This window comes from Ornithodoros turicata, chromosome 3 (genome assembly GCF_037126465.1).
Source record: "Ornithodoros turicata isolate Travis chromosome 3, ASM3712646v1, whole genome shotgun sequence".
Classification (NCBI taxonomy): domain Eukaryota; kingdom Metazoa; phylum Arthropoda; class Arachnida; order Ixodida; family Argasidae; genus Ornithodoros; species Ornithodoros turicata.
The window spans coordinates 73,767,000-73,911,178 of record NC_088203.1 but is presented as its reverse complement, the minus strand read 5'-3'; the positions used below and the strand labels follow the sequence as shown (position 1 = coordinate 73,911,178).

The 144,179-nt window shown below is 46.8% G+C and overlaps 7 protein-coding genes across 8 annotated transcripts; 5 read left to right on the top strand and 2 right to left on the bottom strand.

Moving 5' to 3' along the window:
* Window positions 1-28,574: 28,574 nt before the first annotated feature.
* On the bottom strand, window positions 28,575-29,831 carry LOC135389654 (uncharacterized). The gene has a single exon (XM_064619688.1). The coding sequence runs from the start codon at window positions 29,829-29,831 to the stop codon at window positions 28,575-28,577; it is 1,257 nt and encodes a 418-aa protein (XP_064475758.1).
* On the bottom strand, window positions 29,828-33,931 carry LOC135389653 (uncharacterized). Its single transcript, XM_064619687.1, has one exon. The coding sequence runs from the start codon at window positions 33,929-33,931 to the stop codon at window positions 29,828-29,830; it is 4,104 nt and encodes a 1,367-aa protein (XP_064475757.1).
* A 23,362-nt stretch (window positions 33,932-57,293) lies between these two features.
* Window positions 57,294-72,990, top strand: LOC135387336 (endochitinase-like). Its single transcript, XM_064616575.1, has 8 exons — window positions 57,294-57,699; window positions 63,939-64,151; window positions 67,880-68,142; window positions 68,253-68,356; window positions 68,458-68,581; window positions 70,160-70,351; window positions 71,483-71,602; window positions 72,713-72,990. The coding sequence occupies exons 1-8, from the start codon at window positions 57,645-57,647 to the stop codon at window positions 72,857-72,859; spliced, it is 1,218 nt and encodes a 405-aa protein (XP_064472645.1). The 5' UTR covers window positions 57,294-57,644; the 3' UTR covers window positions 72,860-72,990.
* A 2,903-nt stretch (window positions 72,991-75,893) lies between these two features.
* On the top strand, window positions 75,894-77,380 carry LOC135389652 (uncharacterized). Its single transcript, XM_064619686.1, has 2 exons — window positions 75,894-76,746; window positions 76,836-77,380. The coding sequence occupies exons 1-2, from the start codon at window positions 75,894-75,896 to the stop codon at window positions 77,378-77,380; spliced, it is 1,398 nt and encodes a 465-aa protein (XP_064475756.1).
* Window positions 77,381-87,047: 9,667 nt separating this feature from the next.
* On the top strand, window positions 87,048-88,041 carry LOC135389651 (uncharacterized). The gene is made up of 2 exons (XM_064619685.1): window positions 87,048-87,561; window positions 87,665-88,041. Exons 1-2 carry the CDS (start codon window positions 87,048-87,050, stop codon window positions 88,039-88,041), a joined length of 891 nt encoding a protein of 296 aa, XP_064475755.1.
* A 13,904-nt stretch (window positions 88,042-101,945) lies between these two features.
* Window positions 101,946-117,478, top strand: LOC135387335 (uncharacterized). 2 transcript variants are annotated; one of them, XM_064616572.1, is made up of 4 exons: window positions 101,946-102,123; window positions 103,733-103,938; window positions 114,540-114,559; window positions 115,335-117,478. In XM_064616572.1, exons 2-4 carry the CDS (start codon window positions 103,765-103,767, stop codon window positions 117,364-117,366), a joined length of 2,226 nt encoding a protein of 741 aa, XP_064472642.1. In that variant the 5' UTR covers window positions 101,946-102,123; window positions 103,733-103,764; the 3' UTR covers window positions 117,367-117,478. The 2 variants fall into 2 exon arrangements, with proteins under 2 accessions (XP_064472642.1, XP_064472643.1); XM_064616573.1 differs by lacking the exons at window positions 101,946-102,123; window positions 114,540-114,559 and having other exon boundaries at window positions 103,849-103,938.
* Window positions 117,479-141,325: 23,847 nt separating this feature from the next.
* On the top strand, window positions 141,326-142,808 carry LOC135389650 (uncharacterized). The gene is made up of 2 exons (XM_064619684.1): window positions 141,326-142,198; window positions 142,635-142,808. Exons 1-2 carry the CDS (start codon window positions 141,326-141,328, stop codon window positions 142,806-142,808), a joined length of 1,047 nt encoding a protein of 348 aa, XP_064475754.1.
* The last annotated feature ends 1,371 nt before the right edge of the window (window positions 142,809-144,179 follow it).

Genomic DNA, 144,179 nt, shown 5'->3' with positions numbered 1-144,179 from the left:
CGGGAAATAAGGCAAGATAACTGATTGCGGCGGGATAACTCAAAGCGTTCGCGACACAGTGTCATCGACTTTTACAATCCCATTCGGTTCAGTGCCTGGGAGATAATACGAAGCCTTCGCGAAAAGCGAATCTATTATCAGATGCCACAATGCAAACGAAAGATTTTACGAGCATGACGTGCAGGCTAAGTCTACATTTCTAATCACATAGTCTTCGTAACACACGGCACACAAACGTATATGAAATAATTTCCAAGTGGCAATCAGATTTTGGGAGAAGCGGATCACACATTCGCCATCAGAAGTGCTTAACCAATATACAATGAAGATGAGCGTTATGCATAAACACAATGGAAGATATGTTATATTAATTATAATAATCAGATCAGCGCAGGTCACACATAAACGTAAATCCAATTCACAAAATATATTCGAGATTTCACGTAACTATACAGAAAAACTATCACATTATTTTAGTGTCATAGCATCCGGGCACTACAAACGGAAAGGCCATACTTTAATTTTATAAGTCTTTAGCTCATAACATTGTAAAACGCAAATTCCACACTAAAGATCATTTTCTTTAAATTTTCAAAGTCAAAATTGCACGCTATTTCTTGCATTTTTCTAAAGATATAGATTAAAAAGTGCTAAAATTTATCGATTCACATTCAGGAGAAGTGTTGAATACCACACAGCAGTAAGAGCTTAATTAAAATTTGTACAGGTGTTGCGATTTATGATCAGTGTTGTAGAATGTGTAATTTCACAATACGCAAGCTTTAGGTCGATCACTTTGACGAGCACTCTTTCACGATGTCAGAGAAGTTATTCGAATGGATTGATATTTTCTGTATACACTATAACATAATGCGAATTCTTTATGTCGTGGATATTAAAAGTTACGAATATTTTCCGAACGAAATTTAATTAAAACTCGAAGAAAGGGTCACCCGCGTCGACGAACCCGTTTCCGGAAAAAGGAACACGCTCGCGTGCGGTACCGCGTTAACGCGTCGGGCAAGCAACCCGAAATCGCGTTCGGTTTCGGGTACAGTCTTAAAAATGAACTTCACCGCGTAGCACGCTCCTAGCCAACCATCATCTCGAATGATATCGTTATTTTCCCTGATTTGTTGAAAGCGGGAGACGTCGCATTATGTTAGGTGTATACAGAAAATATCAATCCATTCGAATAACTTCTCTGACATCGTGAAAGAGTGCTCGTCAAAGTGATCGACCTAAAGCTTGCGTATTGTGAAATTACACATTCTACAACACTGATCATAAATCGCAACACCTGTTCAAATTTTAATTAAACTCTTACTGCAGTGTGGTAGTCAACACTTCTCCTGAATGTGAATCGATAAATTTTAGCATTTAATCCGCAATCAAATATCTTGTATAGTACGTGTGAGTATATGCACAACTTTTTAATCTGTATCTCTAGAAAAATGCAAGAAATAGCGTGCAGTTTTGACTTTGAAAATTTAAAAAAGAAAATGATCTTTAGTGTGGAATTTGCGTTTTACAATGTTATGAGCTAAATACTTATAAAATTAAAGTATGGCTTTTCCATTTGTAGTGCCTGGATGCTATGACACTAAAATAATGTGATAGTTTTTCTGTATGGTTACGGGAAATCTCGAATATATTTCGTGAATTGCACTTACGTTTACGTGTGACCTGCGCTGATCTGGTTATTATAATTAATATAACATATCTTTCATTGTGTTTATGCATAACGCTCATCTTCATTGTATATTGGTTAAGCACTTCTGATGGCGGTTGTGTGATCCGCTTCTCCCAAAATCTGATTGCCACTTGGAAATTATTTCATATACGTTTGTGTGCCGTGTGTTACGAAGACTATGTGATTAGAAATGTAGACCTGGCCTGCACGTCATGCTCGTAAAATCTTTCGTTTGCATTGTGGCATCTGATAATAGATTCGCTTTACGCGAAGGCTTCGTATTATCTTCCAGGCACTGAACCGAATGCGATTGTAAAAGTCGGTGACACTGTGTCGCGAACGCTTTGAGTTATCCCGCCGCAATCAGTTATCTTGCCTTACTCCCCGTTTTGCCGTATCTTGGACGGCTCATTTTTTCCTATCCAGTCATACAAAGACCAACTGTGTTGACAAAAATATTTATTTATTTGTTCCGCACTCCAATCGGGTTGCTTGTCAATGACGCCTTTTCTTCTTTTACTACGTCTGGGCTAGTGCAACTGATTGAGAAATATGCATGCACTGTGGAATTTAATTCATGAAACATGATAAGTTTTCACATTAGATTAACTTTTTTTGTAATCATAGACTGATGTATCATGTCTCTAAATTTCAATGACCGATCCTTCTCCGACAATTCTATCCTTCGGGTGTTGAACTTGTATAGAGTGTAAAAGCTATTTAGTGGTCAGGCCTCATTCCATATGATAATTCTTACACAAATTGTGGAATATTCCTTTCCTTAGCGATCACTGTTCTCAGTCTAGCCATGCAAAATGCAAGGTGTTTTTCATTGTGATGCGTAGAATTCATTATAATGATGACAAAGATTACGTTTATTGTTTCAGTTATAGACTTGTTTATTTCGATAAATTACAGTTCTATTTGAAACTCTGAAGTTTTCGTTTGTTGTCTTCATTGATGAATTCCGAAGACATTAAATAGTTTATTCTGATTATTGCGCGCTTGAATCCAGCGTTGATTAACGCAGGTGATATGTTGTCTCCGTGTTTGTATTGCTTCAACAACTTGCACTTTGTCGCGATGAACTTGCACAGTCTCTTATTGATGTTTCCTTTCTTTGTATGAAGATTCTTGAATGGCGTACAAGATTGTATTAGATGAAAATCGTCCGGTGGTCCACCGCAATTGATATGTTTGTTGAGTTTCAACAGGTGATAATACATCAGACCTTGCACGACAATATTGAACTTCTGTTCATTCGACATCACTGACTGGTAGAATAAAATAATTGCATTGCCGTGGTAGTGGAACATATCACGTGATAAGATTTTATGTACTTTCCATCTCAGACATGTGTAATTTCAAGAAATCCGTAATGAACCGTGCTAATAGACCGCTTGTATATGATAATTTGATCTGACTACTTTCTTGATGAACGCAATGCCCATTGCAATGATTACAATTACATTTGGTCTAGTGTATTTCAATTCTTCGTTAGCAAATCTCAAAAACTCCGCCATCAATCCCAGTGGCCCTTCCGACGTTGATGTGCTGATATTTTTATAAGTATTGTAGATTCGGCATATAAATTCTTGCATCTTCAGTTGTGTAGTTTGTACCATATCTCCGAATACGACCGTGTCTAGGACGTATTGAAATGCAGCGATATTGGAATCGTTTCGCGGCTCTTCTTTTTCGAAGCAGTGTTTTATCACATCCTCCCATGACTTATGGTAGCGAGTACAAAATCTGTCCACCTTTTCAATGTAGAACAATTGTCTCTTCTGTTTTCAAGTGCGCGTCTACACTTAATTAAAAGCATATCTATGATTAAATTTTTTTAGACTGTTATTAATATCCACATGCCATGAGAATTATGGAAGTTGATTTACAAAAAGATGTGATGAATAAGAAAAAATGTGCGCTTTCAATGATTCTATGTACAAGGCCACACTAGAGCCCGTCCCTCCCTAACTTGATGTTGGTGTTGGGGATCGTCGGGTTTCATCACACTTTATCGATTGAATCCATTAGTTGATCATGTTTATTCAGTGAAAATGACAAGTTTTTATGTACAGATTCCACGGTGTATTCGCGCTGCTTGCTTAGAAATGATTTGACTGAATTAATTATTGTTTTGTTTCAGGTTCGACTGATATTCTATGAGTTGGACATTATGTATGCATGATGTATTAATTGTGTTGTATTTGTTTCAATTGTTCACTCGATTGAGGTAAGTAAAAATAATCTCTGAGTTGGGAATGCCTGATAACTCTGAGTTGCATTTCACATTTGATATTTCTGTGTGGTTCATTAGAAATTTCTGTTGTAGGATATTACAAAAATTGATGTAATTAAATTTGTTTCTCGTTTTTTTTATTGAGTATCATTGCTACCAATTAATAATTTGAACTTTCTCTACATGTTCAATAACAATATCACATCTCTACAAACTTAGTCGACTTGTCAACCACGAAAAATTTCCGTTTCAGGGAAAGGATACGAAAAGATAGTGACCCCCGCGAGTGATATCGACATCTATTTGCGCTGCACAATAAAATATATCGCCTTTGAACTCTCTTATCTGACCTCTAGAGCGCCCCGTTTGCCGGACGAAGTAATATAGCCCCTAACCCTTTGAGTGATAAAGCATGCGCAGTGCTATGGTCACATAGATAGAGACATAAAGTCTCCCCGCTTTGAGGAAAAGAGTGAAAACAGTGCATATTTTCTACGTCTTGGATACCCCCATCAAGGTTCGTAGTGTTTGTTAGAATGAAAATTGTATATTGGTCGATTTTATGATGGTTCAATGATAGATTATTTTCCTCTGTTGTTGTTTACGTGTCGCCGCGTGTTCCTCTGTTCTTCAGCGTTAAATCTGTGCTATTTCGCCTTTTGATAGATTGATTAGCTATTATTTCTGTATGTGTTGGATGGTGCGCAGGTTTGGCTCTCTATTATTTGTAGCAGTTGATTGTGTTGTTTCTCGTTATTTCCTTACGTCTATGCTGTTGACTTAATAGGAAATTAAAAGTTGAGTAATGTTGGAATATGAAACTGAGATTCCCTATTGCGCTCGAAATGTTATGACAGATATTCACGCTATTGCAATGATGGTTCTCACGTATAGGAATAGTATACTTTTTATAATACAACTTGTAATTTGATTGTCATGATATTGATTAAGAATATCTTCTGTGTAGTGGTATAGATTTTATTTCCTCTTGTGTTGTTGTCGTTCGTGTTCCGTAGCCTTCCATAGATCTATTGGCACCCGTCTTCAACAAATCAGTGCAGATATCATTAGATCTGGTTGTTGGCTAGGAGCGTGCTATGTGGTGAAGTTCATTTTTAACATATCTATTTTCTGATGAGTTTGATTTTTTCTTCTGATTTTCTGAATGATATATTACTGTGTTGTTTTGATTAGGAATATCTTCTTTGTAGTGGTATATATTTTATTTCCTCTTGTGTTCGTGTCGTTCGTGTTCCGTAGTCTTCCATAGATCTATTGGCACCCGTCTTCAACAAATGAGGGCAGATATCACCAGATCTGGTTGTTGGCTAGGAGTGTGCTATGTTGTGAAGTTCATTTTTAACATATCTATTTTCTGATGAGTTTGATTTTTTCTTCTGATTTTCTGAATGATAAATTACTCTGTTGTTTCGATTAAGAATAGCTTCTTTGTAGTGGTATAGATTTTATTTCCTCTTGTGTTCGTGTCGTTCTTGTCGTTCGTGTTCCGTGGTCTTCCATACATCTATTGGAAGCCGTCTTCAACAAACCATGGCAGATATCATCAGATCTGGTTGTTGGCTAGGAGCGTGCTATGTGGTGAAGTTCATTTTTAACATGTCTATTTTCTGATGAGTTTGATTTTTTCTTCTGATTTTCTGAATGATAGATTACTCTGTTGTTTTGATTAGGAATATCTTCTTTGTAGTGGTATAGATTTTATTTCCTCTTGTGTTCGTGTCATTCTTTGTCGTTCGTGTTCCGTGGTCTTCCATACATCTATTGGCAACCGTCTTCAACAAATCAGGGCAGATATCATTAGGTCTGTTTGTTGGCTAGGAGTGTGCTATGTAGTGAAGTTCATTTTTAACATGACTATTTTCTGGTGAGTTTGATTTTTTCTTCTGATTTTCTGAATGATAGATTACTATGTTGTTTTGATTAGGAATGTCTTCTTTGTAGTGGTATAGATTTTATTTCCTCTTGTGTTCGTGTCCCATAGTCTTCCAGGGTCTCTGCTGTTCACAGTTAATTACATACAACTGTCAGAACTTCCCGCTATTGCGCTGATGGTTCTCACGTATAGGAATATTAGACTTTTTCTAACACAACTTATAATTTTGTTTATAATGATATTGATTAAAAATATCTTCTTTGATTAAATGTGTTGATCATTTCTCGTTTTGATATGTTGTATAGCTATTATTTCCCTACATGTCGGTTATTTTCTATATTAATGCTATGTGTAGATTCGAATTATTTCTTTATGTCTGCGCTATTCACTTGAATAAAAATTGATTATTTAAATGTGTTTCACATTGGAATATTAAACTTAGCTTTCATATTCTGCTCGAAATTACTTACATTTATCAGGTTCTCACATCTCAGACTTTTCATAATAAAACTTGTAATTTTGATTGTAATCGTATTGATTAAGAACATCTTCTTTGATTAAATGTGCTATCCCTTCTGATTCATTGAAAACTTGTGTGTATGATTAGAGTTAATAAAAAATATTGTGTTTGATCTGTGATACCTATTCAATGCTATTGTATCATTCCTGTAATAAGTATATTCTTTGTTACATGTATTGTGTTTCTTCTGCTTCAGATTTTTGGCTAAGTTTTTTTCCTCCACACAGAGTCACAACATAATTCCCTGCACTATTTAATTTAATAAATATATTTTCACTTGTACTTTTGTGTATGGCTATCCTTTGCATGCAAACAGCCTACTGCACACCTGTTGTATCGGAAAAAATATGTGAAGTCGGCCCACGTATGACGAAACAAGTCGCCCCAGGCTGAAGGGTAAGTGCGCACTCAGCCCTCCAGTCACGCGCCCCCGGTAACCGCAACCCTCCGGTAAGCGCCTCCACCCGAGCGCCGCCCACCGGGTGCGTAAAAAAATACGCGAACCAAGTCGGAGAAGGCTCAAAAATGTCGAAAGAAGCCGGCCCAGGCTGAAAAATGTGAGAGGGTAAGCGCGCACGCGGCCGTCCCCCCGCCGATAATCACGCGGACAACCCTCCGCACACGCGCCGCGCAGGGAAAAATCCGCGCAGGGCTCAGGGCAGGGGTGCCGTAGATTGGACCCCCGCTTATAGGACCAGACTAAGTACTACTGAGGAGTCAGGTCTAGGACTACCCTACCAAGACATCCTGCCAGTGTTAAAGAGAGCTGTCTACACACAGTGGCAGCAGGAGTGGGATATGGAAGAAAATAACAAGCTACACGTCACACAGCCATACGTCTCCCCCACCCCCCACCCCCCGCATCGGACTGAACACATCAACAGTTCTTTACGCGAGATTGAGGATTGGGCACACATGGCTCACGCATAACCACCTACTCAGAGGTCAGGATCAGCCAGCTTGCGCGCACTGCGGTGATAGCTTGGCAGTCTTGGACCTACTGGCATCCTGCCCCCACTTCGAACACCAACGCCAACAGTATTTCACCGCATTCTACAGATACCATGTCCCACTCCACCCAGCCCTTCTACTGGGTGACACTCCTCTTGTGCCGTTTGATAATGTCATCCAATTTTTGACCATGTGTAGGTTACTTAGTCAGATGTAGAGGGGGGGGGGGGTTCAGCATTGCTCCGCTTCTATCCTTCATCACCGAACTCCTCTTGTAAATGTTTCATCCTTGATCACCTCATCGCTCACACTTGTAGATAGCTTTTAACTGCCACACTCACTTGTTATCGTCATCCTCCTCTCTCTCTTATCCTGGACCATCTAATCGCTCATACCTGTAGATAGCTTTTAACTACCACAGACTCTCTCTCACATTATCTCTCCCATAATCATCTCCCACACACTCACCATAGTTTTGGCGCACTATGGCCTTTGCTGCCTTTGTGCCATTAAACGCATAATCTCTCTCTCTGTCTCACCTCTTCTGAAGACAGGAATTAGCTTGACCAATGTCCTCGACTAAGCCACATACAGAGCACCTTTCACACAGATTAACACATCTTCGTTTCTGCTCTTTCACCTTCAAACGTTTATCGCTGCTGAATGGTCTGTCATTCTTGTAATGCAGATTGGAATTGAAACGCAGGTGCATAAGGGGATGCTCTGCAAGAAAAGTGTTTGGTTTTAGTCCTCTTAATGTTTCCCAAAAAGAAAACAAACTTCAGTCGCTATTCTTCTGAAATGAGCAATTCCAGAATGAAACCAAAAAATATATATCGCTATATCATTGTATCCAACTGAGACTTGAATTGAATAATGGCAATTGAAGATGATGATGATTCAATTTAATGGCGCATAAGCAACTCGGGCTATAGTGCGCCAAAACCATGGTAAAACCGACCAGTTAAAAATCAGACTATTATACTAAAATGTTATACTTGGGTGGTTGGTAAATTGAGATATAGACAAAAACATGATATGATAAAAATAAGCAGTTGAAGAAAAGGCAGAAACAATTGGCATTGTGTGACTGATGTCGAGTCTGCCATACCAGGTGTTACGTACGCTAATATGCTGTAGCAAGTACAATGATACACATGTGGATGTGGATATGTGAAATCAACATGCACATACTTACATTTCAAACTTCCTTGAAAAAGACAGTCCAAGTCTGTCGGATTTCTCAGACTAACAAAGCCAGTAAGCACAGTGTGGAATGACTGTTTCATCTTTCGAAAGCAGAGGTGCAGCCACCACGAGGCTTCATCATCTCAATATTTAACAGCGCATAGCCTAGTAAGAAGCCATCAGAAGGATCACATAAAGATAACTGGGTTGAAAAAGCGGAGGGTTCTGTGGGATGCGTAAGAAAGCATACGCGTTACACAACAGCTACGAGAACGACCGGCTGCACTTGCATGGTTTTCAGTGCGTAGACTTGGAACTGAAAAATAAACATGCTAACCTTGTTGAAACTACTTTTCCGTCATGACCACACGAGAGCACACATGGTTTCTTTAGATGAAGGTTTAGGTGACGGTATCATGAAGTCCCGATGCTCCTTTGAGATGCAGCAGACAGAATTTCGCTGAGGTGAGTGACTGCCGTTGCGGTTCGTTGCTTCGCAGCAGATCAAGAACAGTACACCGCAATGATAGGTGAAACGATTTGAATATGGCGAACATTTGCAACACCAACCCAATGACCCGAAAAAAGCAGGATTAGCCGGGAGTCACACAAGTTCGCAAGCTCGTCGTCATACGGCATCCATTACAGCTGACCGGACACGGAAGCACGTGGAACGCCGTGCACAGATTGAAAAGAAAATCGTAGGACCTATTGCAGGTGATAAATGTAGGGTATATTTTTCTTTTTGAGACTCTGTAGCAAAAACATTAACATATAAATGCCATTTCATGAAGGAAATTGCCAGGTATTGCGTGACCACGTGACGCGTTTGAGCCGATTATGGGTGTTGACAGTCGCCCTCGTGTTGACATCATCTTGATGGTGGGCCAGGGTGGATATTCTATATAAACGTATGTTTTCTCGGTTTGACGCTACACTCTTAAAAATGAACTTCACCGCATAGCACGCTCCTAGCCAACCATTATCTCGAATGATATCGTTATCTGCCCTGATTTGTTGAAAACGGGGGGCGTACGCCTTTTCTGTGACAATTATGAACAGCATAAGTGTCACAGAAATGGCGTACGCCTCCCGTTTTCAACAAATCAGTGCAGATAGCGATATCATTCAAGATGATGGTTGGCTAGGAGCGTGCTATGCGGTGAAGTTCATTTTTAAGAGTGTAGGCGTGCTGCACTCGGACGAAGTCGCATGTTTAAAATTCGAGTTTAGAGGAACCGTCGGGTTTTAATGCATGAATTTTCGCATGGAGAGTCCTTGTTGGGCGCTTTATCGACTGCAAGTACGAAAGGGCTCCCACAGTTTCTGGTCAGAGTCCCTTTAAAATGATGGATTTGTAGAGTTTCCATTTGTTTCGTCTTCTTGAGTGCTTAACATTACTTTATGGTGCTGAGGCATTTTTGAATGTTATTTCATGAACAAACTTGATGAACTGTTTTTAATTAATATGTCAATTTTAATTCCTGGTCTTCATCTGTTGAAGTTTATATACATTTTACTTGCATTCACACAGGGACAGTCTCAGTAGCAGGTCAAATACCAGATCCAGTATTAGAGCACACACACTACCGTATTTTGGCGAAATACATTCTCGAAACACCTGACACTCTTCCTTATGTAAAACATACTTTTCATTGACTACATACTTTTATACTACGACGTACTTTTCATACACATTTGAGACCTTGTCTGTGTTGTCGTTTTTTTGTCCCCTAGTCTCGGGTTTTTAAGTTATGGATACTTTTCTGGTGTGTACTCCTACTGACACTGGTCACGTATTTTATTCACCGTGCCTTCAGTGCTGTTTTCATTTATCTAGGGCCCTATCCTGGTCAAAGTAATCGACCTCGATTACTTTGAACACTATTTGAACAATATAATAATAATATATAATAATATAATTTGAACAATATTAAGAACGCGGAGCGACAAGGACGACACACACACGGAGGCGTTCTCGTCCCTCGTTGTCGTCCTTGTCCCTCCGCGTTCTTAATCATGTTGAGTCCCAACCAACACGCTCTACACATTCGCGATTACTTTATATCTCTTCTGTCATTGGTGCACAATCAAAAAAGGCGTGAATATTAAAAGTGGTTGAAACCTTTTATAAACCAATGGCCCAACGTGTTATCTTGGGATGCGACCCGCCTTATCGGTGTTTCTTCCTAATCCTGAGAACCCGAAGGCCACATCTGGTGATATGCCCGCCCTGCCTTCCCTACACTCCTAAAAATGAACTTCACCACATAGCACGCTCCTAGCCAATCATCATCCGGAATGACAACGTTCTCGCCCCTGATTCGTTGAAAACGGGAGGAGGAGCCTATTTTGTGCCATTACGCACGGCACAAAATAGGCTCCTCCTCCCGTTTTCAACAAATCTAGGGCGAGAACATTGTCATTCGGGGTGATGGTTGGCTGCGAGCGTGCTATGTGGTGAAGTTCATTTTTAAGAGTGTAGCAGCACAATGTACTGAAAGTCGAGTGCAATGGGGGTGGACGGTATGTGTGTTATCAATGTTCTTTAGTTGCACGAGCCTGTTCAAGGCCTTCCACCTACCCGTCCACCCCTATTGCACTCGACTTTCAGTACATTGTGCTGCTAGGTTTGTTGCTTCGATTCTTTGATGTCGGAAACGGAAAACTCTTCCGCCGTAAAACTGAATTTCGCGGTAAATGTGCCAAAAATCGCGCTCGTAATTTCCTTTTTTGATGTTGTCATTTTTCACGACGTACAGGTGTGAAAGACGGCAATGTTTGTGTGACACCGTGATTGTACTTGGCATTTATAATTGCGGTATATGGCCGGTAGATGGCAGAGATGGCACGCGGAAGGCTACAAAACCCACAAAGGATCATGCATAATCTCTCTCTTTCTCTCATTCAAAGGATCGAACGGACAGTGTAGCGCGAGCGGTGAACGCGTTTATAAGAAATCGGTTCGTGCTTTAAATCATGAGCTTTAGCTTATTACTATTTTTTTCTGTGTGTTCGTGTGCTCGATATATGAAGTCGCATTTTAATATGCCTCTTTTGCTCGTAAGCTGTGGGGGTGATAATGGTACCGCAAATGAACGTTGATAGTTTTACTCAACAAACAGTGAACTTTGATCGATGATATGCCGTGATTTGTGATGATGATGTTTTTTGTGTGCACACCTCTACATTGCAAGAACGTTGGTTGTACGACGCTTCGAAAAGCGCGCCACTTTCACGCATACGAGGCGGCGATCCGCGCCGAGAAACTGTGTTACACGGTGAAGCGCGTTGTACAGCGATGCTTTCTATCATTATTAAACAAAAACGAAAAAAGATATGAAGTTTTTGTTGTGACGAGCACATAAAGACTTTATGCACCACAATAAATGAAAATACACATGCGGACTCATCACTAAACCCACCGCCACTCAAAGTAGTCGACCCACTTTCGCTACATTACGTTTAGCTTTTATTACGTTTAGCTTTAGCCATCGAGGCGCATTCGGTGGATTAATGCAGCATCTTGACGAGAGGTGTTTCGTGGCATGCGGAAAGCGAGCGTTGGATCAACTCTGCTCAACATAGAGGGGGGAAGAATGTCGGTTGTCCATTGCCGGGAAGCCAGGGGTATCACTAGGCGTCGCAGAATTGAACGGCGGTCTCCTCTCAGCAGCACAATACTGGTCCGTTTCTGATACGAGAGTGCTGCTTCTGCGGCGCTGTCGGCCTGCTCGTTCCCCACGACACCACAATGGGCTGAAACCCACTGGAGACCTAGCCTGTGGCCTGCTGCGTAAATAGTGTGGTATGCCATTAACACACCTGTGACTAGGGGTGCGGATGGGCCTCGTATGCCTGGATTTTCAATTGCTTTAAGTGCAGATTTGGAGTCTGTGAAGACTACCTATTCCCGCGGTATAAAATCAGCGATGTGTTGTAGAAAGAAAAGGATGGCATAGAGTTCCGCAGCTATGGAGGAGGTTGAATGTGAAAGGCTACTTCCGTGCACCACGCCTTCCGATGGTATGACGAATGCTGAGGCGGACTTGTTGTTTCGGGATGCGCCATCGGTATATGCTGCCGTAAACGTAGAAAACTTCTCGTCTACCAGAGCATGAAAATGGGCTCGGAGGACTTGAGGGGGGACCTGATCTATTCTTTCCAGTAGATTTGGAACGCGTACAAAAGTGCACTCCAAAAAATTTCGTTGAAAAACGGACATATTTACATGAACCGTTGATGTAAAATTTTACAGAACCATTTGTAGACCCGCTTTAACAGGTCGGCTCGGTAAAACGAAACGAAAATGGTTGCTCAGGCGGTCTCCGCTTCGGAGAGTCGGAGTATGTTTTGCAGCAGTCAGGTAACCCCGCAGAAGGACCTGAAGACCGAAAGAGTAAGCAGGACTCATCCTTCTTGACAATTCACCCACACCATTATTGCTTTGAACCAGGAACAGGGCAGGAACATTTCAAAGTGTCGACGGACGCCGTGGCAACCGTCATTCGCCTTTCTCTTCGCCTGCCATGCGGTCCTGTTGAAACGTTGGTATGTACACTGCAATTTTTCTTCTCGTAGTGCTGGAAGTCTGTTGTAGCTAATAGCTCCGGTAATGGATTGACATTTCGGTCTTCTTCGCATACATTGCTTAGAATAGGGAAATCGTGTTTCGTACTTGTCACCCCGCAGGCGAAAAGTAGACGCTGTCACTGATGTTCGTAATGTCGGTTCATGCAATTGGTATTGTGTTGTGCTCGTGATTCTTGTTATTTTTCTTGTTGTTGTGAGCGGAATATGATAGTCACGCCTTTTATTGAGTGCATCATAATTGTTCATGTCGGTAGGTGTTAGCTACGTACGCGTTCTTGTTCTTTTCGCTTTTTCTTCACGCGTGACGTACAAATGTAAGCTGCAACATCGATGACTTCACGTACGAGTTACGTTAGGCACCAAAGGAAACATCTTAAAGTCAGCAACTATAAGTTTCCATGTTGTACGTCTGGATGCAATGCGAGGCGTTTACTTCACATTCCGTTTTCTCTTCTCAGTGCCTAAGAAATCGTACTCGTATAGAGCAACATCTGCCGGCTCCAACGATTTCCAGTATGGAGGAGACTGAATCATTCCTTCTCGAAGAACTGCAGGTACCGACAGAATAACAGAGCATATAAGATATAATTTTCTCCTGTAGGTAAGCTTTGCGCTGAGATTACGTGAATGAAGTCATGCGTGCTTGCTGCATTATAAAGCATATTATAGTAGTGCACGTTGCTGTCCAGGCAGGACAACCAATCCAGGATCACTCTGTTCCATCCACGCTACTCATATTCGAAATCGGTAAGCTATGTGTTGAGACCGCGTTGCTGTTAGGCTTTGAGTGTTTTGCTGCATTATGAAGCACATTGTATTAGTGCATGTTACGTTTGATGCAGGAGAACCATTCTAGGGTGTCGTCCTTCCAACCACGCCAGTCACATTAATCAATTGGTAAGTCTCGCCCCTTTCCCATACAAAAACTTCTGGGAAAAGCATGGGAGAGATTATGAACGTGCTGAGAAACGTTCATACCAATAGTTTCCTCCAACGTATAACTTGCGCAGACATTTCCCTTTCCTGCTAACCGTGCATTCACACGAGAGCCTTTTCTGACTGCGCAGCGACTGAAGGAGGAGAAGGAGGTATCAGCATAATCACGCAATCATCCAACCGTTCGGTCGCAGGCGGAGCTTATCGCACAGCAGAATGTATGAAGCGCGCTCGTTTTTATTGTATTTTTGGCGAGATATCAAAGAGCCTTGTGCAACATCACTGCGCTCAGCAGCTCCGTCCGTCAGAAAGAACCACACGGATAGTTTGTTCGCGGGGCACAGAATCTGACGGCTGACGCGCAGAAGGAGGACGGAGCGAAAAAGAAAGCCACCCTCTCTTGCCAATGTTACAAGCTCTATTATTTTTGATCTAATACACCAGGTAGAGCAACACCTGATCTTGTGGAAGCTTGCCGATGAGCAAAACCGAAATGTGCCAAGAAAACATGCCATGTGGGGAAAGATCGCTCTTGAAATGGAAAAGAGACACCCGGTTGTCGAAGCAACGGTAGATGTGTACATCAACACACTTTTTGGGTCCCCATATTCACGGCGCAGTCGTTGTATAAGTTGCTGTTAATTAATAATAATGAGTTGGCAGCATTCGCGTTCCAAACCAAAAGGTATCGGCTCAGGACGCTAGCAGTTTGGTTTAAAAGCGAGAAATGTGTGAGCAGTATCGCACGCCGGGTAAGACAAAGGGGGGCAAAATTTTATCCCCATACCGGCCACTGTGGGGTCACGCATATTCATAGTTGTCTGACATCATAAATTAACCATGTAATGGTATAATATTTTAGGGCTGTCATTACACAAGCCTACATGGTAGCACCCCGGGGTCATCATCACGTCATGCAGTGCATTCGCGGGAGGCCACTGTGTGCATACATTGTGTTCTGACAAGCACCAACGAGAACGATCAGTTGTAATAAAGGGAGTCAGTTTTCCGCGGTTTCACTATTCTTACGTGTTTCCGATTCATCGCGGCCACACAGTATGGGCACTGCCACAGCGCTTCAGAGTAATGTGCTTTACCCCTGGATAAAGCTACAGTCGACCCGCATTTATCCGGACTTCATTTATCCGGATCCTGCGCCATCCGGACAAAAAAGCATGGGGACGGATTTCTCCCCATGCATTTCGCCCTCGTTTATCCGGACTTCAGCTTCCGGACTCGGACGAGAATTCCAGGGAACAGAAGTGACTAATACCCAACAATCGGCCTCAGTTATCCGGTCATTGTCCAGGAATGACACTTGGCCCGCACCTAGTCAAGCGAGGTCGAGAACCCTGGTGGTGGCCTTCTGTTTAGTGACACAAAGACGGTGTTGCTAGGAAGAATTTTCGCCCTTTCCGACAGTGCACGTTACACAAAAGTAATCCACTGAGCAGTCTGGTCAGTTCAACTTCAGACTGAGAAGGTCCCCAACAAGGACCCCTGCGCTGTAACCATAGATGACGACATCGTCAGTGTCGTCGCTTCCGATAGTGTTCAAGAAGAATCTGATAATGAAAGCGTGGATGCACCAGCTATGATGGTAGAAAATGTGCGGGCGGCACTGAGAACAGCGCTATTATTTTTCGAGCAACAGAACAATATTTCGCAAGGCAATGCTATTCGCAAAGGTTTGGAAGAACTGGATGCGTGTATTAGAATGAAACATGTGGCAATGGATACTTTTCTGTGTAATGGTCAATAAAGATGTCCTTTTAGGATCACGCTCGATTTTCGTGTTTCACTTATCCGGTTCCCCCGCTATCCGGACATTTTCACAGGAAACGAAGCCGTCCGGATAAACGCGGGTCGACTGTATAGTGCTGAAGATGCAGCACTTACGGTGATGGCGTCTCGCTTTGTCATGACATTATTGCATAATTAGTCACTAGGGGAGCTTCCTATATAACGCGATATGAAAAAGTGCGAATTCGTGAATTTCGTTTTGTTCCATAATTTTATATGTATGTATGGGACGGTAGCGGACCCCCACCAAAAAAAGAGAAAAAGAAAAACAGGAAAGATCATAAGGGTTGTTTGAGTGGGTGTGAACTCTGCCTCGCTATGCCACTGGTATACGCGATGAACGTTTTACTCGGAATGAGTAGCAGACACAAAAACATGGCCAGTCCAACGCCTAAAGCAATGGGGCCAATGAAACGCAGGAATTGGAAGCTACCAAAGCCAGCCAAGCTCGCCGAAAAAAAAAGCAAGACGGATGGAGGATAGAGGATGAAGGGTGGAGATGCGTTGAGGGTGCATGAGTTCGTCGGGGAGAGCAAAGTGTTAGATGGGCCGTTGAGCAAGACCTCCCTTCTGCAGAAAGAGGACAAGGTTTCTTGCTTTAGCGGAACGTGCGGCAGAGGGACCACCACAGACACACACACAATTGATACAAAAAGGTGTACGCTCCACTCTGTCCTCCAATCAGAAGCGAGAGCCCTATCATTCACGGCAATGATTGGCGCAGAACCCGCTATGCGGTGAAGCTGTTTTTACTGTGTTCGAAAGGTGCGACCTTTACGCCACAGCCGTCTCTGCTTTACACCACACTCAACACCGTCAGACTGCTGCGGAGTCACGGTAAAATACGACGACGCACAGCTTACACAGTACTCTTACTTACACTCTTTCCCGCTCACTCTTATTTACGAACGTTTTATGCATTTAGAGACATGTTTAAGCGCACATAACTCGAACGAACCTGTTGCAGACGGGTTACGGAAAGACGATCACTGGCTAGTATGCTGTCCCGCATATTGGCCTCTATACTCTCCTTCTGCGCTTTGCTATGCGGAGCAGAATGTATTTAAAAGTGGCCGCATCGATTCTCAAAACCTTGCGGTAGACAAATGGGTCCTCGTGTCGTAGCTCCCGTAGAAGGCTATTTTGCAGACCGTACTCTTTCCTCAGCACCCATTCATTCGTCCATAGCTTGTTTAACCGCTTCTTTTCGTGGCAGCATTCACTATCGTCAATGAGAAAAGCAAGAGCCACAAATTTTCGCTTTCTGTCGTACGTTGTGTACCAAGCGCCGTGCACATAAAATTAATGCTGCGACGTTCAAACGCAGCGCGAACGTTATCCTCGGCTTCCCCAGCATCTGAGCCGACAGCACATTGGAACACTATCTGTGTAGGCGTTCCAAAAGGGCGTAGCCTCAGCGCCTTATCATTTACTCCTCTCGCTCCTTCAGTCGCTGCGCCGTCAGAAAACACGCTCGTGTGAATACACGGTAACTATAACGGACAGAATGCAAAAGTGTCCTAAATGACAAATTGCACATATGGTTTGAGTACCCTGGACTATACAGCCCTTGAACATATGCTGACAGAACAATGCCCATCTTATGTACCTACACTCTTAACTCCGTACCCTTTAGTAAAGGGTAAAAAATCGCAATATTTTACCCTCTATTTCAGAAGCTACCAGGTACCCTCTGAGCGGCCCCTTTTATAAAAGTTACAAGGAAACCCACTAATTAGAGGTTACGGCCTTCAATCCAGCACCTGCCCGTAAAGGTTACGCCAACGTGCGGCTTTTTATACAGGATGTTCATTTTTATTCGCAACAGAGTAGCGCTCATTTGGCAGGTGGGTTATGTGAATTTTTGCTAATTAGTCGATCCGTAGTTACAAACACATGCGTCAGGAAATGTCGGAAATGTTTGTAACTACGGATGGGTTAATTTGAGAAAATTAACATAACCCACCTGTCAAATGAGCGCTGGTGTGATGCGAATAAAAACAAACACCCTGTGCGTGGGATATCGACAGACATTTACAGAACACACCAAGGTACCAAAATGAACCAGCAGAAAAGGAGATCTTGAACATATGTATATTACAAAAACAGAAGTCTGTCGAGAGGTGACACATTGTGCACAAGTGCGATTCTGATGTGAGGAGAAACCATGGTCGCTTTACCATGTATGTGGAAAAAAGAACTATGTTCTAAGTGAGAAGCAATGCATAAAAGTGCGAGGAAGCTAGCGAGTCAAAACAACTGACCTATGTTTGCTAAGCTGAACACACCCAACGAAATGGAGAATTGCAGCAGAAAAGAATTTATTCCACATTCGTGTTGCATAGGCGAGCGCAAATGGCAATACAGTATTACATAAAACGCACACAACCTTGAGGAATATGAGTGTACAGTAACGCAGGAGACACTACATTACTGCGTTATCAGCGTTGGAGGCGCTCTGGGACGAGTTTGTGAGGTACTGCATTGCGCTGGTGACGGTATGTGAACCTGCATGTGGGATCCTGGGAACAAAAGTTTGGGCAATGAGAGTAACATTTACGGAACCATTCAAATCCGTACAAAGCACAAGGTACAAATCAGCATAAATGCGGGAAGGCGTTCACTCCGCGATTGAGTCTTAGAATATCGTAAGAATACAACAAGTAGGAAGCTGCGAATTATATATCTCGATGCATATATCCGCAGCTCGCAAAATGCACGCCGGTGTATTGACTTGGCGACCAAGTAAGAGCAGAAAAGTAGCAAGCGTAAGTGGCGTTCATATGCAGGACCGCAAAACGCTTGCCATAATCACAACAAACATGCGCTAAGAGCTCTTGCTATCAAAATAACGCACGTACCTAGCACAAAATGTACACTTACCCAGTGTATGAAGTGTGTGAATTAGGGCTGCGGTGGTGACGTTCGTTTTCGGTTATATATTATTTGCAATCTTCGCACTCACTACACTTTCCCCTCAGAACACCGAAAATATACTTGTTTGCTAGCGACATCTAGCTTTTCCGTTGTTCCTGACGATACTATGATAAACGCGAGGAAAACCACTGATTAAAACAGATTACACTTGTTAACGGACGGACGACGAGCGTTAAGCGTTTCAAGGAAACCGCTCTCAGTGTGGATAGAACTAGACCAGGCTCGGCTACGCAGCGAAATAGGAAATCTTTGTGGTTGCGGCATTGACAATTGTTTTCCACCCTTTAGAAAGAAACATACTATCTGTATTTCAGACTGCGAACTTATAATCTGTGTTCATACAGCATTGATAACATGTAGTTGACGTATAGGTGACGCTGAAACAGATAAAAAATAACAGCGTAGATTCGCAACTGTCGTCTCGAATGGGAGGCTGAAACGCGGCATTATGCTGAAAAACAAAAGGAAAACAAACGATAAGAAACTAACAAAGAGATTATCGTTTGAGATTTCGGTTAGAAGTTACAGTGTCGGAGTAGAGGGTACATTTATAAGTTACAACAAGCTGTTTTTGTTTTTTCCGAGATGTAACTTCTATTCGTGTTGTAAAGACATGACTTTGGTCGCTTTTAACCTCTAAATATACGTTACAGTGGTGTAACCTATAAGAAATCTCGAAATCTACGTCTATACAGAAGTTACATGTTTCTAAAAGTTACAATAAAAGGTACGGGTTTAAGAGTGTAGTCCCGAAATTACAGTTGTGCAGCTGCGCTGTCGTTTGTGCTACTTGCTCTTGCTAATACTGTACTTTGGGTGGCGTCTACATTTCAGATGCTTCCTTGAGATCTATCAACCGGTGGGAGGTATGTAAATGCACAAGAAGCATTGTTGGAGCACAGAGAAGGTTCACTTGCTGGGGGCACGAAGCAGCATCAAGCAAATGCTGGATGCATGAATAGACCTTCAGAGTAGCCCCTCTGCACATGAGAAGAGTTAATGTATGATTGCAAGTGTACATGAAACTATAGGAAAATCATCAATAAAGACAAGCAATTCTAGGACTGATGGTTCTGTCATGGACTTCACCACGTTTCTTGCAGATTTTTTTACCTGTAGAAGGAAATCCTTCCAAGTGAGTGAACACAGTGTAATTTTGATATAGCTACTGAACTAGCATGTAATATATAACTGCGGCCTTGTAAAATTTACACCAACCTGTTCTAATGCAACAACAGGAAAGCCTGTTGCTACAACAGACAATACCGGTTATATCAACAGTCCCTGTAAATTTCGTGAAACAGGCATATGTAAATATTAACAGGACCCCTGGACTATTTTTTTCCAGCACTTTCCTGTTAAAACAACAGAGACATTTTTCTCAGTGTGGGTGGTACCGGTAGAGAACAGGGGGCTTCCGGGGGTGTAGTGTCCTTAGTTATGAAGCCAGTCAGAGTATGGCGTGTCCTCTGCGCTATTCGATAGAAGTCGCTTTCAGGGCGGTATCGAATTTTCCTGAGGCGGGGAATGTGAGCACGCAAACGGAGGAAGTGCCGAGCCGCTTCACCTTCACGGAGAACCTCAATCGGGAGCTCACCAGCTTCAGCCAGTACTTGCCGTGTTTCAGACATTCTTGGAACTCCCAGGCATCGACGAAGGCTTCGAGCTAACAGGGACCGAAGTTTATTTAATGAAGTTGTTGATATCATGTGCAGAATGGGAAGGCTGTAAAGCACAGTCGCCCTCACCAATGCCGCGTGAACCGCGAACAGGGAACGCTGATCACAACCCCCTCCTGAGCCAGAAAGATGCTGAATTGCGGGGAGCCATCGCTGCACTTTAGTTTCAAGGTGTTCAATGTGCCGAGCCCAGCGCAAGTCCGAGTCGATTACCACGCCAAGGAAGCGGTGGAAGCGTACCGGCTCGAGCTTCTTTGTACCAAGCCAAAGAGGGAAATTGGCCATAGCTTTGCGCGTGAAAGGGAGCTCGACACACTTTTCGGGTGAAAGGTCCATCTGTACATCCAGGCTGTAAAAAGCCTGAATATGTGCAGTGTTTTTCCTGGTTCTTGGTATGAAAGCAACGCGTCGAATACATACTTGATAATATTTTAGCATTTTCGTAGGGATCACACGGTAATATAAAGCCGCATTCCGTAAGAGCACATAAGAAATACGACTTGTGCAGCAGATATTAAATCATGCCTCTGAAGGCTATGCACGGTATCACTGACTAATATGCGAAAGCCGCCTGTCACTATAACGCTACAGAAGGTAGCGAAGGCGAAGTACAGCATAGGTGCTGACTGCGTGGAGGCTTCAGGGCTTGAGCCCCCTCATCCCCCACCTGGAGGTTTCCTGTTTGTGTGTGCGTGTTGTGTGTGGGGAGGGTAGGGAGCCTGCCTTGATATCACGCTGACATCAAGGGCGAACATCGAGGACCTCCTGTGTGTGTTCGTTTGCGGCTGACAGAAGAGAACGTCTTGCATAGAAAGAAGCACACACACACACACAAATAGAGATACGATGATGATGATGAGAAAGAAGCAAATGGTACCATAGACCATGTTATTTAGTATTTGCTACCAGTATGTGTTTTGTCTATGCGAACTAAGAATAACGATGTACATATTCTAAGACTTCAGATTGCTTTACTTATGGAACGTAAGACACCAGATACATGGGAAGGCAAAAAAAAAAGACTCTCTGGTACGGGGTCAATGACATTTGCTAGTAAAAGACTTCCGTAGCACAGAATATAACAGGGAAACCCTTAGAACATACACAGAGGGCCTACGTGGATAGATATGTTACAAGGAAATATGCGTGATTTTTCATTGTACCCGAGGGCGGCGTAACCTTGCATGAATTGTACTTTCTGTATTCTTTCTATGTCTATTGTATTCTTTCTGTCGCGCGTTTTGAATTGGTAACGGTAACGAAAAGTAAGGTAAGCGGATGAAGGGAGCGTGCTCTCCGAATTGTAGCGGAAACAGTTGTCCGTCACCAGTTTCACGCGTAGCGGGAACGGGAAACTTTTGTGGGCGTATGGTACTAGGCAAAATATAATTTTGAAAACAAACAAACAACGTGCCGACGTTGCTATCGCGAACCATCTTGCTTTGTGGATGCGCTGGACACCTTGCAGCGGAAACATTCGACTGCAGGCTTCTTCAAGCTCCGTTAAGAGTTCCTCGATGCGTCGCTCTCGTAGAGCAAAGAGGATGCACGTACATTGGCTGGCCAATACACATGTACCATAGAGAAGTACATCGACGACTGGGAATCGTGCTGAACAGCTAAGCAGGTACCAGTGTATAGCAACCAAGGATCCCTTCAAGATTGCGTTGACGACACGCTTCGGTGTGCGGCCTGGTGGGTAGGTCCAAAAGAAGTCAGTCATCTTCAGAGGTTGTTTAATGGTGCTGAATATATCTGCGTGCGAGCCTGACGTCTTGACACTTTTGCTGACCATGGTCGCTTGCAGAGCAGGCAGGTTCTTGGTTGATGCAATGAATGTCAGCTTGGTGAAGTAAGACCGCCGCAGCGCTTGTAACAGATCGTGTTGCAAGACAATTGATCGGTGCTCGTGTTGACAGCTCATCATTCGAATGACTGTCTCAAAAATTATTCCATTTATTTCGACATCCGCTATTGCGTCCGGTCAGGATGGATTTTGTACCTGTCGTCAGCGGCGTGGTCGATAAGGGGTTCGTTACGGTCCTACACTGTGCTAATTCTGTTCTTCGGCTGCCTTAATTCAGCTCTGAAATTCCAGTTATACGTAAGAACCGCAAAATATCATGCTCACGCGATAACAAAAAAAGAGTCGTACAACGTAATGGGTTAAGTTCCTCCTAAACAACACTTGGATCGAGCTGGACCATCTTGGCCAAATTGCATAGTACGATGGGGGTGGGAAGACGGCGATAGGTTAGTGCCTGGGGTAAACGCCCTCCGAAGAACAACTGTGTATGGTGCACTCTTAAAAATGAACTTCACCGCATAGCACGCTCCTAGCCAACCATAATGTCGAATGATATCGTTATCTGCCCTGATTTGTTGAAAACGGGAGGCCTATGCCTTTTCTGTGACGCTTATTGGCGCTTGTTGGCTCATCACCGGCGGCACCCTTTACTGCTGAAGCTTTCCCGTCGCAGGAATAACAAGTTCAGGTCCTGCATTCAACAGCTAAAGCCTCACCTGCCACGTTTTCAAGTTGAACCCCAGGCGCGTTCAACTCCACCTTGGATCCTTCCTCTGCCATCTGCTTCACTATCCGTTCCCGGGCTGCAGAGAAAGGATGATGTCGCTGCAGGTGTGTCCAAGGCGCTCACACTGGATATGATGAGCGAGCTGTATGCAGGCTTTACTCCTGTTTTTACGGATGGCTCGTCCACAAAAGCCAGCTCTGCATGCGCCTATATTATTCCGTACGAAGACATAACTGGTATCTTCCGTCTCTCGCATCTGACGTCGTCAATATGTGCTGAGCTACATGCTTTGCTCTTTGCCATGCGCAAGATCCTGCAGTGTTCAGCTCGGCCATGGGTCTTCTACACAGACTCGAAAGCTGCTATCCAATGCCTCGCAACAATGGGCATTCGAGGTCCTCTCATGTTCATTATTGCTGACGTGCTTGAAACTTACAAGGAGCTGCTGGACCTGGGCCACTGCATAGTATTACAGTGGGTACCTGGTCATGTCGGCGTACCCGGCAATTAAGATGCCGACCGGGCCGCCCTGCGGGGTCCTCATATAGCTTCAGCCCACTCTATCATCTTGCCCAAAGGTGACCGTCAGGCCCTCGTCCGTGCTCTCTCTGCAGACAAGACAAGATCACAGCGGCTGCATGACATTACACTCTCTGCTCCACGCAGTGGATCCTTCTCTTTCACTGTCGCTTCCTCATCGCCTTCCGCGACATACACATCCCTTCTTCACCGCATGCGGCTGAATGTTGTATTTACACAAGTTATGAGGCAGCGTCTTGGCCGTGCGCCCTCGGACCTTTGTGTGCGTGCAGACCTGCACCACCTACTTATGGACTGCCCGGACTACCCGCGGGAGCGTGCGATCTTGCAGCACGAACTGCACGCGATCGATCATCGCCCATTTACCATAGGCAAGGTGCTGGGCCCATGGTGCAGTCCAGCTCATACACGCCAACTTCTGCGTCACCTTTGGGACTTCCTGTCATCAACAGGCCTCTCCACCCTGCTTTGATTACCGGACCCCTTCTCATATCCTCATCATCTCTCATCACGTACAAGTGGCACTGGGGCAGCGCCCAGCCTGCTGGCCGGCATCAGCCCCATCTCATCATCGTATCTCTATTTGTGTGTGTGTATGTGTGACGCTTATGCTGTTCATAATTGTCGCAAAAAAGGCGTACGCCTCCCGCTTTCAACAAATCAGGGCAGATAACGGCATCATTAGAGATTATGGTCGGCTAGGAGTGGTGCTTTGTCGTGAAGTTCATTTCTAAGAGTGTACATGCGTGCACAAAACGCTGTAGGTTTGTTGATAACCTGGAAAAATTCAACAATGAAATGTTATATCGACTCACATCTACTTTAATGCGAAGGAAAGTGGGAGTCGATGGAAGTCGTCAATGGGTAGACGCCGTCCAAGACAACATGCTGTCTGGCAGTTGGTCACGACTCTTCCGAAACGGCCATAGGTTATCCATTTTGTACGATACACTGGTGTCTGTGGAGCTTTTCAGTGGTCAATACAGCGTATTACCTGGACGCACTTTTATTCAGCACCCGCATCTCGGCTAGCCACTTCACCTGCATTGCTTTTTCGTCACGAGAGCGACGCTTCGACAGTCGCCTCACTGAGCTTGAAGAGCTGTCGGGTTACATGGTCTAAAGACAACGTCTTCAGCGCCTTCACAGAGTCAGCAGCATTGCCGCTCAGTGGCGTTACGGTAGTTACAGCAGCTCAGTGGCTTTAGCGCTTGATACAAGTTGACTCTCCCAGATGCTGTCACTCCGGTGCTCTAGAAGTTCTAGAACACATCCTCCTTCATTGCCCACACAATCAATGTTCCCGAACCGCACTATGCGGATCTCGTAATCAGCTGGACTCTCGCCTCCGTCCCCACCCCTCTCTCTCAAAACTGCTGGGTCCCTGGCGAAATCCAGCCCACCAACGCTCTGACCTCAAAGCTCTTTTCCCCTTTTTGGACACCATAGAACTGCGATCCTTGTTGTGAAGGGGCTCATTATTTCATTCACCACCACAAGCAATGGGGTGTAGAGTATCGCCCCTGGCGATGGAACTCCCGATTCAACATCTCAAATTAAAGTTGTTCTTTCGTCGCTCCGACCTTGCAGACATCCATCACCCACACCCTGTGCGCATTTTTGTCGAACGCCTCTTCTTTTACCAGGAACGGTTTGTTTTCTTTCTCTCAATATGGTGCCATGCAAACTAGGGTGCCTCAATACTAGCTCCCTCTGCACACAGAGAGAGCAAGCACTCAATGTATGGTAGTATGCAAGCACTGTTCGTGATCACCTGGTGAATTTTTTTTTACTTACTGGATAACGTACAACAATTCATTTTGCACGTCCGCACTTACGTGAAACAGACAGAAATAAGAAGGGTAGGAAATCCAGCGAACCGGTACGGAAGTGTGAATGGTATAGTGTCTCAGGACGAGAGCCGCCGATATAGGAGCATATTCGACGGACATAGGAGTATGTTCACCTATTCCCATACAGGTAACATACCGACGCGCAAAAACGTAGACACCTTGGTCAACGCCAAAATCGGCAAAACGAGCACCCTGTGCAATGGAACCAGTGTCGTACGTAACGCCGTTACAGTAATCGATACTTTTTTCGGTATCCGAGTGCGGATCGCGATACCTTTTTAAATCGGTATGGGAAAAGTACTTCCGTTACAAATTTACGATAACGTGCTCTCCGTTACTTTACCGTTATCATACTTTTTGTGGCTCACCCTTTCTTCACCGACTATATTTCTTACTCTCATTCATTGTCACTGGTTCGCCTATAGCGCTCGATAGCGGGAATTTCACCAAACACACGCTCACTTTTTTTCTGGGAACCTGGCAAACTCTAGCAAAGGTGGTCTGGGACCGATTAAACAAAATAAGGGGAAAGTACTCCGCTTTCACTGTGCCGCCGCTAATACTGAATAGTGTGCCGTGCAAAACACTCAAAGAACAGGCAGGTATGATGGGGCGACACTTTGAAACTGTATCCGGCTCGGCACACTACAGCACAAGCTTTCTCCGAATAAAAGCGGAGGCTGAAAGAAGAACTCTGCCTACCTCTGGCGGAGAAAGAGAGCTGTACAACTCCAACCTTCGAATGATTGAACTCGAAAGGGCTTTGTCAGCCACTAATCAGACTGCGCCTGGGCCGGATTCAGTCCATTACCTGATGCTAACTCACCTGTCCACAAAGTCTCGTGAAGTGCTCCTAGCCCTTTTTAACTCTGTGTGGCGCAAGGGCACACTCCCTTCCGAGTGGAAAAAGGCACACGTAATATCAACCTTGAAACGAGGAAATCACACAACGTTGACAGCAAGCTACCGGCAGATAGCTCTAACTAGCTGCATAGGAAAAACGTTTGAGCGACTAACAACTAGCCGTCTCCGATACCATTTAGAGGCAGAGGGAATAATCGCAAAAATCAATGTGGGTTTCGTGCCGGACATTCAACGATTGACCACCTTGTACGACTCGAAACACAAATAAGAGAAGCATTCGTGCGAAGGCAACACTGCATGTCTGTCTTCTTTGACATAGCGAAGGATTATGATACAACCTGGAGGCACGGCATTTTGCTGGATCTCCATGCCTATGGTATCCGAGGACGCCTTCTGCGCTGTATCGAGAATTTCTTACGAGATAGGTTCTTTCAGGTGAAATTGGGCACCACACCGTCCGAGGTTTAATGTCAGGAGAATGGTGTACCCGAGGGCTGTGTACTTAGTGTAACATTATTTATCATAAAGATGAATTCCCTGGCAAGGGTTATTCCACAGAGTGTATCATACTCGATGTATGTAGATGACCTGCAGGTATCTTACAGTTCATGTAACCAGTCGATATGTGAGAGACAGGTACAAATGACCATAAATAAGCTCGCCAAATGGGCAAGAGAAAATGGTTTTAATTTTTTTGCAGAAAAGACAGTATGCGTGATGTTCTCTCGAAAGAGGGGGCTACTTCCAGACCCAGCATTAATTATGAATCAAATAAACATTCCAGTAGAGAAAAACACAAGTTTTTGGGGGTGATATTCGATCACAGGCTAACATTTCAAGCCACATCAAAGATGCTAAACAGAAATGCCACGCAGCATCAAACATACTAAAGGTATTGTGACACACATCTTGAGGAAGTGACAAGGGAATGCTACTCAAGGTATATAACTCAGTTGTACGATCACGCATTGACTACGGTTGTATTGTTTATGGATCTGCCAGAAGGTCTACACTCAAGATGTTTGACCCCATTCACAACCAGGCATTGAGACTAGCAACCGGTGCATTCAGGACCTCTCCTATCGACAGCCTCCTTGTGCAATCGGGGCAATACTCCCTGGATAGACTAAAACACTATTTGATGATGCTCTACTGCACAAAAAACAGGAGCAACCCCCGCAACCCGGCTTAGCGGCAGTCCAAGAAACCCGTTTTAATCGTCTATTTGAAAATAAGCCATCCGCTACTCCACCACTAAATTTGCGTGTGCGACATGCGATGCAGAAATATGGCATGCAGGTAGATTATCTGGTCGCCCCAATGATAAATGAAACAGCACCATGGAGCATTCAGGTACCTCAGTACGACCAGTCGCTGTTGGGATACGACAAGAATGATACCTCACACTCTGTAATTAAACAGGAATTCCTGGCTTTAAAAGAAACCTTCGGACAGCACCAACCCATTTACACGGATGGGACAAAACGTGCAATCGGCACTGACTGTGCAATGATATGTGCTGACTTGGTTCAGAAGAAAAGGCTTCACAACTATGCCAGTACATCCACAGCTGAGCTCACTGCAATCAAGATGGCACTAGAGCACATACTATAGAAGCAACAGCGTTCAACGTTCACTCATATATACAGACTCATTAAGTTCCATTCAAACACTGGTATTTCTAAGGACGACACATAACTTTCTTACTTTACATGTTCGCAGTCTCCTAAACAAGACTTATGCCAGAGGGCTTGGGGTGAAGCTAGTATGGGTTCCCAGTCACTGTGGCATTGATGGGAACGAGCAAGCTGATAACGCTGCTGGGTGATTCCATCTCTACTCAGGCAGGGTGGTCCGGACACCATCACCGATTTCCCTTGAAAAAATATATGTTGTACCGCAACACGCATACACACAGGGGCAACAAATATTTTGGCTCTGTGTTGTGGTCCGCCCGAAAAAAATTCCCAAAGAAATTGACCCGGCGACGGAGCTCTCTGACGGACCGACTTTTTATTCCTCACCATCGGACGGTCCCAAACTGTAGATTTTTTTTTGTACAATACCTCAGGTACAACGACTTTCAGCGTGCGCAAACAGCACCGGTCAATCCTATTTTGGTCTTTAATTAAAAATCGCGAAAGTTGCAACAAAATTTCACATTTTGCTCATATTTGTCTTTACGCTGTGTATCTGTAGAAAATTCTTGCCCCGGACCTTAATAGAGAGACTTCTGGCCAAAGTAACACCTATTTATTTCGGAACGAATCCACCGCGTGACCGACCTCCACGAACTCCAAAGCCCAAAAAAAACCCCAAAAACCTCAACTCCAACTTCGTTCTCCTCTCATCGTCTCTCCTCGTCGTCTTCCTTCACAACAGTTCCTACACACTGCCCCCCCGAAGAAATGTCATTTCTTCCAAGTTTATATAAAAGTTCACCACATCGGACGATAGTTGACCCGTTGGGCAGCTTAACTTCGAATGCCCGTGATTTCTGGTCCCTTCCTGGCGGGCATCGCGAAATCCTTCCTGTTGTCCACCTTTGCCTCGGCCTGCAGTCTTCGCGTACGATGACCAAGTCGCCCTCTTGTAATGCTTTACCACGACGTTTGCTCCAAAGATTCCTTAGTTCTGTAAGGTACTCCCGTGACCATTTCTCCCAGAAAGTACGTAAGCTTTGCGCTCGTTGCCTCCAGCAACGTTGGATGGTGTCGGCTGAGCTTTCCGGCATGTCGCCTGTGTCAGAAGCTGGTAGCGTCGTTAGTCTTTTTCCCGTAAGGAACGCTGCAGGATACAATGGGCGGATCTCTTGATCGTCATAAACAAAGGTGAGGGGCCGCGAGTTTATAACAGCTTCTATCTCGGTAACGATAGTGGTGAGCTCTGTCTCGTTCAGGCACCTTGCGCCGATGGTCTTTTTCAAAGCCACCTTGACGGATCTGATGAGTCGCTCATAAAATCCGCCCCACCAGGGAGCGTACGGAACATTGTATCGCCAATCAATTGCCCAGTCAGTGATCTTCTCCTTGACACCCTCTCCAGTTACAATTTTCCACAATTTCTTCAACTCTTTGTTGCTCTTTTGAAAGGTCTTCGCATTGTCGCTGTACACCTTGCTCGGTATTCCACGTCGTGCAACAAATCTTCGGAAAGCCAGCAAAAATGTTGGCGTGGACATATCCTGCACTACTTCCAGGTGTACCGCCCTCGTTGTTGCGCATACGAATATCACGAAGTATATCTGCCTCGTTGATCGGCTCGTCCTCACCATCAGTGGTCCTGCGAAGTCAAGTCCAGTGACTGTAAACGGCTCCGACTGCGATACCCTTGACGCTGGCAGCGGCGCTGGGGTTTGTCTTGAAGCCTGCGCATTGTATCGTTGACATACGACGCAACTTCTTATAACCTTCTTGACAGCTTGCCTAGCACGTACTATCCAGTACTTCTCTCGCACTTGTACTAGGGTATCTCGCATACCGCCGTGTAATACATCCAAATGGCACTTTCTGATGATCGCTTCCGAGTAAGGGTCCTGCTTTGGTAGCACAATAGGATGCTTTTGAGCGTAGGGTAGGTCGCTTTCTTGTAATCTGCCAGTCATCCTGAGGATCCCTTCGCCGTCCAAAAACAGACTGTACCCTTGTAGGGGCGATTTCGCAGGCGACGGCTCTGAACCGCTGCTGTTTCTGCATGAAACGCGTTCTGCTGCACGATCTTCAGACAATAATTTTCGGCTTCTCGTACCTCTTCTGAGCCAAGAGGTCCACCTTCCTCGCTCCGTTTCTTCAGCTTGGCTACGAATCGCAAGACCCAGGCTACCACATGATGTAGCTTCTTTACTGAGCTGTACCTCTTCATGTCGACGATTTCCCCAACTGTTGCGGTTAGCGTCTGAATCACGTCTTGTGAGACTTTTTCTTCCAGCTCTACCTTCCCGAACTTATCCCTGTCCATGCTCGACGTAGGCCATTGGCGTTGGTCGCACAAAATCCAGTTTGGTCCCGTCCACCACCGCTGGCTATCAATCAATTTGACTGCAGTGATGCCTCTGGTCAGCATATCCGCCGGGTTCTCCTTTGTGTTGCAGTATCTCCATTCCGCGGAGTTTGTGATTTCTTGAATTTCCCTCACTCTGTTTTGAACGAACTGCTTCCAGCGGTTGGCGTCCCCTTGTATCCAACAGAGCGCAATCTTTGAGTCCGTCCAGAAATGAATTTGCGTGGGACATGCTTCAAACTTTGCTTTCAGGTACGCGAACAACCTTCCCCCGACGAGACAAGCCATCAGCTCAAGTCGAGGTATCGTCTGCGCCTTTAGAGGAGCGAGTCTTGTCTTTGCGATGAGAAACGCACTGCTTCTCGTCCCAGACTTGTCTTCCATGACTGTGTATGCCACTGCCCCATATGCGGTCGGGCTGGCGTCGCAAAAGATGTGTATTTCGATGTGTCTGACGCCGGCGACCCCATTCGCTCCATAATACCTTGGTAATTGAACCTCTTGAAGATGAGACAGTTCAGAACCCCACTGGCTCCAGGATGCTTGCGACTGCGCAGGCAAAGCGTCGTCCCATCCGACCTTTAGCTTCCACAGCTCCTGAAATATTGCCTTTCCACGGATAGTAAACGGTGCCAACATCCCCAGTGGATCAAATATCCGTGCTGTAATTCGTAGCACAAGTCGTTTGGTGGCCCCAGTTGCCTGGTACATGTTCCAAACTCCATCGACAGAAAACGTCAACATGTCTGTTTCTGGCAGCCACGACAATCCCAACACTTTCTGGATCTCGTCGCTTTCGCCTATTTTCCTTTCCTCAGTCTCACCTCTCAGGAACTCCAGCACGCTTTTATCGTTTGATGCCCACTTGTGCAACTTCATGTTCGCACGTTGTAGGATCTCTGTTGAGTCTTTCGCAATCTTGATTGCCTCTTTTGCATCATTCGCCCCAGTCACCAGATCATCCACGTACATGTGCTTTCCCAGCATTTTTGCGGTATCAGGGTATTCTTGTTCCATGACCTTAAAATGATGTCGTAATGTCGCCGCCAGCAGAAAAGGACTCGCCGTTGTGCCGAAGGGTACCCTTGTCATTCTCCAATGTTCTACTTTCGGTAGCGGGCTTCCTTTTTGTGGCTTTCCTTCATACCAGAGATAGCGGAGAGCATCCCTATCGTCTTCTTTCACTTGTATTTGCAGAAAGGCTTTCTCCACATCCGCTACTAAAGCCACCTTATTGATTCGGAAGTTGATCATTAGCTCCACTACATCCGGGTTTAAATTAGGCCCGACTTCCAAACAGTCGTTGAGGGACTTCGTGCTTCCATTACTTGATGAGCAGTCGAACACCACTCTCAATTTGGTAGTGCTACTCGTCTCTCTCAGTACCTCCTGGTGAGGCATATAGTAGACGATCTCCCCGCTCTTCGCCGGTACTCTCTCCGCCATGTTATTTTGACTATACATGCGTATGGCTTCATCATATCTGTTCATGAGTTCTTGGTTTTTTGACAGTTTTCTGGTTAGTTGGCCCAGCCTCTTCAGCGCAATCTCTTCGTTGCTGTCCAAGTTCCCTACGGCTTTGTATGGAAGTGATACCTCATAGCGTCCCTCGTTCAAAGTCACCGTTTCGCCGAACCGCCGCAGTGCACTATCGCTTTCACTCTTTTCGGTTTCTGGTGCGACTCCAATTGCTTCCCGTTGCCAAAACTTCTGCACGTAGTTATCCTGCTGTTCCTGATTAGCAGAAACTCGTAGTACCAGTGCTTGATTGGACTCGTGACTCCTTCCCGCTTCTGAAGTAGCCCCGTGCACTGTCCATCCCAGCCGCGTCTCTACTGCTCTCAGTGCTCGTCCTAACCTGATCACTTCTCCTGTCACCAGATCCCAGTACACGTCTGTGCCGATGAGAACTTGCACTGGTCCTTGGCTTTCTGCGCACGTCAAATGTTGCACTGCTAGCTGTCTCTCTTTCATCTGGTCCAGTATTCCGGATCCCGGCCTTGGTGTCCTCTGTGTACATATGGTATCCGTTACCAGGACTTCCAGGTCGTACTCGCTCTCGTTGTATATGCTTTGCAGTCTCAGTCGAACTCGTCTATATAGCCGCTCTTCCTCTTGCCCTCCAAACACTCCTACTTTTACAGTCTCTTCTCCCACCGTCCTGCAGTGGAGCGTCTGGGCGATCTGCTTGGTCACGAACGAGCGTTGACTGCCGGTGTCGAACATCACTTTACATTTCCGTTGCTCCTTTTCCCCTTTGCACCAAGCAACTGTGGTCTGCAAAACAGTCGTAGGAGCATAATCTTCGTTCAACAGCTCTAAACTCAGTTGAGTTGTTCCATCCGCTGCGCGGTCTTGAATCACCTCTTCATCTCCTCTACGATGATTGCACACCGAAGCCGCGTGCCTTCCTTGGCACTTACCGCATTTCACCTTCCTCCAACATTTCCTCGATACGTGGTTTGGCCAGGTGCATCGGAAACATCGCCCTGCCTCCTGCAGCCTTCGCAGCTTGTCATCCTGTGACATCCGTGCGTCGCACTCCGTGGTCCGGTGATCCCGTGACTTGCAAAAGAAACAATCCGACAGCTGATCTGTAGTGTTGACTAGTGCTGCTGCTGACGACAGTCTCGCTGATCCCTTCGTACGCTGCTTTCGAGCGCCTTTCATTTTTGGAAATCCATCTCCTGTATCTTTTCTTGTTCCTTGAGCAGTAAGCGTTCTTTCCAAGCAATCTACCTCCACTCGTAGAAACTTGATGAATTTACGTAACTTAGCGACGTGCTCCCCGCTGGAAGGTGATGGATTTTCTCTGTCACCTTGTCCGTTGGACGCCTCCTCTCGAGATCCCCCTTCCTCTGGAGATCCATCTTCTGCCTCCAGCATCCTTCTGTTGAATTCCACAACGATGCCTTGTGGTATCAGGCGAAGCATTAGGGAGTACAACATTGACGAAAACGACTCCTCCGAGACTCCTAATGCCTTCAGAGCTCTTGTATGCGATGACAGCTCGTCATGGAGCTTCCTGAGACCCTTTGCATCCTGGTGGGACCTGACTGGTTGTAATCCCATGAGCCTCGTCATGTGGTCCTCTATTTGTAAGGCTTCATTCCCGTAACGACCTTTCAAAATTTCAAGTGCGTCATTGTAGCACCTTTCTGTAGGTGGCAGTCCAGATATTGCTGCTGCAGCTTCGCCAGTGAGAGCTGACCTCAAGTAGCTGAACTTCTCGCAAACGGAAAGCCTCCCATTGTCATGAATGACTTGCCGAAACTGTTCCCAAAATGCCATCCAGTCCTTTCGTTGCCCGTTGAATTTGACTAGGTTCAACTTCGGCAACCTGATCTGCAGGCCGGATGCGGTTGAGTCGCCAACAGGCCTTTCTTCGGAACGATGACTCCCACGCAAACTGGCTACTGAATTCAGTCTTTGCACACGAAACTGTAGCCTCGCCAATAGCGCTGTCGCTCGGTCACTATATTCAAAGCTTTCTTGTTGTTCGGCCTCGAGTTCTTGTTCTGTCCAGAGGACCTCCAGTTCTGCGTCCACTGCCTCCAACTTCTCCAGTTTCTTCTTTAGCTGTGCAGTCAGGACCTCGATTTCTTCCTCCTGAAGATCTGCTTCGGTGAGCTTATCCAACACTCCATTGATCGAGTGAGAAAGAGCACTCCTCAATCCTCCTCGACGCCGCTTCAGTTCTTCCATCCTCTGGTTGTTCGTTCTGGTGGTAGGCCTAACGTTCCACGGCGCTTCTTGTGATGCCACACGAAGTCTTTCGGCTCTTCTCTCGCAGGTCCGCTTCCCGGGTTTCGGCACCACTTGTATCTGTAGAAAATTCTTGCCCCGGACCTTAATAGAGAGACTTCTGGCCAAAGTAACACCTATTTATTTCGGAACGAATCCACCGCGTGACCGACCTCCACGAACTCCAAAGCCCAAAAAAAAACCCAAAAACCTCAACTCCAACTTCGTTCTCCTCTCATCGTCTCTCCTCGTCGTCTTCCTTCACAACAGTTCCTACACGCTGTACTCCTGCTATATAATCCATCGAGATATATGAGGTACCACTGTGTAGGTCGAAGCATGCTGTTTAAATTGATGTCAAATTTACATGTCTGCACCTTGCCCACTTTCGTCAAGGCGGTGTAGAGTACAGCTATGTTTTCAAAAATGAGGTTTTTTGGACTCTCGTTTCTAGAAAAACCCACCCCCGATTTCCTTCATATTTTGTAGTTATATAGCCTAGGCTATGACCTACATGTGTTCGCAAAACGGAAGGTTCCTTCTCAGCACAACTCGGGCTAGCCCGCTACAAACGTGGAGTGTGGAGCACACGATGTACACCGTCACCGGGAGAACCACGCCAGGTAGTTAACAGGATTATTGGCGTCTGCTACTGCCAAAGTCTCCGGCTTTGAATGACACAGCTCAGGATGCAGACCTACCGCAAATCCCATCCTATCAATATATTTTGAGGCTTTCTGACTCGTTTTTCCCACAGTGGGATCTCAATGCCATCCACACGCGACAGGCTTGACAGGGAGTCTTATCTCATATACGAGTACAAGTTCAACGCCCTTCACCCGTTCGGTATTAACGAGTCACAAAGCACCCTAGAAGCACTTTAGAAATAAAACATGTCCAGACCTTTTTCCACATACTATTCTATTCCCTTCATCGTCTATCTACACTGTTATGTTTTAACCACTACTTTCTTTATTGCACGCCACAACTGTGTGTTACAAATTACGTTACGAAGTTTTCTTTTATCCGTTACAGAATTTTTATAAAAACGCCATGAGAGCAGTATAGGTGTCGTTTTTGCTGTTGAATTCTACGGCAAGTCTGACATCCTCTCGAAGAAAGTATGCAACTACAAGATGACTAATTACCTAAAATTCATTAATTAACTCTTTAATTACGGTATATCGGGAAAAAGCGGGATAGCAGAATGAAAGACTATCTCAGTTGAAAGTCATCCCACGTTTAAAAGATTCTGAAAGACGCACCTGCGTTAAGATATCCATTCCCGAATTTTGATATGTAAATGAGTCGAATCTGAAAAAGCGCGCCTGAGAAGCCCATCACATTCGCCGACGGAGGCTTATCTGGGCGGGAAAGTGGTTTACCTGGCCCGCAGGTAGGCACCTACTCCAATCATCTCCATCGCACCAAATCACGTGGCCCTCTGACGTGAAATGAGGGCTGTACCCCCTGTGTTCCAGGTCGCCGCGGTTTCGGTTTCGGCTCATTTGCATATCAAAATTCGGGGGTGGATATCTTCACGCACGTGCGTGTTTCAGGATTCTTTAAACGTGGAACGGCTTTCAACTAAGATGATCTCTCATCCTGAAATCCCGCTTTTGCCCGAAATCCCCTAATTAAAGAGTTCTTTAATGAATTTTAAGTAATTAGTCATTTTGTAGTTGCATACTTTCTTCGAGAGGATGTCAGCCTGACCGTAGAACTGAACTGTAAAAACGATTGATTGATTGATTTGTAAAAGAAAAAAAAAGAGACATATGTAAAAACGACATCTATGCTGGTCTGATGCCTTTTTTTAAATAAAAATGCTGTAAAGGATTGTCTGAGGTTTTCCCTGGGTTTTCCGGCAGACTTTGCTGAAGAATATCGGCACAGTTCCCCCTGAAGTCGGCCCAGGACGCATACTAACCCTTTATCCCACCCTCCTTCCTGCTCTCCTCTCTCCATCTCTGTACGCTGTTCATAGCCAACGTTTCCTCACGGCGCTAACACATACACAAAAAAATTATGCCGGGTAAACCGAAGGTTTAGACCTAATTGAATCAGGTTCAAGTTCATTATTGAAGCAAAATATAACCCGACATTTTGAAATGGCTGTTTGACTATTGAGATGCAATGACAACATGATGGAAATAAAGGCGGCAGACTGCTCAATTCGTATCCGAACAGGGGTGACTCACAACAACAGTAAACGTATTTTTATTCGCGATGTATTAATTTTCGCTAACCGCATTCGAGAAGTTATTCGCGAGTATTCGGGATTCCTGGTCTGCTTCCTTCCCCGGGATCAACGTCAAGACGCGATTTTTCGCGATTTTTGGTGGTCGCGAAATTCGGGAAATTAATACACCACGAATAAACATACGTTTACAGTGTTTCCTGCTCTTGGGATGAGGACATTTGGGATTACTGTAAAACTCTTTATATTCCTGGCTCCTAATTTTCGCGGATTTGACAGAAGGGATATATGCCGTATAGGGCCTAACTCTTTCGGGTTATATTTTTCAGCAACATCGGGGGAAATATAGGGTTATATTTTGCTTCAATAATTGAGTGTAATCGAGCTGAACCTGACTCAACCCAATTCTGGATGAATCGGATTGAATCGGGTGTAAGTCTCCTCTTTACTGAGCATAGTATACACACGAGTAGACAGAGTATCGATATTTAGTCCATGCATCTAAGAAGCAGCGTGGTCTCTGTTTCACAGTTTGCTGGGTATATTTATGCATTTGCAACATAGTTTCCAAACTGCTGTGTTACTTGTGATTACTTCGGATACCCCTGACCCAGTAGTGTTCGGGGACCGGGGGCTTTCGGGACATATCTGGTTAAACCCTGTTTTTGCTGATTTGAATCGGGGGTAAATATCGGGCGCAACCGGGTAGGGCATTTCACGCGCTATACAGGGTGTCCCAAACCATGTCATTCAATTATAATAAAAAGCTGCGCCACCTAGAATCACGCGGTCAACGGCACCTATTCTAACTGGCTTTTTGCTACCTCCTGATGTGAATGTGATCTAACCTAAGTTTTATTATGTTAGTTATTGTGAACTGAACTCGAAAATTTGCCAAGTAAGGGTCGCTTTTTTACCCCACCAACGTGAAGGGCGTCCCGAATTTACTCAAGTTATAGTAAATGACAGGGACATTGAGGAGCTATCCCATCCGAAAACCGAGCCTCCAGAGCATAGCGCTCGACATCGACAACTTTTTGAGCGCCTTCGTGCAGTCCGACGAAAGGTGTTGCTAAACCCAGCCCACAGAGCGATAATAGAAAAAGTGACAGTTTTTGGAATTGGCAGAGGGAGAGCATGATTCCAGTGGAAGCCGGATGCGATAAGCCATCCCTATCTCTTCCTATTATCTCTATGTGGGCGTTCACACGGGGCAACTTTTTCCAGCAACTACACTCTTACAAATGAACTTCACCGCATAGCACGATCCTAGCCAACCATCAGCTTTAATGATATCGTTATCTTCCCCGATTTGCCTGTGAACTCAGTCGTGCAACCTCATTCTTCTGTGCCCCACTCTCACCCTCAACGCATTAACCTCATGTTTTCCTTTTAAAGCCATCTTCTGTGATCCATCTCATCATTCTTTCACCGTTTGTTAGTCACCTTTTTTTTTGTTATCTTTGTCTTTAATCTACATCATCCTTCTTTCATCATTTGCTAGTTTTTGGTTATTTCCTAACTATTTTTCTCTTTCTTTATTTCTTAATTTTCTTTCTTTATTTATTTCTTATTCCTTCCTATTTCTTTCTTTCTTTAATTCTTTAATCTTTTCCTTATTATTATTTCTTATTTCTGGAATAGCAATCCGACGTCCCGTTTGGCTGACCTTTCCCCGGTTTTTTTCCTTTTCGTCTAATAAATATATCCCCCCCCCCGATTTGCTGAAAACGGGAGGCGCACGCCTTTTTTGTGACAATGATGAAAAGCATAAGTATCACAAAGTAGGCTCCGCCCCACGTTTTCAACAAATCAGGGACGAGAACGTTGCCCTTCGGGATTATGGTTGGCTAGGAGCGTGCTACGTGGTGGAACTCATTTTTAAGACTGTATGAGCAACTTTGGAGTTGCTGCCAGTCGGCCGACACCGGCAAGTTGCTCGTAATCGCTCCCCGACCGAAAACTTGAGAAGTTGCTCGCGCACCGGCCAATCAGCGAGGGGAGTATTGCCACGTGACTCCCGATGGCGTGCTGGATTTCGTTCGTGGATTCATATGGGCTCAAATCCTGCAGGTGCAGCTGAGAAATAACTTTTTTTTTTTTACTAACGTCACGAAAACATGTCAATTGTCATTTTCTTAAAGGTAGTAATGATCTATTCGGCAAATTTTGCCAAATAGCAGCTAAAGGCAAAAATTCCACCATTTCGATTCGAACCCACATTCTCCGATCGCCGTAAGGTTGCTTGTGGGTGGAGCTACGGAGTTGCTACATGGGAACGCGGACTCAAAATTGCTCATAAGACGTTGGTTCGAGTTGCTTCGAGTTGCTGGGAAAAGTTGCCCCGTGTGAACGCCGGCTATGTGGGCTGCGAGTAGCAACCTCCTTTCGTCGAACAGACAACGAAGGCGCGCAAAGACTCATCCAGCGCTATGGTCTGTGTGCTCCGAAAACTATGATGTTCGGCATTTTTTTCCGATAGGATAACTCCTCAATATCCGTGTCAATCATCATGAACTCAAATAAATTCGGTACGCGCTTCACATGTTGGGGTAAAAAAGCGACCCTACTTGGCAAATTTTCGAGTTCAGTTCGTAAAAACTGACATAATACAACTCAAGTTAGATGACATTCACATCAGGAGGTGGCAAAAACATAGTAAAAACAAATACCGTTGCAGGCATGATTCTAGGTGGCGTAGTTTTTTTTATTTATTATAACGCAATGACGCGTTCTCTGTGACACCCTGTATATTCACGCCACGATGTCCATCCGTATGCATCATCTCTTGCGAACTACAACTGTACAGTACAAAGAATTTCTAAGGCAGTCAAGTGACGGAGGGAAAGAAGATCCAAACGTACCGCTTCCTTCTTACCAAACCAACCAACCAACCAAGATCCAAACGAGAAAGAAGATCCATGCGGTAAAAAAATCCATTCATCTTTTTGCCGCATGGATTTTTTTCCTCAAATCCACACCCACCCCGGTCGTGAAAGACTGAATGGACCTTTTCTTCCCCCGGGCTGTCGACCCACAATTCGCATGAACCTTTAACACGTCATCCTAACCCTTTAAACACCATGTCAATGATAAGGACGGTGCCCAGAGGAAGAGCAGTCTCTGTTTGAAATAAGGGCGGCTCTCGTCCTGAGGCACTTCCCTTCAGCCACAACCCAATCAGCACATCTTGGTCCAATATTGGACCAATATTGCCAATGCCGGCCCAATATTGGACCAAGATATTGTACGGCTTTGGAAATAAGAGCGCCGCGACGCGATACAGAGATGCGACACTAGTTCACTACAGAATTTTGGTGTGGTACCGCGTTTGTTGGCTTCTAGATCGGGCTATAGGGCTCTCGTATTTTCCTACGAACGTTGGTTTAATATGCACTGCAATGCTATCAAGAGCATGCATGCATGGTTGAATCTCGTACTGGAGCCTATCGGTGTGCGCAAATCGTTATGCGAACGGACGAAAGACGTGGCAGCGTCATCACGATTGCAGTCTACTTCACGACGTCTACTTCAAGACGTCAATGAGCCCGTATCTCTTGTTTCGACTGCATAGGGAGCCTGCCTTGTATCACGCTGACATCAAGGACGAACACCGAGGACCTCCTGAAGTGTGTTGTTTGCGGCTGACAGAAGAGAACGTCTTGCATAGAAAGAAGCAAATGGTACCATAGTTCATGTTATTTAGTATTTGCTACCAGTATGTGCTTTGTCGATGCGAACTAAGAATAACGATGTACATATTCTAAGACTTCAGATTGCTTTACTTGTGGAAGGTAAGACACCAGATACATAGGAAGGCAAATAAATAAATAAATAAATAAATAAAGGACTCTGTGGTACGGGGTCAATGACATTTGCTAGTAAAAGACTTCCGTAGCACAGAATATAACGAGGAAAACCATCACAACATACACAGAGAGCCTACGTACATAGAGATGTTACAAGAAAATTTGCGTGTTGTTTAACTGTACATGAGGGGGGCGTAACTGATCTTTGCATTAATGGTATTTTGAAAAAGTGAATCAAAGGAATTAAACGAGTCTCTGTTTAGCCGGTGCCACGCTATTTTCTTTCTGTCGCACGTTTTCAACTGGAAGAAAAGTAAAGAGAGCGGAGAAAGCGAGCGCTCTACCTGAATTATAGCAGAAATAGTTTTCCGTCACCAATTTCACACGTAGCGGGTACGGGACACTTTTGTGGGCGTATGGTACGAGGCAAAATAGAATTTTGAAAACAAATGGTTGTCTAGTGGGAGTTCTCGGCGTTTGAGGAGTAGCCTTCACGTCATGCCAACATGTGTTCGAAAATGTTGCCACACCGTGTCACTCTAAATGAATGACGCGTAGGCGTGCCGCGTTGCTTCCCGGCACGTGGATACATGCACGCCAAATGCATTTAGAGCTGGTGCAAGGAAGCGTAAACGCGACCATTTCCCGGATGCGCAAGAAAGTGTAATACATGCGACGCTTTCATACAGTCCATATCCGTTTTCCAGCATCCCCAAGCAACGGAATGCAACAAACACGCAACGGGGTGAACGGGTTTGCCCAGTGTTGAAAAGGCGATGCAATAGGAAGCCGCTTACGTGTTAGAATACATGTGGTACAGCTTGCTCTTAACGGCGCTTAGAAGAAATAAAGGCAGAGAAGGCTTGGACTATCCCACTCGTTTTACGGGGATGTCCGTCGCGTTGAACCGTATGCGGCGAACAACCATTCACAGCGTATGGCTAATGACGGAGTGGGATAGTCCAAAAGTCCAAACCTGCAGGGCGAAGCAGCGTTTAAGTCAACGTTGCAGCAAGCTGTACCGTTACTACGTCATGCAAAACAACGATCAGTGAGCGTTATGAAACACGTTGAGACACTACAACACCGGAGAGTGTACTCTTGTGGGATTTGGGAAAGGCAGGACGACAAAGCAGAGTTTTTGAAAAACAACGGCTTCGTGGAACCATCACAGTGTAGGTACGACGAGAAAACCTGAGACAAGGAACGGAGAATAACATAACGACACGTTCTCAAACCAAGCAGCCCATTTGAGTTTGAGAACGTGTCGTGTTGTTATTTGCCGTGTTGTCGTTAATAGTGGTAATTACTCTAATTATTAGTTGAGTAATTACCACTATTACATCACATGCATAAAGTCATACTGCACCGTGGCCCAAAACCTAGACTTACTGATGAACTCGCTTATATGTGTACAGAACAGATTCAGAATGGAAAGAATTATGTTTGCGATGTTTGTATAGAAAATCTATAAGTACCTATAAGTACCTATCCACTCTCAATTAACGTTCTATCTATAGCGCATGGGAATTGGATAGAGGGGAAAGATTATCCATTGGAATTGTATAGAAAGTGGAAAGTCATTTTCATAAGGGAAGGGCAAAATACCTCAGTGGTACACATAGTGTATGGGGCCGGTTGGTACATATCCTTTGGCCAGGCGACAACGCGTACACTCTAAATCTTTTCACACCTTTAAAGGTGTAATAGCGTGCATGGCGCACGCCTTTTTAGGTGTAATTTTCGTAACACCATAATGGAGCACGGTTTCGCACAAATTTTCTTTACTGGAGTGTTGTCTGTCCTCCAAAAATTCAGTCTTGCAACACCTCAACATTGTTCAACAGTATTGTAGACACTTGCGCGTGCTCGATTATCGATAGCGATGCATATATGCATTAACTCGTACCTACGGTATCCAAGACATAATGAAAGCAAGATTTGCACTGACACTTGATCTTTAGTAATGCTTTCCAAATTTTGTAAAATATCACCCTGGAGATGCAATGTTACGCAACGAGGTTGAATGTTCATAGCGCACACCTTTAAAGGTGTGAAAAAGTTTACAGTGATACGGTACGGCATAGGAACAAACAGGTCCCTTGCTTAGTGGGGGTGGTCTGTTCTATTCCTCTGGGATGCGGGAAGTGCTACATAGGCGAGACGGGCCGATGCGTAAATGAGCGCTTACGAGAGCATGCTACTAAGGTATCAAATGCCGAGGTCGGCTCTTCCCGTATAGCGGAGCACGTAAGGGGTTGCGGTTGCGAGCCTGATTTCGAATCCACTGAGATAAAGTTTAGGTCAAAGGATGTGTATCTCAGGCAGATCGTGGAAACGCAACTCATCATAGAACAAGGTAGAGATTGTGTTAGTGCCCCCACAGCGGTGCTTATACAAAGAAGCAAGAAGAAGTGATAAAGAAAGGTTGTTGGTTTGGGGGATATCGGTGTTTGGCATCAGGTGTTTTGTGTGACATAACGTCATGTGGGGGGAGTGTCGGGTAGAATGTATGTTTCGCTTGTTTTCAGCGTTAGTAAACGGTTGAAAGTTGCGTCGTCGCTGTCTCGTTCCTTCTTCTGTTGTCGCCTGGCCAAAGGGTACCTCAGCGGTGTACGTATGCGAGGTACTTTCACACATAGTAAACAGCATAATTATTAATTGTAATGAGCTGAATTATACTATTTATTTATCATTGTTAGGAATATATAATAATATCAATTAAATAGCAGAATTGTTAACTGCAATTAACTGCTATGCTCCGTTACTATTGTTTATGGAATAAAGGTGATAATGATAATCACGGTTTCACTCAAACGTTGCCTGACTTATAGTGCCGACGAGAACCGTGCAAGCAGCTGTCCGATGCTGGCATGGCGTGTTTGAGCTATCATCTTAAATGATATAGTAAGATTGGCAGGAACCTCATCACAAAGAAACGAAAAGTTTGGTGGCGATTTAGTGGTAAATACGAGAGAAATGCGTTAGCGTTAAGAGCCTTTTCCGTCCATACTTGACTCCCGGGTATCCACTGCCGGTCTAAACCAAACTTCCAATTGTCGACTTCCGGTCGAAACCCGACTTCCTTTTGCCACCGTTCCGTCTATACCTGGCTTCCGGCATCCACTTCCGGTCCAACTCGACTTCCGGTTCTCCACTTCCGGTTGTCCACCTCCGTTCTATACCTGACTTCAGGTTCGACACTTTCAATTATGATACGCACGTCGATTTAATTAACCTTTACTTAGCCTCAATTAGCTTCAGTTACCCTCTAATTACTAGGGATGTGCCAACCGAATCCGCGAATCCTCGAATCCTTGGCAGGAATTCGAGATTTTACCAGCTCCGGTGGCGCAGCGGTAACGCGTGCGCTTGGAGACTGGGAGGTCCGCGGTTCGAATCCGCGGGCCGGCTGTGCCGTCTGGGGTTTTTCCTGGGTTTCCCTCAGATGTGTAATAGGCGTATGCCGGCACAGTTCCCCTGAAGTCGGCCCATGGACGCAGCTATCCTCCCCCCGAGCGGATTCCGCCCCCAGCGATTCCGCTCGGTCTTCCACTTCACCCTTTCCTCTCCTCCTCTCCACCACCTTTCCCTTCCCGAGAAACATGCCACCTAATCAGGCAGGCAGACCTCTCGGGTTCCTCCCAACGACACTCCTCCTCCCTCCTCCTCCAATTCGAGATTCGCGAATCCAAATCTTAGTGCCCTAACCGGCGAATCGAATCTTTCGAATCCACAAACCACCTTTGTTTGTTTCTCTTTCAACTGGGCATCTCCGGAGTCCGCCGAAAGCCTCATTGGCCGACAGCTGTCTTCTTGTTTGTTTGTTTATTTTGATCTGAAAGAGTTCAGGCAGTAACTGTTACATTAAAAGTTTAAAAGTAACCTGGTTTTCCTTTTGATTGTTCCTTAGTTTTTTGAAAATAATTCAGGCTTGAGAATTTATACATTTCTTGAAGTCAATGAACAACATGTTAAATAAATTACGTTTAAGAAGGACTATATGGGTGTATTTTCTCCTGAAACTGAAGCATTATTTAAGTTGTTTTTCATTAAACAAAGCATCATATTCTGCTTCAAAACACTTTTCACTGGAAGTGCTTTTTTTCCTGGCTTTTCAAGATTCAAGATTCGTAAGATTCGTAGCACCTTCCTTGGATCCGGATTCGGACTCGCATTCGAAAATTTTGAATTGTCCCATCTCTAGTAATTACGCTTTCATTACTGAAGGTAACCGCAGGTTACCTAAAGTAATCTTGAATGTCATATAATTCTGTTGCATTACGTTTATTTGCTTTACTTACTCTCAATTCCTCTTTAATTGATGTTAATTACATTTAATTACCTCCTGAGGCACATTTCAGGGCGTGACTTTTTTGCACCAAATGTTTATTTGAAAAGTACATAGACCATATCAAGTATTTTGTACAAATAAATAATGTCCTCAAATGTGGAGTAATGCCGCCATTGTCACAAATATGCAGTTTTCACCCTTTGTAGAGCGGATTAGTACTGAGTAGGCACGGATCAGTGCGAATAATAGACAGAAGCTGTATAGGGTTTTGAACTGGTAAACTCTATGCACTTTCTGTACCGGATTCAGGAACTAGAATGTATAGACTTTCTCTACAGTCAGCATAGAGCTTATACTAAGCACGGAAGTTCCTATTTATGGACATGTGGTACTACTTTTGTTTTTCAACACACTTGAATGACAAGTAATACATACTATTTTTGCATGTATGAACATGGACATAAAAGTTAACGGCAATATTGTAACTTATCACTACAGGCAACGCGAACATTTATTGTTTGCTTTTTAATATTGCACCTTGACACACTGCTGCTTCTACACTGTCAAAGGAAACGGGTAAAACAGTTCTGAAGTACCATTTTTGTACCTATTTCAACTGCATATGCCACGTTCAAACCATCTGTAAGGCACAGATTGTGGTAGCTAATTGGGGCTCCATACATGCAGAGCGGGCAGCACCACACTCTTAAAAATGATGATGGTGGTGGTGATGGTGAAAGGGCTTCCCGTTAAAAATGAACTTCACCGCATAGCACGCTCCTAGCCAATTATCATCTCGAATGATATCGTTATCTGCCCTGAATAGGAGATATGCGAAATGAAGCGCCCTCTCTTGCCCGTTAGCGGAAACGACGCGCTCGCGCCATTTTCGTCGAGGCGATGCTTGGAAAGCATGGCCCCGCTTTTCCGTGTACTACACGGTTTGCGTTGCCCCTGAGTAAGTTTGACTGAATAGTGGCAACTGAAAAGGGCTTCTGTTGTCACCCTATGTGTAAGCGCCTCATGTACCAGTGCGTTAGTAAAAGTTTTGTTGTGCAGCAAGGCAGCAGCCGGCAGCATAGTGTAAACAACACTGCAAGCTTTTCGTTCTGCTTAGTAAATAATCGTCTGATTACCACAACTTTTTGTCGTGAAAAGGACTGCGTATGTCGAAACTCTGAAGAACAAAACACAATGTTATTTAGTAATGATGAAAGTGTCACCGCACTGCTGCGCGAAGCTGTACTAGCAGAGAGGAATAAAACGACAAAAGGGTGCGTATTCATGAATCGCTGTAACTGAGCACTAGGAAGAAAATTACATGAAGAAAAAAACTGAAATAGTATCCTGTAGTTGAGGCTACTATCGGACCAGACTAAAGCTTAACGAGTAAAGCTTAACATTCTCGATCATTCAGAATTAATACGAGTATGCAGTCACTTTAGAATCAGACATTTGCCGCTCGTTTATGCACCACTGATGCAGAACCTGAGAGGCAGACCCATAATGTGATATGAGTGATCCTGATTTGACTCTTTGTGTAAAATCACTGAACTTATGGTGAATTATATCATAACCCACAGGTGAATTGTCAAATGTGATAGATTGGAATATTATTTTGCATATGTACCTAGTGCGCTCTCTTGACGTACATCCTAACTCCAAATAAGCATGTGCACAATAATTTGCGGTCTCTACATGTGTTCTCTACTGTGTTCCAGTTTCTCGTGCACAAGGGAAAGTAAGAAAACAAATTAGTCGAGCCACTAAATAGGCCAGAACGCGAGAATAGGACATCATCTATGAATATTTGCTTTTAAATCTTATTTATGTTTGTGTGTGTGTTAAGGAAGATCACTTCTTGTAGTTGAACTACGTAGGATAAAACCACTCTTATTACAGGTTCAGAATCATGGCATTTATGTTGATCAAATGTTTATTTATTAAATAACAAATAAATGTTGGTCATGAAGTCACATGCTCGACAAACGGGTCAAGTCGTGGCTTAAGGAGAGCAAGCAGCAATGATAGAACCAGATATCTTCCAACATCTAAATCTGAAACTTAGTATTATATCGTCTAATTATATATCACAACTACTAAATGCAGCAGCACTACAACCGTGGCGTGGTTACCAGAATCTAAAAACATTAAGGAAGAAATTGCTCGGCACAGTGCGGCAAATGCTATGAAAAACTCCTGCATCAAAATATTCCCTTTTATAAGACCAGTATCTCATTTAATCTTACCATCACAATATCAGCTAAAACTAAAAAGTGAAGTATTGCAGAAAACAAAGTAAATGCAAATGCCGAACGTCGATGACAAATGCCGTGTGAGATCTCGCTGGAAATGGAATCGATCGCAAAACTGTAGGACTATTTCTGCTGCTGAGACTAGAGTTCTGAACAGTTTGTCATTCATACATTCCGCCGAAATGTTCTGTACTCCACCGAGAAGTCGTGCTACAAAAATTGCGGCCGTGGATTCCTCTTTAGCGGAATCCCCTCAAGCCGCGCTGCAGCTCGTGGGAGATCTGCCTTAGCCATGGCGGTCGGGAGCGGCGCACTCGACAGATGGCGCTATTTCGCATATCTCCTTTTGTTGAAAACGGGAGGCGTACGCCTTTTTTGTGACACTTATACTGTTCATAATTGTCACAAAAAGGCGTACGCCTCCCATTTTCAGGAAATCATTGCAGATAACGATATCATTCGAGATCATGGTTGGCTAGGGGCGTGCTATGCGGTGAAGGACACTTCTAAGAGTGCGTGAGGCCGACAACGGCAAGCCCTATCACCACCACCACATTTCTAAGAGTGCAAATTAATTTATTATTGAGATTGTGTTGGTGTAGTTCGAGAGTAATTTAAATAAGAAACACAGTCCTCAATGCAATAATGTATTAACCAGTTGGATGAAATATTTTTGATGGCCGTTGTTTGCTCCTGAAATAACAATCTATGCGTGCCGTTCTCACCCCTGTGGTCGCATCTCAAGCGCAGACGGTTCCCCGCATAGCAAAGCCATTTCGTTTCATAGATGGGGTAACTTCGCCAATAATCCTAGAGTCACTGTACCGGGGAAGAATACCTCAACCGCTCTGCGTCGTCTGCTCCGGCAGCCATATTGCTTCCAAGCCGCCGCGGATCGCGTGTAGGGGTAGCTGTTGTCAGTGTTACATCGCGTTGATTTCGCGGCTGTGCACCAAACATTTTGTGACTTCCTGTGGTGGGACTCGGCTAATACTTAATGAAACAGGGCACAAGCGTCACTACAGTATCGTTCGTTGTATTCTGTAGCTAACAGACGAATTATGTTGGCGCGTGTTGGCCTCTAAAAGGCATCGTCGAGTCTCGTTTGCGCTCTATAGATCAGTTTTTTTCCCCCTTTTAGTTCACTTGTTTTGTGGACATAAAACTATAGTGCTCGTGTGTGCAGCTTCAGGTTGACATAAATAACCTCCACCAGTTTTATTCTCATCTCTTCGCAATTAAATTTCTATTTCAAACGTTCAATGGCTATGTGCATGGCATATTTTCCTGTGCATATTCCTCGATGCTCTGGTTTGTGACGGTGTTGTCTTCCTCTGCAAAGTTGATTCACTCACAATTACAGCTCAAAATTTAAGAATAGTTTTCATAACTTTCAATGTTTAGGAATAGTTTTCATAAGTTTCAATAGTTCTCATAGTGCACTACATATATTTCGACGCATTACCATCCTCCACTGCCCCTTGATCAACATTTAGGAATGGTTTTCATAAGTTTCAATAATTTTCATAGTGCATATCTACATGTATCTCGACGCATTACTATCCTCCACTGCCCCTTGATCTTACACTATGTTGTCATCAACTTCAGTGTGCAAGTCTTTTGGTGACTCCTCGGAGAACTCTGCGTGTTAAGAACGGGGGATAGGAGCCTTCCTCAGCCTCGTAGGTGTCCGGTATGCAAACTGCTTCGGACTGCCGTCCACTTCAACTTCTTTCGAATCTCCTTGTCCTCGAAGTCGTCGCGTGTGAAGTGGTCCTGACAGTGACGGTTTGTTAGCACCGCAGGACAGGGAACGCAATGGGAAGATCCAACAAGCACTACTTCGATACGCCCGGCTGTTCTTCGCACAGTTGAACTGTTGTTCAATACTGTGTGCAAAGGTTCTGCAATGAAAAATAAACACGCCACGAAATTTACCTCGCTCAAACGTATGTTATTCGTAGGCGCGAAGTTCTTCCGGCAGGTTCTGTGCCGATCTACGCGTCTCGTCACTTTTGCCCGTCGGAATGCAGAAAAATGCCTAACTCTGTCCCGTTGCAGCATAACATCCAGACATGGTTATTCGTAGTTCCTCAGCTCTCTGAGATACATTGCACGTACAAAAAACCAAGCGCGGCACACGAATGTACGCGCACATGCGTCCCAGCTATTGCATTCCCAGTAGACCCGGCGGGAGGTTGGAAGCAAAGAGGAGGAAAACGCACCACGTGACGCGCCTCGGCGAATGAGCAAGGCGGCGGCACGGGGAAAGCGAATGCGATACTCTTCCCCCGGGTACAGTGACTCTAAATAATCCTGGCGGTTACCGTGGTACAGGGAGCTTCCCAATGAAGACTTCTGAGGGATGCTCGCATGTTTTCTGTGGTGGGTAGTCCTCTTGGACTACCCAAATCCCAGAGCAAGAGGGTTAGCACGCCGCTCCCTCTCCTGTGCCACCATCATCTCTCCCCTCCCTCTTTCACCCTCCCCCTTCTCCCTCCCCTGGGTGCACCGAGCCGCCACTTCAGAGCAGGCTGACCGCACCTTCCCCCTACATCACCCCCCCCCCATTTCGTTTCGTGTTGTACTATCTGTTTCTCTGCAAACACGTCACAAGTTTGTGCGTGCAAGTATTTTTCTCCCATTTGTGTTTATTTATTCAGTTACAGTTGATTTGGAGTGGGAAAGCACTTTCTGATGTAGGTGGTGAAATAAATAGAACATTCGTGCTTTTCAAGTACAAAAGAAGGTTATCGAGCTACTGCAACAACTAGGTGCAAAACATGCGTAGCAACGAGTTATCGAACCTCTAAGCTCTATCTAACTGATAGGAGACTTCATATTGCTTACGACGTGTTATCTATTGTCCTGTATACAGCTTCTATAGAAACTGGTCTCCAGATATTCATCAGAAATTGATTAGGATTAGATAGAGTCTGTATAGAATTCCTTAAATGGATTTTACGACTACCTTGTCCACAGTTTTCTATATAATTTCTATAGAACCTAGCTTTTATTTTTCATAAGGGTTAGCTCCGTCTACTTAGGTATTGGAGTAGAATTACACGCATGGTGTGTCAGCCTATTTTTGTGACATGCTGCACGCGCCGCGGGGTAGGACTGCTGGGAATTTCGACCAGGGTTGGGGAGGTGCCACTTCGGAGTTGGAATAATTCCGGAATTATTCCAGGTTTTTCAAAGCCTGGAATGGAATGGCGGAAACTGTTGTAGGGACGGAATGGAATTCGGCATTTTTGGCAGGAATGGAGTTGGGATGGAATGGTCTGAGTGCCCAAATGGTAGTTTTGGTTTCAACCCGGTGGTTTCTGCCCTCCTCTGCCATGAAATAACCTTGTCGTTATGCTTTTTCCGTGCTGGGTAATGTCAGTCTCCTCTAGCACTGCTGCGCTAGCCTGCACGGTTACCGGTCCTTTTTATTTTATTGATGGAATTAGAGGAATGGAATAGCGTAGCCAAGCAATTCCAGGAGTGGGAACTGACGACCATGCCTTTTGATTCCGAGGAATTGAAAGGAATGGAATTATCACAAATGTCCATTCCTCGGAATGGAACGGGAATGGAATGATTGACCCCATTCCGTAACCCTGATTTCGTCCATCTGAGGTTCTTTTGACATGCGTCAGAAATCTCCGACACAACGTGCTCGTGTCAATGCTTACCTTTTCCACATGATGATGATGATGATGATGATGACGATCTAGTGGCTGTACCGTTTATACATTGCTACAGTCCTCGGCCGGGATCGAACACGCGACCTTGAGCTCCACAAGCCAACCCGTCACCGACTGAGCTCTTAGCGTACCCAGACTGGGAGGTGACGCCGGTTAGAATGCCTGCACCAACTGTGCTATCTGATGACATCCTAGTCATCGTCACTTTTCCATCATTTATTGATGTTGTTGTTGTTGAGGTTATCCTTGGTTTTCCGGCTGCGTCTACGTTATAGGTATAGGGGCCACATAAACCGATAGCAACGTTCAACCTAAGAAAGGCATGTTTTAGCCCCACCCTAGGCTTGTTCCCATTGGCTACAATAGCTGTCTGCATCACTATTACGTTGCAACACGAGCGCCGACACGGAGACTATGGGAGGATTCGTATAGGAGGAACTATAGGTATAGGAGCCTTTCTAGTTCTCTACTTTCTCCGGCGAATTAACTCTGGTTAGGTTGATGTACTACATTTCTTGCCGTTCTGAGGTTGCGCGCGGATATAGACACTCGCTCAAGGGACCCAGACAAGGAATGGCCGATGGCCGACGGTTTGCAAAAGGTCGGATGACAGTTGGCCAACGACCAGTGATTTCCCCAGAAATTCACTGCTGAGGGGGTGCCGAGCTTTCAAGGGGGGGGGGGGGGTATGCTTGGTGAAGGCTCCACTTACGAAATTTTTCTTAGACACGGAAAGAATCGTGGCAAAATGGTGACATATCTGCTGAGCTTTCCCGTTTTATTTGTACATGTTAATACGTTACAACACAGTACAGTAGAATACAGATTCATTATGAGCGGCATTTCAACAATCGCACGACCGACAAAGATGCATAATCGCACGACCGACAAAGAAAAAAGACTTTCACCTTGGCTCACGAAACTCAATGAATACCTAGCAACCAACGGTGAAGACCTCAGACGAAAAAAGCAGAATACCTCGCTTGATTGAGTTGGGCGCAAATGATTCCTTGTGATCCACATTGAGTTTGCATGCCCGAACGCATTTTTTCTCGTATGCGCGTACTATATGAATGGAACAGTGATTTTGAGATGAATTGGGACAAATGCATGGTAGGATCATCTGCATCACTGTGGTCCTACAGCCAAAGTTTGATAGTACAGGATGTAATGCGCTGCGCCGGACTCACTACTAGAATGTGTTGGTGGCCGAGTTGGGTGGTGTCACCTGAGAAATTTCAGGGGGGGGGGGGTTCTAACAATGCAGGGAGGGTGTACACCCCCCTGTAGGGAAATCCCTGCCAACGACTCTTTCGGCCGTCCAACGTTGGCGCAATGTTGCATAGTGATAGGCAGAGCGAGTTTTGGAAAGCCATCGGCCAGGGTACAGATCCGTACCAAGAAACAAGCTCGATGGCCAAGCAAGTGCCTAGGCTTAGACCAATCTCGCCTGGGGTAGAGGGCAACGCGGAATGGTGTAGCACTGCATATGTGTGACTTGCGAAGGACCAAGTGAATGTCTCAAATCAAAAGCAGTAAGAAACAGAAGCAGTATCTTCTTGGGGAGTTAATACGACAAGCAATTCATCATTTCAGTGTTGCTTGTACACACTGTAAAACTAGTGAAAAATACGGGCATATCGCAGGAGAATAACGGGCGCGAACCCGTTGTTTCAAATCACACGCCTTTCCCGTTATATCGCGGGGGAGGAGGAGTCTAGGCATGCGCACTGGGTCTGCGTGGCCTTCTCAGCAACCGGAATTCGTGATTTCGTGTGAGGAACGCAAGTGTGCCCTGACTGTCAAAACCGTTATGCCGCATACCCACATGCGGTAGAGATGTGCGTAACCGCCTGCCGCAAGCGAACGCGAATGGATGCTACCCCAGCTATATACTGCCTCCGCCCGCGACTCTTCACAGCGAAAGCTTGACAAGATGGCGGACGACAGCGAAGTCGATCTACTGACTGTAGTGAACGTTTCCGTTCTCACATCTGAGCTTTTGTGAAATCAGCAACGCAGACGCAAGAAACGCAGGCTTTGGGTTCACTCGCTGTTGCGATAGCGCATTCTTTTCTTGTGAACAATGTTTAGCTTTCAACTTCCTGCACTATGACAGTCAATATCTTACACTTTACTTACCTGCACTCCCAAATTTTATTCCGGTGTCGACCCAAAAAGTCATTTTAACGCAACGCTCTATAATGTCGGCAGCAATGAAATTTTATTTCCGTCGTCATAAATTCGCCGGCTGAAAAACGTGAGCATCACCTTACATACCTTCAACAAGGTGCAACATACTGGAAGGTGCAACATACCTTCCAGTCAACGACGCCGTCAATGCTCTCCGTGCGGGAGGCTGAAAAAAAAACAAGAACGCACGCAACTTCCGGTTACTTCCTGATTGGCTGAGCATGTACGGATTCCGCTAAAAATCGTGCACTGCGCGATCGCCAAAAAGCGGCAAGCGGAGGTGGCTTTTCCCGCACAGCGGCAAGAGTTTACCGCGCCGCGTTCGCGTTTCCGCGCAGATTCTCCGCATGTGGGTACGCGGCCTTACAGTCAAAGCTGTGCCTGTCATCGTGGGCTTTCGCAAGAAGATTTTGAAGGTATGTGAACTCTTATTATGCCCTTTATGCTGTGAGCTTTTAGCTGAACTAATAAAGGGAATAAATGGAAACATGCGCCGCCGTTGTGTGTTACCAAATACGTAGTGAATGGCGCCTTCTTCAGCGGAACGCTGGCGCCTTCCGCTGTGTTCTCACTTGTTACACTGTCCATGTCGTAGCCATGCATGTTCTTGAAACTTCTCTCTCAAACCACTAAAATGAGCAATGTGTAACTTTCTGGAACTAGTGGATGGGTGTGCGTTTACCCGCGTGGACCTTCGTGTGAATAAACATATACCCCCCCCCACACACATACACACACACCCGCGTGGACATTTGAAATAGGCCGGGGTTCACCAACGCCGGCTAATGAGATTGAACGCTCAGCCGAGATTGAGGGCCCTTACACCTTTTTATTAATAAGATTAATTCGGGACGCAAGATTTATTTTAGAAATGCTTGACAGTGCTGTCGAAATAGAATTGAGTCGCAATTCCAAGTCGAGGGTACCCTTGATTTCGTTTAACCGACGTTCATCGAATGTGGTAATTGTGTACGCGCGTCGTTCATATAATGTTTAAGTGTTTGCACTATTTATGAGGCAAATATCAATGCTCTATACAGAATGCATGAAACAAACATATGGATAAAACAGTACCAGAAATGTTGGTAAAAGCGTTGGCGAGACGTATTTTCCCGTGTCCCGTATACGCTAGAGGATCTTCGTTGTTAGCACCAAAAGCATTCGACGACATCGCCTGATATGAACGGGTATCATGTTACGGCACCGCAGTGATGGCACACCAGCAAGAAGAGCCTGCTTTGAATGGGAAGAATAACGATTGCGCGTCTCTGAGTTTAACGAAAATCTGGCGAAGGGTACGCGATAATGTGTGACAAGCTTCGTTAGCTTAGCGGTGTTTGCATGATGAAGTGATAGTGTAGCAGCACAATATTTTTGCTGCTACACAGCTTTTACTCTGACGCAGACAACACCTGTCCCTTTTCAGGCATTTTCTTGTATACAATACTTTTGTGGACTCATCTCTTTCTCTATTTTATTACCAAACAGGGTCTGGGCATATACAAACAAAGAGCAAGCAGCAAACGAGTATGTACTCTGCTGTAAATGCAAACTACCTCAAGTATACCTTTATGACTATCAAAGGCACTTCCAAATACATTCATCTATACATAACGTATCTGCGTCATGTACTCAAGGAGACTGGAATGGAAGCCGCAAAAAGAAAGTTGCTGCAGCCCTTATAGGGCACCCATGATGAAAATGGCTGCCCAGGACAACATATCTTTGTGTTGAAGATCGGTCTGCTCATATCTTAATGAAGACTATGAGGTCTGCACCTCGTTCCACACTCTAAGTTCCCATGCGCCGTCTTCATTCTGAGAGTTCTGTGATAAGATCGTTGACACATTTCTTGGTGACACACATGAAAAAGAATATATCAAACATCGATGTAGTATGACTGACATCTGAAGGTTGTGTCAGAGCAGGGTGTATGAACTTTAATTCAGACAAGCATTTCTAAAGGCAGCAACTACGCAATCACAGGCGATTGTCTCCATTGTCTCTATTTCCTGTCTATCAGTGATATATACCAAAGCGCAGACCAAAATTTTGTAAGAAGTGACGAGTGCACCATGTTTTTTCATGTTTATGATTTTATGATATACTTAGTTTCAGTTTAATGTTGCATATTTTCTTCTGTCTGATGACTATCATATGACTGTTCAATTGTTTGCAGTACTGAGTGAGATATACAATCTTCCTTTAGCACAAAGCTGTACCAACAGCTGTGGAGAGCGCACCCCCAGCACCGCGCCTCTGCTATTGGTATGAGTACTTCCATTTCCTGGAAGCCTTCATTGCCTGCTATTGGCACCTTGCAGTGGTTATTTCTTCTAATTTATGTAAAACATATTTCTGTTTTGTGCAACTGAAAGAAACTATGCTGTCACGAAACAAAAGTCTGTGCTGCAGCTGCAACATGGGCTCTCAAAGCATTTGCAGCCACTGCAATAGATTTATAGTACATCTCTCTCTCTCATAGGGTCATCACATCTACACTTCTCAGGCATTGTTCTTCCCTTCGACAACGACAAAATGTTAACCGCAAAGAGCGTGGAGAAAGCATTGGGGCTTCAGCTCGGATTGTATTTCAACTACGATGTGCAGTACCTGCCATCAACGTTTCATATGTTAGGATTCATACAATGGTATGCGTTCTCATGTATTACACTTATCGTATCATAAATCGTTATCATGTAGTCGACAACTACTCCGCTGTATTCATGCTTGTATTGTTCATAGTTACCGTGGGGTGACAATAAGTTTCACGGCCATGTGTTTCAAATGTTTTTTTTTTGTTGTTGTTGTTGTTGTGTTCGAATGTCTTTTTTCTGTCTTTCTATTCTTTGGTTTCAGAGATACTGAAAAGCCTGCTGCTCGAGGCAACGTGGCGTTATTGGGCAACTGGTTTATCATACATTCACTTGTGGACAGCTAGGTTTGGAAATTCATTGTGCCAGTTCCAGTGGCAGAAGAAAATTAGCAGCCTTATCTAATCTATGAACAGATGGACAACCTGCCAATGAAGCTGGGAAGGCAGACCAGCACCTGACATGGTACAGCATGAAAAAATAGGATTGTTGAAGAATGCCCTCCTTTTTATTTCACAGCTATTATGGACACATCAGCCCTGAAAGAGGAACAAAACACCCTCAACGGCAAACAAGATTAAGTGGCATGCCATCGTCTCTCCCATAGTCATCTCCCACACACTCACCATAGTTTTGGCGCTCTATGGCCTTTGTTGCCTTTGTGCCATTAAACGCATAATCTCTCTCTCTCTATTTCTATTTGGTCCACATTACCCAAATTTCCTACTCTTAAACATTTACCATTGTGCTCCTGAGTCCCTATTTGTGAGTCACGATATTGTTCCTTGCATCTTCCACATGTGTACGATTGGATAAGCTGAATACTAGAGGGTAGGCACAACAGACATACTTTCACGTACCTTGTCTGCGTACGTGCATTGTGCTTTTTCAAGTTTTTTTTTTTTTTCACAGATTCAAACTGTGTATTGAGCACATAAATATGTCTTGTTTCTTCCTATGCCTTACACTCAATGTTCCTAATTTCATGTTTTGTTCCGATTTCAGGAGCCGTTGCAAGCTGCCGTTCTGGAGACAGTTACTGCACTGTACACTTCCGTGAATATATTGCTTTATAAACACAGAACATGTTGTATGGGTGTCTGATAATGATACAGGCCGAACACGATTCCATAAAATGATAGACAGTAATTTTTAGAGGCCGGTGCGTGTTTCTATAATACAGTATCACATCATAATAACGGTGAACCATTAAACAATAAGAACAGGGTCTCATGTTTTAGATGGGGTGAACACGTAATGTAGGAATACAGCGACATGTGAATTTCACGAGTTTGTGTCGTATATCTCGAAAACACTTTCCCGTCTTTTTCACGTTGCTCACAATTAATACAGCTGCCATGCATTTTCACGTTATTTTCACGGAATATTTTTTTGCAATGCACTAATCGAATTAGACTTAGACACCTCACCCTTAATTTTGACTAACAGGCAAACACGGCTCTCGAATTTGTGGAAGATCGGGAGACAATCTGTGTATAGTATCTATTCTTCTTCAGGAAGGAATTCTTTGTGAACTGTTTGGTCCTAGTGGTCTCGGGCATCTTGCGAGCTTTTATGATTCTCCTTATTTTTTTCCCTTTTTTTTTGCACTTTGAAACGCCTTGCACATTGTCCTTTGTGGGAAGTTTATGTGCTTTAAAACGTCGTGCTCACTGTCCGTTGTGGGAAATACGAGGAGCAAACAAAGAATGATAAATCTTTACCTTACGCCGCGAGACAGTTGACTATGAATATGAGCGACGCCGCAGGAATGGTTTGGTCTATCTTGGCACAAGCTTAACACAATGTTGGCTGGGCAGTGCTTGGCAAGTCATTGGCCAGGGTGCGCAGATCCGTATCAAGAAACAAGCTTGTTGGCCGATGATGTACTAACCAAGGCTAGGCAGGCCAGCCTAACTATTGCCGAGCTTGGCCCAATCTTTGTTTGTTGCTTGGAGACTCCGTTTATAGATGAAGAATTACTCGTAGATGTCTTCCTAGTAAACTATCACAACAAATTTGAGCAGAGACTTCCAAAACGTAAAAGGACCCACTTTTTCCTCCAAGTTGGAAGGGGTCGGAGAATGTATTTTCCTTTGCTATCACAAGGCCATTCCGGACCTTGACACGATATCATCGCATTTCGCAAGACGGACCGCCGCTGAGTGAGACACTTGCGTGCTACAAGAGACACATTGCCGTCTTTTACTCTTGCTCTGTTTACGTCGCAAATTTGAAACCTTCTCCCCCTCTCCACAATACTGACACGTGCGATGTCTTTTCGTAAGTCGCACGAGGTCGGTTCACTGCCTGGTGACGTTTTGCCACTTTCGACGAACCCGCTTGCGCAACACAGCAAGGTATTGCCATCATTGAGCAAGTTTACCGACGCATGTTGCTATTCTATCGCATCCTGTCGAGAAATGACGTAAGGTTCCGCCCCCTTCCTCCTGCAGCAAAAAGGAGGAGGCGAGGCGCAGATTCCCCCCTTTCTTTTTTTTCTTTTTTGTAAAAGAGGCAAGTTGGTAGGACGACAATTGTTCGTCCTGTATTCACAGTGGCTATATAATTCATCGTCGGCTATCAGAGCTCAGACATAGAGGCCTGTGCTAGGAGACAGAGGAAAACATCATCCTGATGAATTTGTTTTTACAACTGGCTTGCGCCGCGGTTGCCCTTGCAAATTTTGCAGGTAAGGAAAGTTCTGTCATTTGTAATACCCCGTGTCATTACCACTTCTCCATCACTTATTGTTGTTGTTATTTATAACTGACGTTCTTTGTTCCGAAGATCCAGAGAAGCGTGCTACTTAGTTATATGATGTCACGCTTGAAAGAGACTGTGTAGCATTAGGGAGTTTTAGTTGTATAGTGTACGGCAGGAAGTTGCATGTTCACGCTGCGTACGTGTTGTACGCATGCTGTGTGGAGTGTGCACCCGTTCTCTTCTTGAGTACGCAAAGTGATTGAGCGCGCACTACTAAAACTCTCTGGTTCCAGAAATCCATAACAGTTTTTTTATAAACACTCCTCAAGCTGTCCACATTCATTAGAAATATTTTACGTGTTCATGATCATTAATGGTGCGGTATGTGAGACGCGGGTTATTGGTGCTGCTTCAAGCGTCCAGGTCCAAGTACATGCATGCGTTCCAAGGCACTGAAGTTGCCGGGTTCATTAGAAGTTATAGCCATATCGCATTGCGTCTTTCCTATGTCAACAGCGACCTCGCAATCGGGCGATTGGACATTCACACAGAGTGTTAGATGGCGAAGTCTTCGACAATAATGGTGTTCTAATTCACGCGATTTAAAGGATTCTGGTAGTTGGGACTATTCCGAGTGTGCCCGCGCCCTATAGCAAGCAGCTCGTGTGTGCCCGGAGTACTCGCTAAAAATAGAACATCTCGGCATAGCAAGCTCAAGGGCAGCTAGCACTGAGGATGACATCGCTCTGCCTCCTGATATGCTGATGACGAAGATTTCTCTGACGCCTTGCGTACTTAGGGATAAGAGTTTCTTCTGAGTGCTGCTAGGCCATGTGCATGTTATGCGTTTCAGTTATGCTTTTAGGTGCACAATGGCACATCTCCCTTTTATATTTGTCAAAGAGTAATAATAAGGCCCGAGCATTTCAGTGCCTTCCTCCAATGCAAGATTTTGTGTGCCGTCGTGACCACAGCGCAGGAATTAGTGTCTGGAAGACACATTCTAAAAACAGAACTTCACCGCATAGCACACCGTACACCAACCGTTTCCACGAAGGATAGGGTTATCGCTCGTGATTCGAAGCAAGGGGGCATACGCCTCTTTGTGGCAATTTGGATATATGAAAATTGCCACGAAAAGGCGTACGCCTCCCTCTGTCTTCCAATCACAAGCGATAACCCTATCATTCGTGGCGATGGTTGGCGCACAGTGTGCTATGCGGTGAAGTTCTGTTTTTAGGGTGCACTTGATAACAAACAAGGAGGTCAGCGCCCCCTTGCCGTGCTACACAGTTACAACAGAACCTCACGACTAGTCAACCATCATTCCGAACGATATCATTCTGTGCATTGGTTTGTTGAGAATGGGAGGAGGCGCCTATGTGAGACACATTATGCTCGTCCCAGACAGGCGCCTCCCGCCTGTGGTGACGACCTGTGGTGACTGAACAAGTGGTGACGTTGCCCAACTCTGTGAGGCCGACAACGGCGAGCCCTTTCACCAACACCACCACCACAACCACCACCAAAGACACAGAATCATATCATTCGGAATGATGGTGGGCTAGGAGCGGGCTTTCTGAACGTGCCCTGCTGAACTTTCTGAAGGCAGTGGACCCTCACGGTCTGTTGTAGAGCAGGGAACTGTAGAAACAGACGTGGTGAGCCGTCCTCTTCGCCTACCCCCTTTCCCCACCCCCTTTCATCCTTTCCTCGAGCAACGTGCCGCCAATCTAGGCAGGCAGACCGCTCGAAATTCCCCCCCCCCCTCCCCAGGAGCGTGTATATGTGGTGAAGTTCTGTTTTAACAGTGTATAGATTCTAAAAACACGCAAGTTTCATCGCAGGGGAGTACTCTAGGGGTGCAGTCTATCCCATTGTTGGCGGTAGTGTGGTGAAATATAATAATTAGTCGCCTCGCAGTGAGGGTCGAAGTCCTACGGTGTCGAAAATGTTCAGGAGTGCTTTCAGGCCACGAGTTCACCACACGCTTAACTCTATCACTTCTCAGGGCTAAGAAGGCGTCATTCTTAATGCACAAGGAGCGATACCCGAGACAAGGAAGAACGCAACACAGAAAACATTCTCAAAAGGGGTTGAGAATAATTTCCTCTGCGTTGTGTTCTTCCTCGTTTCGGGTACCGTACTCTTCGCAGTTACGCACCAGCTTGTCGGCGACCTTCTACTCCTTACAGTCATATTCTTAGTGATGGGTTACCAGAAACGTGGTTTGGCGTAAGGTTCTGTTTTGAGAGTGTCGATAGGCCAAGGTTCGCAAGCAAGACTAAATATTGGGCCAATATTCATTGAATATAGGCAATCAATACCGGTCCAGTACTGGTCAATTGGTTTTGCTTTTTGGGGTCCTGAAGCAAGGTGAGAATGGGCTCCTTGAAACCTATATCACTGTATAGGCGCTACATAGCGCGTTTTAGTACGCCGGAAGACGTTCACTGTAACGGTTCTGTAAACGCCCTACAGGGGGTGCTGAAAAGATATCGGTCCGACAAGGACGAACTCGGCCTAGAGTCATAAACTTTTACTACAATTCGACATGTTCACCTCCAAGTTCTCACTTGACATATCGTTGCTGGAGCTTCTTTAATCGTTCAGAAATGATATCCGACGTCTGCTCTCCGAAACATGGTTCGGCGGCTGTTCCTATCGCCTCCGACTCCTCCGACACTCTCTTTCCTTTCAAACTTTGTCTCAACTTTGGAAACAAAAAATATTCCAATGGGGCAAGACCCGGCGAGTACGGCGGATATTCAGTGCATTCGATTCGCATGCCCTTCAGAATCTGCATTGCCTAGCCTGCTTAATGAGTGGGTGCATTGTTCTGCAAAAGGAGAACGCCTTTCCGTAGCTTCCCGCGCCGTTTTGCTTTCAAGGTCTCTTTCGGGGTTGAGAGGTCACTATCCTGAAAAGGCACCAACGCGCCATGAGTAAGTAGCCGACTTCTCTTGTATGTAGCCAATTCTGTGCCAGTGGTGCGCAGGCATCATACAGGGTGTCCCAGAAAACGTGTCATTGAATTATAATAAAAAAACTACACCATCTAGAGCCATGCGGTCAATGGCACTTGTTCTTACTGCGCTTTTGCCACCTCCTCATGTGACTGTCGTGTAACGTAAGTTTAATTAAGTAAATTTTTGCGAGCTTAAGTCGGAAATTTGCCTAGCAAAGGTCACTTTTTTACCCCACCAATGTGAAGAGCGTGTCTAATTTAGTCAAATTAATGAGAATTGACAGGGATATTCAGGAGCTATCCCATCGGAAAAAATAGCCGAACATCATGCTCTACGGAGGTCGCACAGAATAGCGCACGATGAATTTTTCAGCGCAATCTTTGTCAGTCCGACGAAAGGAGGTTGGAAACCCAGCTCTCCCCGACATCGCAGAAAGAGATAAAACAGGAACGGCTTATCACGTCCGAGTTTCGGTGGGATAATGCTTTCCCTCTCCCAATTTTAGGAACTGGTACTTTTTCTACTATCACTCTGTGAGCTGGCTTCGGAACCTCCTTTCGTTGCAGTGAGAGCGATTGCGCTCAAAAAGTCATCGCGCGCTATGGTTCGATGCTGCGAAAAGCATGATATTCGGCTATTTTTTCCGATGGGATAGCTCCTGAATATCACTGTGAATTATCATGAATTTGAGTGAACTCGGCACACTCTTCATATTGGTGGGGTAAAAAAGTGACGTTTACTTGACAAATTGCGAGTTCAGTTCGCAAATATTTACATAATTAAACTTGGAGTACATGACATTCACATTAGGAGGTGGCAAAAACCTAATAAGAACAAATGCTGTTGACCGCGTGATTTTAGGTGGCGTAGTTTTTTTATTATAATTCAATGACACGTTTTCTGAGACACCCTGTATATTGCATGAATGAGTTCCTAAGTGGCGCTAAAACACCAGCACACAAACAAAACAGTTCCGAAGGACACCGTACCGAGGGAGAGAAGGCTGATCGTCAAGGGGAACAGGCCTGTGCGTACTTCGTTGTTATGCGGTGCACGATGAAAACTACCCCGACTTACGTGAACGGAAGTTTCAAATGTAGTGCGAAGTATCCAGAAAAATATAGCCCGAGATTAGCGAAGTACAGCTAAGGCTGACAACCCTTGTGTCTTTTAAACAGCACAGCAAGCTACAGTAGTATATGCAGCATTAACTGTTTCAACCCTCGTGGAGATAGTCAGTCACCAAACACCTTACCTGTCCCAGAAAGCTGTATCCATGACCTTCACAGCTCATCATTGAGTCTTGAATTCCTTCTGTCTTGGGGAATCCGAGTGTCGCCATTACATGGACTGTTGTTTCGCCTCAGGGTGATAGTGATGCAACCATGTTTCATCCACTCTAACATGTCGCTCAAGGAAAGTGTCACTAGAACGTTCAAAATGCTGCCAGATCAACTTAGAGGCATCGATTTGGCGTTGTTTCTCACCGGCACTCAAACATTTCGGCATCCACTTGGGCTGACGGCTCCCGCATACCCACTATTAATGAATTACTAAACCAATGCGTTCTCTGGACATACCTATGGTCTCTGCAATTGTTTTAGCCGAGATTCGCCGATCTGCCAAAGTGAGGTCATGGATACAATCAACGCTTTCGGGTGTTTGCACCGCTGCAGGTCTCCTTGATCTTCCGACGTCTTCGGTGTCAAAATCCCCACGCTGGAAGTGCGCACACGGACTTCTTCAGAGTTGAGTATGATGGGAACTCGTTACTTAATGTTCGCATCATGCACTCACAGGTTTCCCTCGGATTTTTCTTCTGCATGAACAGGAACTTTATGACAGCCCGAAGTTCCAACCTTTCGAAAATTACGCGCTTCCAGTATAGACACGTGTGTATAGCCCCCTTTTCCTTTCATATCTTTTGAATAGCAGGCCGGTTCTTTGCCTGGCTAACCTTTCTTTCTTTTTTTCTTGATAAACATATACCGCCCCGCCGAGCAGAAATGAACGCTTCGCGTTACAAGCCTGCAATTTCTCTTCGTCTATCTCTTTGTGTCTGATGACGAGATCGCGTTCACGTATCTGAAACAGCGTCGGGAAGAGAACTTTTCACCACGTCCTCATAAAGCTCATAGTGACTTTTACTAGTTTGGCTACTTTTACTTCTCGATTCACTCAAACTCCACTTGTAGTAAATGTCAGTCATTCAGTATTGTAGGTAACGCCGTTACCGTAATCAATACGTTTTTTCAGTATCGAAGTGCGCGACACTTTTTTAAATCGGTATCGGAAAAGTATTTCCGTTGCAAATTTTTGGTAAAGCGATATCCGTATAGTTACCGATACTTTTTTTTATTACCCCACCCTTTCTTTACCTACCATATTTCTTACTCTTATCACTGGTCCGCCTAGCGCTCGACAAGAAGCCTATCGACACGCCTACGTACTTCGTAACAGGAATTGTACCAAACACATGTTCATTTTTATCTTCGAACCATGGAGGTGAACGAACAGAGGTCAAGTCCTTGCCGGACGGACCACGACCTGCTAGGATGACAGAACAAAGCCTTGAGAACCATAAAAGTCAAGCAAAGTGTCCGAACTACATAATAAATATGCTGTCGTTTCGCTGCAAAACTGTCTTCTCCTAATTGGCTATTATACAAACGGTGTGTTGACGTATATGCACTGTTAAAAGCTTATAAGCGAGATTTCTACGTTGCATATTTTTCGTATTTTCAACAAAAGTATCGGGAAAAGTATCAAGTTACTTTCTTAGTAACGGTAGCGGTACTCCGTTACTTTAAAAAAGAAGTATCGATACCGGTATTTCGATACTTTTTGCTCAAGTAACGAGTATCGGTATCGTGATACCATATTCCGGTAACGGGTCCAACACTGGTTATTCGTTTTCCCTGAAGCGGTCGGCGAACCGTTGTGCCACTACACGACCGGAGGATTACATCCTGAGTCATTCCCCCTTCTAATTGGTCAACCGCGATACAGTTGACGATTTAGATTTATAGTTTAGATACGATATGCGTTTGAGCGAAAACGATTAGCCTCAGCACCATATTAGCCGAAGTCACTTAGCCGAAGTACCACTGTATAGCGTAGACAAAACTGTGGTTTATAAACTTTCATTTATGCCCATATATCTCATTCTTGTATTGTTGACTCTATGAGATGAGCCACAGAAGATTGTGTACTCATCTTCCTAAGCTTTCCCTAACCGTATATCTCATTCTTCCAGGAAATGCTAATGCGCAAGCTGCGAACATAACGTCCGACCTGCCCGTCGTGTGCTACTACTATGGATGGGCCAATACGAGGCCTCACCCAATGAACTACGAACCGGAGGACCTTCCTGGAGATCTTTGCTCTCACGTCAACTTCGCCTTCGCCGGTGTCGATGCGGACACTTTTGAGCTCAGGAGCGAGGTACCACAGTACGAAGCTAACAGAGGTACGTGCACGTGTGTTCGGTGTACGCCAAGCAAGTAGGTCAACTGCCTGTGTGGCTCCGCACTTTATCTTTCCTCAAATCCCTGGGAAGCGGCCTCATTGGTCCTTCCAAAGAAAGGGACCACGGCCGAACGTAAGACGCACATGGCCTTTCCGGTGAAGGGACTCTCGAAGCGAGGTCTACGATGGATGGATGGATGGATGGATCCTGGGGCTTTACCCTTTGGAACGGGCAGTAGCTTGCGCCACCTAGCCTAGAATTACAGTATTACAGTTTCGATAATCATGTGCCAGGGCCTCCGCTCCTATTCATATTGGTAAAATTATTCCTTGTCCACCAATCGTTTAGAGATTCCCTTGTGTTTTGTGTTGCTAAAAAGTTAACTTCGTCTCTCTCGTTTCGAAAACACTGTGCTTTCCATGTGGCCACATCCCCTTACTGAATACCCGTACATTTCAGTACTTGATGTTCCGCGGTTTCTTCTTCCTGCCCACACATACCACATGTTTCGTCTGTGATTTCCGAATATTTAGCTAGATAGGTTTTTTGTTCTTAGTGTCCCTGTCCTTGCCTCAAACAGAAACGCACCGTCACCAGATTTGTCGAGGATGAACTCCGATAGTGTTTCCTTTTTGTTTCCTGTACATTCCGAGTGACTGTTTCGCTTGCATTTTACTTGCCCGTTGTCTAGTTTCCGATACTCTTACCCTAGTCTTTAAACTTTTCATGTTGCTTTATTCATCCCAGGTTAAATATTTCGCAGACAGGCGTCTAGTCCTTTTGTATGTATGTTATCAGACATACATATATGATATTCCTTCCCTGACCCACATCTTATCGTTCCAATTCCTCATGCGCGCTTCATATCGAATCTTACTTTTTGCTTCCCTAACTTCAAACGAGGACCATTCCCCCATTAACCCCTCATTGGTTGCATTATTTGGGGGTATTAGTGTGTTGGGTGTAGAGAGAGTTTTGCCATCCTGGTGATATTTCGCCGCCTCGTATAGATCGAGCCTGCTGTGATGTCACAGTCGCGGTTGCGCCGCCCAAAAAAGCCGGAATCCAAGCAGAATCCGCCCAGAATCCGCTTATCAGTCGTCTGGTGGACGCCATTTTGATGCAGTCCGCAGCTGGTAGACAAGTGCTTTGTCGCGCTCAATGTAATCTACCGGAATCGCTGGTTTACCCACAGCCGCCTGTGCTGTGAGGGGATTTGTTGCCAAACTGAAAGTATTCAAGGACGAAATACGCGGTTGTCTTCCCTCCTTGCATCGTAAACTACGCTTTGCATCAGACGGCGTCGGCGACGGGTCAAGGACGGGACAACAAGAGAGCACGTTGAGGGAAGACGTTTAGTCGTGACGTCGCATGACGCCCTTCCAGTTGGGCTCCTCCTAATGGCTCTCTTTAGACGACTCTCACCCTCAACATCAAACTGCGCCATCTCTCACGCAGAGAGACACACTGTCATATCGTATCGTGTAATCTACGCACAAAGTTTAACTCTTTCATGCTGTTTCCTACACGAACCACCGAAAGCTTCGTTCATTTTATTTCGCTTTCTCGTTGTGTTAATTTCATGAACGATGTAGCCACGGGCAATCGGCGATGTCGTCAAAAGAGAAGTTAGCTTAGGAAGGCAATTCAGGCGTTCCTATGCTAACCGTGAGGAGGAGGAGTCCTGCGACGTCTGGATTGGCTTCACTGAGGAGACTTGAAGAAACGGAATCCATTATGGGTAACCGTGAAGTCCAGTTAAAGTGTCATCTTAGCCTTCATTTGGCAGAAGAGGCGCAATAGGCCTGTGGCCCGCATTTTCCTTAGTCTTCCAGTGTTTCGAGGGGCCTAGCCCTTCCGGACGTGGGCCTCATGAATCGCACTCAAGACCGTTCTGCGAATCATCTGTGGAGAGCCATCGCCCACGCAAGTTCTTCTAATGTACTGGATGGGGCCTCTGGTGCGCACTCTTTCACCGGAGTCGTTTGCACCGTCACGCCCGGCAGCGCGATCACCACGGCGGTTCCATGCTGTCATTCACGCTTACCATCGCATGCTAGCTCGGATCACTCCCCCTGTGAACCCGAACTCCACCAGCCCCGCTCATATGTCGCAGGCAGTTTTGTGGGACGAGGCGTGCAGCAGCACAATCTGGGCCCACCGTCGTCGGCAAGTGGACACCATCGCGTGGAGCAGGGTTGTGCTCGTGGCTCCCTCCTTCCTTGTTCGACACACTGTGGAGTTTTGCGTGGAGCATACAGCCGACGCGTGATCGCCTCCACGTGTGGAACATCACTCCGACGAATATCTGCCCATACTGCGCCAGTGTAGAGACCAACTGTCATGTGCTCTTCGAATGCCGCATAGCCCGCATATTCTGGAAGCTAGTCAGGCGGCATACAAACATTATGTGCCCAATACCCCTTGACCGGAGATGTGCCAGCCAGCGGTACAGTTTGCTTGTGACGGCTTGTGGGGCCCAGGTCTTGTGGGGTGCTAGATGTAAGGCTGTGGCGCAGCGTAGGCGCGACGTCCCGATCTTCCTGCTTGTGAGATCTTTGCGGGTTCGCGTCGTCAGCGTCCTCCAGAGGGAACTATTTGCGCTAGGGGAGGATGGTTTTGTGCGCTGTTGGGGCCATCACCCTTCTGTTCGCGCTGTCGGCGGTCTCGTCACCATCGCCGGCGTCCCGTCATAAGCGAATTCATATTTTGTACATATTTTTTTCACCATCCATATTTTTTTCCCATCCATGATCATTTATCATTCATTGTCTCTCATTTGTTAATATCCGCAATTTGCATCGCCCTGTATCGTTGATCTTGTGTTGTGTATGTTATGTGTGTGTTGTGCTTGTTGTATAGTACCATGTGAAATCCGTCTAGTAAATCTCTCCCACACACGTAACTCTCTATTGAAAAGCCGTCCCTTACTCTACGACCGTTAAGAGATGGTAGCACTTCGTCCTACTTTGTCCCAAATAGACACGCACCGTGAATGTCACCACCTCCCCCCCACCCCCGCGCCAGAGATTCCCTCCCACGACACTAATGCCCCCAAAATCTTGCAACACCGCCCCACCCTCACATGACTGTGTTGAGAAGGCCAAAAACGTCGCCAAAAAAGTACCAGGTACGGCCGTCACCACCCCCCTCCCCCCCCCTTCGGGACGCGCCCACCCTCCAGAAATAATTGGGACATCTCTGACATCAAATGCCGTTTTCTGTTTCTGCCAGTGAGGCCGCGCTGGAGAGGTCACGTGCTTACGACTACCAATGCCGTAGCTCTCACTCCCTGACGTCAGAGCGTGACGCGTTCTGGTGCCAAGTTCCTCAATACGAGCCGTATTTTGGCGAGCTGTGCACAACGTGTGCATGGTGCAATGCACGCAGACACGCACACACACACACACACACACACATCCTTCCTTCATCTTGAAGTTCATACATATATCGACTTTATGCTTTACCTGTAGAGTTCCGTTGCACTAGTCTGGGGATTCTTTTTCTTTTCTTTTTTTTTTTTTTTTTTGTAATCCCACATTCTGTTCCTCTATCACTTTGAATTACCTTGCCAATTTTTCGCATTCTTCCCCTCGCTCCGCAAGAGTGTTGCAGATGTGCAGTACACCGTTCTCACCGTCAGTACACAGTCTCAGTTACAGGCTTTAATAGCTTGTTTCCCAACTTATCCTGTTTAGAAGCTTACAATGTACAACGTGAATTTGCAGCCCTGTTCAGGAAATTCACTTCAATCAAGGCCAAGTACCCTCACTTAAAAACGGTGCTATCTATCGGTGGATGGCAACACAATCTCCAGAGTTTCTCACCCATGGTGAGCTCCCAGGCAACCCGACAGCGGTTCATTAGGAGCCTGTCCTCATGGATGGACGAATACGACTTTGACGGTGCTGATATGTACTGGATGTACCCGGCAGTCTCGGAAAGGGGAGGCGCACCGACAGATCGTGAGAATTACGTACAGCTTCTAAAGGTCAGTCTCTTTCCTCTTATGGAAACGAAGCTCTACGGATGTTGCCAAGTGGTAACATATGCCACGCTGCATGGATGCGAAATGTAACCGTTTTTTATTTCTCTTCCCAGGAAATAAGTGAGGTCTTCAGGAAGAAAAACTTGCTGCTCACAATCGAGATCCCAATTATTCCAGAATACCTCGACCCGGGCTATGACGTTGCTGAGTTGTCGAAGTGAGTGTCTAGCTTCACCTTCTACAGAAGTTGTCTTATTACACAAAAAACAAACTCAAATATACGTGACAATACAAACTATGCTCTGCCTACCGCTTCAGGTACGTCGACTGGTTCAATGTCCACACGTTCGATCTTCGAGGCCGCTGGAATGGAGTGACAGATGTGCATAGTACGCTATACTCGAGATCTATCGATGTCGGCGAATTCAAGACGTTGAATGTGGTAGGTACTCGTGATTTCCAATCGACGAACAGTCTCCCCACGTGATTTCTTCTGTACGCTGTGCTTCTCCGCTTACGGCGTGTTCACACGGGCGACATTCCCCACAATACTCCAGAATAAGATTCACAAAACGACATAGCTTTCTGCTTCCGACAGCTCAGCCGCAAGATATTAACCGTAGCAGACGACAGGGCTGACGGTGTCGTCTGTTATGTGCGCGGTACGTCACTTCCGATATTCATGGGCCGTCTGAGTGCCCATCATAAGACACGTCAGTACCTCCGCCCAGTGAGCACTTTTATTTAGTTTTTATCTTTTTCCTTTGATCTTTTCTTTGTATGTTGCTTTTTCTTCCCCTACGCTCTAAATACAGAGCTTCATCGCATAGCACGCTGTGCACCAACCATTGCCACGAATGATAGGGTTCTCGCTTTTGATTCGAGGAGAGATGGAGGCCTACGCCTTTTTGTGGCCATTACCATATATCCAAATTGCCACAAAAAGGCGTACGCCCCTTCCTTTTCTCGAATAAAAAGCGATAACCCTATCATTCGTAGCAATGGTTGGCGCACAGCGTGCTATGCGGTGAAGCTCTGTTTTTAGAGTGTGGATCGCCGAGTGTTCGTGGGGGTCCGCGACGATGACAGCCCGAAGACTGTCTTGGCGAGTGCTAGTTTTTCATGTGTGACACTGCTGTGATGCTAAAGAAGGCAGAAATCTCATTTAATGCATGGCAGTGCCCTGTTTGTTTGTTTTTCCTTTTCCTTCTTCACGTCCCTTATTTGTACCAACATGGATCGTACTTAACGGAGGTCCTCGAGTGGATTCTCAGTGGTTTTGCTGGTCTGACACAACGAGATGTTTGGGAAGCGCTGCCATAGAATATTCCTCGGGGACGTCGCTGTTATGTTACTTGTGCATGTGAAGGACATCAAAAGAAAACGTAGGAGGTGCACTAGGACGCGAAAAGTTCTCATCGCGGAATAAAATATGTCGTTACTTTAACATAAATGCAAAAGGAACTGGACTTTTCCTCTTCTTTCCTTCTCAAGAGGCGCGACAATTCCCATTTCATCCCATTCCTTTTGCATTGCTGTAAAGGTGCGCGGTGAAATTTTTGCACTCAAGCGTTCCTTTACTTTTTTTAAATTCCGTGTTAGCACCGCGAAGCAACTGTGGTTATGAGCTGCGTACAGACGTGGACAGATTGAGAAAGGACAGCAGGAAGGAGTGGGGGACAGAGGGGCTAGTATGCGTCCTAGGCCGACTCCTTGGCCGACTTCAGGGGAACTGTGCCGACATTCGTCTGGAAAGTCTTCAGAAAACGCATGGAAAATCTCAGACAGCACAGCCGGTGACAGGATTCGAACCCATGTCACCTCCCAGTCTCAGCGTGGAAACGTTCCTTTAAAGAAACAGTTGTCTTACTGAGGAAAGTCTGCAGTTTCAATACGATTTATCCCTTATGTTACACCAGGGTTAACCGCGACACCGGGATCTTGCAGCGTGGTACTCATACTCAATGCTTCAAGGGGTAAAATTTTGATCGGAATGGCACCTCTATTTCCACTCTTACAGAAAGATGGCATGGAGAAGCTTGCCGCTCGTGGAGCCCCGAAGAAGAAGCTGCTGATGGGAATACCGTTCCTTGGAAGACAGTTCACCCTTCTGGATGAAGCACAGCATGGACTCCATGCTATTATCAACCCAGGAGTCACTCCAAACGCGGGGCCTTTCGTTCGTAGCAGCGAAGTTATGGGTTACTATGAGGTTAGCGCCGCTGTTTTTGTCTATGCATCCTAAATGGGGAATTTTCACTTCCTGTACTGCATGCGACACACTTGTCCAAAATTTTCATTCAAAGCTACAGCAGCCTGTATTGACTTGACTAGCCTTAAAGGAGCTCTGCCGTTATTGTGCCGTACGGGTTCATTAGTCGAAAGAAACGATCTTGCAACACATGGAACCAAAATATTTTTTTTCTCCCGTTGTACCACACCGGAACTGAACCGAAATAAATTTAGACGGTTACTGGTTCGTGAAACGGGTCACGGTTCACGGTTCACAAAACTAATGTGCGTTGTAAGAGGTCGAAACCACGATTTACACGGCGGATTGAGCTCCGTTGCCAGACAAATTTGAAACCGAGCTGAACAAAACAAAACTGCAACCCAAGTGCAGGAGATATTTCTCCCTCGCAGATATTGCGTTCATTCAGTTATGTTAGTTTTGAGGTCGTCCTTTTGGCAGTGTTGGCTTCCGTGCGCGCGATTTTTGTCGTCCAGCAACCCAAAAGTTTTCAGTTTGGGCTGTGAAAATAACGGCCAGTCCCTGAGCAGGATGTACCAGGTTGTGTACGATGAGTGAACATACAGAGTTCAGTATGCTACCACAACGTTGCACCTGAAACGCAGATCTGTAACATTCAGTGTGGTGGTGAACCACTGTCCCACTGCTGTGTCAGCAACAACAGCCACAAAAGTACATTTGTGTTGTTTGATAATCGTAAGAATGTGCTTGCTTTTAGCCCGTGGCAATCGCTCAAAATTCATATGGGGACCGGGGACCTGGTTTCCTGAACCGGTTTAAACCGACTCAGGAAACCAGGTCCCCGGTCCCCATGAAACTGGTTCAGAGACCGATATTTTGCGGGGCTGAACCCGAAACGAAGCAATATGCCTCAAACTGAACCTAACCGAAAACAATAATCTGAAAACGGTTCCTATCCCTGCCGACAGTCCCTTTAGGAGACGACAAAGAGCTTACAGGAAAACACAAATGGGAGTTTATTAACACATATAGGGAATGATGGATGGACGGTAGGATGGGAAGAACACACACTCACACTATGTTAATACGATCACTTCCTGCATTAATGATACCTTGATGTCTTTATTATAGATATGCCTCCTGCTCCGAGCCTCGTGGGTCCGAGAGTTCGACAACGACGGAAAATGTCCGTACGCGTATCAAAAAAATATGTGGATCGGTTACGACGACATTGACAGTATCGACTACAAGGTAAGACTCGACTATATCAGCTATAAGAGTAGCAAGTCGTGAAGTACGGCTGATATGTGTTAACTCATAACAACAAAGTAAGTAGCCCAGGGCATGACACGCGCAAATGAAAGATAAATCCATGTAATAATATTATACGAACGCTTTTGGAACATCAAGGGAGAAAACAATGAAAGAATTGTTATAAAGTAGGCGAGCCCGTGATAGAAATCACACACGGGCAAACCTTGTCCGTGTGTGACTTTGACGGACTTTGTCCGCAAGTCAACGGCGCCCACAAATCTAAATAAGCCTCTGATTGGCTTAAGCGCGCATGACGCCTCGGCCGCATATTTCAAGCTGCTGTTGGTGAACTGATCATGCAGCCTTCACACGCGTTGAAGAAGGCCAAATTAGAGACATTTGCTTGATTCTTAAGCAAGCACGTGAAGTATTCGCGTTAGCAACACATATGTGAATCGGTTTCCTCATCTGCATAGCGTCCACCATATTCTCGTAAGGTCCCATGGTTAATGCGCCCTTTCCTTCTTATTTTTTTATATATAATAAACATATTCCCCCCCCCCCCCTCTGGCGTAGGTATACTCGGAGACAACGTAAGAGGTCTAGCCAGAGACCAGATTCCGCACGGTTATTCCCCCCCCCCCCCCCACCTCCGACCAATTCGGGTTAAACCCGATTTCTCCCCGAATTCCGATCACTATGAAATCCTCAAGTGACGTTTCCACTCAAGACGAACAAAACTCGTGACGTGTAACACATGTAAGAATGGATCACCCATGTGTGTCGGCAGTCTCTATGCCTATGGGGATTAGCGCTTTGGTATCACCCAGAGGAAAAAAAAATACTAATAATACGAAATGACTTAATAGACAAGAGGAGAGATAAAAACATCCGATAACACCCGAAGGCACAATTATCACCAGATTTCACCCCCAATTAGATTTAAATATGGCGCCCGATTTCCACCCGCCCGACGAGTCTGAGAAAGGCATTTAACTGGAAAAGGTCACTTCCTAAGTATCAGTCTGCCCAGCTTACTTCTCTATGTTCGTTTTAGTTGAGAGTATCAGCTGTGGTAAATTCGCACATGCATGTTGTCTTTTTCAGACAATGTTCCTCATCGAAGAAGGCTATGGAGGTATGCATGTGTTCAACGTTGACCTGGACGACTTCCGAGGTATCTGTGGTGCCACCAACCCACTACTTAAGGCAATCAACGATCGCCTGCGTCCAAGTCAGAACTATGTGAAATAGAGAGCCTGGGTGAACGCAAGCTTGTGTTGGGCATTGTTAACAGGGAATGCTCCTGGAATTGATGTAGTAGACTACTTTTTAAATGAACGTTACTCAATTATCTACTTATGAATAAACAAAATGTTTCTGATTATTTTTTATTTGTTCCGCATAGTACGAATAGGGTGCATGAATATGGAACTGCTATAACTACGTTTGTCCACCTAATACTGGAACTGGATTTCTTAAGGTTGGACATGGCACCTTTGGTACTATGAGTGATCGGTCACAAAATCGTGACAGGACAAAGATGAAGTCTAACGCTCTCGCTTAAGAACCGTAATATCTAATCTATTCGACAGCAAACCTGATCAAATCCCAGTTACAGTCGACAAAGAATCTCTATTCGACAACATACCTGATCAAATCCCAGTTACAGTCGACAAAGAATCTCTATTCGACAACAAACCTGATCAGATCCCTCATACGAAGAGAAAATATTCCCAATGGGGATTCGGATCCCCTTTACACCAACTGAAGAGGGCAGCACCTTTGCATTCGTTCCAAGGTGCAAATTGCCCCATTTCTTCTCGAAGGCGAGAGAGCGTTCGAGAGAGGGTGCACCGGGCTGTCGGGTCGACTGTAAACTTCAAAATATATTGTGGCTTCTCGGTATGTTGATAGTGGTCCTACATGCAAATGCGTACGTAACCCTGTAAGGTGACACCAAAAGAGGGTGTTCCTGTAATAAGATAGCTAGAGATAAGATAACAGGTTCCTGCTTGGTGGAAGAAAGTGTTGGTGCCCTTCTGTCATTTTAAATCCCGATCGTGGTTCTTCGTTTCTTTCTCAGTGTCATGTACCGAGGGCACAGAGGCGGAGTGGAACTGGCTCGAACTCTGAGGCAACACTGCAGAGACTGGAATGAGGAAGGAGTAGACCAAAGAAAGACAAAACGAAGTTTTGACTGAAAACATGGGCACGAGTGTGTCTACGGTCTTTGCGCGATAATTAACGTGCGAAAATGGGGGCGGCCATGTCAACAGGTGCGGTGCGCGAACTACACATAGAGCACGCCACATACTGTGACCAGTACCTCAGCCTAAGATGTTGCTGTGGAGCGGTAGATGTTAGCACCACTTTTCGTGGAATGGTTACGTGTTTAATTTGAAACTGGACGCAGGATCGTCCTATAACATGCATTATGCTTGCGGCAGGGAAATGTTAATCAGCTGACGTACAATATCAGCATAAAAGTAGGTATCTTATTTCTTTCAATGTGTGGTAATGTTGTGCCATGGTTTCAGTGCATATCTTCCCGGGCGCGCGTTTAGAACTGCTAGCCAGCACAGAACCTACCTTCGCACAGAACCTACTTCGCCATCATAGAACCTACCTACTTCGGACATATCAAATCAGAATTCGTCTGCTATTCCGATTCGTCGTTCTGCAAATACAAGAACACGCAAGTGATTGCTCCTAACTTAAACCTGTAGACTTGAATCTGTAGACAAAAAAGTGCGACACGCTTTTCAGAAAATCAGTCTTGAGAATGACATGCAACCGTTTTGCGTTTTCCCATTTAGTACGCGGGGATGTTCAATCACTACTCGCACACGACGGTGGTTCGTCTCCATGGCTACGACCGCTAAAAGCACGTTTGCGATTGGCTACGGCTGTTGCAAACAGGATCCTGACTGGCTGACTCTTAGTTGTTACGTCACGTCGGACGTCCAAGGTCGGAAACTGGCATGAGTCCAAAGTTTCCTAACCGACAGGAAAGTCTTCATGGGGACAATGGACGGTGAGACACGGAACACCTGATACTACGACAAGGAGTACCCCATGGAGCGGTGCTCAGCCCGGCCCTCTTCAACCTGCTTATGGTACAGCTGTCAAAGAAAATGCCCCCCAAGGTCCACTTCACCATATATGCAGACGATGTTTGTACGAGGGTGGTTGCATAAGTTTCCGGCCCGACCAACTTTTAATAGTCATAGAGACTCTATGACTTTTCGACATAGTATCACTTTTCGACATAGTCACCCTTAACTTCGATGCACTTTTGACACCTTTCAACCAGCATTCTTATACCCTTAAAAAATAGTCCGAAGTTTTGTCCGCAAAATGCTGGAAAACTGCCTCTTGCACCTCACTATCGTATTGAAATCTCCGTCCTCTGAGATCTGAGTTTGAGAACAGGAAGTAGTCACTCGGTGCAAAGTCTGGACTGTAGGGTGGGTGGTGGATTTCTTCGAAGCCGCACCCCTTCAGTGCAGCCTTGACAACAGAAGCCGTGTGGACAGGGGCATTGTCCTGGAGCAACCGGACACCTCGACTCAACCTGCCGCGCCTCTTTTCCTTGATGGCGTCTCGCAGTCGGTGCAGGAGTGAAGCCTAATAAGTCGCATTCACTGTGGTGTTTCTCTCTTTGAAGACGGTCAGGAGGATCCCGTGACAATCCCAAAATGTTGTTGTCATAATCTTCTTTGTGGATTGTGTAACCTTGGCTTTTCTTGGGGGTGCTTCTCCTGGTTTACGCCATTCCATCGACTCCTTTTTCGGAAGGGGATCATAGTAGAGCACCAAGACAGAGCTCCAAGAACTCTTTGGGACAGACGACGCGCTGTTGCTTTTGAACTGATGAGAGAAGTCGTGGCACCCATCTCGCACTGACCTTTTTCATGTGAAGGCCCTCGTCGATGATGCGAAAAACGGTTGGTTTGGAAAGCCCCAGCTTTTCTGAGATTTCCTTCACCTTCCACTGAGAGGCTTCCCTGTACACGTTGTCCAGTCGCGCTTTAATATCTTTAGGCGAAAGTCCCTCTTTTGTCAAGAATTTTATCACAGCGTGGTACTCGATTTTTTTTTTTCATTTTAACTGAAGAGTGCACCCTGGCTGTTTGAAATGCCGCTCTCCAACCGACAAAAGCATGGGGAGGGTTGAGGGTGGTGCTCCGGCCCTCCAACAGATGGCGCCACGCGTCCTTAATCGCATTTTCAAATTCGCGCGCATTTTCTACCTCGGCCCAGAAACTTATGGAACCACCCTCGTATGTGGACCAGCAGACGGCAGTCCCGGCACATACAGAACACACTCGACCATGCCCTTCTGACTGTCGCTCTCTTCCTCGAAGAGTGTGCATTAGACCTGTCCATCGACAAGACGGTGTACCTGCCGTTCACACGGAAAAGCCTCAGGGACTTCAAACTCTCCATTGCAAGAAGAGAGGTCAAGCGGGTAACCAGACACAAGTTCGTCGGAATCACGATCACGAGGGACCTCAACTGGAAACAACACATCAAATGCCTCGTTGGCAGGACAAACAAGTACGTCAACATCATGAGAGTAATAGCAGGTCATCGCTGGGGCCATGGAAAGGCACTCCAAACTGTTCACCGTGGTCTTGTCAGGAAAACCATTGCCCACAGTATACCTCACCTCCACAACCTGTCTGCAACCCAGGAAGCAAATCTGCAACGCGCCCTCAGCCGGAGCCTACGGGTGGTCTTTGGAATCCCCAAAGCAGCCCGAACAGACCTTGTCTTAATGGAGGCCAGAAAACTCCCGATCCAAGTACTGCGAAAACAGGAGACGGAAAGACACCTTATCAGACTCCTTACGAAGCACACCACTCACCCTCTCGTGGAAAAGCTCAAGAAGAGGCACAAGACATCATGGCACAAAGCCCTACAGTTTGTGGAGAAGACACTCCCCAAGAGGCGCTCCCACACATACAAGCAGGACACAGCCCCGTGGACATTGACAGCCTCCGTCGTCACGATAGATATCCCTGGGATTCAAAATAAGACCGACGCCCTAACCGAGGCTCTTAGGACACTCTCATTATCCCACTTGGACGAGCAGTACCCAGGTTCCACACAGGTTCACGCCGATGGCTCCTGTGGTAATGGCAGATCATCGAGCGCGTTTGTCGTCGGCAACACAGCCTTTGGCTGTGTTGCCTGCTGAGCCATGCCACATCGTCCACAACAGCAGAGCTCCACGCCCTACTAAAGGTCTTCCGGCACATACAGAATTCCCCAGCGAACAACTGGGTCATCTGCTCAGACTCGAAGGCTGCCCTCGAAACCCTTCAAAGACAGGACCCAATCGACATTCCCGCATACGAAATCTCGAAAGCAAACACCTCTGCTACAGCCAAAGGCCACATCATACGTGTGCAGTGGGTACCATCGCACTGTGGGATTCCCGGGAACGAAGTACCAGACCAAACAGACAAAGACGCCCTCACAAAAACCAGGCTCTCGGCAGTCCCCTTTGCGAAATCAGATACAAAAGCTTTCCTCAGGAAGAACACCATAAGGCGGGCCCGCAGAGTATGGAAAGAGTCCCTTCGACCAGAAAACTACCTCTCCTTCATAGACCCTGAAGCCACAGCCTTCATCCCCTATGACATCACCCGACCCATTAAGACGGCAATCCATCGAGCACGACTGGGAGCCATGTTCACGTTCTTTCTCCTTCTGCAAAATGATGGGGACCTGGCAGAAGAAGGAACAAAACATCCAAGCCCTTAAAGCACTATGTGCTTTGCTAAACGACAGCGGCACAGCAAGCCGCTGCTAACACTAGCATCACGTGAACCACGTCTTTCACCCATATGAAATGGAGCTGCAGGCGTCCAAACGAGCAGCCACGCTGCTCCAACACAAACACAGATACCAACCAACCAACCAACCACGTCGGTGAGTAAGCAGGATTTCTGTATCTAGGTGCTGTTGACAGAACCCAGAGGAGAATTGCGCTACTGATTAGCCGCAAGAAAGGACGTGTACTAAACCGAGCGGCTGTATGCGCGCCTTCCGCCTAGATTGGGAGGAATAGATAGGCGAATTCACTCACGATGGCCCTCACCGACATCATTCACCATCACATCACTCAGAATGGTGTGATGTTGAGTGATGGGCAATGATGTTATGTGATGCTGAATAGTGTTGAATGATGGGCAATGATGCTATGTGATGTTGAGTTTGATGTTGAATGATGGGGAATGATGTGATGTTGAGTTTCAGGTTGACTTATGTGTGAAGATGAGATATGAATTTGAAGACCCTGTGATATGGTTTTCGAGTTGAAATCGGCGTTTTAGGGTGTGGTGTTGGCATTAGTCGTGGGTGAATATGGTACCCCATTTTCAGTGTGCCTGTTCTCGTGTCCTGTGAGAATATGAGGTTACCGGTAGTGGCGTGAAGACTCCAGTTGTATACGTGACCTTGCTTCTGGTGGGTGGGAGGGAGAGGGGTGATACGGAGATACGTATCAGGTGTGGGAGGGGAAGGGCTTGCCGTTCAGCGTTGTATTTGTAGTTGGGGACTCCGTAAGGGACAGAAAATGAGGGTTGACTTCGGCGCTCTCGCGCTGTTCGATTTGCATCGCTTCAGAGCAGGTACGTTGTGGAGGTTGGTTCCAGAGCATAAAGAAACGGCGCGTTCGGGCTTAAAAATTGGTTATGAGGATCAGTCTCCTGGCACTCGTTCCTTTTCTTTTTGTTACTGCAGGCAGAGAAGCATTCCTGGTGTCTGAGCGAATAAGCATGAAAAAATGGGACGGGTATTTATATACTGATTCAATACTGAACAAAAATTGACTCAAGCTCAACTCCGGCTAACGCTAATTTTCAGCGGTTAGGAGCAATGCGAGGAGGAAAATATCGCACTATTTTTAGCGCTATATATAAAATCGCTGTATGTCGGAACAGGCCTTTAGTGTAAGTGTTGTTTTCCCTCGTTTTTGGTGTGAAGATATACAACAAGGAAGGCACACACCACAGACATCGTCTGCTTTTGGCACTGTACAACAGTGCCCATTGGATAATAATATAATCGGCAGCAAATGTACGCGCATCGTGAGTCAGCCCATTTGGAGTGTACCTCTGACGCACCCGCAGTAGCTACTAGAGCAGACGCATTAACTGTCGGTGTGGCAGTTCAAGAGGGTACCAGCGGTTGTTCCGCGGTAGTTGCTCGTTCATCTGTTCAGGGTGCGGAGCGCGGCAACTGTGATACCGCCCCCGTGGGTGATTCCTTCGCTCCTGCTCCTGCTGTCGAGCAGGTAGACACTGTAGATGAGGACAGCGTAAGTGTCGCGTCTTCCGTCTCCGATAGGTTAGTAATTGACCTGGAGGCAGGTGCTGTGATGCCTGGCACGCCTGGCTGTAAACGGAAGCATGACTCCACGGACGAGTCTCCTGATGTAGTGGGAGACGCCGCCACCGTTGCTGACGAAATATCGGCTCCTGATTCCAAGCGCAAGCCCGATGATCCGGACGTCCCTTGCTAGATTCTCTGTCAGTTCTATGTTTGTGTTCTTAGTATCCCTCTTTTTTATGTCCCAGCTTCGTGTCGCCACCTTAAATGTGCGTGGGTTTTGCAAACAGGCCAAACAGTTGGAAGCTGTCAGTTGGGCGAAATTGGCCCACGTTGATATTCTACTGCTGCAAGAAACCAGGTCATTATCCGGAAGGTCCATTCAAATTCTAGAAACTTCACATGGGGTCAAGGCATTCTTCAGCTGTGGCTCGCCTCAGCGGGCTGGCATCGGCATTCTAATATTTCCGTCTTTTCAGGGCTCCAACCGGTGGTTTGACAGTGATACGCATGGGAGGGTGGTATCTTTGGAGCTTCAGCTTGACGGCAAATCATTTCGTATTGCAAATGTTTATGCGCCTGTACGTCGCAGTGAGCGATCGGACTTCTTCCGTCGATTAGACACTTTTCTTTTCGGCAGCCAAAACTTGATATTTGCTGGTGATTTTAATTGCACGATCGACCGCCAACACGGTAGACAGGCGTGCAGAGAGCTCGAACGCCTTGTAAGCGCCATTGGCTTAACGGACGCCTGGTCTTACGTTCATGGCGACAGATACGAGTTCACTTGGGTGAACTCCGTGCCCATCACAGTCGGCTGGATCGCTTCTATGTGTCTCCGGGAATGCTTAATTCTGTCTCTGGGTGCAACACGAGACCGGCCGGTGACCTCACTGAACATCATGTAGTCATTTTATCTTTGTCGGGGCTGAAGAATTTTCGCACGGGTCGCTGCCTTTGGCGATTGAACGTGTCTCTGCTAGACGACCACGAAATTAAAGCAGATATGCAACATTGGCTGTCGGAACAATGTTCCGCCCCCGATTTTGGGCCCGATCACTGGGAGGCTTTGAAGCTGGGTGCCGCTGATCGCTTTCGATGTTGGGGAAGACGGCGCGCGCGTGAACACCGGGAGTGTAGAGACGCACTCAGGCAGGTGTTAGCTATTCTACGCCACCCTGGCTGTCGCAGCCATGACACTGCGTCTGATATAGCGGATGTGCAGAGGCGCCTGATGGCCATGAGAATGCGTTCCTGGCGCAATTTCGCAGCGCAGCGAAACGTCGAACGCTGGTGTCAGGAAGCATACTGCTCTCGCTTACTCCTCCGGCGCTATGTGGCAGGAAACCCGGCCTCGGATATCGCCGTTGTCCGGTCAGCTGACGGCTCACTTCTCACACAACCTGATGACATTCGAGCTGCAATGCGTGAGCATTGCGCGGCCCTTTATCAAGAGTCATCATCCAACGAGCCGGACACTTTTGACTTGACACTTTTGACTTGCGACTACAAAATTCTAGCCAAGGCGCTTCTCCTACGTGTTTCGCCGCAGTTGGAGAAGGTGTTGCACCCATGTCAAGCCTGTTCAGTCCCTGGCAGGTCATCGGTCCTCCACAGGATGGCCATCCGTGACACCATCCAGTGGTTAAACCTGAGACAGCTAACAGCGGTGTTGGCCTCGTTCGACCAGGCAAAAGCTTTTGACAGAGTGCGTCATTCGTATCTGTTTTTCATGCTTACAGCTTACGGCTTTCATGAAGCGTGGATTCGCTTTGTGGAAGTGTTGTACCGTGGTGCGAAAAGCCTGGTCTCCGTTGCTGGTGGTCTATCGCGTCCAATTGAGGTTACGCGCGGTGTGCGCCAGGGCTGTCCCCTTTCTCCTGCATTGTACGCCGTTGCAATCAACCCGCTCCTGGTTCGTTTAAGCTCCCTCCCTATCCTTCTCAGATTGCCTGGTGGTTGCCCCCTTCCCGTTTTCGCATATGCAGATGATATCTCTGTCATGCTGCCAGGGGAAGCTTTCCTTGAACCTGTGCTGAAGGCTTTCGACGATTATGGTAAAGTGTCTGGCGCACAACTCAACAGGTCTAAGAGCGGTGCCCTCTACATTAATACAGAACCTTCGCGCGTCGCCCCTATGGCGTGCCCGCAAAGCCTCACGTGAAAATCCTCGGTGTTGTCTTCGATGGTAGCGGAGTATCTCGTGTAAACTGGCCTTGTTTAAACGTGCCTCCGCTGTTCTCCGTGAACTCAAATCTTTAGACCTGCCCCTCACTTTCCGTGCCCGTTTACTGGCCTCGTGGTACTACAGCCGTCTGTGGTTACTCGCCGCCGTATGTCTGCCACCTACAGTCATTCGGGTCGCCATAACTCGCAACGCGTTCCGTTTCCTGTGGGCTGGTTCAGTTGAATGGGTCAGGAGGTCACAGCTGTATCTCACGCGTGATCGGGGCGGTTTAGGCGTGCCGGCTATCACGGAGCGCTCTCTGGCACTGCAGATCCGGGCTCTCTTTGAGGCGCTTCACCATCCTGATCATCCAGCGTGCGCTTTGGTGCACTATTTCCTCGGTCATGCCGTCCGGTGGTTCACCGATATCACTGATAGCCGTCCCAGAGCAGAAGTTCCCGCCCCTCTTTTCACAGCTTGCATAGCTGCCGTCAGACGCGTACGCGAGATGTCCCCAGACGCTGAGGTCTCTCTTTGGGAAGCCAAGGATTTCTACGCCGCGCTCATGGAGGCGGTGCTGGTTCCCTCCCTGCCTGGTGCCGTGGGTAGTCCTTCCGGGAGCGCCTGGCGACGTATCACGGCAGGCTGGTTGGACGCCCGTCGAGCGAGTCTCCAGTGGAAGATGGCTCATGGTGTCCTCCCGCCTCGTGAACGTTTACACCGCTTCCATATTTGTCGCACGGATCACTGTCCGTTTTGTGGCATCTCGGAGTCACCAGAGCACTGCTTCCTTCAGTGCCAGATTCCGCTGCTCCTGTGGAGCAGAGCGGCTGTTGTTTTTGACCTTCCAAGAGTCGAATGGGCCACTGTAAGGTTCATGGAACCGCTGCCTGTTGCACCATGGGATCGGAAACATCTGACGTGTTTGATTGCGGAAATAAATTTCCACATTTGGATACGCCGGTGCCGGTTGGCCTTCGGTGGCCACGACTGTGGGAGCGTAGGCTTGTTTCAGGCAGTTCGTGCTGGACTACGGGCGCTGATCACCAGGGAACAGGCGGTGCTCGGCTCAGTCGCGTGTTCCCGTCGTTGGCTCTGCTACACTCACATCTTCCGCTATGATCAGGGTGAGTGGCACATTCTGTTCTAGCCACTTTGCTAGACTTGTACTGTCCTCCATAGTGACTGTCCTGTATATAATGGATTATTCGCATGGTATGGCCCGTACAAACAGCAAGCTCCCTAGGAGCGTTGTTATCCTGCCTTTCAGCATAGTGCGCGTCTAGTGTAAAGGAGCCTACCTCCATAGGTAGCTCTCGTGCTTGATGACAATACATATGTCCAACGAGACGCTGCACATGCAGCAGGGTAGGGCTACTGATAATTTCGACTACATCAATGGTGTGTAGACAGCAAAAAGGTGCGGACAGAAGAACGACGGCACGGACGACTGCTGTCGTCGTTCTTTTGTCCTCGTATTTTTGCTGTCTACACACCATGGATTCGTACCAACTACCCCGCCTTCATACGCTTGTTTAGTAAATTTCGGCCACCCGGAGTATTTTAAACGTGCCCCAGAAATCGTTAACACGCCGGTGCTGGAAGCTATGTTTATCGCTCCCATAATGTTGCCGTTCTTGGTCAGGATTCAGCCCGCGATCGTGAGCTCAGCAAGTCAACACGTTGCCAACTGCCAATTTGTAACTGAGGCCGGTGGTGCAGATTTAAATGCCAACGCCGCAGTTTTCCTAACTGTATACAGAAAGCTATGAAACAGAGTACAGCCCACTAGACTCAGACATTATGCCGCAAATTTTCGGGTAAGAGGACCTAAGGCATTCCCGAAGCCAGTAAAACCTTCAGTGGGAAACGGTCAGGAAGCTCTTAGACCAGTCCACCTGGAAATACAGCAAAACATACACACAAACTCATACGCACACATACGCAGACACACGCACGCACAAAGGCAACTGGAGAAGAAAAAAAATATTCTAAAGTACGCATTATGCGAGTATTTTCCCTATATGCCGTAACGTACGAAACATTCATTTATATGCACCATATAATCCCCTAATCGGCCCAAACCATGACCAAAAGTGTTTTCGTCGTAGAGATAACAAAAACACTCGACTAGGAAAGAAAAAAAACGGAGATCTCAACGCACACATAAAAACAGGCGAAGTCACGATTCTTCCCTGCACCCTCTATTGGCACATGCCTCCGTTCCACCATGGGATTTCATTCCGGTCATTCCCCAGTGCAGTGTGCCAGACTACCGAGTACCGACGAGCAGTTTCAGTCAACTCCTCCCCCACACAACCACCACCTTCCACATACGTAGCACAAGACGGAATATGTCAGCTCTATGAGTAGCAGTGCAGCGCCAAGAAAGTTGGTACCATAAAGCCGCCAGAGGCCAAGGCCAAGACCTGCTATGCCTTTTCCAGTGCGCGGTGTGCAACAATGCGCAGGAGGAGGAGGAGGAGGAGGAGTGTCGTTGGGAGGAACCCGAGAGGTCTGCCTGCCTGATTAGGCGGCATGTTTCTCGGGAAGGGAAAGGTGGTGGAGAGGAGGAGAGGAAAGGGTGAAGTGGAAGACCGAGCGGAATCCGTTCGGGGGGAGGATAGCTGCGTCCATGGGCCGACTTCAGGGGAACTGTGCCGGCATACGCCTATTAGACATCTGAGGGAAACCCAGAAAAAAACCCAGACGGCACAGCCGGCCCGCAGATTCGAACTGCGGACCTCCCAGTCTCCAAGCGCACGCGTTACCGCTGCGCCACCGGAGCTGGTGAACAATGCGCAAACTGGGAGGGTAGCGGCATACCAGCCACCCCGCCCCGCCAAGCCCCGCCAAGCCCCGCCCACAACTGTCACTGCCACAACCGCCAAGCCCCGCCCGTCACTGTAAACGGCCGCCACCCAAAAGATGACATCTGCCCAGGAGCCGGGACGCACGGCCGCAGAAGCCGCGAAGGGAAGTCGTCGCCGAAACGCAAGCATGCGCAGTATACAATGTCCTCAGTCTTATAAGCGGTCCCTGGAGTTCCGATTCAATGTCCATCATACACGATGAAGTTGAACTCAGAACGAGCTCTGAAGTTGAATCCTGACGAATGATATGATGGGCTGTGATGTCGAATGATGAGTAATGATGTTATGGCCTGTGATGTCGAATGATGGGTAATGATGTGATGGGCTGTCATGTTGAATGATGGGCTATGATGTGGTGGGCTGTGATGTTGAAAGATGGGTAATGATGTGATGAGTTGTGATGCTGAATGATGCGTAATGATGTGATGGGCTGTGATGGTGATGTTGAATGATGTGTTGTTATGTGATGGGCTGTGATGGTGATGTCGAATGATCATTTATGATGTGATGGGCTGTGATGGTGATGTCGAATGATGGGTTATGATGTGATGGTCTGTGATGGTGATATGATGTTACGGGCTGTGGGCAAGGCCGGACATGATTTGATGTTGAATGAATATTTCGAAAAATGCCTACCTATGCTGGGAGCTAACCGGGTTCGAATCCCAGTGCCGGCTGTGCTGTCTGGGGTCTTTCCTGGGTTTTCCTCAGACACTTTCAGACATATGGCGGCACAGTTCCCTTAGAAGTCCGCCCAGGGCGCACATTCCCCCAGGGCGTCAGTCGTGACGTTGCCCACCTCTGTGAGGCCCACAATGGCGAGCCCTTTCACCACCACCTTCCGCCGCAACACCTTGAAACAAAACGATTTCAAGGAGCATTGTAACAAAACGGGAACTTGCTGCAATAAAAAGGAGGAAAAAGATAATCGAGATGGGGATCGTACAATGACACATATGCTGGCGCCGCGTAGGAATGTGGCATTGGGCGGCCTGCGAAGCTGTTAGCATTTGCGTCCTTTGAATCTCGCGTCCTTGTTATGTGTGTGATCGAAACTCAAGGACTGACGAGTGTCTTTCATTCTTTTTTCCTCCCCTCCGAAGAAAATCCACAATGGCGACAGCGCTACACTGCACTGCGGTACTGTCTTTCCCACGGGGTGGATATTTTATTATTTTCGCAACACTCGGACACGCGCATCCTCCTCGCTTACGCGCTCGCGTCTATATACACATCGACTTGAGGAAGAAAGGGTCACAGCATATGACAAAAATAATGCTCGAACTGCTTTCAGTTTGGGTAAAAGAAAACCTTCAGGCACTCGTGAGTTTTGTCTTTTTCTTTACTCCTGAAGATGAATTTTTTGGGGGCGGTATATTCAACTCACACAGAGAGATCCTTGATAACGAGAGACAGACAGTGCCTATCCAGGGTCCCAAGTACGAGGGTGTTGTCAAAAATGAAGGGAAGCTGCAACGATGCCCCCACCTCTGGGTGGCGAGTGCGGAGGAAAAAAAAAGATGGATGTATAAGTGGTTCAGGATGAGTCCCTGACGAGACACAGTGATTTGTCGAGACCCTCTGCCCTACTTCCCCATAAACACGCAGTGGTTGGACGACACACCCTCTTGTTATATTAATTTGTTTTCGTGCTTTGTTGTTCGGGCTTGGGACCGATGTCGCCAATGCGACGAAACACTATTGCAATTGCAAGTATACCTCTATGTGTGTGCCTGCGATATCTACATTGCTCTGCATAACGCAGGCGCTCGCCCTAAGTGTGTGGTCCTGCGGCATGATCCGTCTTTGCTCCAACCAACGATAAAGTATCCATAATGACGCGGCAGCCGAATTACACTACGTCTGACGAGAACGACTCGACGACGGCACACATAGCTGCCTGCCGTGCGGCGGGAAGTGCGGTATACAGCCGCTCAGTTCAGTTTACCTCCTCTCTTCCGTGCAATCAGCGGCGCCCTTCTCCCCTGGGCTCTGTACTGGCTAACAGTTATAAATGCGCTTCCCGGGCAGCGAGAATTGGGAAGTAACCTGCGAAAAATTATTCTGATATCGGAGGTGATCGGTTTCAGTCGATTCGTACAAAGTGTTTAATGCAGACAGAGCAGAAAGTCACTGAAAGGATTAGCCAGCTGCATTGAAAAGGTTAGCAGCTTAGGCACTTCAGGTTTTGTGTCTTCGGTGTTCCAGCCTCAAAACACCAATTTCCATCGTGTTCAATGTACCCACGCATTCTACAGATACACCTGTATAACACATTTATTTTTGAGCTGTAGCTTTTCAGCAGACCTGTAAAAATTACTTTTGAAGAGTAATTGAATTGCTTCAACTACATGTTCATAAAAGTAATTAAATTACATTTACAATTACAGTTAACCATAAAAAGCAATTGAGTTACTCTCAATTCACTTCAATACATATTTTTGCTGTACAACTTTATTGGATATGTGAGGAAAAGACAAACGACTCGTGGACTAGACGAAAGACAGGAGAAAGACTAGCGGTAATGAAGCACAATACTTGGAATTATACAGGTCCCGACAAAAGTTTATGTAACACGCGACAGGTGTATTTTCTCTTCGGTGCGTCACCCCACCGGCGGCGAGCGGAAATGGGCTCACTGGGTGCATTCTTTTCAATAAGAACAGTACAGACCCGTTTCCCCCGTTTCCCTGATGGAGTACGGGACATGAAAAAAAAAAGTTCTCGAACGGTGCAGCCACCTCGTGGCATGAAAAGAATGCAAAAGAGCAGATGTCGTCTGCTACGTCGTCTGCTTTTGACGCAATCGGCGAAGTAAGTTGTAGTGTTGCTTCCATTAGATATGGTGGATTATTCCTCAATTGCAATCGAGTTGTTTGACTCGGATTCTGATGAAGAGACTGAACTGTTCGTTGTTGCAGCAGCGACCGACGTTGTAACGCGATACGACCGGACGAGGATCCCGTTATACTAGGAAAATGTGGTTCCTCGTTACATGAATTATGAGTACAAGCGGATGTTTCGCTTGTCACTCGACCTCGTGCAACGTATCTCACAAATGTTTGAGGCTTCGTCGTACTATCCCAAGACGCAACGAGGCCGGCCGCGGGTACCTGCCGAGAAGGCAATGCTTATGACATTATCCTACCTGGGATTTCAGGACCCCATCGTAAAGATTGCTGACAAGTTTAATACGACTGAGTCGGCAGTCCACACTAGCGTGATTCGTGTGCTCAACTTTCTGCAGCATATTAGCAGCACCGTTATTGCTTGGCCCGATGAAGAGCGTCGCGCACTTATTCAAGAAGGGTTTCAGGAGAAGGTGACGAAGGGTCCTGCGATACCAAACGTCATCGGCTGCGTAGATGGCTCCCACATTGAAGTCAAAAAGCCCCGTAAGTCACCTGACTCGTACTTCAACCGGAAGAAGTACCATTCAGTGGTACTACAGGGAATCTGCGATCATCAAATGAAGTTCTTGGATGTGTTCGTTGGCTTCCCTGGCTCCGCGCATGACGCTCGAATCCTGAGGAACAGCTTTTTTTTCGCAGATGCTTCCAGGAAGTGTGCTGGTAAGGTCTTCCCGTTAAAATTTATCCCTGTTCGACAAGCAAGGACTTTTAGACCATTCACTTAGGATTTTTCCATGGCCTGTTTCAAGGCTGGTACTTTTAGGTGACTCTGCGTACCCGCTCCTGCCCTGGCTTCTGACTCCATACAAAAACATTGGGCAAGCGCTCCCATCATGGCAGAAGAAGTACAACTTCGTGCACTCGCAACAACGAGTAACAATAGAACATGCTTTTGGGATGTTGAAGCAAAGGTTTCGGCGCCTCTACTACGTTGATGCTGATAGCATCCACCAAGTGTGCCTTGTTGTAATGGGAGCATGTGTGCTTCATAACATGTGCACAGAGGCTGATGACATTGAAGACATTCGCAACCTGCCTCAGAATGAAGAATCGACGGCCGAAGAACCAGATCAAGTGGACGAAATTGCAAGTCAGGTAACGGCGAAGGAAGTGCGCAAACAAATTGCACGCAGCCTGTAAGAGACCAAAATGATGCTGTTGCGATAAGTAATTGTCCTTCCATTTTATTGTGACCCAACCAATGAGGATTATGTATATAAATGTTTGATATACACTGTTACTGTTCATTCCCGCGAGCTGCCGACGTGGCAGACTCACGAAATGCGCGCATTTCATCGAGAAAGTCTTTAAGCAATTCAACTTTTTTGTCCTGATACGCTTTACGCAGCTCATTGCAACGTTGTAGCTCCTTTGTGAGATCCTGGATTGCGGCTGCCGCTGACTGCCTGTGGTGCTGTGAGGTGCTCGCTTGAGCAGTCTGCGGTGTCTGGGTGCACTGTGGGGGTGTAGTCATTGTTCCGTCAACTGCAGTTGCAGCCTGGTTTAGCTGGCTGAAAAGATAAGGAATGCACTGGTGTTTAAGACAAACAATCGCCAGTGCGTTGGACTCGGCTGAAAGGCTCATTACACTCTTCCAGGGCCCATGAGAACCGGAGGACTAATGTGGTGCTCTCGCTCTAGAACTTCTTGTAGCGCCCTAAAATGAAAGAATCCAAACTATTACCCTGTTCGTGAACTTGTACCTACCACATCTTACTCCTCATTCTCACAATGGACAGTGCCACTGCCACTTTTATTATTGGCTGCCTTTGTTTTCTTGTATGATCTCTCAAGCGATTTCTATTTGTTCAAAACCTGTTGCTCGGTGTAGCTGCATTCAAATTCTGCGTTTATCTTCTGTGTAATGGACAGTATAAGGGCCTTCTTTGTGTTGTAGCCACCTTTTTTCTTCAACTTCGATTTTTCGCTGCCGTATGCTGCTATGAGGAACTTCGTCCGGCGTGCATCCCAGAGCCGGTCGCCCCCTACGTTCATCGATGCTTCAAGGCTGTTGTCAAAGCCACCATCTTCTGGACCAGCACCCATGTGGTCTGAGTTCTGTGCGCTAGGGGCTCTCTCACCGGTGGCAGCGATGCCTACAGTAGCACAATTTTCCAGTACGGAAATTCTGAACTGCTGACCACCTAAAATTAACGTTTTGTTCGTTAAAATAACGCGTGCAGCAGGGCGCGCAGCTACGCGCTGATAGGCGTTGCACTGGCGCGTGTCGCTCTATGGCGATACCTAGTCCTCAAACTCGGTATATATACCTACATCCATTGACGTATACGTGTTCTCCATTTTCCATAACTGGGCTTCCGTCCTTGTCAAGAAGCGGGAAAACATCTAAAACATTTCTCATCTCAGTCGCCATGTTGATCGTCTGCTTAAATTTGTCGTCTGCTTCTCGCCCCGCTCCGTTGCTCCTCCTCTCAAGGCGGTGCAGGGGTTTTGGGGTTTGGAACAGAGAGGGCGCTCGGCGCACCATGAAAAGAATGCGAAAGTGCAAAAGAGCAGCTTCCACTTTGTGAAAAGAATGCAGGGGTGCTGCCCTTTTGCGCCGGGGGCTGAGGGAGCAAGTAAAAAGAATGCACCTAGTAGTTCAGATGGGTGAGCGAGTGCGCTGGTAGCGACAGACTGAGGTAGTTTCGTTATCGCTTGAATGTGCTCGAAGCATGGAGGCATACAAAGAGAAGAGGGGGCATGGCAGCTGAAAGCCATGGAGGAAGGAAACACAAGGAGCGGCCCCTCCGACAGTTTTCTATCGGGATGAGCGTAGCCGGCCTCGCATTGCATTCTGGGATGTTCCTGTCTACCACGTGACCGCTCACGTGACCCTCCAGACAGCATGACTCCAGCATAGCAGACGACGCGAGCTGTAGTTGTGTCGCAGTTCAGATGGCAGTATTACGTTGAACGCGTGCTTGCACTTCATTTCTGTGTGTTCGAATGTTTACTGTTCTATTAGAAGACAAGTCACTCTGTGCAGAACGCAAAAGGAGTACGCCGGACCGGAAACATCATGTGCGGCAACGGTTACTTCCAACGTATGTACTTTTCTTGACTAAGTGGTAAAGAATGCCGTCCCATTAATCTGATTTGTACAACAACAGAAGATATGAAATGAATCTGCGGCAGAGTTTGAGGTCCGAAATGAACAATTCAAGATGACTCGAAGACACACGGGCGACTAAAGCAAGTTACCGTGTACGTACGAACAAAACGCGTTCCCGTGACAGAGCTGCTTTCAATTCAACGAGAGCCGCAGCCGGGACAGGAACACATTACCATACGTCGTTTTTACGACGGTGCTCACATTTTCACAATAAATTACTTTCAAAAAGCAAAATCACACGGAGAGCAGCGTGAGAAACAAAGCCTTACAAAACCGAAACTTTAGAGGGGATCACATGGTGGACAGGAAGCAATGGCGATTTTGACTCGAGTGACCGCTAGAGGGTGGCTACGCTAGTCTGGAGGGAAGAGCCGCTCCTTGTGTTTCCTTCCTCCATGCTGAAAGCTGAGGCCAAGTTTCTTTCACCGTCGGCCATGTTGTCAGGACAATCCGAAGTTTTCGGTTTCTTTATCACTGTCCCTGGCTCTACGTTTCCGACGCGTATGGTATGGTCTTCGTGATTCTTTCTCGTCTTGATATATGGGGGAGGCATCATAGCTCGATCGTGAAGCTGATTCTCCTTCAAGCGAGTAACCAGCGCAATTTGGTTCCGTCGTACAAGTTACGAATATGGTGACTTGATCTGTTCAGTTCAATACTGCAAGAACCGAACACGCAAGAAGTTTGTATCACACTCTACTAGCAAGTTTTGACAAGGCTAGCTCACAGACGCTTGGTATATACCTTGTTGGCCACATGTGTCACCAGTCTCCAACCGGGATTACGTACGTTATCAGTGGCGTAGCCGCGGGGGGGGGGGGGGGGGCTACCTGCCACAACGCCTGCCCCCCTACCTGCCACGACGGACCCACGCATATCCGAGGAGAAAATGGGAGGGGGGACCAGTGTGACGATCGCGAAAGTTCTTACAGTTCATGACGTCTATCTAATCGGCACTCTTGAATGGTTTTCAAAGTAAGAGCTTTTCAAAATCCTTCCGATCTCGTGACACCGCCTCATTGGACATCACTGCGTAATCGTATTGTGAACGCCCCAAATCAGTTACCGCTACTTGCGGTGTGCTCAAGTATTGTGTGTTGTCGCACCCAGGATCAGCGGGGGGCGAGTTTTCGTATCGAGCCCCCCCTACCTTGGAGGTCTGGCTACGCCACAGTACGTTATACACCGTATTTCAGCCGTCACAAAACGTTTCAACGTTTGCCTTCATTACACTGGCACAGCGACGTTACAAAGCTTTTACAAGAAACAAGTGCCACAAATGTTGACAACACTTCTGCAGCTTACGATATGCTAAACAATACATCTGTGTTACACTTGAACGTAAACAAACAGAGCATTAAAATGATTTTCCTACTTATCGAGCACAACCTTTACAACAAACGTAGTATCCTACAGTACTGAGCGTGCAGATCCCTCCGCAGACTGTGAAAAGCGTGGGCTATATCATAAGAACGAACTCCAAGCAGACTCACGACGACGAATCTACACATCACCTCAACATGTCGCCATGACGCTTGTTGACGAGACAACTCTATTGTCTCGGTTTACACTGTCCTGACAAGATGGCGTTGCTATCCCAGAGTTCTATACAAAGCCCGCGAAATTCGCTCCACATCAGAGTACTTGCGGGATGGAGCAGTGCCCCCTCGTCCCTTTTTTTACCTCCGTAGCTCGAAAAATGGTTTGGGTAGACCTTGTGGAAACCTACGTTCCCACAACCCGGGGCGTCAGTCCGTCCGTTCCGCGCCCGGAGGAACAAGCAGCACAACAGCAATTCAAACGAACAACATACAAGGTTTATTCTAGCTTTGCTGGAAGTCGAGAAAATTCTCAGGAAGCCTGCTTATCGAGATCACCCGGTTTTATAGCTGATTAATCAGCCACGCGCCTCGGCAGTGCGTGCCTCTAACGGCTGCTTAGATATCCCACACTCTCCCGCCGAGAAGATTATACACATATTAAGTCTTCAGGAGGATCGAGGAGGATGTCTTCTGCGTTGGGTGGCGGTCGTGGTGCCTGCGGTACCGAGGAGCCTGAGGGTGGTGGGTCTCTGCTGGCAATTCAGGCCGGAGGCGCCTGAGAGTGGCCAGCACAGTGTTGACGTCGGTGGCTGTGCGAACAGCTTCAGTACGGGCCAGGTGGAGGGGTCCCCGGCGGTGGGTGGTTCGATGCACCTCCGGGACCTGGCACACCGGGCACAGTAGTCGCCTTTCTTCTGCTGTCATGGGCTGCAGGGGGTCGGCCGGGTGCAGCTCGGACAGCGCTAGTCCCCGAAAGGGGGCTGGGGTGCGGTTGAGGTCGTCCCCGTGGAGAGGTCGCGGCTGGGCAGTCCAGCGTGATCGGGAGGCTCAGGACACTGGCTGACCCTGGGACACCAGAGTCCAGGTGGCCACGGTGTGCTGCCGGACGGTGGCCGAGCCAGTAACCCGAACAGTGTTCTGTGTAGGGCGGGATCGGGAGGCTGGACGATGAGGTGGAGTGACGGGCTCACGGGTGCTCGCAGTCTGACGACGGGTTCCGGGAACAGAGCGACGCTGCATCTGTGAGAGGGGTAAAAGGGAGACGGTAAGAGAGAAACTCCAAGCCGTGAATGCCTGAAAAAGATACTCCCCAAAAGACACATAGCGGAAAGCTGTGGAACAGAAATCACACTAATAAAAGACTAAATCACAAGCAATATGCTTAGTGATAGAGATAGTGGCGGCTACGTGCACCGCCTGCGGGGACGCAAGTCGTAGCGGCTGGACGCAGGTCCGGGAACGGGAACAGGGTCCATATCCTGGAGGGAGGCAGGTTGCAGACCGGGCTCCTCGCCGCTGGGGTCTCGGAGGTGATAAGACCTCAGGTCCGAGATGTGTACTGGCCCAGCTTCTTCGCCCGTATCACAGCGACAAACCTATAAGTGAGGCCGCAGGAGCAAGCACATACTTCGAAGGGGCCATCCCACCTATCTGCAAGTGAAGCTGCAAAGCCTTGTGACACATCACTAAACGGGTGAGTCCGTCGCAGACCAAGGTCACCAAAGCTGAAGGTGAGGTTCCGACGTCCGCGGTTGTACTGTTGTACTGGAGAGCCTGGTGCAACCTTGCGACGTCTAGGTTCCCCCGAGCCGTCCGAGCTGCAACGTCCAGTCGACTCCGGAGGTCCTAAGCAAACCTTGAATAAGGCGGCCGGGTAGCACCATGCAGGAGGCCCAGAGCATTCTCCACTGAAAACTGGGACTCTCAGGAACTCTCTCTTTCAGGAACGCCGGGGTGAATCCTGCAGATCTGTTGACCATGGTCCGTGTAGCGAACGCTAGTTCACCATACAAGATCCCAATCTCGGTGGTGCTGAGTAGTATAACCAACCAGCATCACTTCCAGGTTCCGATTAACACGTTCGGTGATGTTAGCCTGAGGGAGATACGAGGAAGCCTTCTTGTGCTGAATGCCTAACACAGCGCAAGAACCTGAGAACACCTTTCGTGTAAAGTAGGTTGCGTTGTCAGTGATCAGCTGTCCCGCAAAACCCGAACCGGACAAAGGTGTCGAGTAGTCTTTCCCACACTCTCTGTGAAGTCAGCATCCTGAGAGGAAACAACTCAACCCATTTCGTGAAATGATCAGTAATCACGAACAAATACTGGTTACCTCTAGGACTATGGGGAAATGGTCCCATCACATCACAAACAACTATCTGCCAAGGTCCATTGCTCTGAACAGGCTGTAAGCGCCCAGGGAGTAAACCACCACGAGGTTTTGCTCACTGGCATATCGCTCCGTCCGCCTACACCATTGCCGCACCTGAGCGCAAAGTTCGCTCTCATCACATGTCATTCCGATATGCAAGTTGCTTTCATGAGCAGGCACACAACCATCCCTTTTCGTTCACAGAGGCTGTGGAATTTCAATAATATTACTTAAATGAAACAAATTGCAGTGAAATGCAGATTCATCTCAGACAGGAATTTCTACCCTCAGCGTTAAACCCTCAGATACCAGCATTTCTGCTCGAATAGCAAAATAGCTATGACTTCAAAAATTTAACACATGCTAACAAACTACCATCAACTGCTATCAGATAATTCTTGCATACTTCTACATACACACCCGCATTGTCACCGCGTAAAGAACGCACAGGACAAGTGCACACAAATTCCTTTAAGCGAGCAGGGAAAAGGCTTAAGACCTCAGGAATGGTCGCAGAGTCACCGCACATCGCTACGCGGCTAACATAAGATGACAAAAACAACTTACTAGCGGCGGGTAAATTTGCTACACTGCTAAACAAGCCCCAACATGTCATGATGACGTCACAAACCAGGAAAAAAGTGCGCGCACACAGCAGCTCAGGAATGCACAAGGAGAGGTGCTTTATTGGAATTTCTCCTCCACGCTCACATACCAGCATTTCTACACAAATACTTATAACAGCTTGCTCCATCAACATATCAAGCAAAGTGAATACTGACACTCAACAACGTATATAAAAAAAAAATCCATTCTCATGAACTCTCCTCTGCCGAGCGGCTTTCTCCTGCTCTACCTGGATGCCGACTTTTTCCCCTCACCTACATTCTGAGTAAAAGCAGTGAAAAAAGAAAAGAACCGCGAAAAATTACACGCTTTTGTGCTCCAATAGCTGTAACTGCAAGAAACCGTAGCGCACGCTAATAAACTGAGAAAAAGAAACTCATTTCTGCCACCTGATAATTCTTGCATAATGCCACATACACAGTCGCATTGCCCTTGCGTAAAGAAAGCACAGGACAGGGATACACACATTTCCTTAAGTGAGCAAGGAAAAAGCTTAAGCCGAACCGCTCAGGAATAATCGGAGAATCACAGCTTATCGCTACGCGGCTAGCACAACATGACAGCAAGAAGATATTAGCGAAGGGTAAAAATGGCAACACTACTGAACAAGTCCAGACATGCGACATCGCATACAAAATACTACTCATCGGAGAAAAAGCCTAAGCCTGCGACAGAAGATCATAGAGCATACACAACTTCATTTTTCAATTTCGCATAAACTAAACGCGGTTTGCTCGGAAAACGACGTACAAAGTTTCTTAGGGAGCAGAGAAATATAGGAATTTCTACTTCGTGCTCAGATACCAGCATTTCTGCTCAAAAACCCATGATTCCAAAATTAAGCACTGCTTACTTCATCAAGATATCGAACACCCAACAAAATCAAACAAACAACCCCACTTCCACTGATGGAACACTATTCAGCTTTTACCAGGAGGCTTTCTTCTGCGTAAAAGTAGAGAAAATAAGAAAAGAGCAGCGAAAATTACAAGTACTATTGCTTGAATAGCTATAAGAGAGAAAAAAAAATAACGAGACACACGCTAATAAACGGAGAAAAAGGCACTCATTTCTGCTATCAGATAATTATTGCATAATGCTACATACACAGTCGCGTTGTCCCTGTGTAAAGAAAGCACAGAACAAGCGTACACGAATCGAATTGGGAAAATCACTTCTACTCGCGCAGCATAATACGATATACGCTGATTTTGTTTTTGTTTTTTTACGGGCGAAAATTGCAATAAGAAGTAACTGCTATGCAAGTGCAACAACACTTATTTTTATACCAACATTTCATGCAATACCACATAAATTTATCACTTGAGTCACACGAAAAGGCATACACAATGTACTTACTGGTTAAGTTGGGTCACAGTTGCTCACACACACAACACAGACACAACGAGCGAAATTGAAAAATAAGAAATTACACGCACTTCTGCTCGAATAGCAAAGTGTCAAGCATGAAAAAAAAACACATTTTCTACCACCAGAAAATTATTAAACAGAATAATACAATATTCGCAAAAATTAAGCTTGTGTGGCAAACACACAACCTGAGGAACACACCCATTCACATCTGCTATCTGAATTTGTTATACAGGCGTGAGCGATTCGATAAGAATAAAGCACGCTGCTTGGAGAAAGCATATATCATGTGTAGGTCAGTCTACTCTATTGAAAATGCGATAAACCTTATTTTTCAAAAAAAAAAAAAAATAGTCGGCATATTATTGTCACGAAGCGAAATGGGCCGGCGAGTCCTCGAATAAACAGCAAACGGTTTATTAAGCTACTTGGTACCAAAAGCCAAAAAGTGATAGCTCTCTGAACAGAACTGAGTCCAAAGAATGAATGCGCCAGCTTGGAGCGCACAAGCATTTAAGCGTCGCGCCGAAAAGTCTAGAAACAGCACGTGCGTTTGCCAGAGAGCAGGCGATGTGTCTGGAAGCTTCTTGCTTCTTCTTCAGCATTCGCCGGGATGAGATGTACCGTTTCGTGCCTGCCCTGCAAGTTTCTCGAAGATGATTCGTGGCATTGCCCACTCTGTAGACGTGGCATCGTCTCGATGCCGTTTCTTCTTCTTCTTTTTTTTTTTTTTTTGTCATGTTGTCTCCTTCCAGCCAGTCTTCAGCGCTACCTGCTGTAGTACGGCTTGAGTCGAACGACGTGAACTATTTCAGTCCTCGGGGGTCGTCGAGAGGGAGCGCTGCCCTCGGGTACCATTTCGTAGTCAAGGTCTCCAATGCGTCGAAGTATTTTGTAGGGACCGAAGTACCGCTTGAGTAGATCCTCGCTCAGGCCTCGTCGTCGAATCGGCGTCCAAACCCATACCAAATCGCCTGGACTGAAGCGTACGTCTCGTCGGCGCAAATTGTATCTTCTTTCACCGACGCGTTGCCGTTGACCAATGCGTAGTCTGGCCAGCTGGCGAGCTTCTTCTGCTCGCTGTGTGAAGTCCAGAGCGTCGTTTTCCCCATCAATGGGTTCGTGGGGCAGCATCGCGTCCAGCATAGTCGATTCGTCATGGCCTGTGCAAGGCGGAACGGTGTGAATCCCGTTGTTTCCTGGACAGCCGTGTTATAGGCGAACGTGACGTAAGGCAGTATTTCGTCCCAGGTCTTGTGCTCGACGTCGACGTACATCGAAATCATGTCGGTAAGGGTTTTGTTTAGGCGTTCGGTGAGCCCGTTCGTCTGCGGATGGTACGCCGTTGTCCTCCGGTGAGCGGTGTGGCTGAGCCGAAGGATTTCTTGTGTTAGCCTGCTTGTAAATGCCGTTCCCCTATCGGTGATTAAGGCCGTCGGAGATCCGTGCCATAGTACGATGTTCTCGATGAAGAACTTCGACACTTCTGTTGCTGTGCCCTGTGGGAGTGCCTTAGTCTCGGCATAGCGTGTCATGTAGTCGGTGGCGACGATTATCCAACGATTTCCGGAAGACGAACGTGGGGAGGGCAGGAATAGATCCATCCCAATCTGCTCGAACGGCGCCGACGGCGGTGCGATTGGCTGAAGGTACCCAGAAGGTCGTAACGGTGGCGTTTTTCGTCATTGGCATTCCCGGCACGTCCTTACGTAGTGGTGGACGGTCTTGGCCAGTTTTGGCCGGTAGTACTTTTCCCTTATACGGGCCAGTGTCCGGCTGTGTCCGAAATGACCTGATGACGGTTCGTCGAGGCAGGATTCAAGAATCTCGATGCGCATGTCCCCAGGCACAACGAGAAGTCACGTAGCGCCTTGTGGTGCGTGTTTTTCTTTGTAGAGGACACCATTACGTAGGGAAAAATTTGGGAGTGATCTTCTGAAGATGGGAGGAACATTGTCGGCGCGGCCCTGCAGATAGTCGACGAGTGTCTGCAATTCGGGGTCGTTGTACTGCCTGACAGACGTTGTAGTCGTGCTCATTAGTTTCATTAGTTCCCGAGGAAGGCGTCGTCGTCCTCGAGACTGTTGTCCTGTCGCTGGAATGGTGCTCGGGACAGGCAATCGGCGTCGTTGTGTTTTCTTCTTGACTTGTAAGAGTTGGTTACGTCATACTCCTGTAATCGGAGGCTCCATCTCGCTAGGCGTCCTGAGGGGTCCCTTAAACCAGCCAGCCAGCACAGAGAATGGTGGTCTGTTACCACCTTGAACGGCCGTCCGTACAGGCAGGGACGCAACTTTGTGATGGCCCATATGAGTGCAAGGCACTCTTTTTCGGTCGTCGAATAGTTCTTCTCTGCCTTGGTTAGCGTTCTGCTTGCGTAAGCGATGACACGTTCGACGCCGTCGTGAAGTTGAACGAGCACCGCTCCTAGACCATCGTTGCTTGCGTCTGTGTGCATTTCTGTTTCGGCGTTTGGATCGAAGTGGGCAAGCACGGGTGCGGTCTGTAGACGCGTCTTCAATTCATCAAACGCCTGTTTCTGGGCTTCACTCCAGATAAACGTGCATCCGTCCTTCGTGAGGGCATTCAGGGGCGACGCAATTCTTGAAAAGTTCGGAATGAACCGTCGGTAGTAGGCGCAAAGACCAAGAAAGCTTCGAACGTCTTCCACGTTAGAAGGAACAGGGTAATTTGTGATGGCCGCCGTCTTCTCGGGGTCGGGGCGTACGTCGTCGCTGCTCACGAGATGGCCGAGAAATCTGAGTTCCTCGTAGCCGAATCGACATTTCTGAGGCTTCAACGTCAGCCCTGCAGTTCTGATAGCCTCGAGGACTTGCTTCAGCCGTTCAACATGTTTTTCGAAAGTTCCTGCGAAGACGACAACATCGTCGAGGTACACCAGGCATGTTTGCCACTTCAACCCGGCGAGAACTGTATCCATAACTAGCTGGAACGTCGCTGGTGCTGTGCAAAGTTCGAAAGGCATAACCTCGAATTCGAAAAGTCCATCCGGAGTGACGAAGGCAGTCTTCTCACTGTCCCGTTCGTCGACTTCGATTTGCCAGTACCCTGTCTTGAGGTCCATGGAAGAGAAAATTTTTGCGTTTTGAAGGCGATCGAGCGTGTCGTCGATGCGCGGTAACGGGTAGACGTCCTTCTTCGTTATCTCATTGAGTTTCCGGTAGTCGACGCAAAACCTGAGTGTTCCGACCTTCTTTTTCACTAGTACCACCGGCGATGCCCACGGACTGGTCGACGGCTGGATAATGTCATCTCTTAGCATCTCTTACTTGCGTTCGGATCGTTTCTCGCTCTTTGCAGGAGACCCGGTACGGCATGCGGTGAATTGGACGGGCCTTTTCGTCGACGATGATCCGGTGCTTCGCAATGGGCGTTTGTCTTACTTTCGACGATGCAGCGAAACAGTCACCGAAATCGTTGACCATCTGGAGAAGGGTTTGCTTTTGAGTTGTATTGACTTGGGGGTTTACGTCGAAATGTCTGGTCTCGTGTTCCGTGGTGACCGCGATGCGAGCAGTATCCATCAGGCAAACATTCGTGGTGGAGTATTGGTCTATGATGACGGCTATCTTCGTTCCGTTTGCGAGGTGTTGTGGCTCCGGGCGAAAATTTGTGACCAGTAGTTCGACTGTTCCATATCTTACGGGCACAATTCCTCGTGCTATCCCAATTCCTCGTTCGAGGAGAAGTTGCGTGTTGCCTTCAGCCAACAAACAGCCAGTTGGTGCTCTGTCGCACGTAGCGGTCACAAGGACTGTTGACAAGGGAGGCAGGTTGACGTGCTGACTCGTCACGGCGGTTACGTCGGTGTTTGCGCGCTTCTCCGGCGTTATTCGTGCCCACCACTTGTCTTTAGCAGTTTCCGGTGTTTTGAAAGAGATAACTCCATTTGTGAAGTCGATGTCTGCTTCATTTTCGACTAGAAAGTCCATTCCGAGTATTACACCCCGTGGGCAGTTCGGCAGAACTGCGAAGCTGACGACGTACTGGATGTCACGCACTTGTATGACTGCGGTGCATCGGCCAGTCGGTGTTACGACGTGTCCACCAGCAGTCCTGATGTCAGGCTCATTCCACTTCGTTTACACCTTGCGAAGCTTCTTAGCCAGCGTACCACTTATAACGGAGTCGTCGGCTCCGGTATCGATTAACGCAATCATCTCATGGCCGTCGATGAGTATTTTCAGGTTATTGGTAATTTTCCGAGCGTCGTCGCGGTGCTGCGTTGCTGTTCGTCGAGTTAGAGGAATTGTAACTTGTCGTCGGTCCGCGGCTTCACCTCCCGGAGCTGCAGTCTTCAGTTTTCCCGGTTAGGGCTGCGCCACGTCTTGCCGATGACGGTGAACGTGCTCTTCCTGGCGACCTGCTGCGGTGGGGGACCCTCGGGGACGGGTCGCGTCGCGAGCCAGCAGAAGCATGGGATGACCAGATGAGTTTTCTATATATGCGTACGTTTTCTTGGTTTGACGCTAGGTGTGCCAGCGTTGGCGTGAACCGCGATGTTCAAAATTCGAGTTTACGAAAACTACGATTTGTTGAGGCATGCATTTTCGTATGTGAAGTTGCTTTTGTGTATTCTATCGGTAGCCACTGCGGAAAAGTCTATCCAGCTTCTGGTCAGAGACCCTTTAACACTATCCACCACAGGGTACAGAGCTTGCTACAGCATCAACAAGGACATCGTTGCCCCCATTCGGCCGGGCACCCCTTTTGTCCGCTTCCTTTGGGGCCTTCCAGACTAAGTCATAGAGGGAGAGGCACCACGCTTAGAGAGAGGGAATTGAAGTCATTTCAGTGTCTATATCAGGTGAAGAATAAATAGTTATAGGCGTAGTTACAGTAGTTAAGTAGTACAGACGTAGTTACAGGGAGTGCAGGCGATGGGGAGGGTATGGAAGCATCGTTGAAGGCTGAAGAACGTGCTCACCCTGAGTCGGGAGGGCCGACGGAAGAACTGTGGGAGTAGCACGCATGGTGGGAGTAGCACGCGTCACAGTCGAGACCACAGTCGAGACTACATCTTGCAAAGTAGCAGACAAGGAGGCAAGGAGAGAGTTGATGGAGGAAATTTTATCTCTCAGTTTGTCAACAGCATTATCCACGGTAGAGTTAATCATCCTTTTAAGCCTGTCGGAAGCAGGTCCTGCAGCCTGAGCCATGTCAGCGAAGGAGCTGCCACGGCCCTTCAACCAGCAGCGTCGGTACGACAGCAGTGGCGAGAATCCATAATCTCCAACACGGAAGCCTCATGGTCTCGTGAAGGGCAACTTGGGTAACTTTGATAATCAGCTAGGTGCGCTCTACAGCACAAACAGCACTCCGAGAGCGAGTCTGGAGGGCAATCGCACTTGTCATGCGAGTCAGCGCACCGACGGCAAATCACCCCAGACTTGCACTGTTTCGTAACATGCCCGAAGCGAAAGTAACGTACACTGAAGTGGTCCACGCATAAAGGGATCCGCGCGAAATATTAGCGGACACGACTTGATTTCAGAAGGTCGGTTATGACCAGCAAAAGTATCAATTACCGACTCCGTACGAAAACTGTCCCCGTTTACGAATTTGCTGCAACGGTAGACTTCTACTGCGCCGATATGCGAGAAAAGATCGAAGATTTCCTGTGAAGATGGTCCCACACTCACTCTCTTCACAGTACCTTTGACACAAGTCAAATGAGGGGGGATAAAAGCTTTCGCTGAGCGTCCACCGAATGACGAGGTCCCGAGTAACGAGCGGATAACAGCGAGATTGGAGGATCGACAGACAATCCCGCCACCGTCATACCGGCGCACTTCAGAAATGTCCCTATAGTCATCTGTAATGCCTTCATGTCATTGTGTGCGCAAGTGGAAGAGCCGCCCGCTCAAGGACCGTAGGACAACGGGGATGGACACCATTCCATTATTTAGGAAGTGTTCAAAAGGTAAGGATAAAATGTCAGTGTCGCAGACCAATACGGTTCAGGCCCCCGTCGGGCGGCATTGTGCAGTCGCGCAAACGCCGGCCGATCTCCCTTACCTCAGGCCGTAGAGGTCTGCCAACAAGATATCTTCCTCCCACTGATCAGTGTAATTCGGCTCTCCAAGAAAAGACGCAGCATGTCTTCAGCAAGTCTTTTGCTTGCTAGTCGCTCGAGATTCAGCGTTCACTTGCCATTCTTCAGAAATGCATGCTTTGCATGTTCGCATCAACACACGATGAAGAAGTATTTGCATAGTAACTGAAACAAAAGACGTTCAAGGAAAACGACGTTGCATTCACTGGTCGCGTGATTCCACCCTGGAACGCCAACGCTGCCGCTCCGTTTAACACAAATTCTCGTTTATGCTCTGCACCTGGCAACTGGTACACCGACGACAAGGTTTCAAGGCGGTCCTCGCCGGGCCAGCAGTTGAGGTAGCTCTACTGATCTATTAATGTTTTGTCATGTAGCTTCTTTGCGTAGCTTTTTCTGTTCCAGCAATATCGAACTAAGCCAGCTTTTTCGTCCTCAGGGCCAGAACATGTGTTGACTGCTTTTCATATGTAGTATACAAAAAAAAAGTGACTACTACCCACAGCTGTCAAGTAGCTTTGCTCGTATTAGGCGGGAACGTGATTTGAACGTGATGCACAGCAGACTTCCAGTATTGAAATATGATACGATTATTTAAAGGGACGGTCTTGTACAGCCGGAGCGATTGCGCAACTTAGCCAAATCTATCTTCACGAGTACTGTACAAATGCAAACGTCTCATTCAGAATAACCAAGTCGTAATAGCAGACGACGAATCCTGCGCTTCACTCTCATGCAACGTCACCGATGACGTCGGCCTGCGGGTAAGTTACCTTGCGGGCAGTTGCAACCTGCAGAAGGACCTTGGGTTGAGTCATCCCCATCGAAATGGGACGCGCGGACGTATATCTCTGCGAGCGGATAATGTAGTCCATGCATTGACTGTGGAGTATCGATAATGTGGCACATAATCGGATACCTGGAAGCTAAGACACGTGCTTTCTTTCTGCGAGTATTTAATGCTGTTTTTAAATAAACACGCACTCCTTCTCCATGTACGTCGTCAGCGACATTTCATTTCGAAACATGATCAGTGTGCAACGGGGAGTGTAATGGAAGATAGCGTAATATATTTTTGGTCGGAGGTGTAATGCGACCGCGCGCGCCGATGACTGGCGACTTGATTTGTGATTGTGGGTGGGGCTGTCCTGCGACTTTTAACTTGTCTCTGAGGAATAACATACTTATTCTAAACCAGCATGTGAGACATTTCTTACAATTTGCGTTTTTCGCCTGAGAACTAACAGAAAATGTACTGGAGTTGCCGCGGTACTCATTCACTTCGGAAAGTCGTCTGCTCACGCCGGTGCACGAGCGCGCGCAAACGCAGACGATTTCTGTATCCTATCATGGATTTTCCCGCAGGGCGACGTAGATGTTCTTATTGTTGCTAACACAGATCGCGGCATGCTCGGCAATTTTTATCAAGTTAATTCGGTTATTTAATAACGGTGACGTGCTTTGTCGGGTAAATTCACAGTATTCAATTTTCAACAAAGGGCACGAATGGTACACTTATGAGAGGGGCAGGGGATACGAGACCGTCCCTTTAACAATGACGTTGACTATGACGTTGTCAGGTGAATGCTTTACATGGAGTATATCCTTCACGTAAGCGCGGGATCAGAACTGGTTGCTGCCACAGCGGAACCCACTCGATGGTCGTTCTTTGTAATACGAGTTGAATAGCAGTTGACCTCTTAACATTTAGGTATCGTACCCCTCGTCCCTAATGATGTTTGTTCCTTTTCAATAGTGTTTTGCTAGCCTGTCGAACTGTGATGTAAACTGTGCAGCGCTTCTAAGGTATGGGGTTACACCGCGTATGTCGCACCCTGCCGGGTTCTGCAAAGCCTTCCGCTGCACCGCACCATTCAAATGCGATATAGTGCACGCACAGGTAGATTGAGACAAAACGACTGGTATTAATTTTCTTACGCTCGTATATAGGTTCTCGTGGGTTCTGCGTACCAAGTTTGACCATGTTCACCTTATGCGGCTGCGATGATGACTCGTTTGAGGAGGAGGAGCGAAGACAAAGGAGAGTCGCTAACAAACAAACATTTCAAGCTCAAGGCCCACAGAAACAGAATGCGCCCTTGAAAATGCCTCCTTCAGAGGGTGAACTAGTACCGGAGTTCTCTGTCCCTCCTCAGGTTGGTCTACCTCTGCTTCCTTTCGCGGTCACGACTTCATAGCACTCGAGACACCGTGTCAATGGCGAAGCCAGAGGAGGGTTTCGGGGGTTCGAACCAGCCTCCCGAAATCGTACCTTTGATAGTTTCGGAGAGGGAAATCATCTCCCCATGTAAAGTTGCCACGGAATTCCACAGGCAGATGTGCCACAGGTTGTTAGTTCACTGGGCGTGCTCATAACCACATTTGCGAGCATACGTTACGTGCTTGCTTTATTACGGTGCAACGTATTATCCTGGACACTAGAATTTCCACAGGTCTTGTTGCTTGTGCTTTTATCCCTAAATACTCGCGCACATCCAGCGTAAGCAGAACAGTATAATGAATTATCGGTTGCGTGCGAGCTGTCCGAGTCGTATTCAGTCGAAGCTGTGCGTCGGACGTGAGTATAATGCTTCTGGCACTTCGGGAATGGACAACACGAGTTTCCACATTCTATTGGCGCGACGAAAGAGGAAACTCCGTTTGGAAAATGTTTGATCTGAGTAGTGAGGGGTCCCCACGAAGGGTATGCCAGGACACCCCAGCGTTCAAAATCTCAGGCTTATAATATATCCGAGGTCTGAGAATGACTGTTTCAAAATAGGATATCCCTAAGCATCGTGTCAGCTTGGCGTGCGATGTCCGCCGATGTCGTTTAAACCAGTTTTAGCGAGTGCAGTGCACATCGACGGTTAGGCTATGCAGACGTGCTGAAGGAACACAAATCGAGGCAACGTTGGTTAGTTTACGGTCTGGCTAGACTTACATAGTGACTGTATTGATGAGGTACCCGATCGAAAAATCCATCAAGTCTGCATCAGAAATTCTAATGGTCCATTAGAATATTTTGATGGACCATCAAAACAGCTTGTCGGCACATTAACAACTCCTAGTGGTCCAACAAGACTGTTAGCGGTCCGACAAATGCTGTCCCAGAGTCCGTCAGGTGGGCCGAGTAGCCCCACTAAAAGGCCTGATGGTACCACTGGGCCCCTGACGGCCCAACAAAGGATATCTAACTGCCCATCAGGTGAGCTTATTGGTCCCACAGGAGAACTTAATGCTACGTCAACGAGGCTTTGCGGTCGGACAGGTGACGCCTCATTGTAGATCAGGGGCCCCTGACGGCACATCGGAGATATGGAATAGCATGCAATCGCCAAAACACTCCATGCAGGACGCCGTAAAGGACAGAAATGCCACAGATAACACGGAGCCTGCGTCGTGTCCTGTCTGTTCCCTTGTGTCGAAAGTTCTAGAAGTTATAAAAAATGAGCAACACTGTAGCCGGCGTTCTTCCAGTATTCAATATGGCAGCTCGCATTGTCCTGACAGGCCGAGAGACCTCCGACAGTCAGGCTACTAAATTTTATGCCGTCATACTCATTGCGATTCGGAATATTCTAATATTTCTTCAAGATGCAGTCGTTCGTGATGTGTGACCCTCATAAAACCTCCCTAAAACTGATCAGCTCTCAGATTCAAGCTGCGAACGCCCCAGCGTGTAAAGACGATTGAGCATCGCGCGACGCTCGCAGCCTATAAAAAATATTAAAAGCGATAAAAAACCACACTACAGACTCACGAATAAGATTTTTATTGACAGACCTGCAGCAACGCCCCTTTCTGAAAGGTTACCCTCCCTTTTACACCCTCAAGCCTGCCAGTAACTTTATCTTTTCGAAAGCACACTTATCAAGAGTCCCTGCTGTTAGCAACTCGTAAGTCCCGTACTTTCGAAAAGAGGCACTAGGCACAGTAACTGCGTTTACATGGGCGCGAACCTGAAGTCCCCAGTCCACTGATCGGGAGCGTCAACCGTCCACTGTTTACATGGCAACTAGGTAAGGCGCCTTAGCGCTCCCGAAATTCAGTCGACCTTACTCGCCAGCAGCAGCGCCGCCGCGTCGTTAAAATGTTAAATATAGTAAATATAATGTTCAATAGTAAATATATTTTATTTTCGCAATATATTTATTTACGAAGTGTCTTATAAAGCATTTTACAGGCTTTTCACGGAGTCTCCTCTGCCATTTTTCGTTCCATAGTCCGAAACATGGCTTGGTTGCGCTGCCGCTTCGAATCCAGCTGCGATGCGATATCTAATTCCAGAATAATAGACAACATTAATTTAGTGCTTTCGTCAGTCCATACGCATAGCGGTGGGTTCGAAGTGGTAGCGGGAACTTGCTTCCGTCGCCATGCTTGGTTTCCTCCGAGAATCCGGAATTTCGCATGCAATATGGGAAGGGCTCGCTGATGACGTAACGGACACCGATCGCCTGGTCGACTGAACCGGTTTACATAGCAAAGGGAAGTTGACCATTGTCGACTGAACTCCCCCTCCTAGCGACCTCCCTCGTCTGCGTCGACGTCCCTTTTCAGTCGACGTAGGCCGGTTTACATGAAAAAGTGAGGTCGTCCTATCTGGCTAGGTCGACCTTTGTCGCCTTCATGTAAACGCGCCTATTGAACCTTAATAGCGGGAGGAGATTAAACGAATTCACACGAGAAAGTAGAAGGGCGGTCACAATAAATTGTTTGTAACCCTGTTTTGGTGTTGTGGTGCGTAATTTAGGCCTAATTCAGTTAACTGAACGTTATACAGTGTATTTTTTATCCGCAATATGTTTTTATTAAAAAGCTACGAGAGCAGCAGGGATGCCGTTTCTGCAGTTGGGTAACTCTTTTGATCAGGGTTCCTCGTGCAACACTGATTTAGCGTGGTGGTGCGTCTGACAGAGCTCGCCTATGTCGGCCTCACATATGTGGGCAACGTCACGGTCAGTCGTCAATAACTGATCTAATTTTGGATTGACTCCAAACAGCGCTGTCGTTCATGCGACCATTTCTGCCTATGTCCACGTACAGGAACCTCAAGTTGGCATCCACAAGGGCCATCAGCACAATGCTGAAGGTACCCTTGTAGTTCCGTTCCCAGTGCGTGGAGGAGGAGTAATGGTGGTGGTGGTTGAGAAACGGCTCGTTGTTGTGGGCCTCATAGAGGTGGGCAACGTCACGACTGACGCCCTGGTGGAATGTGCGTCCTGGGCCGACTTCTAAGGGAACTGTGCCGACATATGTCTGATAGCGTCTAAGGAAAACCCAGGAAAAACCTCAGACAGCACTGGGATTAGACTGGGATTAGAACCCGTATATCTCCCAGTCTCGACGTGACATGGCCAGCACTGAGCCACACCTGGTGGTGCGCACACACTGAGATAGCATCACTCTTAAGCATGGACTTCACCACATAGCACGCTCCCAGCCAACCATCATCTCGAGTAACATGGTTCTTTCTTCTCATTTGCCGAAAATGGGGGCGTACGCCATTTTTTGTTGCATTAAGCAGTTCGTAATCGCCACAAAATGGCGTACTCCCCCTCCCCCGTTTTCATCAAACCTAGGGAGAGAAATTTGTCATTCGCGATAATGGTTAGCTAGGAGCGTGCTATGTGACGAAGCTCCTTTTTAAAAGTGACACGATTCTTTCCTCTAATTTGCTGAAAATGGGGGGTTGGTGTACGCCATTTTTGTGGCTGTGGCTTTATGCACTTCATAATTGCCACGAAAATGGCGTACGCCCCCCGTTTTCATCAAATGAAGGGAGACAACGTTGTCATTCGGGGTGATGGATAGGAGCGTACTATGTGGTGAAGCTCTCTTTTCAGAGTGAGTGCAGCGGCGCTAGTGGTCGGCACAAATGTGGCTTGATGAACCGCGCGCCACAAGCAGATGATTATTCGTAATTATAGGGCTGTGCTCCGAACCTACGGAGTCCTCGGTCACCCTGGGAGACAATCCTCGTTGAAAGCGATTGTTTTTTTATATCCTTTAACGCGCACCATGTCCGAATTTTGTTAAGGCCAATGGTCTGAGCAGCATCCCGAAGGACAGCGCTCATTCAACGTCAAAGGGCCGTGTGATTTGAAGCGATAGAGCTAATTGCACTATGGTCGTCTTTAACTTAAGAAGGAAAAGAAGTTCATACGCCCTTGGAAATAAGGAGACGCAATAGCGCGCCAGGAGAAATACTGCAGCGCTACCATGCGCCATCAGTGCTGCAGCGTAGTGCCATGCGGCCGTCTTTAACAGCCAATACGGAAGCAGAGTAAGTATGATAGATTACATTATCTGGCGCAGGGAGAGAGCGTGACCTCTTTTTGTTCAGCCATCCTATCTGCGCCGCAGTAATATCTTGAGAGCGGACTCGCTAGATTTATGTGCCTTCTTAAGTTGAACAGAACTATAGATTCGCCGCTGGCCGCTTTCCGGCCCAGATAAGCCTCCGTCGGCAAAGATCATGCGCTCCATGCGCAGTTTTTGTTTCGACTCACGTGCATAGCAAAATTCAGCGATGGGTCTTACAATGTGCGCTTTCGTTACAGGATTTTGAAATAATAGCGTTGCTTTCAACCGGGGTTGTTTTTCGTTGTGCTCGCTCAGACTATCTTGAGTTTGCTGACCAAGAGCGAGGGAGGCTCCGCCTCCGCCGGCCAATAGGAGGACGCGGAGGGCAGGCACTTCCCAAGCCTCTGCTCTCGCCTAAGAGATGGCGCAGAGTTACCGGTGTTTCGTGTGCCGCAAGATGATGATGATGATGATGATCCTGGAGGCTATGCCCTTTGTATCGGGTGGACTGCGTAGCATGTACTACGCGTCCTAGCCAGATTCTAATAGGAGTTCTAACAGTTAACGCGTTCCATCTTGCTCACTATTCTTCTTCTTTTCTGTCTGTCGCTGCTTCAGGGGAGATTTGGCGGCACCACAAGACAATATGCTCAATTGTTTCAGTGTTCACACCACAGATGGCGCAAACTGTCGTTGTCGGCTTCCTGGATTGTGTTGGCTTCTGACCTCTTATCCTCTGACACCACTCCCTGGTACGGAGTACTCCAGATCGAGCCTCGAAAACGAGGGAACTTCCGATTGAGTTATCGTAGAATTTATCTTGCCTGATTTCATTTTTTCCTCCTGTATAGGTCTGTAGGGAGTGCTTGGACCGTGCCATGCTGAACCACCTCACGTTTTCCCAGCCTCTAACCATGTCCCGGTCCCCTCTTACATAATATCGGCACGCGTCATCCAATGTATTTTCAGGCAGGCCGATTTCACCATTCCATTTAGATTTTTTTCTCCACCTCGTGCGGGTATCATTATAGATCATGCTCTAAAGCTTTCTAACCATCCATGACTCTGGCAGTGTCCTGGCTCTATCTTCAAACATAATCATCGCAGTAGCTTCGCGGGCACCGAAACTTGTCCACCCAAGGTCTCCCTGTATAGTCGCGTCTGCGGCTGATCGGTGTGACTTCAGTGCGGCTCGTCCTGCTTCCTTTTGTTTGCGGTCGAGAAAACTAGTAGTCGATGATGACATGCATAGGACTGCGTTCGCATAGGTCAGGCACGGGACTGCCACAGCTTTCCATAGTTCTCTCAACACTAGGAATCGATTGAAAGACCATAGTGCACGGGGTCGGAGTACTGCCATCGATTTTGTTGCCTTACTGCGTATATATTTTTCGTGATCAGTTAGACAGTCATGTCCTGAGTTGATAGTTACTCTAAGGTATTTAGTCCTGTAGCAGTATTTCGCCATCTTCATTGGATGTCTTTCGTTGATTATTCTTCCATTACATAACCATGCTTTTTTTGGCACTGAATGTCAGCCCTAGGGCGCTTCCATATTCTGCATATATGTCTAGTAGATCCTGTAGTTCTGCCTTGCTGCTTGCTAGGAGAAGGATGTCGTCTGCGTCGATAATCCCTGGGATGTACTGCTTCACTTGTTGGCCCACGTTAAAATATGATATATCGAAACCTTTGTGTGCGTTCTTCAACTTGTTTGCTAGCTGAGAGATGTAGAGCATGAATAGGAGGGGAGAGAGGGGACACCCTTGGCGTAGCCCTTTCTCCACGGGAATCTCCTCTGTTGTAACACCATTCCAGTATCCAATTATTGTAGTCCCGGTGTACATATCTTTCAGCAGGTCTATTATATCTGATCCTATCTTCAAGTCTATCATCTGTTGCCACAGCAGTACATGGTCCACATTGTCATAGGCTTTTTCTATATCTAAGAAGCCTGCCCATTGGTCCCTCTGTTCTTTCTCCGCAATTTCTATGCATTGAGTTAAGACGAAGAGATTGTCCTCTGTACGCCTCTCCTAGCAGGTTCCTCTCTTCCACAGCTCTCTGTAGCCGGGATTTCACTGTTCTCCGAAAGATCCTATAAGTAACAGAAGTTACCGTTATCGGCCTGTAATTCGCTAGGTCGTCCTTTCCTCATTTGCCCTTGTATAATAAAGATACAGTGCTCTTCCTCTAGGCGTCCGGAATGTTTTTTTCTTCTTCTAGCATTTGATTGTAATAAAGTCTGAGTTCCTCTAATCGTTTACCCTTGAGAGCCTTAATTGCTTTTGCTGGTATGCCATCGAGACCTGTAGCTGTATTTGTCGGGGTATCCCTTATAGCTCTGCTAAACTCCTCCATGGATATTGGTTCCATCACTTCACTTGTCTGTGATCGTTTTGATTTTTGCCGTTAGTTGTCACAACTTGCGTCGTCGTTCTGATATTGACCTTTTCATTATTCTCCCCTGTATTTTTGTATATGGATACATGTTGTTGGGCTCGAAGAGCTTTTTGCTTCTTCTGCACGATGCCGGTTACTTTTTCTTTTGCAATTCTGTAATGTTTCCATGCTTCTATAACTTTCTCTGTGGGTTCTTTGTTTGTCAGACTTTGGCGGTGGGTTCTGCATGCCTCTTTCCTCATCTTGATTGCTTTTTTTACTTCATCATCCCACCAGTGTCCATGATGGGGATTGGTGGTTTTTGGCGTCTCTCTTGTTCTCTGTCGTATTGGTTATTTTTGTGGCTCACTCGGTGTAATCTAGTAGGTCTGTTTGCCCTTCCTCCCATGTCTGCATTGCGTCCAAAATTTCTGTCTCTGTTAGACTGGGCTTCTTGTTTGTGTCCTTTTTTTGCGAGTGTGGTTCATTCCCTAGTGTGAGAATCAAGGTACGGTGATCATTTCCCAAACTAATATCACCGTGGGCATCTATACGGAATTGACTGATATTTTCTGCGCATCTAGAGGATAGAAGGCAATAGTCTATATTGGACTTCTTGTCTGCTTGTGTACAGGTGAAGGAGTCTGGGTGCTGGTTCAGTAGGTTGGCCATGGTGAGGTTGTTAGTTTCGACAATATCCCATAATCTTTTCCCATTATTATCTTCACGTCCGTCTAGTTCTTGGATATTGCATTAAAATCTCCAAGGATTATGATATCATGCGTGGCCTTCAAGTCTTCAATATCCCGGTTCAGACATGCAGCCATTTCCTTGTTTTGTTCCTCTTGTCCGCCTGTCCACCAATACACTGAAGCAATGACCATTTAACTCCTGTTTATAGTAATCACTATCAACAAGTGTTCTCTGCAGACATGTTTTATTCTGTGCCATGCCGTTTTGGCTGACCCCAGGCATCCAATTCCCCCTCCACGTCGTTCACCTTCCTGTCTGTTCAGACCTTCCCAGGCATATCCTTCAATGGTTGGAGGTTGTTCCATTCCCCTTAAGTGTGTTTCCGTGAATAGGAACGCTGTCAGGTTTTCTGTCTTGAGGACATCATCCACTTTTTGCCACTTTCTTTGTATCCTCTCCCCTTGCATGTTCAAGAAAGCAATTTTCATTGCACTGATTTTATTATCTTTCCTCCTTCCTTTTTCTAGTCTTCTTGTCTTCTGCTATCTACGTCGTCTTTCCCGCTTGCCCCTGGTTCTCTCCGTTATGCTTTCTGGGCTCTGTATATCTTCTGTCACTGTCTGAGTTGGCTTCGTTGGGCTTCCCGCAGGGCTTTCTCGAAGATATAGCAAATATCGCCCATCTGGTTCCTCCTGTGCACCCCAGTTCTCCGGGGCCTTCTGCCACGAAGAACTTTCTTTAAAAAAAAATCATATTTTCCTTGCCATCCAGTTACCCAGGCTCTGACTTCCGTCCTCGGTGAGGTGGATGCCATGGAAGTCACCATTCCTGCATTCTCTCGCATGCTACCCTGGGTCCATGTAGCTCACCCTGTGGCTCAGGTCCTCGCACATTTTTCTGATGCCTTCATTCAGCTGTTGTATGGCTGGTATGACCTCCACTGCACTTGAGGCGTGTTCCGCTACCATGGGAATAGCACACACACTTCCCAGATGACATTGGGGTATTGCGCTGTTAGACGTTCAAACGTAGCCCTCATTTCCCTTAGGGTTCCATTGTTGTGTTTGTCATTCAAGCCATCAATGAGGCCCACATGCAGGATCACCAAGAGTTTAGGTTTCTTCTGCTCAAAAACTTCCTCTATTTCAGCCAACAGATTCATTGTGTCTGCTCCAGGCATTCCGATAACTTGTAGTCGCCTATTGTAGTCCACTCTGCGTAGTATTGGAGCTTTGACTCTTGCGGATATTTGAGTCCCCAGCTACAATGACATATCTCTCCCCCTCCTGCATAGTGGTGTATCCTCTGCCGTATGGGGGATCCTCATTTAGCCTTTGGCTGCTGTTGGGTCTCTCTGTCTCCCCTAGATTTCGGTTGTGCTGACTAGCTTCCTTTATGGCTCTTGGACTTCACCAGTGTCCACCCGTCATCCTGAATTTCTTTTCCTGTGTACTCTCCTGTGTCAGGTACAGTGTTTGAGATCAGTCCAGCACAGTACTTCTCTGACGAAGTGGTTGGGGGAAAATCCTGCTTCTTCTGGGATGACTGTTTCTCTATTGTTATACCTAGGGCCTCCGTAAGGCATGCAGGTTCAGGTGTCTTTGCCTTTGGGGAGCTTCCACCCCTTCTGGGGGTCCCTTCAGTTATATTCCCTTCTGTCTCGTCCTCTGTTTTCTTGCATTTCTCTTTGGTCTGGACGTTTGCTTGGAGTACTCTCCATTCTGCTTCAATCTCTCTTCTCCTCATCCTCCTCCTCTAGCAAGGCTTCTGCCATGGGCCATGGCGCACCAATCTAACCAACTGCCAAACGAGGCTCAGACAGGAGTGTAGCTACCGTTATTTCGCCTGCCGCAAGGCTTCTCCCATGGCGCTCCAATCTAACCAACGGCTTCACCGTCCGTCAACATGGGAACGAGGCCAAGCGGGAGTCGCGCGTACGCTGATTAACGGCAAGCCGTTAGTTAGATTGGTGCGCCATGGCAGAAGCATTGCGGCAGGCAAAACTGTGGCAGCTGCTGGTTAACGGACAACGAAGCAGTTGGTTAGATTGGTGCGCCATGGCAGAAGCCTTGCGACACGCGAAACAACGGTAACGCTGCGCCATCTCTTAGGCGAGAGCAGAGGCTTGGGAAGTGCTCGCCCTCCGCATCTTCCTATGGCTCGCATCCAGGAGGCGGAGCCTTCCTCGCTCTTGGTCATCAAACGCATGGGTAGTCGCACTTTGCCTCCTTGAAGAAAAAAATCATAAGACCACGCCTATGCTGATTTCATTGCAGTTGTGTGTGTGTGTGTGTGCGCGTGCACGTGCGTTCGTGTGCCTGTGTGTGTGTGTGCGAAATTTAGGGAGGAATTAAGACAGGTCATTAAGATATCGCTATTTTGCTACTCACCGGTAGCTTTCGCGCAAAACACTCTCTAATATGCACGAACTTGGTGGCATAATATACTTTCATCATATGAGCGATGGGCTAAGTGGCCGTGACGACAAAAGCCTGGCATTGGCGGCAAGTATGCGACGGGCGACACAGAGACTGCCCAGCAGTGAGGGAACGTAAAGCGTCAGCGATGAAACGAAGGCGAGAAGATGCGAAAGTTGTATACATGTGTGCAGTGCCCGCGGGAGAAATTATGGGCTCCGGGGATGAGCCTGGATGGTCCCGCCTTGGCTTCGAGGATTAGCCCGGATAAGTCCTGCAGTGGCCCTGTTCTCACGTCTCCTGATTCCTGATGCAAGCAGCGGTCGGATCCCAGAGGCACGGGCCCCAGGGCTCTATCCCCGGCTGCTCCCCCCCCCTCCTCGCCGGTTCTGCGTGCAGGGACGGGTCCAGGGGTCGGTTGTGCGATCGCCCATACAACGTCAATTTATACATGAGATTTTCCTCTCTCCCCTGCCCCACTACGCGCTCGGACGAAAAAAAAAACTGTGTGGATCTGCCCCTGTCTGTGCGTGCGTGCTGCACAAAGCCGTGACCAACGATAAATACCGCTAACGCTGTCACCTCTTTGCATGGCTGCGTGGCGTGTTTATCTCCCTCGGGATTCTCTCAGCGTGGAGCTTATCAACATGCTTGCCTGTATGACCTTGCTCGACTACCTAAACGCTTAACAAGTATTTCTGGACGACGTGCTCATAATTCCGGAGTCCCATCAGCTGTCTCTTGGTGTATTTTTTCTGAATGTTTTGACTTGTCGACAAAATAAGCGAAATACAAAATTAAAATTTAGGCATGTGAATTAAATCTGAAGTAGAATAAGGATCAATAACGAAACGCGGAGTCAAATGAACAGTGGTGACCATAAGAATTTCGTTCGTCTGTTCCCCGAAGATTTAGACTTTAATCGGAGTCAAAATTATTTATAACTCTTTTTCCAGGGTCTGGAACAACAGCCGCTGTAAGTAAATACATCGCTTGCTTGTATGCAGAGTTCGAGGTAACTCGTTACTGTAACTAAGTTCCTTTTTTTGGTAACTTGTAACTTAACTCAGTACTTTTGCGCCGTGGTAACTTCAGAGGAATTCGTTTCTTTTTCAAGTAACTTTGCCAAAGTAGCTTAAGCTAAGTTACTCAAGCTACTTTTAAAGAAGCTTTTCACTCACGTCGACATATTTGCTTGCTTTCTCTCCCGTTCTTTCATGTCATTTTATGCCATAAAACGTGATATTCAATCAATTACCGTATTCTATTCAGGAAGTAAGAACCGCTGCCATTGAAATGAAGCTGAACCACTGTGGGCCCACAGGAAGTAAGATGCAAAGCGTTGGACTTGTAGTACATAAACGAAGACGATCTAAGCGTGTTGCACTCCTTCGCAGGCAACTCAAGGCCCAACTCCACTGCTCACTCGCGCCGCACCTGTGTAGTTCTATTTTGTGTCCGAAGTAACTTGGAGTTAGCGTAACTGCAAGTTACATTTCAGGCTGAAGAACTTCGTTATTAACTTAATTACATTTTTCACACGGTAACTTGACTCGTAACGAGTGCTTTTTGACAGGTAACTTCTCGATCTAGCTTGTATGACCTCTCACATTCGAAGGGTTTGACAGTGCTGATCGGTCCTCGTCTAGAGCACTGTCGTCTTCGTGAAATCTCAACGATATTGATATAGCTAGTCATGCACGGATGTTCAAAATTTGCACTTTGTTTAACTCTGGTTGCTTCGGTTACAGCGGAGCCGGCACGGCAAGCAATGCCTCGATGAAAACTGCAAATTACTGCGGTATGTTAGAGCTCGGCGGAAGCGCTACTTCCTGTTCAAAGAAACGAAGCGTGGACTCAGCTGACGTCATCAAGCAACCACTCGTCTCTCCCGGCATTCCTGAAAATTGGGCGGCAGCTGATGACGCGGCGGACGGTGGTGCTGGCGGTCTCGACATTCCTGGACACATCGGTGGCAGCAGTTCCATATCGGATCTTCCTTTCAGGCGACGAAGTTCATCGTCGACCAACGAGTCGCCTTTGTCAACGTCCTGTTCGTCTGTTAAAAAAGACAAGGAGAAAGTACGACAACCCGAGGAACGGGATAGCGGACAGTGTTCGTGCCCCATGTATGAGCTGGACGTAACCCTCAGTCACGTCACTACGCGTCCACGGGAAAATCCACCGACCAACCGTCTACCTTCAACGACAGTAAAAGATAGCGAAGAGAAAATGGGGCTTCAGGTGATAACAACGGAGACGGTCACTCGACGGCAGTACACATACAATGTGGACGTAGAATTACCGAAAGGCATGCGCGTCAGTCCTCGGGGGAAGCTGGTGCAGGACCAAGGGGCGTCAGCGGGCGAGGCACGCGTCGATTATCAACCGTACTGCCCTCCTCTGGGGTACGTGCAGCAAAGCGAGCTACCGCAATACATTCCTGCGTCGTACGGTCCAAATTTCTGGTCACCAGAAACGGGATACCAGCCATATGCCGAATCGTTTATTCCAAATGACGGCGAACACAATTCAATGAACGCTGCAAGTAAGAACCGCCATTGGCAGCAAGTGCCCCGCAATCCGTCACGACCTGGTGAACATTTTTCCGACTCAAAGGCAGACCTGTCGGTGTTCCAATGCGCTTGCAACGTGGAAATTGGCAGGAGCAATGGACGGCATGGGGTTGAACAGGGAACTGATGAACATCCAAATCTAATACGGGCAGAGTTCGCATGCATTGGGTGTGGAGTGTTCAAAATGTACCTAGTTTGCAAGCTTTGCTACACGAAAAACAAAATTCGCTACTGTAAAGAGTGCTCTGTGTATGCAAAAGTTGAGAGCCGTGAGGACATTCCACTGCAGTGGCGAAACAACGGCTCCACGAAACAAATTTTTCTAGACCCAATAGAACGTCAGGTAGAGAATCCACAATATGGTCATAATCAATCTAATGGTAACCCAGGATCAGAGCAACGACGACCGTTTCAAAGAAAAATCGCCGTTCATTGCAAAAGTAATACGGAGATAAATGGAGAACAAACAGGTTATGATGTCTTTGGACAAGCCCAACAAAACGTGTCTACACCTATGTCCAAATACCAGTATCAACCGCAAGTGTATCAGGATCCACGTGTCCCAATATACTCGAGTGAAGCTGGACAGAACTACGCGACAATGCCTACGGGAGGACTCCTTGTGTCTTCCGTTCCAGGGTATTCCCGACGGACATCTCGCGGCTACCACATTCCTTGTTTTCAGGATCAGAAAAAAGTTCCCACACTGCTGTACCCCAACCAGACTATTCAGGAGTATGAATTTCCACCGCACGCCGCACCTCCCCTACCAACATATGAATGCCCTCCAACTGTGGACTACCGCGCCCAGCCTCCCACAAGGCATGCAGCAATACCACAAGAGAACGCGAACCCAGCATATAAGATGAGGCCTGCGCCTTCTTCGCCGTCGATAGCAGGGCGAACAACACAGTACACTGATGAGAACTACAAAGGGAATCCTGCTCCAGGACCTGGAATTACTGTCGATGTTCAAGTAAAAAATGTAATGCCAAAATCATCAGGTCGCCGCCAACAAAATAGCAGCACCAATACATCGACTTCAAGTGCAGCAAAAACATCGAGGCGGTCTTCGAGTGCCCAAAGGAATAAGAGAAATAAGAGTTCCAGCGGTGCCAAGTCCACAACTGGTTGCAAGCGATCGACCACGACCGACAATACGAGCAATGGACGAAGTACGGCTTCGCCAAAACCACCTCAGTTGTGAACTGCGCGGTGCTCGGGACAGCTACTAATACGATACGTCACAGAAGTGCAGCTGATAACAATAAGTTGTATACACTTTGCAAATCGTGGATTACAATGACCCTAATAACTTTGATACTTGTTCTTCCAATTTGATCGTCCGTATGTTGGAATAGTAATACTACACAATAATTGAGGCAGAGAACCAGAATGCCACCCTCTAAATAATACTAAATATGACAAGAGCCTCGCGCGGCTTTTGCTGTTCATATGATACAAGGAATTGGATAGCACATATCGTTAATAACTCGTTAAATATAAATGCGTAAGTAATAAATAAGCGTTGCAACAACATACTAAAGGACTGTGGAATCGTGCATTCTTATCCACCCTGTCATGTCATCCACCGTGATTAAGCCTACTACGTCGCCTCAACCTTGGTACGATACTGCTCGAACGAAATATCCATCGTACCACCTCATCCACAGCGCCGTTACGTCCATTCCCAGCATAGTGGATGGGTCGCACATCAATCACCGACCATCAATCTTTAATTATTTATTTACCTTCAGGTCAGGGAATTACAGAGGGGGTGGCATAATAAAAGGAACATACAACATGGAACATACAACGAATTACAAGCAAACTAATTGGTCCAGCAGCTTGCGGAAGCTATTAGGTCCTATCAGTCATCCAAATATCAATCAACCTATCTAGCACCGAATGAACTTATAAAAACTGGCACTGACTATGTTACTAAATGATGGACATCTTCAGCATTAAGTAATATCGAGAGTTATTAGGAGCGAAATATAGGAAAATGACAATTTGGCGCCTGCGAGTTCTATTAGGTGGACAATTCTACTAAATGCCCGACGAATAGTTTGGGCTGCTTGTTTTAAATTCATTGTCAAACAGCCAAAAAACAAAAACGAGACTACAACGCAGTGATTTGTGTGTGATCATGTATCGTGTTTGTTTTCATGGTCGCTTGAAAATGAACGCAGCATGGGAAACAGCCATGGGCTGCGGACTGAGATATACGAAATACGAGGGGTGTTCAAGTCAAACTGGGACTTTGTCTCCTGAGTGTACAAATGGCTCGCGATACCTCTTTTTTGTCACTTTCACACGCGACAGACTTCGGCGTTCACCACGTGGTGGTCCAAAGTTTGTGCAAAACAAGACACGTGCTGGACAAGATGGCCGACAACGAGGTGAGCGCGCACATCGAACTGGGAATTGTCATGAAGTTTCTCGTGAATGAAGGCGTAAAGTCATCTGAAATTCACAGAAAACGTCAGGCTCAGTATGGCCACGATACACTTAGCCGCAGCAAAACGTTTGAGTCGTCCAAACGGTTCCGAGACGGTCGTACATCACTGCAGGACGATCTCGGCCGGGGCGGCTCAGAGCCCATGCAGTGTCAGAGTTCCTGAGAACATCCAACTTGTGGAGCGCCTGCTCCTCAAGGACCGATGGATAACATGTCTCGAACTGGCTCGAAAGACGGACCCTTTTGTGGGAACGTTGAACACTATCATTCATGAACACCTTCAGTTTCGGGAAGTTAGTGCCCGTTGAGTCCCGAGGCAGCCCTCCGTGTTTGACCGGCAGAGAAGACTGGAAATCTCCCAAGAGCTAAGGTACCGTTTCGACACTGAAGGATCAGCCGTTCCTTGATCGGATCATCACGTGCGATGAAACGTGGGTGCACCATTTCACTCCTGAGTCTAAACGCGCATCAAAACAGTGGAAGCATCCGGGTTCTCCAGCTCCCAAGAAGTTCCGAAGCACCCCATCTGCGGCTATGGTCATGGCCACGGTTTTCTGGAACAAGGCTGGCTTTCTTGATGTTGATTTTCTGCCCAGTGGTACCACTAGAGTTCGAGGTTACAAGTAACTCGTTTCTGTAACTAAGTTCCTTTTTTTGGTAACTTCTAACTTAACTCGGTACTTTTGCGCCGTGGTAACTTTCAGAGGAACTCGATCCTTTTTCAGTTAACTTTGCCAAAGTAACTTAAGTTCCAAGTCACTTTTACCTCGCTTTTCACTCACGTCCACATATTTTCTTGCTTTCTCTACGGTTCCTTCATGGCATTTTTTGCCATAAAACGTGATAATTAATCAATGACAGTATTTTATTCAGGAAGTAAGAACCGCTGCCATTGAAATGAAGCTGAACCATTCTGCGCCCACAGGGAGTAAGATGCAATGCCTTCGAACACACCTCTACAAGAGAAACGTCATTATGACATTGGTAGACAGACTGAAACCGAAACAAATCGGAAGGAGAAGGCTGGGTTCCACGTACGCGCACTTGTTCGCTGCCTTCCATTGAAAGAAAAGTAGGACTGAGGGTCACGTTCCTTTAAGGGACCATATCGTAATCCCCTCCAGACCGTGGCTTTCGGGCGCGAACTTGTTCACCTCTAGCTTCGAGCGTAGTTCAATTCTACCAAATTTTGGCGCTGTCGAACACTATGACGTCATTTGTTTACTGAGAGGGAGAGGTCTATTGTAGGACATAAACGAAAACGATCTAAGCGTATTGCACTCCTCCGCAGGCAACCCAAGGTCTAACTCATCTGCTCACGCGCGCTGCACCTGCGTAATGCTATTTTGCGTCCGAAGTAACTTGGAAGTAACTCGTTCTTTTTTGTAAGTAACTCAGTAACTGCGAGTTACATTTCAGGCTGAAGAGCATCGTTATTAACTTAGTTACATTTTACACACGGTAACTTGTAACGAGTTCTTTTTGACGGGTAACTTCTCAATCTATGGGTACCACCATCAATAGTGCATATTACTGCCAGGTTCTCAGGGATGTGCATAATGCGCTGAAGCAAAAGCGGCCGGACCTCATCACCAAAGGTGTCCTCCTCCTACAGGACAATGCATGCCCGCATACCGCGCATCTCACGACACACACCTTACAGGAACTTGGCTGGGAGTTGCTGCCACATCCCCCTTTCAGTCCAGACCTCGCCCCCCGCGGTTCCATCTCTTCGGGCCACTGAAGGCGTTCCTTGGGGGTCGCCACTCCAGCTGCGACGACGAGGTCAAGAATGCGGTCCGATCATGGCCGCTCCGCGCCAGTAAGGATTTCCACGCTGCTGGCATCCAAGCGCTCGTGAAACGCTGTGACAAGTGCATTAGTGCAGCTGGAGATTACGTTGAAACATAAAACTAATTTTTTGCCTGTAAGTTCATTTTACTTTTGCGAAAAATGAAAAGTTCCGGTATGACTTCAACACCCCTGGTATGTATGTGCAGACTATGTAATAGACCTCTACCTGTTTGTAAACAAATGACGTCATAATGTTCGACAGCGCCACGAGTTTGGTAGAGTTGAACTACGTTCAATGCCAGTGGCGAACAAGGTCACGCCCGAAAGCCACGGTCTTCAGGGGATTACGATGGTCTCTGAAAAGGATGCGACCTTCGGTCCTACTTTCCTTTCAATAGGAGGCAGCGAACAATTGCCCATTTGCGGAACCCAGCTTCCCCCCTACCCCTTCCGATCTGTTTTGGTTTCGGTGTGTCTACCAACGTCATGATGACGTTTCTCGGGTAGAGGTTTATTAAACGATATCTTCGATATCCAGTTTATATCGGGAGATATCACGGGATAAAATGAAGAAAATTACAATGTGGCGCCTGTGAGCAGAGGTGGGCATCCTCACGAGGGCAAATGAGGGTGAGGGTGCCCTCACCCTCACATCCTCACTTACGCACATTGAGGTGGGGTGAGCTGAGGAAAAATTCTCAGAAGAGAAATTGAGGTGAGGTGAGGAAAATGTTTTGACGAGGAGGTTGAGGTGCGATGGGTGAGGAAAAATTTCCGAAATTGAGATTGAGGTGAGGTGACGAAAAAAATTTGAGGAGATTGAGGAAATGTGGAGCGGCTATTTTCAATTGCGCGATCGCTTAAAAGGGCACCAAGAGCCAGCTTTTTCTATTACCAAGGTAGCAAAAATGTTTTTGTACTGGGAGCATACACTAAAATGTGTTCGCTGTAAGCCCGGCCGTTAGTTTCAGATTTTCAGTTGAGTCAGGAAGTTCGGAGTTCAATTCAGTATATTCAGCTTCTCGCGAATTAAAACTAATACAAGGGCCTTTAAGTCGTATTAACCGCCCCCGTATTGAGACACGTATTAAGAACGTATTGAGATGACTGCCGTTGGACTCATAATTTTGGCCTCATAATAACACCAAATTGGCGAAAAGACGATAAAATAACTTAAATTTAGTACCTCTAGATTTTTTAATACAATATCATGAAACAGTTCGCGGACACCCTGTAGATTATGAAAAAAAAAAAAAAGCTAAGCTTCGAAAGCCAGCCAAAAACTGTGCGTGCAAGTGGGCTGCCCCATATGAAAAGTGTGCAAGATACATCAAGTATTCTTTGCAAAGGGCCATATAAGGCTAAACGTTGTACTACCACTGTGCATATGTGCTGCTCTGGAAAGCACTTGGTACTGAGACATGATCCATAAACAGACAATGCCATCTGGTGCTCCGCATTGGAAGATTAAAACTGGAGCTTGACTTGGTTTGGTCTGGCAGAATAAAACAATCTGGAGCTTGCACGTATTACATTGAATTAGTCTTCCACCACACTAGCTTTTTTTCTCGTTGATTAATATATTCAACTAGTTCATAGGCTATCATTCATAGGGCATCCTTTCTTTCTATATCGCAAATTTTGTTAACTGATCTCTGAAAGGTGGCATTTTTCTTCGATACTTCGGAAGCCTATGGCTATACACTGTCAGCAGAGGTCATCTCAATTATTTCGTGGACGGCTTGTGCATACGAAATTTAGTTTCATTCTCACGGCTCTCGTGTGTAATGTTGCGTAGGTTATGGTGTAGGGTACGGTTCTCCAGCGGTGAGTGACCTCATGCCATAGTCAGAATTTTACATATATGTCCTCGCTGTCCTACAGAATTTGCCAGCCCAGTATCCCGCGCTCGGCGAAGCATGCTAGATGAAGTTTGCGCTTGAATTAGGCACGGCTAATCGTAGCTACAAGCATTCGGAACATGACCTGTATAGACCTCTCCCTGTTTGTAAACAAATGACGTCATAGTGTTCGACAGCGCCACCAATTTGGTAGAGTTGAACTACGTTTGAAGGTAGGGGCGATCAAAGTCGCTCCCGAAAGCAACGCTGTTGAGGAGATTACGATGGTTCGTGAAAGGGACGCGACCTTCGGTCCTACTTTTCTTGCAATAGGAGGCAACGGACAAAAGCCCATTCGTGGAACCCAGCCCTCCCCTTCCGATTTGTTTCGGTTTCAGTCTGTCTACCAACGTCATGATGACGTTTCTCGGGTAGAGGCATATTAGATGGCTTTCGAAACAACGTCTGAGTACGCCTTTCAATAGAGTCTTTATATCCATATGTAGACACTGCAGGACTTTAGTCGGTAGTAGCTCATCAGCACCAAATGCTCGTAACCTCCAAACGCTCAAAATCTCCAAACGCCCATATGCACCAAAAAAGTTGGTGGTTTTGAGCGTTTCGGTGGAAATGAGCAGGAGGGGGAAGCTGCTCATAAGCACCAAACATCCAGAACATCCGAATGCTCATATGCACCGAAAGGCAGGAGACCACAAAGTCGGGTCTTCCTCTCCCGCATTTGGAGCAAGCGCTTAGGTGAAGCAAACAATGAATAATGTCGAAGTCACAAAGGTGTGCTTGAGAATGGAAGACGTAGGAAGCATCCCAAATTTAAGATACATTACGAGCTTTCAGGCACAGACTGCCATTAAGGTGAGAAAGGTGGAATGAACGGAGACTGCCAAGGCCGCTTAATGTGTAAGTTGGGAAGTATATGGGATTGATGAAGTTTGAATTTGGTTGAATGTGTGGGTTTAGGTGGGGTTATCGCGAGTCAATGGGTGTTTGAACGTGACAAGCGACATGTCATGCAGCATGTTCCTAATTAGTGAACTTACATCGCGAGACATCTGTGATCATGGGCGATGCCACAGCTCTTTTGGCTCAGTGGTTAGCGTGCTGGCCATGTCAAGTCGAGAGTGGGAGGTATCCGGGTTCGAATCCCGGTGCAGGCTGTGCTCTCTGGGGGTTTTGCTGGGTTTTCCTCAGATGCGTTCAGTCATTTGTCGGCACAGTTCCCTTAAAAGTCGGCGCGTCAGTCATTACGTTGCGCATCTCTGTGACTCCACCATGTTCAGCTTCGAAGAACCATATGCACGACGTTTATACGCTTCAGCTAGGTTGATAATGTGAATGAAGTACAATTTTGGGTGTACTTGAAGGAACACTTTCATGCAATTAATAAGTGGGCGTGCTGAATTCGTCTCTTCCTACCGATGTTAATCTATTTCTTTACTTTGTTGCTCTACATAGGTGTACTGGGCAGCCAGGTCGAGCCCGTCTTCAAGTGTATACTATATTAAGTTGTGGGATTTGTTTTGTGCTGTTGTCAACAGGTGTCACGATAGATAGATGGCGCGTGTCGCTTGCGGGCAGATTAGGGGTCGGATACCCGAAGAACTTATTTAAGATGTGTTGGCGGACCGGAGAGGGTCGCTCTTCTTTTTGGGGGAAAGCCTTGGCTTGCATAGTTGAAGGTATGAAATAAACCCTTCGCTGATTGTTCGAACTGGTGTCTGCGTTCCTTGCGCGGGTCGGATGAACGGGCGTGGTCCCGGTGCTGGATTAACCGGAAGGTTTCCCGCAAAGTATAAAACATGTAAAACATGAAACCACAGTGATATAAGTAATCCTTGATTTGTGTGTATTTTCTAACCGTGGACTCTAGGCTTATTTTTCTCGTTGTACAATATTGAGTATGGTTACCGTTCCTACGCAGAACAGGCGTAGCGCGCGCCCTCCGTTCCCCCCGACCAGTGGAAACCCAGCAAGGAAGTGTGTGTGTGTGTGGAGGGGGGGGGGGGGCTTCTAAAAGTGAAAAAAAAAAAAAAAACACACACACGAAGAAACACGAAAATTCAAATCGCGGTTCTTTCTTATTCTCACTGATCAGCCCATATGTTCTGTGTTGTCGCGTTTTGACCAACTCGCGGAGTGGTAAAAGTCATTTGGATTTCTGTAAACCGCTAATAGCTTGGAGCAGTGTCACTGAGAACATGATCTGGAGCATGACAGCAAAAATTTTGAGGACGAAGAAAACAATGAAGAATGCCGAAGTCACAAAGGTATGCTTGAGAATGGAAGACGTAGGAAGCATCCAAAATGAAGGGCTGTCAGGGCTGAAGAAGGGCAGTCTCTGCCTGAAAGCTCGTAATAAATCTCTAAATTTTGTATGCTTCCTACGTCTTCCGTTCTCAAAAAATTTGAAGTAAAAATGGTAGGCATTGATGCGAACAAACTCATAATTAGAGTTGGGAATCCCGAGGCTTTTTCACGATCCTGGGATTTAAAAATTCTAATCCCGGGATCTCGGGACGGGTCCAAAATTTTCAGCAGCGGGTTTCATAGTCGTATTTCCAGGGGTCATTACATATGACAGACACTGTCTAAAGCTGCAAAATAGGAGGGGTTTATTAATTTTATTGCCTGCTTTGGTTTTCAATGTTTTTTTTTTTTTTACGGTTCAACAAACAAAGCTTTCCAGCGCAAGCAAAGCGACCGTAAAGTCTCAGTCGTGAGCCCTAGCTCTGTCGCAATCACTGCTGCCTCGTTGTTCAAAAGTGCCCTCAGGAAACACAGAGCGTCGAAAGAACTGTCGTCAAGGCGAGATCGAACTTTTGTGCAAAGGTCTCCTGCCGAGCTGAAATTTCTTTCCGATCCACGCTGGTTGGAACAATTGATCGGAGGCAGAGATTTGCTTCTGTAAATGTTTAACACACTATCGCATCTCTTACATTTCGCCCATTGTCCGTCTACTGCACGTAAGTAGTAGGACCACACACTGCTACTATCATTACATTTTGGCTCAACTTCGAAGTAGAGAACGGCGGAGATTGTCACGCTTCGACCAGTTACTTGTGATGCAAGCACAACACGGGAACGCTGGGCTTGCGTCGGCGAGGCAGTCGGACGACGGTACGGCTGCTTCCTCCAGCTCAAGAAAGAGGGGAAACCGTGCGCTGGCCGGTCCCTCCCAGGCAGCGACTGTAAGCTCTTGCGTTGCGTTGGCAACTTTTTGCGGACGGAAGCTTCAAATTGAGTGAATCAACGGAACCACCGTTTCCATCAAACTACCGCCTGCAGCTCCTGCACAGCGCCTGCAAGTTGAAGCCATAGGAGGTGCTTTTGATATCCCGAAATCCCGAGATTTTCGGTCAGAAAATCCCGAGATTTCGGGATCGAAAAATCGTGCGGGATCCCGTGATCCCGGGACATCGGGATCCCGGGTTCCCAACTCTACTCATAATGGAATATCGTTTTATATCATTGAGAAAAAGAGAGGACACCAAAGAAAGAGACCGCCAGACAATTTTTAACGTACATACAAGGAAGCCTCCAGGAGATATATCCGAATCCTTGCATTTGCTTCAGGATTCTATTTCTGACCACACCAGTTACTGTCGCTGGTGTTGAAAGCAGCTTCAGAACAATGAAGCTGATCGATCAAGAATATCCTGCGCTCAACCTTGAAAGATGTCAGGCTTTCTGAGTTTGTAGTTAACCGAAAAAAAGATTACCATATCTCTATACTGTGACCCATTGATTAACCAACTTGTGAAGAACAAGGCTCATAAGAAGAGTTTTGCGCAAATGTTCCCTGTAGGCGTATGTATATATAATATGAACCCTACATAAATAAATACCGCATTCCAGTTTCTGCATTGTCCACTGACATACGTTCGGAGGGGGCCATGTTCTTTGTCGCTACAGCGCTGGAAGCCGAGTGCCTTTCGTGCTAAAATCAAGTCTTTTGTCCTAGGCTGCCTCAGTGTTTATGGGAAGGAAGTTCAAATGAAAATCCATAAACGAGAAGGCTGGCTACATACAAGCAGGACCAAGCTGCTGCATAAACTTCAAACGGACACATTAAGCGGCCTTGGTAGTCACCATTCATTCCGCCTTTCCCACACCTTGTTCCAAATGCAGGAGATGAAGACCCGGCCTTTGTGGTCGCCCGCATTTCGGTGCATATGAGCATTCGGGTGTTCTGGACGTTTGGTACTTAGGAGCAGCTTCTCCCCTCCTGATCATTTCCACCAACCACTCAAAACCACTTTTTTTTTTGTACATATGAGCGTTTGGAGGTTATGAGCATTTGGTGCATATGAGGCACAACCACTTTGGTTAATTGGTTTCAATAGGCTTTTATTGATTGGAGAATTACCCGTTTCCAGGATGTTTTACTATGCCGTTTCGTATTTTTCCACATCTGTTGGCTGTGGCACCTTGTGAAACACGAGATAGCATTCGTCGCCCAAATCCGTGAGATTAGCCAACACTACACAGAGTACATAATTATAGCTAACGACTTTGATATCGATTTTATACCGAACGTAATCAGGCCGCAATGTTGGTCATATTGTAGTAGAACTTTTTGCCTCTACGAGCCATCTCGCAGCTCATTTTGCCAAACGCGCATTCTCCGGGTGCAGAAGCTTGCTGAGTCAGCTGCGTCCTCTCTGTACCGATCTGCTCTCCCTTCTGTCATTGGCCACTATGCCGGTCGGTCTTGTCGATTGGCGTAGTAAGGAAGGACCTAACAATGTTTTCTGATCGAAGTTATTGCCGCTCTGCTTTGCAACTTTCATACTTGACCCACGGGCCATGTTTTGACAGTAACTTTAGAACCATACGAAGCCGTTGCATCCGCCGATTAAATGATAGTCACGTTTACGATGGCAATTTCTTTCAAAGAAAATGGAGGTACTTGCCTGCTTAGCTAGAGTGGGCATCAGCCCTTAACAACACAGCCCGTACGTTTCTAGAAATATTAAAGAAACAGTGCCACGCGCAACTCGCTACGATCCAGGCCCATATGAACAATATCAGTCTCACCGACGCAGAGGCAAACACTCTCGAACTACACATTCAACAACTCAACCGCGAGCTAGCTAACAAGGAACACTCAAAACTCGGAAAACCTAATTCCAACAACGACACGAATACCGGACCCACTAACACGACACACGCAGCAGCCGAACAAATAATTTCCAGCACCACAACCACAACTCCCCGCAACATCGCTGAGTCACCCCGAGAAAACGCTGACGCAAGCACCGTAATAGATATATCACGCTCACTAACCAGCGACGAACTACAAGTCCTCTCTAGGGGGTTAACATTCTGCCCTACACTCAATTCTGTTAACGAATACGAAATCCACAAAGACATATCAGACTTTGCGAGACGGCTACGCCTTAGAGAATTCTTCGCTCATACAACACAAGAAAACAACAACGACCTCCGACTACCATCAACTTGGACACCAAATCACGGCCGAGAACCCGCATTAGACCTGTACATTAAACAAGTAAGCAACGACATCCTTCGCGGTATTTCCCAAAGCTCGCGTGGTCACAACCTCACTAAAACACAGCGTGACATCATCAAAGCGCTAGCTGACAGAGATGATATCATTATCAAGCCCGCAGATAAGGGTGGGAGTATCGTCATCTGGCCCACAGATAAATATATTTCTGAAGCTCATAGGCAACTCAACAATACGCAACACTACCTCAAACTGGACCATGACCCAACAAAGGAGTACACGGCGCTAATAACCCATACCATACAGGACCTCCACGAACGAAAGCTCATCACACGTGATGACCTCAGATATCTCACCCCATCAAGCACAGGCGCAGGTCGTTTCTATTTACTGCCCAAAATCCGCAAGGTACACGCCAACGAGCTCTATACGGCTGACATCCCCGGCAGGCCAATTGTATCTAATAACAACACACCAACAGAAAGACTCTCGAAATTCCTGGACCACTATTTAAACCATATTCCGACAACACTGCCATCGCATGTACAAGACACACCCCACCTCCTCAGAATAATCAGAGATATAAACAACACTCGTACATTTGGTAGGGACACAATACTAGCCACGCTGGATGTGACATCACTGTATACTAACATCCCACACAACGACGGAATCACAGCCCTCTGCAATACCCTTTCTACAACAAACACCAGAAAAGACACGGAAACCATACTCGCTCTAATGGACTTGGACCTTAAACTGAACTACTTCGAGTTCAATGGCGAACACTACCTACAAGTACACGGTACAAGTATGGGCACACCTGTTGCACCCACATACGCAAATATCTTCATGGGGTTCTTAGAAAACAAAGTTCTCAGCGCCCTCTCATTGAAACCCACGGTGTACCTTCGATACATCGATGATATACTGATAATATGGGAACACGGGGAACATGAATTTCAAAAGTTCATAGATCTACTGAACACCGCGCATAGCAACATAAAGTTCACATCACAACAGTCAACTCACTTAATTAACTTCCTCGACACCACAATATCAGTAGACAACGGCAACCTCATCACAACCCTGTACAAAAAGCCAACTGACAAACAACAATACCTTCACTTCAAGAGTCACCACCCGCGTCACTGTAAGGTTGGAATTCCTAATGGGCAGAGTGTAAGACTACGCAGAATTTGTTCAGACGACACAGATTACGCTGAGAAGCTTGACGAACTCTGCAGTACACTTGCCCAAAGGGACTATCCAGACTCCCTCCTAACCGAATTCCGTCGCAAGGCACTCGCACTCGATCGAGACGAGGTTCTGGAAAACCGAAAAAATCCTGACGCGTGCCAAATAAGCTTCATCACAAGATATTCCAACGCACTTCCAAACATCAAAGCCATTCTACAGAAGCACGAGCCCCTCCTTCAAAGCAGTGACCGACTTGTCAATATATTCACAAATCCCATACAGGTGACATACCGACGCGCAAAAAACCTGGCAGACTCCTTGGTCAATGCCAAAATCAGCAAAACAAGCACCCCGTACACGGGAACACGACCCTGCAACATCCCGCGCTGCAAAACATGCAAGCACGTTCAACACGCTAACTCCATCAAAAGCACTGCGAGCAATTACACCCACCCCGTTAACCACGCATTCACATGCACAAGCTCCAATGTCATATACTGCATTGAATGCGGCGACTGCTCTATGCAATACATTGGTGAAACCGGCCAACAAATGAACAACCGCCTTACCGGACACAGAACCGACACGTGCAACAAACTCCCCAAAGCAGTCGCCGAACACTTTAACGTTCCTGGTCACAATTTTGACGACATTAAACTATATATTCTAGAAACCGGGTTTAGATCCACACGTGACAGACGTGATAGGGAGTCTTATCTCATATACAAGTTCAACGCTCTTCACCCGTCCGGTATCAACAAATCACAAGGCACCCTAGAAACACTTCACAAATAAAATATGCTTTTCCCTTCTACCTCCATTATCATCTGTTATGTTCTGCATGGCCATTGCTTTCTACTTTCTTTATTGCATGCCACAACTTTGCATTACAAAAAAAAAAAAACGTTGCTGGTTCTGAAATTTTCCCCACGTAATCACTAACCTCCTTATCTTTCGCTATGCTTGCCAATTCTTGCCTGTTGTCCCGTTTCGTCCACGTGTTCGTGAACCTTCCATTTTTCTGTAACCGGTCTGTAGCCTAGATCACTACGTTCACATAATCCCCTCCACACTCTAACAAAGCAGCCATTCACTCCGGCCGTAAAACCCCGTACGGAACCTTTCTTCCCTCCGGGCTGTTGACCCACAATTCGCATGAACCTTTAAACACGTCACACCTAACCCTTTAAATACCATGCCAATGATGAGGACGGTGCCCAGAAGAAGAACAGTCTCTGTTCGAAATATCGGCAGCTTCTGTCCTGAGGCAACTCCTTCCTAGTTTTCTTTTTCTTTTTTTTTTCAGTATTTTTACTACTTTAGCTTGCCTCACGGAACACACGCTTAGTTAGCCACCCTTAGCCTAGCCCTAGCCACCCTTAGCCTAGCCCTAGCCACGCTTAGCGACCCTATAGTCGCCTTATGTGTGTTGCACCACTTATTAGCTGTGTATACATATCTATGTATCGAAAGAAAAAATATTAACGGTTCGGCCCGTATACTCTCAAATAGCATTGTTTGGTAGATAGTCGAAACGTTGCTGCACAAAGTAGAGGGAAAGGTGTAGGTGAATGAGAGAGCAACACACAACTTTTTTGCAAAAAGAAAAAAAAAAGAACCGCTGATTAATGCAAGTCACAATATCATTAGCGCACAGTGCTGTAAAATTTAGCTGACAGGCTAGTCGACAGACATGTAGCTGCTGCTGCCAAGGAGTATGCCAAAGCATACATGTGGATGCTGCTCCACATCAGGAGAAAAGTGAAAAAGCAATAAACAAAACTTGAACTGTGTATCATCATCATTACAGAAACCTAAAAGTGTATGGTTTAAAATTTTTTTGTCGTGTAACATATTCAGGACCTGAAGAACGGCTTTTTTTAATCATACAGAAGCCCTGATAAAGCTCTGAAGCCCTTGTGAATTATTCATAGATTCAGATGGGGTTCTTACCCGGCTATACAAGTACAGTGTATGCCAATTATCTCTCCAGATCTTTTCTTGAGCCAAACTGAGACTCTCTACGCGCCCTTCTTCATTGACGGAAGGCACACTCCGCGTCCGAGGCACACATGTGACTTGTCGGATATCCGATTCAACATGACGTTCCGAACGTAACCTTCCTGATAAAATGCACACCCCTTGTTCGCTTGTCGAACGGAGGGTGCTACCGAATGGAGATATGCCCAAACTGCTTTGCTTGTGACTAACGGGCACCAAAGACATATCTTTTTGCCATGTATTGCAGAGTTTTTAACTTCTTAACAGACATCGGAATTTTAAACGTTCTGTAGTTTTACATTGACCGTTTTAGGCACCTTCATATTTTTCCTCACTAGTTACATTTAATTTTATCTAGTCACACCACCACCAACGTTTGGCGCATTATGACCTTTGTTGTCGATGCGCCAAAAACAAAAAACAAAAAAAACGAATCATCATTATGTGCTGTACGGATATGGGAATGGTATGCCATCTACCTCGATCATGATGCGCCGTCACGAAAAGAAAAGAAGAAAAGGAGTCAGAACGCAACGCATACACACATAACACCAGCCTAAACAGCCGTAGCCTTTGGAATTTTTCATGCCAAATACCCTCCAACCCAAAGAGCCTGCGTTAAGATAGGGGGCGCACTGCTACGCGGAAAGAGGTGGATTGCAATGATGTCATGTTCTGGAAAGGGTACTCGTCTCCTAGCAACCACGCCGGCGTCCGGGGATGGTCACGTGGTGGAGAAGTCACGTGACGCTGATGGAAAGAGCGGAAAATGGCAGAGATGTCTTCTCTCTACTTTGTGTTCTCGAAGGTCGGAGCAGGCCAAGGGAGATGTCACGTGAGGGTCCGCTAACGGAGTGCAAAAAGTGAGCCCCCCGGAAGACGTGTAGCGGCCCGTAGACTACGATGAAGACGTGCCTCTGCTGGCGCGCGCCACTGCACCTGCCAGCCAGTTCCACCGGCACCGTTCTAGCGTGAAGGCACGACCATCTGCCCACTGAGACATTCCATCATCGCCGGTCGGGACTCATGTAGAGTAGCTCCACCTTGTTTACATTTGGTGACATAAACAAAGAACACCATGTTCGGCGCAATTCGGCCCAGTACCATCCGAAATTTCCGCAAGACCACATTCGGAGCTACCACTGAAGGTCCGGTGCATCGTTCTCCCGAGGAACCGCTAGGCGACGGCGTCAATTCACCGCGGCTCACTCAGCGTACGCAACGCTCGGCTGCTCAACACCATGGTTTTTCCCCGCTCACCCATCTACCCAGCTCACGTCACCATGGTCACGCACTCAATGTCACGTCGCCACACGCTTCGCGATGGCATTCCTCGCGCTTCCACCAGCGGCACCTTCCGATCCTCACGTTCCCATACCGGTCGCGGTACACCGCTGGCGACAGCACTGCCCCATCCGTCCCAGTCCCAAGAACCCTGCCCGCCTTGCCTTCCCACTAGGCTTCCATACAGGTTGCATGGCAGCCCATCCAGTTGCTTTCAAGAGGCACCGGGACGAACGTTCCATCGGGGACCTGCATGGAGACCACTGAGTTCTACTCCCGGTCTCCCTATGCCGCACGATGGTGCTACCCGGCATCCCCTAGGCGACAACATTAGGAGCTCACTGCGAACCGGTCGCGGTTCTGCCGCCGCCCTCCCTGGATCACATCGGCATACCTGCCTACTCTACCCTTTGGCCCACCCGTGGAACCCGCCCGATCAGCGCTTGTCCGCACCATTCATCCGCTACTTCCGCCCATTCACAAGACCCAAGTTCAGCCGTCCCTGTTTCACGTGTTGCCCCTCTTTCTCCTCTTCACATATCGACGCGAACCTCAACCGCTAGCTCTACACCGCTCCACGTCTGAGGGGCGGCGGCGGGGGGGGGGGGTGATGTAGCGCCCCGTGGGCTACGATGAAGACGTGCCTCTGCTGGCGCGCGCCACTGCGCCTGCCAGCTAGTTCTACGGGCACCATCCTAGCGTGAGGCCACGACCATCTGCCCGCTGGGACATTCCTTCATTGCCGGTCGGGACGCATGTTGAGGAATACGACTTCCTTTACAGACGCGAAGGGGAACAACGTTGCCAGATCAGAGCCGGGCGCTCCGTCCATAGAACTCTCATAATAACTAGAAATCAAGCCAGCAAAGAGGAGCATCTCAACATGGGAGCCGCCATGATCGACACGGTAGGTCTAGCGTGTTACGAACGGTGGCACCTACGAGTTCCCTGCGCTGTTGTTTCATCTTTCAGCACAAGGTTTAAACCGTACGATACTTGTTCCCTAGAGAATCCAAGCGCACTGGTGATGGCAGACAAAACAAACACACTTCGCACACGGCATGGCACGCGGAGCAGAGCGGAAGCGGAAGCGACTTCCATTGTATTGGATACCATTGCGCCGAACATGCCTGGTCTTCACAAGTGGAAATGCTGTGGCGGAATCCGGCCCAATCCAAAATATCGATCATGGCGCCTCCCGGACATGGACATTGGAAGACGGTCTTGCCTAGATACAACTCCTTCGCTCTCCCCCATCACTCTCTCTCCCAGCTTTTCTTGTAGTCTTTCAAACTCATGATTTCTATGGCTCCGTCGGAGCCTAACATGACGTCACAGTTCTCAAGAAAAAAAATGTTGTCTAGCTTTCGCCTTACGTAGCGCCAAAATATTTTAGAGGAACGTAACGTGAGACAAGTAGATTTCAGTAATGTAACTTTGGTAGGATACTGAGGACACGAGATTTAGTGCGTAGTGGCACTTTTTGTTGCCTCCTACAGCAGATCATTTCCAGGAAACTGTAAAGACAAAGTGCACTAACAATGCGGCAGTACTCAGTAAATTTCTCCTATTGTAGCAAGTTATGTCAGCAGACCTGAAATAACCAGTTTGTTGAACAGTGGTGACATAGCGTCTAAACTTGCTCTTGGATAGTTTCATTTTAAATCGAACAAGGTGTGAAAGTCGTATTTTTTTAATTCGCCCAGAAAAAATATATGTTAGAGGACAGCTCGAACGACGCAAATCGCGCCACGTGCGACGCTCGTGTGTGTAGTAGTTTCCGCGGTGGAGAGGGGGAAGTCTGAGGCTGCTTGAGCACGCTTTCTTCTGAACCGACTTTGACGGAATCTAGCACCGCTAATTTTATGTCTAGGAACTGGAGTTTTTTTTGTGATTATAAGCTGCACTATAGACACTGTCGACAGCAACCCACAGAACTCTGAGAGCCACAGATTTTCTGTTAAAAAATGCCAAACTTGGCGTAAACGTTCAAAAAGGCCAAACTTTGTTACCAATTTGCTTCATGACAGAACCTCTGAGAACATCGAGCTTAGTGCCATTCGATAGGACATTGAAAGAGCTTTCGTGCTGTATAGAGATTATTTTTCTCAGCCTAGTGGTTTATGTGTTAATAGGTTGAGAATCACACATGGTATGCGGAAATTGCCAATGTTGCATCTCAATTTTCTCAAAAATGCCATCTTCGATTTTCTTGATTATTTTCGAAAAGGTGGTGTCATGTCTCTACTTTAGACGCCAAGTGAGACAATCTTTTATTTTTGCCTGAGAGACACGCAGCGATTTTTTTTTTGTCAGGCAGGGTGCACGAGGCTGAGGCCGCTGAGGCCTTGCGCGCCCCACCCACGAGCACGTGACCTTCAACCTCTTCTTTGCTACAGGTGTCCCGCTGACGGAGAAATCAATGACCACACTGCGCGAGCTTATTGTAGTGTCCCCAGAGCATCACTTTACGTTTACCCAATGGTCTCCCAGTTCCGTCAGGCTCATTCAAACCGTGGGAGAGTACATGAGTTGCCTGTGCGCCCTTGACGAGAAGCCCCAGTTCGACGAACATACCGACAAAGCAGTGAGAAGAAACGAAGCGCTTCGTAGAGATCTTTATCCACTGATAACATCGTAGCTTTCGTTTCAGGTTGCCGCCAGTCCCCCAGGAAGTGTGAAAGTCACATCCTTTTCATTGGTAAAAGACGTTCTTTTACCGAAAACGGAAGTTTCGAAAAACGTAAAATGTGCCCATTGCGAGACCGCTGCAGGTGGTGGCTGCCACCATTGGGTTAGCATCATTCGATAGCTTTAGACATGTCCTTTCACATGATATGACTGGGTTCAAGCGCATGAATGCCAGAAGGACTACTGAAGGCCACACCGATGGTTTAAGGTACCTACGGCTACCGGAAGCGAGGGATTTTAGTTCTGCGTTGTTCTGTCGGAAATTTTGATTCCCACGGTGACACTGCTGACACATCTCGGTGAGGGCGAACGTGTTATACTTGAGAGCAGCAACATATTGTCATCACAGCGCTCTTACGGGTTTTGTATATAGTACTCGTCGTGGTTCCGAAATAACGCTATGAAGCATAAAACTAATTAAAGAGAGCATGCACACCTGCGGAACTATCACTTATTGCGCCCAAGCTAAGAGGCGGCTGCAACCACGCGGCCACAAATTTGTATTCTCAGGTGTTGTAACTTTCTGTCCCCTGTGACAGCCTCATAGCGTGCGTGTGTGCATTGCCTCAAGCACGTGTGCGGGAGAATAGTGAATATGCGCACGTGCGTATACGCACACGTCGTGCATGCGACTCCCATGAAAGTGCGTAACAGCAAGTTCAAGTCGCCCACGAAAGTATTGCCCTGCGTCTCCAAAGGAAAAAATAAACATACGTACCATAAGTGCAAAATAAGTACATAATGCAACATCTGGGCATTAAATTACAAAGCAAAGACTACGAAGCAAAAAGCGCTCGTAATCATACGAAGAGCGCCTTTGTGTGGAAAAATCGCTCTACGGAAAGGTAGCCCTACGTCTCAATCAAAAAGAGAAAAGGTACTTTACCAGCAGCGCAAAGTACCGGCATAATTCTGCCCATGTGGAATAAATCGTGAAAAATATTCCGGCTTTTTAGAAATAATCAAGATCGAACATGCAAATTTTCGCGTACCACTCGTGGTTTTGCGATACTAGGCGGACAAAGAATGCGCTTGAACACAGTCACTTTAGATCATGTGAAAGGCCATGTCTAAAAGCTATCGGAGGATGCTAATCCAATGGTGGCAGCCGTTACCTGAAGGGGTCTCGCAATGGGCATATTTTACGTTTTTCGAAACTTTCGCTTTTCGTTCTTTTACCAATGAAAAGGATGTGCCTTTAACACTGCCTGGGGTACTGGCGGCAACCTGAAACAAAAGCTACGATGTTACCAGTACCAGTCTGTTACCGATCTCTACGAAGCGCTTCGTTTCTTCTCACTGCTTTGTCGGTATGTTCGTCGTTCGGCTTCTCGTCAAGGGCGCACACGCAACTCATGTACTCTCCCACGGTTTGAATGAGCCTGACGGAACTGGGAGACCATTGGGTAAACGAAAAGGGATGCTCCGGGGACACTACAACAAGCTCACGCAGTTTGGTCATTGATTTCTCCGTCAGCGGGACACCTGTAGCAAAGAAGAGGTTGAAGGTCGCGTGCTCGTGGGTGGGGCGCGCAAGGCCGCAGCCTCATGGACCCTGCCTGACAAAAAAAAATTGCTGCGCGTCTCTCAGGCAAAAATAAAAGATTGTCTCACTTGGTGTCTAAAGTAGAGACGTGACGCCACCTTTTGAAAAATAATCAAGGAAATCGAAGATGGCATTTTTGAGAAAATTGAGATGCAACATTGGCAATTTTCGCCGACCATGTGTGATTCTCAAGCTAATAACACAAAAACAACTGGGCTGAGAAAAATGAATTCTATATATACAGCATGAAAGCTCTTTCAATGTCCTGTCGAATGGCACTAAGCTCGATGTTCTCAGCCGTTCCGTCATGAAGAAATTTTGTAACAAAGTTTGGTCATTTTGAACGTTTACGCCAAGTTTGGCATTTTTTAACAGAAAATCTGAGGCTCTCAGAGTTCTGTGGGTGGTTGTCGACAGCGTCTATGGTGCAGCCTATAATCACGAAAAACCTCCAGTTCCTAGACATAAAGTCAGCGGTGCTAGATCCCGTCAAAGTCGGTCCAGAAGAAAGAGCGCCCAAGCAGCCTCTGACTTTCCCACTCTCCTACGCGGAAACTACTGCACGCGCGAGCGTCGCACATGGCGCGATTTGCGTCGTTTGAGCTGTCCTCTAACATATATTTTTTCTGGGCGAATTAAAAAATACGACTTTCACACGTTGTTCGATTTAAAATGAAACTACCCTCTTTTTATTTCAGCCGTGGCCATTGTTCCCTCTACGTCTGGTACCATGAGGAACGCTACATAGCATAGTGACAAAAAATAATGCGCATACAGCATTTTGTGTTCCTTAGAGGATTTGAGGTAGAAGGTCTTCAACAACCAAATCTAAAATGTGGGGGAATCGGCATCACCGACAAAGTCCACACAGTACGTTCCGAGTAAACCACCGATGTCCCAAGGACGTCCACATAATGTTACCCTCAGGATGATGAAAACATCCTGAGGACATCCTGAAACATATTTTGACATACTTGGGATGTACACAGAAGTGCCAAAATAACATCCGCGCGCGTCCCAAAGAAGTCCGTCGTACGTCAATGACGACCTTTGACGGACCTCTAGTGGACTTTTTCCCCGTGCTTAGCCAGGCTTACTGGCGTTCTCTGAACATTACATCAACACCGCACAACAGTGCGTATGAGTGGCACAAACAAGCAACATGAGATCAAACACTTTTCCGCAACTGGTTATTGAGCACTTACATGACTTTGAAAACATGATGTCCATGAACGCACACAGCATCGGTCCAAGGGGTCAACTCAAAGGCATATGGCCGCAATGTCCGAACTGCGACGACGAAACATATGTTGAAGCACTGGGATAACCGGTGACCATGCTGCACTGTGTTTCGTACACCTAGAGATTTTGCGATGCGTCCAGCTTGCCTTTCGTGCGCAAAAATTTACGCTATCCAACTTCGGCAAAATTCACTTTTCACCACGGACTCTCCTGCCTGCCATTTCAAAAACACTGCTACAGCAGCATGTCACTGTGAAGTACGCATCGACGTAACGCATACCTTTACACACAGCGCCTATGGCTGCAGTCTGGCAGCAGCCTTGCATTCTCCCTATCAACAGCCCTATTGTCGGCGAAGACGGGTAAAAGCATGGATAACCACGTAGTGAATGCCTCACATTAACTACGCACCTTGAAAACGAATAAATCTTGAAAATGACGCCACTTGTTGGAGATCCATAATTCATATTCATCCGCTACGACGTTTCGACCATCTGTAAAAGAGTCAATAAGCTGCGACACATTCTACTTCCCTGAAAATTATTTATTAAAAGCATTCAGCATTTTTTACATTCAATGGCACAGCCGTAAAGGCTTATGCTGCCGTGGAGCAGATGACGAAGTTGCAAGGGTGAAGCTTATGCCCCATCTGTTTCGCAGCAAACACAAGTCAGTAAAGAGCTCTTTAACGCACTTGAGCGTAACTTACCTGATATCTTTCAACATTGCTGTGATGTACCTTCCCACGTCGTGTGTGTGCTGTCCCAACCGCGTTGTTCACCGCAATGAATATGTCGAAAGCATCTGAAATTCATAGATTAGACATTAGTAACGGGGCCACTGAAGATGTGACATCTTCACCCTGATAAGTTCTAGTAGGTTCACGAGTACACTAGGCTAAAAAGTAAATCATAAATTAATAGGAATCAAAAGGGTAATAATCAAACTGTTAGCATAAAGTAATAGAACGCACACGCTAGGAATGATACTCAAAAAAAGTTGCACGAATGTACAAACACAGAACTAACCTTTAATTCACGAAATCACAGGGCTTCTGGACGTATCTTCCAAGGTACACACATAAAAGCACCCCCAGGCAACACTAGTAGGGCATAAAAACACATTCACAGCAGTCCAGAGCACCAGAGCAACGACGAAACGCGAGACAACGGGAGCGAGAAAAACGCGTGCGAACGCAACGAAGTTTGCAAACGAAATGGACGCCACCAGAGCGCAGAAACGGCGGGAAGGCCAACTGCCCTGGCGCTCCTCGGAATATGGCAAGAGAACGGAAAGTCGCGCGAAGAAGGGACCAACGCTATCGGAAAGATGACGTTTTTCTCGTCAAAAGCAGACCCCAATCGCCTTCCTGCGCCAGCAAGAACCCGATATCGAAAAAAAATGCCCCGGACCCATGTATAAGAGGGCCGCCGTTGCCACGGTGTCCTAACTCGAGAACCGAGAGCAATAGAAAAATGCGGCAAGTTTCTACGCGTTGCCCATGTCGAGTGCGTGTGCCCATTAAAAAGGAAGTCGGATTAGCCGCGGGCTTCGAACCTGAAGACGGGGACAAAAGTCGGTGAACGGGGGTCGGTGTCAGGAATTTCGAGAATGACGTCCTAACCACTGGAAATCGACGGCTGGTCTCAATCGGAAAGTTGTAGAGCAGGGAACAGAGCACGCACACACAAAATTTCGACTAAATCGGACATAGGGCAAGCGTGTTACGACACTGAAAAGTGGGAAGCGTTTGAGGGTGGCTCTAGCCAGCTGGGTCAGCTCGTCATGCTCTTAAAGCCGATATTGGGAGAACGGAACGTCGCGCGCATGCGGGACAAACGCTGTTGGAAAGAGCACACCGAGACCTTCATAACGAAGGCAAACATGACCATGTGGCAGCAACGGGAAGGTTTTTTGGGGGAAAGCCGCTATTCCCTTGTATTGGGAACGCGGAATCCTCTAGCTCGAGAACTGCTAAATTTAAAGAGATGCGGTAAATTTTACCACGTGTCCGCGTCGAGAACAGTAAGACTTCCAAATATGAACCCTGTCCGAGGCGAACTTCTTTCCAAAACAGGCCCTGAAGTTCGGCAAAACGAATTTTACTAACGCGTCTCCGCCTACAAGTTCGAAACCACTACAGATCAGCTCCTGTGTGATTTGAACGATCACAGAGCTATTCCAGGCCCGTTTGGATCTGAATTTTGGTCTCGATCTGGCAATCGGGGTGGGATTTACAAGACTTTGAAGGTGTCGGAAGCACCGTCAGTTGCCTAGAATTTTACAATATCTGAACAACCGCCAGGATGTCTCACAAGCCGCAAAGTGCACGCGAAGGGGGAGGAAAGGGGAATTCGTAACAAGAAACAGCATCCCGATATGACCGCTGCAGGCCAAGATATTGGACACGGGAACCCATCGCGCAACACCGCGATGTCGCTCTGATGGGGTTAAACCATCACTGGATTGCTAAAAGACGCCGCGGTATCAACCGCCACCTGAAGTGGCATGTGCAGTGCTCAGTTGGAATCTCTATGCGTATCTGATGTATTCTGATCGATGCTGTCACTACGGTGCCGTTGGGGACCTGGAGCACATTCTTCTTATTTGTCCATGCTACCAACCTTCCCGAACTCCTCCTTTTTCGTTCCCGTTTCCCTTCCTGTTTCGCTCCTGCAAACAATCAGTACGTTGTTCCCACCCACCAATTTAAAATTTTAGCTTCTTGATTTTGAAAACCAAACTTTCTGCGAAATTTGCTCCTGCAAGCGACCAATAGTTTGGTTTTGCTCCTGCAAACTATCCACAGTTTCTTCACACCGAATTTAAAATTTGAGCAGGTTTCTTTTGAAACGACACTTTCTGGATTCGCGTTTTGCTCCTGCAAATTCACAATAGTTTGCTAACTACGAATAGAAAAATCTACTCATGATCCATTTTGTTCCTTTTAAAAACGATATCGTCTGAATTTGCGTTTCGCTCATACGAACTATGGATACTTCAGTCACTCACAATTTAAGAGTTGAAAACAATCCATAGGAAATAGAACCTCCTGAACTCTCGTTTTTTCGCATGCAGTTCAAACGATGGCATTTCGCTCTTGATTATTTGTTACCTCTCAAAAAAAAAAAAAAAAGAAGAAGAAGAAAATCATCATGGGAAACAAACTGCGAAGTTAATGAAATATGAAATATCGGAGTATTTATACATTTGCGCTTTTTTAAGTGCATTTCTGGGGAGATATTAAAGTGACAGTAGCTTAAACTAGTGATAGTTTGACAGCGTATGCGACTGCTCTGGTTAATGTTAACCATCAACAACACACTGCTTTGGCCCCTGCTTCCCATAGTCGGGTGGTCCTGGAAGGCCCGGTCAGGATTATTCAGCTAGTCGCCATCTCCCTTTTCATCACTTTCTCTTCCTTGGTCTCCTTCTTCCTCTCCTTTTCCTCTTTTCACCTTCTTTGGCGGCAAGGGTCAACCTTGGGCAGTCTTTCACTCTCCAGAAGCTGCACTTGGGTATAGTGTAGGCGTACCTGCTACTGCGTCAAACGCGGTCCCCTGGTTGGGCTCCGTGGTGGGCGGCAGGACCCTTGCATCGAATTGTATTGTCACCTTTATGGCTTCCTCTTCTTTAAAACCCCGAGATCGGAATCGGAAACGGTTCCGCACCGAGTACCAGCAAATTGATTTAAATACCTCAACACCCGAACCATGGTTTGCAAAGTTTCTGGTTGTCCACTCTAATGATGACACAAGACCACTGTCAAAGGTATCTCCTTTTGTAATAGCGAAAGCACTTGAACAGCTGATAGGTAAAGAATACAATGCCAAGAAACTGGGCTCTGGAGATATCCAGGTCCATGTTGAAAAGCGAGAGCAAAGCAGTGCGCTTCTTTCACTGACAAGCATCAATGGGATATCTGTCACAGTAAGTTCACACCGGAGTCTCAACATTGTTAAAGGAGTAATTTCTGAGAGCGACCTTCTTGACTGTTCGGAATCGGAACTCCAAGAAGGCCTACAACAGCACGGTGTGGTAGCTGTAAAGCAAATAGTCATGCGTAGGGATGGGAAAGAAATCCCAACAAAGCACATCATCCTTTCTTTCAAGCTCCACAAGCTGCCAGACACAATCAAAGCCGGTTACCTCATTTGCAATGTGAGGGCTTACATCCCAAATCCGAGTCGCTGTTACAAGTGCCAGCGGTTTGGCCACGGTTCTCAGGTATGCCGTGGGCAGCCCGTCTGTGCTAAGTGCGTCGGCAAAGACCATTCGTCAGAGTCGTGCAGCAATGACTTTCAGTGTGCCAATTGCAAGGGTAACCACCCTGTTTACTCCAGATCATGTCCTTGTTGGAAGGAGGAGAAACAGATCATCAAGCTGAAAACGGAGCAAAATATCACATACAGTGCAGCAAAGGCACAATTGGCGTTCCAGAAGAAAGGAACCTTCTCTGGTGTGGTGCGCAGGGGAGTGGCACCACTCAGAGTATCGGTGGAGACCCAGACCTCTGGGGCTCCCCTCCACACTCCCCAACACAAAGAGAGGGACACTGAGGGTTCTCCTCCAGTGGCCTCTCAGACGAACAGCCAGGGAGATGCAATGTTAACCTCAGAGGAGGTTGTTGCATCCCCTTCCGTTTGGGACGGGATTGCCATGGGCCTGTCTCAAAACACGAGTCAGAGCATGGGTCTCGATGACGACGACTGCTGCTCTCAGAAGTCGTCTTCGAGTCTACCAAGTCTTTCCATGGGCAATGAACAGAGAGGGAAAAAAGCTGGCCGAGGACGAGGAGGTGTAGCGGCATCGCCATTACCATTCCCGCGCACCAATAACCTAGGCGCGCGGGTAATAAATATGTGCCACGCTCTGCTGCGACGTACCAGCACCCCGAACTCGAAACGTGCTCACACGTCTTCCTCAGGTGCGACGCAGTCAAGAGGCCCCTTCAGCACCCATACTCCGGCCCGTACGCTGTCGTGCGAAGATCTCCTACGCATTACACCATCCTGGTAAAGAACCGAGAGGAGACTGTCGCCCTGCAGCGATTGAAGCCCGCCTTCCTCGACGTTCCTGCGACGTCCCCCAGCGCCGTTAACTCCCACACAGGGCCGACGCCAATTCTTCCTGCCACTTCGTCCGCACTTCACTCTCCACCCTCGACTTCATCGCCTCCCCCCCGCCGCCGACACGTCACCTGGGCCCCACAGCTATGTATCGCTCGACATCTTCCGACGCCTCACTAGGGGGGGAGCCCTGTAGCGGCATCGCCATTACCATTCCCGCGCACCAATAACCTAGGCGCGCGGGTAATAAAAACCTTTGCCTCGGCCAGCTCGGGCTCTAGTTCGACTGGCCTGGCTCTCACGGCAACCTGTGTCTAGTCTACCTCTTTCTCCGACAGAGGAAAAGCTAAGGAACAACAACAAAGGGTTCCTCCAACGAGAATACAAGCTCTTTAATCCCTCCGCATTCATGGACAGTTGTTCCACAAGGTCTTTGCACCTTATAGCGAATTCCACTGGTCGTTCTAGTGCAGAAAAACCTGCACTGGCCAGCGCGCGCGTGTTCCACTGGTCGTTTCAATGCAAAGCGCATCGCATTCCGCTGGTCGTTACGGGGCGACTACACCGGGCGAGTGCAACACCAGTGCAACTCTGCCTGCACGGAGAAAATCGGCGGTGAAGACCGGAACACGGGAGTGCGCCCGCTTCCGGACGGTCCCTCCTCCTCTTTCGAATGAACATGGCGGACGAAATGGAAGTGGTTTTCGGTCTCGTTGAGGATTCCGAAAGCAGTGACAGCAGCAGAGATAGCTGTAGTAGTAGCGAAGGAGGATCGGCGTATTTGAACAACATATACAACGAACTCTATGTATGACGTATCATCGTGTTCCTAGTGCTCGAATGAGACAGGACGCAAAACTAGCTACATAACGCTACAGATATCGCTACATAACATACGCTACATAACGCTACAGATATCGAAAAGTAGAGAATGCAGCTATTTCAACTTACCATTTGTGCTGCACATTGAAAAAAGCAAACGCTGCGCTTCGTCATTATCCAAGCACAGTTGATACACACCGTCCATGCTGTTCTCGGTTTCGGTTTTCGCGGTTGACCAATGTTGTCTGCCTGGTCAACGGCACAGCTGCCAACATAGGTGGCGTTGAAGATTGTTTGGGGCAGCGCCGCTGCACTGAAACCCTCTCGGATGTTCCGCTGGGCGGATTAGTGTAGTTGCACTGGCGGAGAGCGCCCCTCATTGTGGCGAGGGTGTTACACTGCTCTACGGTGCACCAGAACGACCAGTGGAATTCGCTATTAGAGTAGTGGTTCAGTCCATATTCTTTTTCCTCTTCTGTACATTTCTTGTGAGTCCCCAGAGCATTATTTAGTGGAACTGCCGGGGTTTGCTGAAAAATCTTGATGACGTCCATGATTTGGCAGACAAACATCATGCTGTC

What these genes read in the sequence shown, in the direction of transcription:
- LOC135389650 (XM_064619684.1), top strand. Translation starts at nt 141,326, where the DNA reads ATGGCTTCCTCTTCTTTAAAACCCCGAGATCGGAATCGGAAACGGTTC. An exon ending in GGGGAGTGGCACCACTCAGA is followed by an intron (nt 142,199 to 142,634) that starts GTATCGGTGGAG and finishes CGTCTTCCTCAG; the next exon opens with GTGCGACGCAGTCAAGAGGC.
- LOC135389653 (XM_064619687.1), bottom strand. Translation starts at nt 33,931, where the DNA reads ATGGAAGAACTGAAGCGGCGTCGAGGAGGATTGAGGAGTGCTCTTTCT.
- LOC135387336 (XM_064616575.1), top strand. Translation starts at nt 57,645, where the DNA reads ATGAATTTGTTTTTACAACTGGCTTGCGCCGCGGTTGCCCTTGCAAAT. An exon ending in ACAGTACGAAGCTAACAGAG is followed by an intron (nt 64,152 to 67,879) that starts GTACGTGCACGT and finishes GTGAATTTGCAG; the next exon opens with CCCTGTTCAGGAAATTCACT. An exon ending in AAGTTATGGGTTACTATGAG is followed by an intron (nt 70,352 to 71,482) that starts GTTAGCGCCGCT and finishes TCTTTATTATAG; the next exon opens with ATATGCCTCCTGCTCCGAGC.
- LOC135389651 (XM_064619685.1), top strand. Translation starts at nt 87,048, where the DNA reads ATGTTTGAGGCTTCGTCGTACTATCCCAAGACGCAACGAGGCCGGCCG. An exon ending in TGCTTCCAGGAAGTGTGCTG is followed by an intron (nt 87,562 to 87,664) that starts GTAAGGTCTTCC and finishes TGGTACTTTTAG; the next exon opens with GTGACTCTGCGTACCCGCTC.
- LOC135387335 (XM_064616572.1), top strand. Translation starts at nt 103,765, where the DNA reads ATGTTCACCTTATGCGGCTGCGATGATGACTCGTTTGAGGAGGAGGAG. An exon ending in AGTTCTCTGTCCCTCCTCAG is followed by an intron (nt 103,939 to 114,539) that starts GTTGGTCTACCT and finishes CTCTTTTTCCAG; the next exon opens with GGTCTGGAACAACAGCCGCT. An exon ending in GGTCTGGAACAACAGCCGCT is followed by an intron (nt 114,560 to 115,334) that starts GTAAGTAAATAC and finishes CTTCGGTTACAG; the next exon opens with CGGAGCCGGCACGGCAAGCA.
- LOC135389654 (XM_064619688.1), bottom strand. Translation starts at nt 29,831, where the DNA reads ATGACTGGCAGATTACAAGAAAGCGACCTACCCTACGCTCAAAAGCAT.
- LOC135389652 (XM_064619686.1), top strand. Translation starts at nt 75,894, where the DNA reads ATGTGGACCAGCAGACGGCAGTCCCGGCACATACAGAACACACTCGAC. An exon ending in TCACGCCGATGGCTCCTGTG is followed by an intron (nt 76,747 to 76,835) that starts GTAATGGCAGAT and finishes CGTCCACAACAG; the next exon opens with CAGAGCTCCACGCCCTACTA.